Here is a 144,179-nt window from a genome sequence, read left to right on the forward strand (position 1 = left end):
CTAATCATTCACACTTGCTCACAAAACCTAGACACATTTCCACTATCTCTTAACAATAGTTGTGCATGCCCATTTCTCAAACTGTCTATTGAAATAAAGTACCTAGGTGTCATTATAGATAACCAATTTCGTTGGGAGGCCCACATTAGCTCCATAACAAAGATATTCTCTACTCTCTTCGATCAATCCTTGACATAACGACTTTAAAAAGTGTTTATTTTGCTCTATTTGAATCGATAGCAATTTATGGCATCATAGGATGGAGAGGTTGAACAGCATCCACTTTCTACTCCCTAGTGACCGTTCAAAAACTTGTGCTAAGGGTCATCTTTAAATGTTCTAAGGGTCATCTTTAAATGTTCTTCTCATTTATCTGAACCACTTTTTAGGAAACTTACTGTCCTAGACATTCGCCAACTTTACATCAAGACAATTCTCATCCACAACTGGAAAAATGGTTTGAAAAACTCTACACAAAAAGATATACATACACACTACTCAACGCACATAAACGGCAAAATTCCTACAACAAGAACTATCTTCTCTTAGAGACAATACTCATAAATCTCACCTAAAATATTCAACGCACTAAATAATGACATCAAAACATCAAGATCAATCACTCAATTTAAAACCGGTGTCCATAAATGGATATTTGAAAAGCGGCGAAATTTTTTTAATTAACATAAGAATCCACACCACCATTAAAAGTTTTCTTTAAGGGAAAAATGAATCTATACCACCATAAAAAGTTTTCGTTTTTAAATTACAATAATATTAACAGAAAGATTAATTATTTTTTGCATTTATTATTTAAATTGGTTTGACACCACTGGAAGGTTTCACGTACTTTGGGATTGCTTCAGTATTTTTTAAGAACAATATTGTGACAATAATTTTTTCACTCTAGTATTATTAGCCGGAGTTCAAACAAGGATCTATAATGCTGAAGAATGTATCCATATATGTCACTGTAACTCGCACTTACTTATCAACTGTTCACCATATTTTTACATTTGCTTACCTAGAAATACATACCCATTTTGATGCTATAGGTACATATATAATTTTAATAACTTCTGGATCATAATTTTTTTTTCTCCTTTAAATTCGTTACTTTTTACGTTATGTCTTATATTTTTTACATTTTTTAAATATTCTATTATATTTCAACCTTTTGATATATTCTTTCAAATCATTTTAATGTATTTCACATACTATCTTAAACTATATACTCTTTATTTTCTTTTAAATTGTATACTTTTTATATTATTTTAATTTCTTCTATATTTCAAACTTAATTTATTGTTTTTTTTTTTGTATTGTATATTTAATCGACCAACATAACACGGGCATGTAAAAACCAATAAAAAAACTGAATAAAGAAAAAAAATGGATATCAAATATTTCCACGGTTTTAGAAATTTCATTCAATAGTTCTGATCCTCTTGTTGTGCTAGAACATCTGTTCTGCCATGTGGTATCTTCAACAAGTAGATGTGATTACTGCGGATTCCAAGAGAAATGGTCTATTATATTAGAACTAAGTATTGTAAGATTTGCAGAACTTCTAGCTCTTAGGCTAAATCTATTTGTTACCTCGTATAAAACTTCATGACGCATGCACCCCTACTATATTCCATGTGGCCGCATGTAAACAAGCCCACCTCAGGATTGTGTCTCAATTCGTTGCAATTTACTTATATGGTTAGTTCAGCCTTATTAAACTGCTTAGATGATCTGATGATATTTCCCAAGAGTTGTAGCAAGCCAAATAAGCCATGTATGACTGACTTTATCCACTTATTGAACTATATCCTCTTTCTTTTCAGACATAATAACGGACCCGAAGACGAATCCTGGAAAACTTTATTCATGTTGCTATTGTAATTACTCCTGCTCTCACAGGTCAACATTAGCACTGCACTTGCGCATCCATACTGGAGGAATAGGAAAATCTTATTCATGTTCGTTCTGCAACTACACGTGTTCGAAAAGTAGAAATTTAAAACATCACACCCTTATCCATACTGGGGAAAAACATTTTTCATGTTCCGAATGCAGTTATTCATCTTGTCGAATGGAATCTTTAAAACGTCACACGCTTACCCATTCAGGAAATAAACCTTATTCATGTTCCTATTGCAGTTATTCATGTTCACAAAATAGAACTTTAAAACGTCACATGTTAACCCATACCGGAGGAAAACATTTTTCATTTTCTCACAGCAACTATTCGAGTTCCGAAAAAGAAAATTTAAAACATCAAATCCTTTCCCACACTGGAGAAAAACCTTTTTCATGTTCCGAATGCAGTTATTCCTGTTCTCGAAAGGTAGCGTTAAACCTTCACATGTTAACGCACATTGAAAAAATACCCTTTTCATGTTCTGATTGCAGTTATTCATGTTCGCAAAAGAGAATTTTAAAACGTCACATGTTGACCCATACTGGAGAAAAACCCTTTTCATGTTCCTACTGTAATTACGGATGTTTTCATAAGGGTCACTTAAATCGTCACATGCTTACCCATACTGGAGTTAAACCTTATTCATGTTCCTTTTGCAGCGTTTCATTTTCACAAAAGGATAATTTAAAACGTCACTTGCTTACCCATACTGAAAAAAAACCTTTTTCATGTTCCAACTGCAACTATTCGTGTTTTGAAAAAGGAACTCTACAACTTCACATTCTAACACATACTGTAGAAAAACCTTATTCATGTTCCTACTGTGGGTATTCGTGTTCACAAAAGGGTCATTTAAACCGTCACATACGAATTCATACTGGAGAAAAACCTTACTCATGCTCCCATTGCAACTATTCGTGTTCTCATAGTGAAACTTTAAAAAGTCACATAAATACCCATACTGGAGAAAAACCTTACTCATGTTCCGTCTGCAACTACTCATGTTCAAAAAAGGGAAATATGAATCGTCACATTGTGTCCCACATCAAAAAACAACCATTCACGTAATGCGATTGAAACCAAACTTTTTATGTATCAAGTTAAAGTCCCCATCTGCCATTTTTATTTGTTGAACGCGGGCCCCGCGCTTATCAGTAGGTACAGTCAATAATTTTATTTTAGAATATATCAATACTTTTACCATAGCATTAATGTACATTATAAAAACAATAGGTCCTAGAACAGACCCTTGTGGTATTCCTAAGGTAATATTCATGTGGTGATTATCATATTTCTGATGACATAAGTTGATTTACATATTTTTTTACATTTTGTAATAATTCTCGGACACCATAATATCTGAACCTAGTACCTATACAAGATTGCCTAGTTTGTGACCGAGAAAACATAAAATTATTGTAATGGAAAAATATCGATGAATAAAGGAAAAAAAAACTTACTGTTTTATTTACTTTCTGATTGTTTCTGATAACCGCTTAACCAACCGACCGGTCTAATATATATAAATTTTACATTTTACCCTCCGTAATTTAACCATTTATTAGAAAATTAGTGGCAAAATTACAATCGATATTTATATTTAAAAAAATGCAGAATTTAAGACTCTTTAACGTTCCAGCGGGCGCGTTGAGAAATTTTCCTTGGGTGGGCGCTTGTCGTAAATTTTACGTCATCGAGTTTTCTCCATGTAAGTGGTGTTTTCTTTATATCAATGTTAGGGAATTTCGTTAAGGTTATGAAAAATGATAATAGGCAGTACATAAAAAAAAAAATTAGGTTTCTTTAAAAAAATCGAAGCAACACTCTGAACATGTTAATATTTCAATACAAAATATTTTTTCGACCTATTTAGTCAGAATCAATATTCTCATCCTTACGGCGAGCGATATGGATTTATATAAAAACGCGTTGATGCGTAAAGCGTAAACTTAAGTAGTTTCACAAAATTAAAAACTAAAAACCATCGGAATTACCAAAAAAATGGGGAATGAGAGCCTCATTGAAAATATACAAACACGAGATACACTTTGGAGGAAATGGAAAAACTCACCTTACAACAAAAAATATGAAATCGATATCAAGAAATACAGAAATAAATTAAATAAACTATTTTAAACATAAAAAATACTATTACAATAAATTTAATCACTGTTTCAAAGACACTAAAAAAACATTCAATGAAATTTAAAAAAATTAGGAAGGAAAGATAATTCCGGTTGTGATGAAGTCATAACAAAATATTTCTTAAATTCTAATTCGACAGATGTAGTGGCAGAAAATTTTGCAGACTTCTTTGTTGAGGGAATAAATAAGTTACTACATGAATGTAATGTCCGAGCGTCTGAATACGTGCAGGAATATTTACCTAATTCAATATACCTACCAATAGCAAATGGAAAGCAAATTGAATTAATTATCGGAGGTATGAAAAATTCTAAGACAAAAGGCGTGGATTTAATTCATATGTATGATTTAAAAAAAGTATGAAAAAATTACTTAGTCCAATTATTAATTATTACCCACTTAATTAACAGAATAATTGACACGAGCATCATTTCTGATGAAATACAATAAAAAATTGTAAGGCCCATCTTTGAAAATGGAAATCACTCCTTCATAAATACTACCTGCATTAGAAAAAAAATTGAAAAATATATATATCTGTAAATTTAGATAAATATTTTAAAAATCTGAGTATTATTGATGAATGCCAGTGTGGTTTTCAAAAAAAAAGTTGCGATAAATTGCTTGAAAATTTTTCTAATTATATAAATTTACATCTTAACTCTAAACAACATGTACTAGTTCTATTTATTGATTTCTCAAAAGTTTTCGATACACTCAGCCATATACAAATAATTAAAGTTCTTAAAATTATAGGAATCCGGGGTAAACTCCTCTTATTCTTCCAAAACTATTTATCAAATAGAAAAATGAGTGCGAAAATTTTAAATATAATTAATAAATCAAGATATATCAAATCAGGAGTACCGCAAGGGTCATTTCTAGGTCTAAATTATATATGATATATGTTATTGCTTTGTGTAAGATTTCCAAAAAAGCTCGTAGATTCATTTTTGCTGATGATACTGCTCTTGTAGTATCCAATGAAAATCCCTTAATAGCTATACAAGCATGACAAAGAGACTTTGACGAGCTTCTCAAATGGACCCATGATGTAGGACTAATTATTAATGTTAAAAAAACTAAATGCATGTATATAAGATCACCGAGTTTGAAAATGTGGAATATACCTAAAATGACCGCTCATAGTTTTGACTATATACATAGAGAAATTGTTAATGTTTGCGACTTTGAAAAAATTGATTTCATAAATGAATATACTTATCTGGGAATAATTGTTGATAGTAATTTTAAGTGGAATAAACAAGTGGCAAAAATTTGTATCCAGCTCAGATCCTTAGCTTGTAACTTTTACAATTTAAAATTTATTTTGCCTCATTGCACTCTTAAACTTTTATATTTTCTATGGTCGAATCCATCATCAGATACGGAATTTGAACTTGGGGACACGCAAGCACTATTTACATTAAATAAATTCAAAATTTACAAACTGCCATAGTAAAAAATTGTCATATCTAATATTAACAATCAGAGACATAACTTAAAAGTACTATATGGATCAGAAACCTACTTACAATAAAAAGGTCTCCTTTGGTTTACTGCTATTATGGATGACACGGGGGAGAGCTCATACAAACACCCACTGGTACACAAACATATCACAAGATGAAAAGAACGAAAGGGTCTAAAAACTCCTCGAATATTAAATAAGTATGGAAGCCGTAATCTTGAATATATAATTCCAATGATTTTCAATAAATTTAATAAAAAAATTTTAATTTGTAAAAAATGAGAGACTTTGCCCTGAAATGGTAGAGCTGTAGTTATTGAATGAAAATTTCGTGTATCTTTGAATCTTTTTAATGTATCTGCCTACATATCTTGTTTTAAGTAGAGTGTTTACTTGGTAGAACCAACAGACAAGCTGCCATATGACAGCTTTGTGGGACTACCCTAAATATTTAGAAATTGTATTTATTTACTTAATAAATATATAAAAAACACTTCTTATGCTGAAATAATATTCAAAATAATATAAAAATTAATCTTTTAAAAATCATTTACCTGTCACTTGCAGAATCAACTCTACGGTATGGAATAACCACTTGGGGACATTCTTGTAGTTCGAAATTCTATGGTTAACTTACTGGTTTAAATTTTTTTTTCACAGAGACGTAATATTTCATTGTTTTATCGGAACTTAAATATCTTGCCTGTGCAGGCCTTACTATGTTAAAAAATTTGGTAAATATTCGGAATCGCTGGACAAGGATTATGTGAAATATTTTTAAATGAAACCTTCTGATTTACCTTAATTACTATAAAAGGAATCTGACTGCATTTGGGATATTTTTAATTTTAGCATTTTAATTTTTAATTACGTAAATCGAAAATTCACTTTCGTTGTATGGGATGACAGCTGGAATGATTTCTGTTGATGAAATTTTCTCTGCTTGGTATTCCTGATACGAGTAGCTAGAATTTGAATCATTTCGGAATGCAAATTCTAGTTAGGTACTGTTTTGGCCAAACTCTAAAAATAAAATATTTTTATGTTACTTAAAAAACTTAAATTATTTATATTTAGGTAATATTATAATTATTGTATTATTTAACCTAAACTATAGAAACCTAACCTATAATAATCAAACCTAAAATAACCTAACCTAACGCATAATAATCTAACCTAATCTATAATAATCCAACCTTACCTAACGTAACCTATATCCTAATAATAATCGAACCTAACCTATAATAATCAAACCTAACCTACAATAATCCAACCTAACCTAAATCCTAATAATAAACCAACCTAACCTATAATAATCCAACCTAACCAAATCTAACCTATATCCTAATAATAATCCAAACTAACCAAACCTAACCTAGATCCTAATAATAATCCAACCTAACCTAACCTAACCTATAATAATCCAACCTAACCTATATCCTAATAATAATCCAACCTAACCTAACCTATATCCTAATAATAATCCAACCTAACCTAACCTAACCTATGTCGTAATAATAATCCAACCTAACCTAACCTAACCTATATCCTAATAATAATCCAACCTAACCTATAATAATCGAACCTAACCTATAATAATCCAACCCAGGGGCATTTAACTAAGCTTTGGCCTTGAAACTCATTTGTAACCGCCACGCCCACCTCAAAATTCTTATAGAAAACGAATAATATGGCTAAAAGCTCAGATCTCATTGGTGAGAAAAGAAGGATTGGTTTGATATCTCGCTCTCTACCATAATGACTCGTGTAACAGAAAGAGATGACGGAATCTTGCCTTTGACAGTTTCAAATCATTCAAACAAAATGAGTGTGGTTTATTTATACACGCGGGTTGTCATTTGTTGCCGAAATACTATCATTTCCGTCGAAAATATTGCGTGTTAAAGTTGTTCGTGATAAAAATACAATATAAGCCAGTATAGTGTTAGCGAGTTACAAACATAATATATTCAACACCTACGTAAGTTCAAGTTTAAAGTGAACTGACAGTTATTAGTTCGGTTTTTTGAACAATGCTTCATACTTGGCATATGTCTTCCTCCACAACGTATAAATGTTATTTATTATATCGATAAACTTATTCATGTTATTGATTAGTGTTATCCTGTATTATCTTATTGTTTTGGTGAAATTAAAGATTTTTAAACATATGTAACCATGAGTTCATGAGGCTGAAAAATGTCGGAATTCTTCGTCATACTGTCGGACAATCATGTTTTGGAAATTTTCTTCAGTGTTTTTGCAAATTTCTTGTCATTTTGGGTTTCTTCTTCTCAGATTAACAAGTTTCATCTCAAGGAAATGCACTGTAAAAGTTTATTTTCTTAGTCAGATGAACCTTGCCCTTGGAAAACATTTCGACATTTTTCTGCTTCAAGGACATTTTTATTTTTAAAATATTTTTTTGGGCTAGTGAATGAATGGAGTAGGCCGAGAGCAATTATATTGTCTATGGTTGCATCTTACTTTTAGATGACCTTGAGTTTTTTCTATCTTGTCTACTGCTCTTTTCCGCACGGTAGGTACTGCTTGTATATCTGTGGTCAAGTACTGTATAATTCTGTTGTATACAAAAAGCCCGAAGATATCGATCTAGAGAGTGGTATATTTATGATCCAACCTAATCTAACCTATATCCTAATAATAATCCTACCTAACCTATAATAATCCAACCTAACCTATAATATCCAATCTATCCTAACCTAACGTAAATCGTCATAATAAACCAACCTAACCTATAATAATCCAACCTAACCTATAATAATCCAACCTTACCTATAATAACCTCACCTTTTTTAATTTTTCTATTTTATATAACATACCTAAATATCTTTATTTTATTTTTCGAGTTTGGCTAAAATAGTACCTACCTAGTATTTGCAGATGGTAAAAAATATAGCCACTCGTATCAGGAATACAAACAAAAGAAAATTTTATCAACAGAAACCATTCCAGCTGTCATCCCATACAACGAAAGTGAATTTTCGATTTACGTAATTAAAAATTAAAATGCTAAAATTAAAAATATCCCAAATGCAGTCAGATTCCTTTTATAGTAATTAAGGTAAATCAGAAGGTTTTATTTAAAAATATTTCATTTAATCCTTGTCCAGCGATTCCGAATAATTACCAAAAATTTTAATTCAGCATATATCTGACTCTGAATATAAAAATAAATTGGAACCTGAACACAACAGTATGTTCACAAAGAATGAAAGGTTCCTCGTTCAAAAATATAGCAATAGTACAGCGAACCCTAGAATATATCGTGTTTTTTTTTATTTTTTTTTTTTTATTTATTTATTTATAATGTATTACAAAAAACATGGTAAGTAACACATTATTCCCAATGAGTTGAGATAAAACTCATTACGGGAAGTACAGACACATAAAATACATTTTACAAGGATATTACACTTTTAAAAAAATACAACATATTGAAAAGGAAAAGAAAAATAAATAAAAAAGGAAAAATACATTGTTAAGAATAGAGATTTTAGAAATACTGAGAGACATCTATACACATGAAACATAGTAAACCAAACATATGAAAGCGAGCGAAAATTCACTGGTTTAAAAACATTTTCAGGAAATAATCTTTAAGCGTTTTAACTAATATTTTTTTGTTAGTTACTGATTGCTTTATTTCATTAGGTAATGCATTGTATTGTCTATATGCAATATATTGTAATGAGTTAATACCAAATTTTGTTGTGTGGGTAGACGATGCTAGGTGTATTAGATTTTGGGACCGTGTTTTGTGCTGGTGTATGTCTGAATTAAATGCTGGTTTGATGTTAGTGTGTGAGGATCTATGTATGATTTGTAATATTGTACAAGTGATATTGTATTTAGGTAGAACCGTAAAAGGAAGTATATTTGTCTTTAAATATATATCTTTGATATGTATATCCCACGGTAGACGGTAGATATTCCTTATTGCTCGATTTTGAATCACTTGTATTTCTGATATTTGTTTTTTAGTAATAGTGCCCCAGATACTAACTAAATAACTCAGATGGGAGTGAATCATCGCATAGTATGTGGCCCTTAGTAGAGATGTAGAGAGAAGACCTTGGAGTCGGTACAGTACGCCGGTTATTGGGGATATTTTAGATTTCACATGCTCAACATGGGAATTCCACGAAAGTTTAGAGTCTATTAATAGCCCTAAATATTTCGTGACTTCTATATTTTGGAGCTTCTCAGTTCCAAGTGTGATATTCATTGGCACATAATCCTTATTACCGAAAGTTAGGTAGTGCGTTTTTTTTATATTGAGGCTCAATTTATTAATACGCAGCCAATTAGCTAGAATTGAGACATCTACATTCATTTGAGACTCCAGGTCACTCAGGCTTGTACTGTGATAATAGATTACAGTGTCATCCGCATAAAGTTGGAGGTTTCCAGAGATACCACATTTAGTTATGTCATTGACATATAGCAAGAAAAGCAGAGGCCCAAGAATTGATCCCTGTGGCACTCCACATGTGATTTTACCTAAGCCACTCGAGACACCTTTGACTTCAACAAGACAAAATCTATCATCTAAGTAGCTTCGGAGGAGATTTAGGGGCTTCCCAACAATTCCCAAATATTCCAATTTCTTTAAGAGTATTTCATGATCGACCGTATCAAAGGCTTTTTTGAGATCTATAAATATGGCTGCCACATATTCACCCTGGTCTATATACTGTTGAAGGTTGGAGATAAAATCAAAGGCGGCACATTGAGTACTAGAATTTTTCCGAAAGCCATATTGTTGTGGTGTAAGGATATTATTCGCAGATATGTATTTTAGGAGTCTATCTTTGATTATGGTCTCAAATACTTTTGAAAAAACCGATAGAAGTGATATAGGACGGTAGTTAGAGATACATGTTTTACAGTCTCCTTTGTGTATAGGTATTATCTTCGCTAACTTTAATTCATTTGGAAACTTTCCCGAGGACAGTGACCAATTAAAAAGTTCTGTAAGGTGACCCGCTAATTCTTCTTTACAAGTCTTAAGAACTGATGGTGTTACTCCATCGAGTCCCGGTGCTGCTTTCAGCTTAGTTTTAGAGATGATCCTCAGTACCTCATCTTTGTTTGTCCTAGCCATGTACAAGGATTGGCAAGCCTTCGGTTCCACAAAAACGGTATTACAGTCATCCGGGAATGACGGAATGGTAGCTGCTAGCTTTTTTCCTATTGAGAGAAAAAACTCATTAAATGCGGATGCTATTTGGCTCGGATCCTTAATTACGCAGTCATTTACCACGAGGGATTCTATTTCGTTAGTTGGTTTATGTGTTCGGTTTGATAGAATAGAGTTTATGATTTTCCAGGTTTTAGTGGGGTTATTTTGGTTTTGTTGAAAGCTGTTCGCATAATATTTGTGTTTTAGATTTCGCCTATAATTAGTAATGGTATTTCTCAATCTCTTTTTAAGTGTTACAAGAGTAAGATTACCAGGGTCTTGTTTCCACTGCTTGTGAATCTGGTTTCGTTCTTTGATTAATGTATTTAATTTGGAATCAAACCACGGAGTATTCAGTTGTACCCGACTTCTTAATCCTGTTTTTGGTGTAGTTGTACCTGATTCTATTGCATTTTTAATGTGATAATTGAAACTTTTAAAAGGGTCTTCTGAGTTGCTTAAGTTGATCGTGAAATTGTTATCAAGAAGATAGGATTTTACTGACATACTGTTGATGATAGGTCTCGTAATCCGGGATTTGGTTCTATTATTAAAACATTTTTTTAAGTTGTTCTTATAATCAACAATAAGTATATTATGGTCACTAAGTGGATCATCAATATTCGATATAGTAGTCTGAATGTTTTGCCTATTTGATAAGATGTGATCTATTAAGGTGCAGCTTGTATCAGTGACTCTCGTGGGAAATGTTTTGTTATGTATTGAAAAATTGTAAGATTGTAAGATGTTGCAAAAATTTAATGAAGAATGTGTGGATATGGATATGTCAATGTTAAAGTCTCCGAATATTAATGTATCTTGTCTACTTTCGTTCAGTATTTTTTCTAGATGTATTAGAAAATCTTGCATATTTGTGTTGGGTTTTCGATAGATAGCATAGATGTTAACTGGTTTCCTATCACTGCTACTAAGCGTTATACCTAAAAAGGAATTTTCATTTGAGAAATTTTCAATAATTGCACACTTCATAGTATCAATCACATATATTGCTACGCCGCCTCCTCCTTCGTTGGGGCGAGAAGAAAAAACACTTTTGTAACCATTCAGGGAGTAAAACTTTTCCTCTCCAATCTTAAGCCACGTTTCCGTAATGACGAGCACGTGTACAATGTACCGCGAACTTCTTACTTTTTCTTCGATCTCATCAAACTTATTACGGATGCTTCTCGCGTTCATATACATTATTCGTAGACAGTTCGTCACGGGATTATAATTCTCGATGGTGAGGCACTTATGCTCATGTATGTTACACTCCATAATCTATAGTTGCAAGGTCGTTCTTGAGTGCAGCGATGTAGGCCGGGCAGTTGTCCCTATCTCCAGTTGAGTGATCAGCAGGCTTACCAAATCTGGTGCATGTCGCGCAAACTGGTTTGATGGTGGAATTTGGGCAGGACTCACCAGTATGATTCTGTTGAGCACAATGTCCACATGTGGGTTTGGTATCTCTGCAATACTTGTATGAGTGACCAATCATGTAGCATTTGGTGCAGACAGTAAGGCCAATAAAATCTCGGACGCGGCAAATAGTCCAGCTTATAAATACTTTCTCTTGCTCGACTAGAAATTTACGTACGGTAGCGGGTACTGCGTAGATACGGTGACAAGCGTTACCTGTGCGAGCACCAGCCAGGTGACTTAGTTTACAGCCTGCAATAGTTTCTTCAATGTCTTCAACGTTGGGAATACCAGTGAGAGCCATCCTTAAAAAATCTTCGTCGGTCAGGTCCCGGGGAACATTAAAGAATATCAGTCTCGGTAGACGCTTTGACGGTAGTCGGGCCTTCAGTTTGCTCGAGTTGTCGAAGCAAGGTGCATTTAATAGCTTTTGTTGTTCGCCCGTGGTTGCCGTATTGATCAGGATGCCTTTATTTCTTATTTTTTTTATTCCCGTGACCCGAACGCCTAGTTCAGATGGCCGAATTGTATCTTCAATCATTTTTTTCGTACCGTCACTGTCCTTTGTGGCGTCCGCATCCGTTGGAAAGATGCAAACGGCAGGTCTTGGTGGTCCGACGCGATGTCCTTGTTGAGTGATTGGTGGGGGTTGGTGAGCATCATATGGCTGTTTTCGGGCGATGTCAGCAAAAGAGAGGGTAGCCTCCGTTGCCACTGCCACTCTCCGCATTACAGGCCCGAGATCAGACTCTAATTGTATGATTTTTTGCTCAAGGTGCCTTTTTTCCCTCTTCTCGTGGCGTATTTTTATTTCTGCCATTCTAAGTTGTGCTGTAACTGTAGCTAAATCCGCACGCATCGTCTCTCGCTCCAACAACAGCTGAGATACGGATCTGAAAACTTCCGATACGTTTCTAGCGATCCTCAGCTGCTGGTCTTTTGAGACCTTAGATTGCTTCTCTGCTAACACAAGTTGAAGAGCTGTCAAATGTGCTTGGGTTTCATTGAGCACATCTTCTCCTGAAGCGCAAGGATATTCCGCTTCGGTGACGTCCGAGCCTTTGGATGACGTAACCGAGCTGTTTTCATCCGCATCCTCAATTGTGACGCACTTTCCTCCTATATCCTCTGGACTAGGAGACATCATGGTGCTTATGTGTCGTTTTTTAGGACGATTCATTATTAAACACTACTTTATAAGGACACATAAAAAAAACAATGTTTGAAACAGAGTATTAGTTCTGTTCAGCTTTGCGCCTGAAAATTCGTAGGTGGGCAATCGGTCTAGCTCTATGTAAATCAAAACAAAAGTCGCCGTATCGAGTTTTTATATCACGATTTTTTTTATATTTGCACTAATTGAGCACAAATAACTTTAAACAGTTTATCACTATGAATGTATCTACGAAATCCACTATCGGTTTTACCGAAAAGTTTCTGTTTTATTCACGAAATTATCGGTTATGTTTTTTTGTAGGTTCTGGATAATTTTATTTAAAAGAAAAAATACACAAATGTATACTAAAAAGTATTTTGCGAGATGAGAGTAATCTCTTTCGACGCACAATTGTCACTTTAAAAGGATTTAATACACAGAATTTAGATAGTTTCGATTGTAAACAAGGGGTATGACAAATTCACAACACAAACGCAACCAATAGGAGCCCTGAAAGGTGAGCTCATAATTAAAGCGGCCAATCCGCGCACTTTATCCGTTGTACACAACACTTTGGTTTGGGATGCAGTGAATTTTATAGTTTATATTATTAAAAAAACAATGGTAAAATGTTAAAAAGTCACTGGAGAACACTACCACGTGTTAAACTTTCGTTGTTTTTAACGACGATTACGTTTTATCTTCCGTCGGATTTATCATAAAGTTGTTTACTATTAGTAGGTACTCATATTTTTTTGGAATAATTTTGTAGAAAATAAAATTTCGTTAAAGAAATAGGTATATAATTTATATTTTTTATCTTTATTACGTATCCAAACTCTAATCCACCAAAACCAGGCCAAAAATTGAAACTGAGGTTAGGTGTTTTAAACTTGGCATTCCTTGATTTTATTTTTGTTTAACAATTATTGTTCTAAGAACATATACGTTGACAACAATCGTCATGCCTGTGTCGATTAAAATGTTCCAATTCCCAAAAAAAAATTCCATTTTCAAATTTTCCTTTTGAGATAGTGAATAGTTGCAGTCGCAACATGAAAAGGGTTATCCTCCACTGTGAGTCCGCATGTGTATCTTCAAAGCTTTCTTTTGATAACATGAATAGTTGCAATCGGGACAAGAAAAAGGTTTTTTTCCACTGTGAGTGAGCAAATGACTTTTTAGATTTCCTCTTGTTATACACGAATAATTGCAGTAGGAACACGAAAAAGGTTTTTCTCCACTGTGAGTCCGCATGTGTAGCTTCAAATTGTCCCTAAGGGAACATGAATATTTGCAGTCTGTACATGAAAAAGGTTTTTCTCCAGTGTGAATCATCATATGTCTCTTTAAATTTCCCTTTAGACAACATGAATAGTTGCAGTCGGGACATGAAAAAGGTTTTTCTCCACTGTGAGTTAGCATGTGCATCTTGAAATTTTCCTTTGTAACACATGAATAGTTGCATTCGGGACATGAAAAAGGTTTTTCTACACTATGAGTCATCATGTGTCTCTTCAAAGAACCCTTTGTTATACATGAATAGTTGCAGTCGAAACATGAAAATGGTTTTTCTCCAGTATGGGTGCGCAAGTGGACTTTTAAGTTGGACTGGCCTGTGCAGTAGTCACAGTAGGGACAAGAGAATCGTTTCACCCCCCCATGCGTCTTAAGAGTAGTCATTATGTCTGAAAAAGAATACGGATAAGATTTAATAAGTAAATGTTTAAAATCTAATTTAAATCTATCCATCTATATGTATAAATAAAAGTGATAATTTTCGTTTGTTCAAAATCTCAAATCACTGAAAGTTCTTCACTGATTGCTTTTAATTTTTGATACAACGTTGCATTAATTCACAGTAACACCTGTCTGTTAGACGTAAAAGCGACACGCGCTCTTGTTTATCGATCTGGACGGACAGATTGAGACACATCAATGCGTGACGGTGTACAGCTATTGAATTCATAACATTCTTAAAATTGAGATGTGGGGCTCAAAATGTCAGTATCAAGACAATTCCATATTATTGTTTTGTTTAAACTTCTATGTTTTTAAATGTTTTTGTTTAATAAGGTAGGTAATGAAAGAGGATCGTTTTTTCAAAATCCTTCAAATCAATGATGAATCAAGTCCATTTCAATCCAATCCAATCCAGTTTGGTCGTTTAACGTGTAACTGGTATAATAATAAAAAATATGTTTGATTTTCTTCCTTACGTATCGCCTATTTACAATTCTGTCTATAAAAACCTTCATACAAAAAGTGGTTACGCCCTTTAAGTTTTTAGATTTTCACGGCCAAAAGCATTTTTGTTGTTTGTTTTTGGGGTGTTATGCCGTGTTGCGCTAACTCCTTCTTTAGCCGACGTTTCGGACAGCATTGCAGTGTCCATCATCAGGGCAGATCCGGTAGATCCGAAGATCTGCCCTGATGATGGACACTGCAACGCTGTCCAAAACGTCGGCTAAAGAAGGAGTTAGCGCAACACGACATAACACCCCAAAAACAAACAACAAAAATGGTTACGCCTTTTACTAAATACGCAATACGGCTTTACTTGGAAGATATTATTGGTGTATTTTCTGAAATTCTCTTTCATCTTTCACTGCTCATAAGTGAAAGTAACAGTGTATTCATATTTTTATTCATACCAACAAAATTATCTAAAGTATTCAAGACTTAAACCAACGGATCACGTGATACAAGCGTTGTCTCATTTTTACGGTGCTGCTGGAACGAGAAATGATGAGAAATGAACCCGCACCTTCTGATTGCCGGTCAGGAGCACGGAACCACCGCCAAATAAGTCGGTAAATATTAGTATTTCATTCAACAATCATTCCATTTTTGGTAAACGTAAATCAGATATACCTGCTGCCTGGGTAATACTTTTAGAGTGCTCTAAGCATTCCTTTTTAACATCCAGCAGGTCTATATCAATTTCCAGATAAGGAATTTCCGCTCCCTCTTTATCTCGTGGTCTTGTTTCTGCATTGATGGTAAGACTCTCCATATTGACGACACCTGGAAAACAAAACAACAATACGAGACCTGAAGTTGCGACAGTAATCTTTCAAAAAGACAGCAGCCAAAAATATAGGAAAATATTGTCAATTCTTAATGCTAATTTCAAATATGAAAATGACAAAATAATTCACTTACGCATAAGACAAACGCGAAAAATGGCAATGCGGTATATAACGCTATAAAAATAAGTTGTCAAAACTTCACCAGACTAAGTTGTTGTAGAACTACGGAAATGTAATAATACGTTTTACCCAAAACACACAGTGACAACTTTGATTTCAGAAAATAAAAGCGATAGGTTGCTAAAACGGCAATGTCAAAATTGTGACAAAAGTATTTACCATAGACAAACATACAATTTTCGGAGATTAAAACAAAACTCACAACAGTACTTACTTGACCTACAGAACATTATTTTCAACTCGGGAGACAATCACAAGGTAAAGTTTGATATGTTCCTAGGTTTCTACGTGACTTGAATTCACAGAACGGCCAAATTGAACACGTGCGCTCGCATGTCTCCTCGCCCGCTGTTTCCTCGCCCGCATGTTTCCTCGCCCGCTGAGGAACCTCCTGCCCACCCCCTTGGATCTCCAAGGCTCTTCCGCCCAGGAAGCTGCCCTCTCAGAAGTAACCATCTCACCTCCGCCGAGAAACCTCCTGCCCTTCATCTTGGAACGGTCGCCGAGACTCTTCCGCCCAGGAAGCTTCCCTCTCAGGAGTTGCTGCCTGCCGACTCCGCCCTTCAGAGCCTTGGCCCAGGCTGAACGTAATGTAAAGACAACTTTAAACTAAATACAGAAGTTTGAAAACCACAAGCCGCCTCAGAACGAGAAACCCTAGTAAGAAGAACTGAGAAATTAAATAAAATTATACTTTTACTATACTTTATACCTGAAACAAGTACAAGTTTTGCAATTGCAACTTAAAAAAAAACCTATTTGGGGTAGAGTTTAAAGAGATTAAAGAAATATATTTAAAAAAAGTTTTCATTATAAATTAGGTCTACCCCACTACGCGTTGCTGTGGCTCAATCTGTCTGTGCAGATAGAGAAACAATAGAGCCTTTTGCTTTTATGTCCAACAGAAGGCGTACTTATAAAAAAAACATTTTTTCATCTGTCACAGGTCACAGGTGACATCTATACGATTTATTTATTTATTCGTTTTCGGGAAATAGACAGTTTACATTTATTCAGTTTGTACATAAGTAGGTATTATATAGTAAAATAAAACCAATTATGGATTTCCTCCTTGTGACTTTAACTGAGACAGCATAATTAGGAATAAGTTTTTTGAATAAATTATACAAAACAAAGATTATATAAAACGAAAATTTTACAAAACAATACATTTTTAGCCACGGAGAGATGTTGTAGATATAAATCAAATCATAAGAGAGATATAAACAATAGAGACATAAACATTATTCACAAACCATCAGAGAAATATTCTTTTATGGACCTCTTGTATTTAGTAAGTTCGGAACTGAAAATATCAACCTTGGACAATACGCTATTGTAATTATTGCATAGTCTGTTCAGGCGAGAATTCTGCTTAGAGTTTGTTTTGCTTTGATCAACCCTGAACAGGACACAAGAGCGTGTTGAACGCGCACGTACATTGAATGGAATCTTGTTTAGCAACTCTGGGCATTGAATATTATTGTTAACTACTTTATAGAGGAATAGTGCATCCTTATGATGCTTCCGTAGACTCAGTGAATCAATTTTAAAGTATGAAGCTGCCTCTGCATAATTGTTAAATCTTATAAATTACTTGTAACAAAGATATTTTAGGAATTTGTTTTGAATTGCTTTGATTTTGTTTATGTGGATTTTGTAAAATGGAGACCAAACAACTGATGCAAACTCCAAATGACTTCGTACATAGGCAAAGTAGAATTGCTTAATAATATCGATGCTATTTAAAAGTTTTGTGTTTCTTATGATGAAGCCTAACATTTTAGTAGTTTTATTTGTGATTTGATGTACCTATATGAAGGATATATGTACTATAGTTTACTATCAAGGGATATTCCGAGATCACGAATATGATATAGGTATATGAAAACACGCGCGTATTCGAAGAAACGTCGCGTCAAAATTTAAAAGCAACTGGTGAAGAATTTTTGGAGGCTTAAGATTTTGAACAAACGAACATTTACATTTTTATTCACGTAGATAGATAGATTTATATAGATAAATACATTTATGTATTTTCATAGAAGGTCTACCAACACGACAAATAGGGCTGAGAGACGATATTATTGAAAACCCTTATTTTTCTCCTGCAGTTCGACATTTCAAATAGTTTGTTTTAAAAAAATGCGTTTTGAACGGCAAATGAAGTTAAAAGATAACAAAGCACAAAAAGCAAGGTAGATGTTCCATCACTGCGTGATTATATGAGTCTCAAAATAATTTGTTTAGGGGTCATTCAGATGCTTGTAACTTTCGAAATAGACTGATTTTGTCAAACAGGAATTATCCTCAGAAATTTTACTTTGTACAGTTATTATTAAAAGTAGAAGTTTTCAAGATGCCGCTTCTCCATTACGTTTAGATCCACATATTATATTGATAAGGGATGCTATAGTCCCACTCGCTCCACACATTTTCAATTTTAGTTTAGCAACTATCTGTTGGAAATGACACTTGAAGGCATACGAATCAATCACACCGTGCTGCGCTGCAAACCGTTTCCTTACTATAAAGAACTTTACAGTCGATTTCTTACCGACCCTTGAGATGACGGGTTATTTATATAATTCTTTGAATTCAGTTTCTGACCTAAATACGACGTTCGTTTTGTGCTTTCCCGAAATATATTATTCTCAAGTTCATTCTATGAATGTAGGTATGATGACTGAAACGTCGTGTAAATAAAATCTCTTTAAATTTTTGTCGTTCATTAAAATTTGATCAACGAAAACTGAAACAATGAAACGCGCCAAATACCCGTTAAAAAGAACTTACTGTCCGGTGCTTACTTTCGTCATTAATTTCTTCAATTGTATGTTGTCTATGGATATGTCAATGTTCTTCTCCCTTGTCATCCGTGCAGTGGTTGTTGCTCCTTTTGAAGTAATATTTTGTATAAAATACACAATAATTGAGTTTAATTTAAGCGATTTAAAATCATTTCAATAACCATCACTTATTTTAGCAAACTTATTTAAATTCAACGCTTCTACTTTTGTAGTGACACTTTGTAGTTGACCGCCGCGCAACGCTAGTACGTAAGTATGTTCTTGCTATATTTACTAAGTAACATGTCATTAGTTCCTTAATTAGTTATTCTTCATTGTAAGAATACGTCACTTAGCACTTGATTGATCAGTTTAACTGCATTCAAGATATGACATATTGAGCTGACCAACACCAAGCAGGTTAAAACGTATCATACTAGAGTACACGAGTTAGTTCACTGTTGATTTATGGCCGCTGTCACAAATTAAAGCCATGCGATTGGTAAGTTCATTTAATCTTAACCTTGAGCGAAAGATTCTGTGACCCGATTGTCTGATTGCATGTAGGTAGTATATTTAATTGTTACAACATGTTGTGTCTTGCATTTTCGCTTAATGCCAATGATAGACGTCAACGGGCGTTTTTTTTCACTTTTAAACTCATAAACCAAAAACATTTACTTCCGGAAACATACCTTATCATTTGCAAACACTGCCACCGATTGTTGATTTGTGGTCGCCGTTATAGATTAAATCCAAGCGAGATTAAAACAAATCTATATTGATCACGAGCAAGGAAATTACTCGATTCTATTACTCGATGCAAAAGCGATGCAGGGTCGTGCATCAATTGATAAATTGAAATTTTTTTTTCGCCTTTTTGTGAAAAAAAATCTCCTTAATGTTGTTTTAACCGTCAAGATAGGCGAAAGTTGTTTTTCCATCTGCGATATTTTTGAATCTCCTTTATAACTTATCAAATTGGACTAATTAATTGATGTTTTGTTACAGTTATACGTTACAATCAGACCAATTACCATTTCATAACAGTACGCTATCACAGCAGTGCCATGGATCTTCCCAACCCAGAGAGTGTTTCCATCAAGACGGAACCAGGATCCCAGGAAGAAGGCGCAGGTGAAATGCCGTATATGGATATAGAAATCCACCTTCCGGATGTAAAGAAGGAATGTTTGCAGTATGCTGAGAATGTTCAGCCAAATAGTAAGTCAAATTGAAAAATATTAACTTAAATTACATGAATATTTTAAATTGACATGAATAAAATATATTATTACATTACACCTTTTCTGTAGGTTCTACAAATTGTTGTTTTGTTATTCCAGGTAGCATTTGGGTGGATACAATTTCCTTCCGAACAGAACCAGGATCCCGAGAAGAAGACGGAGAGGAGATTCCTTATACGGAAATTGACATAGACCTGCTGGATGTTAAAAAGGAATGCTTAGAGCATTCTGAAAGTGATTCCCAGACAGCTGGTAAAATAGATTTTTGTTTATTTGATTCGTTTAAGTAATTCACCAATTTTGATACATGTATATATTTTTTATGACAGATTATACAGGGTGTATCGGCAAGTACCCGACAAACTTTAACCATAGCACATTTGGAGTAAAAAATGTAATGGGCACTTTTCTTTCAAGTAACATTTTTTAACAATTAAAAACAAAAACAAAATTCCACATTCCATCACTGTCCACAGTATAGGGGACCACCTCCTCACTACTGTCACCTTTTTCACACATATTCTGGCTCACGTCCCGTTCGAAGGGTCTTGAATTCAATGTACCCAATGCTCGTCGGCATTGTTTCTCGTGTTCAACAGCTCTTATTTATTTATTTATTTTTATTTAAGTACATAAAACATGCATGGTGCCCAAAACTTTACATACATGGATGTTTAAATACATTATAATAACAAAATGATAATAACAAAAATAGTAACAAAATGAATAAGCTAAATATGCAGAAGTAAATAACAAATAAGAATGGGTAAAAGGTAAGTACAAATATGTTCATAAACGATTTGTTATTGTCACACCTGTACTGGTGAGACACTGATTAGGATGTTACAATGTTGCTTCTCTTTAAATACAGGGCTTCATCACAATATCAGCTTAATATGATTAAAGGTAATACGTTTTTTTGAAGTGTTTAAATTGGTCATTAAAAATGTCTATTTCATTATAAGAGCCATGTATAATGTTATAATTTCTTAATATTCGCGGTACAGGGGAAAATATCCTGTATTTGTGTGGTAGGCTTTAATATAGAAAATGTCTTTCATCCTCCTGGTTGATTTTTTTGATGGTATATTGATGTTATTAGCAAAGTGTGTCGAAAAGCGTCTTCGCTCTTTCCTAAACACAAAATAATAATAGTTAGAACGAGACGAATGGTGGTACTGTAGGTACGTAGGTACATTATTCAACGAAACTCGAATAAAATATAGCCAAATGGGTTTTTTAATCGCTTTAATCTGACTTAAAACAATAATTAATTTAATAACACGTAAAATTTAATCAAAAATTGTCAACTTTTATTAAATATAATGATATTTATTGTTTTTAAGATTAGTTTGTAGAACTCTATTTCAATTTTTAGATTTATTTTTTATAGTACTTTCGATTTTATGTCCTGAAAAACTAAACCCTTCCACACACTTTTCCACAAATGATCATCTAGTCAATCAACATTATGCAAGTGCATTATTTAAGCAAAATAAATACAAGAACAACACGTCAACTCGCCAGAGATCAAATGGGAAAATAATTCACCGACTCCAGATATTTTCATATCAGAGGGTTCGGCTCGGTAGAACTCCTAACAGGGCCTATAAATCCTACTGATTCCTCAACATAAATATTTTGAAAATCTTTCGTTATCCTACATGTATTCAAAATGACCGACTTTTGCCTCTTTATATATAATTTTTTTGATAGATCTAATACGCCTAAATTTTTAATGAGAGAGCTAGGTATAATGCCAGTAGCCGAAATAAGGAATGGAAATATTTTTATAGTCTTAGAATGCCAAATTATTTTTACTCATTTCCTAAATCTGCGTAGTTTTTGATTATCAGATTTTTGAATTTAACAGTATTATTATTAAATTTATAAAAACAGTTTTTTTTTAATTTTATTATTTTAATATAGGTAACATGGGTTACATTAATACATACATATTTTGCAAAATATAATATTTAGGTTCATAATTGGTCATGTACACCTTATCAGAAAAGAGGACCTCTTGTGCCTGATAAGGGAGCCACGATTCTTACTTAGATTCTATGTTATAATATTATGTTATGTGTAAACTATATATATAAAAATATATATATATATTTTTTTTTTTACCATAAGTTTTTTTGGAAAAAAAGTTTGATTTTATTTATTTGTTCCTGTTGGTTCGTAATACAGCGCAATTCGGAAGAGAGATTATTGTAGTTTTTTATGGCTTGGGTAATATAATGGTTTTGCATTTAAGTTGTTTTAAAGATTGGCAAATAAATTGATTTCCATTTCTCATCAGGTTGTAAAATTCTTGATATTCTGTGTTATTTTTTTCTTTACACATTTTTATAATGGAAGTTTGCTTAAATATATCATCAATATTTGGTACTGGAAACAATTTAAAAAGATATTTTGTTGGGAGAGTAGAGTTTTTTTTAAGTATTACATTTATAATAATTTTTCGCGAGGCTTTTACTGAGTTTAGGTTGTTTTTATAAGACCCTAAACTAAGTTTGTTTAAATTTGTTCATAAACAAGTTCTAACCAACCTAGTTGCAGTTATTATTACGCGTGACAGCTGTTTCGCCTTCTGGTGGTGGCATTATCAAACTGTGATGAAGCCCCTTACAGACGACACAAAAGATAACTTAAATGTTTCTATTTTTATAATCCTATAGTTTTAATGATTTCACATTAAATTGTCGTAAATTATAATTTGTGAATCCCTTTTAGAGTTTCGCCAATTATTTCTTTGTTTAAAATTTCACTTAATGTCGTAGGTATTTCCAACTGACGACTCACTGGATTATTTCCCTTTATAATAAAGTATTTTGGTGTCTAATTATTAGGTATATCATTACATTACTAAAGTGGTTAGTTCAAATAAGTCAACATTTTCTACGAATTTTGTTACCATTCCATCCGTCACTGCGTTGGTAAAACCGAGTCGTATTTGTTATCCTTATTCTGAGTGCCTGCTTTCAATTGAAATTTATTCACACATTCAACAGAGTGTAGTTTATGAGTAAACGCCTGTTAAAATTGGAACATACGTTTGATTATTATTTTTAATACCGATATTTGTATCTCGCTATAACAACTACCAAAATCCAATATACCTTTATACACAATTATTATGTTGAATTGATTGTTGTATTGCTAAGGGAAGGAGTGGAAGGTAAGGAAATACTTGAATATTCAGATTGTCACCAAATACGGCTAGTGATTTCAAGCCACGTTTCAATTCTGAATTATGGTCTTTCACCTGGGTGAGAGTATCTTCCACTGAACGATGAAAGGAGTGTTAAGAGAATTAAAGTTGGTGATTGTATATTTTTCTGGTTTATGGACTTTACTGGAAACACTTGGAGCTTATTTTAACTTTTTTATTTTGAATCACAAAACATGCTTTTTATAATGTCAACGTTGACAATATCAATTTATTGATAACGGGCCCGACCCTTGTGCAGATAAACACCGTTTACTGTAATAAATTTCTGGAGGAAAGAACACCTTTTCACTGGGAACAGTCCCTTTATAGGTTAAAAATACTAATCCGTTGACACTTATTGACAGATTCGGATATACACAATGAAAAAGAAGCAACTGTTTATCGACATGGTTAGAGCTCTAGAATGTTAGTGCAGATTCACACCATTTGACGGCCGGCATAGTCCAGTGGTAACGCATTGGACTGCCATTCCGAAGGTCGCGGGTTCGAACCCGGCGTGCGCAAATAAATTTTATTTGATTGATTTGTGTTATTTCACAATTAATTAATTAAAATAATATATAGTATATTTGCGGCACGTTCCAGAGTGGAAGATACTACCAGTATCGCCCTGGTGTAAGACCACCATTCAGAATTGAAACGTTGGTCCAAATGGCTTTAGCCGTGTTTAGTGACTAGATCTGAATAGCCAGGTACTTCCCCACATTCCTCTTTCCCTTCCCCACTTACCTTCAGCCTCACAACATCCTCCAATTGGGGATGCCATAGTCTCACTGGCTCCAGACGGGAGCAGTTGGGACTCTTGTGAGGTATTCACTATAAAAAAAAAAAATTCTAATAATCAATTATTCAACCAATCCATAGATGGCGACTGTATCCAGAATTATTAAGAACTTATCATTTACAAAATTAAACAGGGATGGCTGACATGGCACAATCGACTGAATTTTTACGATGATATTTGACGAGAATTTACGATGTTTTAAATAAAATAAAATTTAGTAATTATTATTTAAATACCTTTGGAATCTGTCAGCATTAATTTGGCAGATGGTCAAACCCATGCTTTCTTGACGTGTTTGCGTTTGTGTCGTTCCCGAGCTGTTTTATATGAACAGTTTTTTGATTCATCAGGATTGTTTTTAAAACTATACATTCTTTGTACCTACAAATTAGTGGAAAAACAGTTAAGTGTGTCAAGCTGAACGTTAAATTCTGTTTATTTTAACATAAGAAATAAAATTCATGAATCACAGTCCGCGACGTTGTACATAACCAAATTTGTAAAGAATGTACGTAATAGGATAGCCTAGCAAGTAACATTTTTACAGAGAAGTTCAAATAATACCATTATTATTATTAATAAGTACAGTGAGGAGAATTGTTTTTAAAAGTTCTCAGAATTATTGGACTTTGTTGTTCTTCGATACAAAGTCAGGAAACTTACCTATTAATTTCTTAGTTTCAAAATTAGACTATTAAATACGTGAAACGCGTAGGGAAAAATATGACCGGTCGTGCATTCTTTTACATTCCAGAGGTGAAACAATGTCCATACAAAAATAATATTGATGTGTACTATACAAGAATACAATCAGTGATTCTCATACGAAAAATGTAAATAATTATTATTGTTAAATAAAAAATAACAAAATTCTGGTACTGGATTGTGTAATATGGGCTTCGTTCGCAGCGCTGTCAAGAACCGGTATTTTTTAATAGAAACGCGTGTTGATTCAAAAGATAAAACAGTGCTGACATTTGGGGAAAATATGAATAAATGTAAATTTTTTATTTAAAAAAAAACGTTACCGGACACCAAAGTGGCAATAACATTTATTACTCCATATATGCTCAGGAATCGCTGGTTAAAGTTTTTTCGGGTACGTGCCGATACACCCTGTATATCCTGTTACAAATTTCTTATTTTGATATTTGGAAAGATAGTTGTGATTCTCAAACAATGGTTATTAAATATTTCCACGGTTTTAGAAATTTCATTCCATAGTTCTTTTTCTCTTGTTGTGGAAGAACATCTGTTTTATAAGGAGTAGTGATTACTGCGAATTCCAAGAGAATTGGTCTATTATATTAGAACTAAGTATTGTCAGATTTGAAGAACTTCTAGCTTTTAGGCTAAATCGTTTTTTTACCTCGTATAAAACTTTATGACGCATGAACCCCTGATATATTCTATGTGGCCGCATGTTAACATGCCCACCTCATGATTGTTTCCGAATTTGTTGCAGTATATTTATATGTTTAGTTTAAACTCATTAAACTGTGTAGATAATCTGATTATATACCCCAAGAGTTGTAGCAAGCCAAATGAGCCATGCATGATCTGAGAACGATGTTTTGTGTTATATCTCTGCTTACTAGCAGATTTCTGTGTGTTGGGAACTCTTAAAAGTAAAAGGTTCTTTACAGTAATTGCGTGTATTTACGTTAAAATAATTTAAGTCTGGATTTGTCTACACTGTTCATTAACCGAGGGTTGGTAATTCTCTGTTTCTGCAAGCTTGAAGTCTGACAAGGATACCCCACAGACAATTGCTACACTCTAGCGACATCTGTCGGACTCTGGAGTAAGCTTTCTGACTAGTGCCATCTATCGCTTGAATACCCAACTTATTACCATACATCACAGTTTGAGATAAGATGGTACCGCGATCTTTGATGCTGTTGGCTTTATCTACTTATTGAGCTTTATTCTCTTTCTTTTTCAGAAATAATAACGGACCTGAAGACAAACCCTGGAGAACTTTATTCATGTCGCCATTGTAATTACTCCTGCTCTTACAGGTCAACGTTTGCACTGCACTTGCGCATCCATACTGAAGGAAAAGGAAACTCTTATTCATGTTCGTTCTGCAACTACTCGTGTTCTAAAAGGAGAAATTTAAAACATCACGCCCTTATCCATACTGGAGAAAAACTTTTTTCATGTTCCGAATGCAGTTATTCATCTTGTCGAAAGGAATCCTTAAAACGTCACGCGCTTACCCATTCTGAAAAAAAACGTTTTTCATGTTCTGATTGCAGTTATTCATGTTCGCAAAAGAGAACTTTAAAACGTCATATGTTTAGCCATACTGGAGAAAAACCTTTTTCATGTTCCTACTGTAATTACGGATGTTTTCATAAGGGTCACTTAAATCGTCACATTCGAATTCATACTGGAGAAAAACCTTACTCATGCTCCCAATGCAAATATTCGTGTTCTCAAAAGGAAACTTTAAAAATTCACATATGGATCCATGCTGTAGTTAAACCTTATTCATGTTCCTTTTGCAGCGTTTCATTTGCACAAAAGCATAATTTAAAACGTCACTTGCTTACCCATACAGAAAAAAAACCTTTTTCATGTTCCAACTGCAACTATTCGTGTTTTGAAAAAGGAACTCTACAACTTCACATTCTAACACATACTGTAGAAAAACCTTATTTATGTTCCTACTGTGGGTACTCGTGTTCACAAAAGGGTCAGTTAAACCGTCACATACGAATTCATACTGGAGAAAAACCTTACTCATGCTCCCAATGCAACTATTCGTGTTCTCATAGTGAAACTTTAAAAAGTCACATATATACCCATACTGGAGAAAAACCTTATTCATGTTCCGTCTGCAACTACTCATGTTCTAAAAAGGCAAATATGAATCGTCACATCGAGACGCACATCAAAAAACAACCATTCAGGTAATGCGATTGAAACCAAACTTTTTATGTATCAAGCTGAAGTCCCACTCTTCCATTTTTATTTGTTGAACGCTGGCCCCGCGCTTATCAGTAAAATCATTAATTTTGTTAAATAATTTCATTTTAGAATATATCAATACTTTTACCATACCATTAATGTACATTATAAAAACAATAGAACAGACCCTTGTGGTATTCCTAAGGTAATATTCATGTGGTGATTATTATATTTCTGATGACCTTAGTTGATTTACATATTTGTTTACATTTTGTAACAATTTTCGGATACCATATCTCTTCCTAGTACCTATACAATATTGCCTAGTTTGTGACCGAGAAAACATATAATTATTGTAATGGAAAATTATCGATGAATAAAGGAAAAAAAACTCACTGTTTTATTTACTTTCTGATTGTTTCTGAAAACCGCTTAAACAATTTAGGAGGTGGGTATGGGTACCGCCACCCCGGGAACCGTTCATTTGGTAACCAATACCTCTGCCATAGGTCATTCCAAATGGTTCGCTAAGTTCAATTACTTCGCAATAGTGCCCGCGTGAAGATTGGGGTGAAGATTGTCTAGTTCTTAGCAGCAGAGACTCTCCGAGGGGAATCATTTTCCGTCTCCAGCAGAACTCTCTCGACCTATCACAGTGGAAGGGATGAATTCAAAAGTGCGTCACTCCTGGTCACACTGACATTTAGATTTCTTCCCACCTTCATACATTTTTCCTTCCCAAATCTTCCTCTCCTCCCTTCCCTAAAAAACCCACCACGAACCATCAATTTTCCTCGCGGACTCCTGTGTGAAGCTAATGTAAATAAAAAAACGAAGAGTTTTTTTTAATAACCATAAAAATACTCATTGTATAGCGTCGTTTTTATGAAAAATCTCCTTGTGATCCTAGGTTACGTATAGATTTATTAATTACAAACAGATATAACTGGCAGGCCACTTTTTATTAAATTATTTTCGACTGCACACAGAGATAATAATGATAGAACTGGAATTGATTTTTTTAAAGAAGACAAACATTCTCTCCCACTACCATCACAGTAAGCGGAAAATGTAGCTTGTGTTGTGATGGAAGACTTAGCCAGCCTAGGAAGTGAACATACTACGCCTGGCTGTCAACCTAGACACCGACCTGTCTAATAAATAAATTTTACAATTGTCATTTTATCTTCTTTAAATTATTCATTTATTAGAAAATTAGTGGCAAAATTACAATCGATATTTATTTAAAAAAAACTGCAGAATTTAAGACTCTTTAAGAGTGAAGATTTTTTATAAAATGACATGAAAAATCTTGCTAAACAATGTCTTCGCCATATTAATGTATATCTGCTTCTACATCTGGTATTGCGTCGCGCAGGATACATCCTAAGTGGTTCACCAATACTAAAATAAACATATTTTTCATAAAAAAGATTTTAAAAGTCGACTTAACGAGGACAATGCTTTTTGAGCCTAGCCTGAAAGGTACTACCGTAAAAGGTGAAATGGGTGAAGTATTAAAAAAACCAATTTATTCTGATGAAAATTAATATTCTTGATGAAAATAATTTCCCTTGTGGTCTTCTGTGGAGGGTCTTTTTAGGAAAGGTATGAAAGGAAATTCTGGTAAGTAAAATAAAGGTAGGGTAGGAATCTGGGGGTCGGTGTGTCCAGGAGTAATAGGGGTATGTATATATAGGCTTTCACCACGCGCGCATTTTGTAGCCACAATATTATTTTTCCCGTATGGTATCCCCAACGAAAGCAGCGTTCTACTTACCTACTGAGCGGAGTTTTGACCGCCCACCATTCAGTGTTGGGAACTGGTTCGGCTAGCTGCTCGCGTGCGGGATTCGCTTCTTCTGCCTTAGTGTCGTGCTAATAATGTTACAATAAATTCAATAAACAATAGATTCTGTGAAACACAACCATCTTTATTTCAATAAACATGACATCCCAATAGTATGCGAGAACGATGAGGAAAGCGTCGATCTCGGCATCCTATATATCGCACTGCAGTGCAAGGCCATGGGTTGAGAGAGCCCTGCTGGAGAGGTAAAAATGTCTTCCTTAACCAGTTTCTCCCGAATCGGACTGTCGCCCAGTTAGTGGGCATTCCTCACCCCGTGAATTCAGGCACCCCTGCTTGGTCATCAAACTTAACGAACAGAAATTTAAAAACGTTAAAAAAAAACGTTAGAACATAAATACAGTACTAGATTCACGCCTAATGACGGGTTAATAGTTCCGAAATTTAATAATAAATACGGACAGAGAACGTTTGAATACAACATACCGAAGATATTTAATTTATTACCTGACACTATAAAGCAATGTAAATCTATGAATAAGGTTAAATATATGGTGAAAAATTGGCTATCACAACACTTGGGCGTGACCGATGTCAGAGGTGTTGAATGTCCTATAAATGGTTTTCAGGAGTCGGTACCCATACCTGCCTCGTTAATTTTGTGACACGTCAACTTAAAATACTAATTATATTGACCGGTCAGTGGTTGAGTGGGCATAGCGCTTGGGTCTCACCCGAGCGTCGCGTGTTCGATTCCTCGGCTGGCTAAGTCCTCCATCACAACACAAGCAACATTTTCGGCTTTCTGTGGTGGTAGTAGGAGATTTTCAAACATTGTTGGGTTATTCGTAACCCGGGAATGTTTCTCTTTCTTTTCAAAAAAAAAAAAACTAATAATAATTATAAGCCACGCCAAATTATGGGTGTAGCGTAATATGTCTTAAGATTTACAATTAAGATAGTAACAGACGAAGCTATATGCATTTAAGCTTTCTTTGTACGTGGCCTATACATATTACGTATTGAGGTGTTAAACAACGCTATAATCTTCCTCAGAAGAGGGGGTCAGATCAACTGGGGATCTTTCGTGGAGTATTATTTCTTTGTATGGGAGCTGTCACCTTGATAAATGGCAGCCGCGTGACCATGGCCCTTCGTTAATTGATCTGACCCCCTTATTTACATTTTCTAATATACATTCTCAAATAACATTTTGAAATAGATCCTAGCTAGCAGATTAAGGCGCATCATCGTAGCCACGCCCATACTTATAACACATCTGTCAGGTGTTGGAGGTCTGTATGGAATTGAATGGCGAGCGATATGGAGTTATATAAAACGCTTTGATGGGTATATCGTAATCTGACGCCTCCTTCACATTAGTAAATCCAAGATATTTTATGAATTAAAGGCAAGTAATCTAGAAAGCTCGAAGCGGATGACACATGAAAACGGGTCGTTTCTACGAATCTTCTTGATTGTTTTTTCATTATTTTACGACAGATTATTTATCCGTTTACATTACAATCTTCTCACTCTGATACTCTTAACATCTGGGAAGATGATTTCACAAAAGCAATTCTCGAATTTAACAGCTCAGCTGCGGTATTATTTGCCAGTTTCTGTGTTTCCTCCAACCTGTAATGTCACGGGTCACAAATATATTTATGGCGTTAAAGACCATAACAAAACGTTTCACCAAACGTTTTTTCATGAAAAAAAATAACGAAATTTAAAAAAAATTATGAAATAAGTAGCTTCACAAAATTAAAAACTAAAAACCAGAATTACTAAAAAAATTAATATAAAATAGAAAAATGAGTTTGAAGATTTTAAATATAATTAGTACATCAAGATAAATCAAATTAGGAGTACCGCAAGGGTCGATTCTAGGTCCAAAATTATTTATTTATTCATTTTTTTCAGTTAGTACATTTACAGGATATAATACTGGGCCCTTAATCTCCAGTATTATAACGAGGATAGGGATCTGGTAATATATCTATTAATAGTCGTAGATTCTTATATACGGAGGTTGTTTAATTCGGAATATAATAAACTGGCAATACAAGTAACAAGTTGCCTAAAGGCCGTCTAGCGACAGAATGGCTCCCCGCCACCCGATGATGTAATCCGAGGCCTTTGGTAGCGTTCGGTTATGTTCGGTAGAACCCGAAGCTTCCCGAACGCAAACACCATACACTACAGTTATACAATACATTATATAGTAAAATAAAAGCAATTGTGGATTTCCACCTTGTGACTTTACCTCTACTGAGACAGCATAATATGGAAAAAGTTATTTAAATTTGTGAGAAAGGAATATGAATTAAAAAAAATATACAAAACAAAAGATTATAAAAAACGAAAAATTTACAAAACAATAGGTACATTTATAGCCATAGAGAGAGGTTGTAGATATAAATCAAATCATTATACAGATATAAGCAATAGAGACAAACATTATTCACAAACCATCAGATAAATATTATTTTATGGACTCGCAACTGAAAATATATATAAATATTATAAATCTAATAAATATTATATATGTTATTGCCTTGTGTAAGATTTTCAAAAAAGCTCGTAGATTCATTTTTGCGGATGATACTGCCCTTGTAGTATCTAATATAGTATCTTGCACAGCTATTAACATCCCTTAATAGGTATACAAGAATTACAAAGACACTTTAACGACCTTCTCTAATTATGAATGTTAAAAAAACTAAATGCATGTATATAAGATCACCGAGTTTGAAAATGTGGAACATACCTAAAATAGTATATAATAGAGAAATTTTTAATGTTTGCGACTGTGAAAAAATTGATTTCATAAATGAATATACTTATCTGGGAATAATTGTTGTTAATAATTTTAAGTGGGATAAACAAGTGGCAAAAATTTTTAACCAGCTTAAATAACTTTTACAAATTAAAATTTATTTTGCCTCATCGCACTCTAAAACTCTTATATTTTTCTATGGTCGAATCCATCCTTAGATACGGAATTCGAACTTGGGGACTATCTGGCGAGGAGGCACGAAATGAAAGATGTTGTAAAGGTCACAGTGTTTTATTGAGCCAGGTTGCCGTAAGTGAGATGACTTGAAGACCGAATGATGACATATTTGATTGTCCTAGAACGGGAGACCTTCTTACTTGGACAGTCAAAATCTATGCTGTAATATTTTTGTAACAAACAAATAAATAAATAAAAATAAATAAATGAAGACTCCGGATGCAGGCGGTGAAGGGTTGGTTAAGCGCGGGTCAGTGAGTCGACGCCGCTGCTGGTGAACGGACTCGTTGACGTATCAGGTACTGGTGAAGGCCATGGGTCTTCCAGGTGCTCCAGTACTGACAGGGAAGCCGAAGGTGGGGTGGACATGGTCGGTGGTTTTGCGGGAGATGGCATAGACCAGCGAGGATGCCACGTGGTAACTGCAAATTGTTGAACGACTGATGCCTGACTGACTGCTCGCTGCGTCGGGCCTATTTATATAGCCCGGCCGATGGCATCAGTAGCTGCACGAGATCGCTGGTAAACTACGGGTCACTCGTTTCAGCGAGATTCGTCTGGTAGTTTCGATGGCACTGGAATTACACCTAGACAATAGGCTAGATCCTTCAAGCTAGGCAACGTATTGTCGTAGGTAGCTCTAGACGTCGGTAGCCCGTAGACAAGTAGGTACGTAGGAACGCTTCGCATTGTATGGAGTATTCCTGTTACGATGCTTTTTGTATAGGCAAGACATTCTAGATGAATCTCGTCGATCGCCACAAATATATTCAAAATTTACAAACTGCCATGGTAAAAAATTATCATATATAATATTTACAATCAGAGACATAACTTAAAAGTACTATATAAATCAGAAAGCCTACTTACAATAAAAATGTCTCCTTTGGTTCAATACTATTATGGATAACATGGGGGAGAGCTCATACAAACACACACTGGTACACAAACATACAAGGTTTAAAGAAGGAAAGGGCCTAAAAACTCCTCAAATATTAAATAAATATGGACAACGAACCCTAGGATATAACGTGCCCAAAATGTTCAACATGTTGCCAAGTAACATAAAACATTATTAATTCCCTAATAGTTTCAGATATATGCTGAAAACATAGCTCATAAGTAGAAATGCTTTATACTTATCATCACTATCAATCAACAGTTGTTGTACTGGACGGGAGTCCGCACAAGACTGTAGATTTGGGGGCCGGTTCCAAGCCGTGTCTTCAACCGATGAAAATGCTCCTTTACGGCCGATGATGATGATAGTAGTGTAAATTGATGAAAAATCTGCCTCCCGCACCCAGTGCTTGGTGAATGTTGGGTACTGGGTGTGCTTTCGTCTCTGCTCGCTCCTGGCGTTGGCGGTTTTCCAGAGTAGGGCCGGCTTATCTGAAGGAGGTAACACCAGAAGGTTTGGAGCAGAAGACTTGACGAGGTGAGGCAGATGGTGGGCAGGAGTCACTTGTTGATAAATAAAACGCTCGGTTTCGGTGGTAAAGATGAACTAATTTTTATTTTTTGTGTGGCTGCTTATATGCAATAAGCATGACTCGCACCCGACATTGGGCTGCGAGTCAAAAAGTGGTGGGGGATTCTATCCACGCCAGTAATGTGTTTATATGCCCCGGCAAAATGTCGCATATTCATTTCACCGGTAGCATAGCCGAAGGTAGACGCTTGAATTTGCGAGTTTGAAAAGATTTTGAAGGCTTAAATGAATAACAATTACAAAGTTTACATGCATAGTAGTTATAAGAATGTGTATCTTGACAACTAGATTTTTAGTTTGCCAAGATACGACAAAAAATAAGCAAAGTTTGTAAATAAAAGTGTAAAAATGATCTTGAAGCGATCAAATTTGTAAAATATCGTTAAGTTAGTATTTTTCTCAAGTCCCCCGTAACATAGCGCTCAGAAAAAGATAAGATTCACTATGCTACGAGGTTCCTGGATTTTTGTACACGCAAAAAAGGTAAAAATTATTGTACAAAAATGGTTATACATATATGTGAAAAACAGCATTTTTAATATCTCCTCAGTGGTAGCACAGAGCAAATAGTGTTTATTTTACTACCGCCGAGGAGATGTACAAGTAAAATATATACATTTGCAACATTTAAAAATTGAATTTTCCTAGTAAATTTGACATAGTAAAATGTTGAAAATCGATCCGCTCGGCAGAGATAGACGCGCGATGCGGTATCGAAGCCGTCCGGAGACAAAGTTTTCAGGCCGCCTTGACCGAAAATGGGAACAAAATGACCAGTGGCGGGGAGTGGTAATTTCGCCAGTGGCGTGGGGTAGGCACATTTTATAAATTTAAACATATTTTTATGAAATTAAATAATGTGGCCAACTACGTCCGTTACAGTTGTTATTTATTTGCATGTAGATTTGGTGTTATTTTAAATTGTGTGCCAATAATAATAATCGTAATATCTAATAAGTAGCAAAAACATTATGTTTATTTATAATTAGTAATAATATTATTGATAAATATTTACAGTGTAATTGAGCAAGTACGTCCTGTTTATAAACTGCGTAATTGTGGTTTAACGGGATAAAACTTTAAGAACAAAAAAAAATCCTTTTTTCCAATATTCCTTTTGAGAAAATGAATAGTTGCAGTAGCAACATGAAAAGGGTTATCCTCCACTGTGACTCCGCATGTGTATCTTCAAAGCTCCCTTTTGATAACATGAATAGTTGCAATCAGGACAAGAAAAAGGTTTTTTTCCACTGTGAGTAAGCAAATGACTTTTTAAATTTCCCCTTGTTATACACGAATAATTGCAGTAGGTACATGAAAAAGGTTTTTCTCCACTGTGAGTCCTCATGTGTAGCGTCAAACTGTCTTTTAAGGAACATGAATAGTTGCAGTCGGTACATGAAAAAGGTTTTTCTCCGCTGTGAATCATCATATGTCTCTTTAAATTTCCCTTTAGAGAACATGAATAGTTGCAGTCGGGACATGAAAAAGGTTTTTCTCCACTGTGAGTTAGCATGTGCATCTTGAAATGTCCCTTTGTAACACATGAATAGTTACAGTGGGGACATGAAAAAGGTTTTTCTCCACAATGAGTCAGCATGTGTCTCTTCAAAGTACCCTTTGTTGTACATGAATAGTTGCAGTCAAGACATGAAAATGGTTTTTCTCCAGTATGGGTGCGCAAGTGGACTTTTAAGTTGGACTTGCCTGAGCAGTAGTTACAGTAGGGACAAGAGAATCGTTTCCCACCCCCATGCGTCTTAAGAGTAGTCGTTAAGTCTGAAAAAGAATACGGATAAGATTTTGATAAGTAAATGTTTAAAATCTAATTTAAATCTATGCATCTATATAAATAAAAGTGATAATGTTCGTTTGTTCAAAATCTCAAATCTCTTAAAGTTCTTAACCGATTGCTTTTAAATTTTGATACAACGTTGCATTAAATTACAGCGCCACCTATCTGTTAACCGTAAAAGTGACACGCGCTCTTGTTTATCGATCTGAACGGACGGATTGAGACACAGCAATGCGTGACGGTGTACAAATATTGAATTCATAACATTCTTAAAATCGAGATGTGTGGCTCAAAATGATAATTTATTTAACGCCCAGAGGGCTTTTACATGGTTGGTAGTATAATTTTAATTTGACAGATACTTTGAAACATAAAAAATAAGAATAAAATTACATTTGATAAAAGCTATGCAACAAGTCATACAAACACAAGAAACAAAACAGAAAGTTACAGTTATTTGTAAGTTTACATGATGTGTTTAGGAGTATTGTTGAAATAAATGTTTTAAATGATCCACAAAACTTGCCAAGTTGGTATTGAATATGTCAACATCACCCAAGTAATGATTTCCCATGGTGTGAAGTCGTTGTATCGGAGAGTTGGCAATGTAGTTACGCTTATGTGTGCTGCTGTAGAATATTGTATTTTGTCGTGTTGTTACTGTGGGTGTATGTATGTTTATAAGTTGCAGGAGTTCACAACAGTCGAATTTAGAGTTAAGTATTTTTAATAAGAACGTTAAATCGTTTATTTTACATCTATCTTCTAATGTATGTATTTTTAGAGTATTTAATAAGAAATTGTATTTTAATTCTTCGACAGGGATATTTAATTTAAAATTTATAAAACGTTGAAATTTTTTTGTATTAACTCAATGTTGGTAATGTGAATTTTGTAAGATGAAGACCAAACTATTGAGAGACAATTCAATATTATGGCTTTGTTTAAATTTCTACGGGTAGATAAATAATAAGGAAGGTAATGAATGAGGATCATTTTTCAAAATTATTCAGATAAATGGTGAATCAAGTCCATGTTCATCCAATCCAATCCAGTTTGGTCGTATATCGTGTAACTGGTATAATAATAAACACATGTTTCATTCGCTTCCTTACGTATCGCCTATTTACAATTCTGTCTATAAAAACCTCCATACAAAAAGTGGTTACGCCCTTTACTAAATACGCAATACGGCTTTACTTGGAAGATATTATTGATGTATTTTCTGAAATTCTCTTTCATCTTTCACTACTCATACGAGTAACAGTGTATTCATATTTTTATTCATACCAACAAAATTATCTAAAGTATTCAATTGAAAATCACAAATCATCCTGTTAACACATAAACTGTGTTTGATTACTGAAACCTTGTCGAAACTGTAAAACAATTATATGCTCACGAGTTTGAGGTGGTAAAAAGTGAAGTTGTACAGAACCAGTTGCAGAAAAGCGAGAGAAGAATTAAAGGAACTCGGTATTCCTGAATTTCAACTTCTTTCCGCTTTGCGACGCTACCTCGTGTACATAGTATCAGCACAAACCCGAAAGACTTAAGCCAACGGATTACGTTATGCAAGCGTTGTCTAATTTGTAAGGTGCTGCTGGAACGAGAAAAAAATGCGCCGACAGGAAATGAACCCGCACTTTCTGATTGCCGGTCAGGTGCACGGAACCAGTGTGCTACGTCGGCTTATTTTTAACCGCCAAATAAGTTGGTAAATACTAGAATAATTTTCAATAATCATTGGTTTTTTTTTGTAAATGTAAAGCAGTTATACCTGCTGCCTGGGTAATACTTTCAGGATGCTTTAAGCATTCCTTTTTAACATCCAGCAGATCTATATCAATTTCTGGATAAGGAATTTCCGCTCCCTCTTTATCTCGTGGTCTTCGTTCTGCCTTGATGGTAACAGTCTCCATATTGATGACACCTGGAAAACAAAACAACAATACGAGACCTGAAGTTGCGAGAATAATCTTTCAAAAAGACAGCAGCCAAAAATATAGGATAATATTGTTAATTCTTAATGCAAATTTCAAATATGAAAACGACAAAATAATTATGTCCCAATAGTGGAGTGGTTAGAGTTGTTGTCCCGGTAAGAAAAAAATCCTGACTTCAATTCTCCAGTTGAGACTGTTACATATTTTATTTTTCTGTGTTTTGTTCTGTTTCACACTTAACTTGAAAAATTTCAATTAACGTAATAAAAAATCATAATCTATTGGTTCGAAAGTAATTCTACAAGTCTAAAATGAGTTAAGGCAATGCACCACGTCGTGTAGTATTTTAAATTGAGCCGCTATCAATAACAACCCTTACGTAGATGGCGATAAGGTTTATATTCCTTCTTAACACCATCCGCCTATTTTGATTTATGCAAGAAAAAAACATGGCCAAAAAGTGTCTTTTATATTATTTTGTGGATGTTCAGGGATAAATATTTAATTTTTTTTCGATCATTTTATAAATAACTTAATTTTCCACATTATACAATAAAATCATAACCCAAAATGGGTTCATAAGTAGGAGATTTTGAACTTTAAAGCAGTTTTCATAGGCCTTATACATTAATTTTTTATGGGCTTATAAAAAGACTTATCTAAAAAGTACTTGATTATTTCAAAGGCCAAGATGTATTCTACTCGCAGTATTTAATTAAAGCATCTGAAACATTTTTAGGCGACCAAATTTTCAATCCAAAAACACATGATTTTGCATTATTACGTATGGCATCGCCTTAATGTGATTATTAAAGACAGGTTATCAAATTGTACAGTTATATTCTAGAATGCTTATAACGAGAGATGTGAACAGAATTTTTAATGTGAAAATATTTTTTTAATCTATCTGTCGATACAAATCACAGTTGTTGGTCAAACATTGTGTCCAGGTTGTATATTTCAACTACAAAGAATAGGTCAACATTAGTTAACATCAAATGTTGTCTACATAATCTTAGATCATAAGACGTACATCTTGAATACTAAAAGATTTACACTTAAAATTAGAACACAACTGATAAACTGAATATGTTTACACAAAAAAATTCAGGGCCATCTTGATACTGCATTATGTCTTAGCAATATTGAAATAAATATTCTAAATTCCTATTATTTAAGACGCCACAGCAGTTTCATCTGAATACATTCAAAAATAATTTCGCCAATTTTAGCTCTCTGACCCAAATTTGTCCACTATATAATAAGATAGAATGTGCTGAAGTAGACATTTTCGTAGATAATTTATACAGATTTAGAAAAAATGTTCTGGTATTGATAAAAAAATATGTCGCGTTGATTATATTATATATAACTTGCGTTTGTTTTTAGATCTCTCGTGTTTCTGTGTGTCTTACTTTTTTGTACTACGGGTTTTCCAATGAGAGGTGTTATTTTGAATAGCCCGCTATTTCGGTAGATGTTACTTTTGAAGCTGTCACTTTTTGACATTTGACAAGTAGAAACTAAGCCATTAATAAAAATGGAATGATACACGCTTCAATAACGCATTGAAATTATTAAAATTCAATCGAGTGAATCAAATGCAAGTCATCTTGAGTGATGAGGCCCATTTCCACCTCGGTGGCTTCGTCAACAAGCAAAATTGTCGCATCTGGGGCTCGGAAAACCCAAAAAATTATTGTTGAAAAGCCTTTCTATCCTCAACGAGTCATTGGACCTTACTTTTTCGAAAATGAGGCTGGAGCAACAGTTACGGTGAATGGATCGCTATCGAGAGATGATTAATGATGTTTTATGGCCGGAATTGGATGGTATTGATCTGGACAACTTTTACTTTCAACAAGACGGCGCTACGTGCCACACAAGCAACGAAACAATTGATCTTTTACGATTGAATATAAAAATAACACCTATTATTGGAAAGCCCTGTATTTTTCATCTGAATGAGTTTTCATATAATTATATAATTTATTATTTTTATTTCTTTTATATTTTAATCACTATGTAGAAGAATGAAAATTAATGTTTCCTACGTCTGAGTACGTTTTTGTAATTGTTGAACCTATTTGTGTATAAACTCGGTTTTATTCTAGGTATGATTGTAAGAGCACAAATCACTGCTGTCTCTTAGAAATCTATAGCCGGAATGAAGGGGGACAGTGCGTGGACACACTCACCGTGTGCGCGCTCAATTGGAAGACAGCGATAACGACGAAAATTGCCAACAACATAAGTTGCTCGCATGCGTCCGATCATACAAGTATGTACATCCAGCGCGTCAAAGACCTGTCCCCTACTTTGCAATTCATACGGAAAAGTTTTAACTGTCAGGTATACTGGATAAGCGAGTTTATAAAAATATAATCAAGGATATTTGGCTTACCCGTCGTTAGTTGAATTCTCTCAGAGGCCTCAAAGTGTTCCTTTTTAATACCAGGAACCTCGATATCAATTACAGTTTTAGACCTTTCACTTGTTCTGGTGGCGACTCCGTTTGGATTTGAAGGTTCCGTTGAACTGATGTCATCTGTTAAGAGAAAATACTAACTCAACAAATGGAAACCATACACGGGATGAAACAGTCGATAAATAAACTTTTAACTTGCCAAACTGCTCAAAGTTCGTTAACATTACAAGAAACGTCATTTTAGCAAACCGTTTTTGTGAAAAATGGCTCATGGGTGGATCACTCTACCAGAATCTACCGTATACCAATTGATGCAATCCTCTTCAAGGTCTGAATTACGGAAGTCCCTACTGACACCCTCCTCAGACCCTTCTCCCAGCGTTGCCCAACCCAGGGTGATTTCATGGACCTTAGAAGCCCTTGACAGAGAATCAGTGCAATTTTATACGAATAACCGTACTTTCACTTTTATCTCGCTCATATAATAAAAAAGTAAGAAATGATTATTAGAGTTAAGCCGATTATTACGATAGCTGTATGAAATATAAATTATTCATTTTGGCTACTTTTAGGATTTTATTAATGGTATCCATTAAAAATGTTTGAAGCAAACTGGAAATAATTATTATTTCTCTTTCTAGCGTCAAAAAAATATGTATTTCCGCATGATAAAAAGAGATAAAAATACGCCCGGTCGTATATGACCCGCAAACGCTGGAGAGGTAAAGCCAAACATGAGGTGAAAGGAAATTGCCTGGTAGCCATCTCTTATGTCTTTTGAACTGATTTGTATGCAAAACGGTGAAAAATGAACTATTATTGTTTTATGTTTGTGTTGTTACTATATTTGTTTAATAATAATAAATAATAATTTATTTCACATAAAATCATACAGTAAAACATGCGGAAACTTTGACTAGCCAACTAGGAATGGATCGTGTTTTAGGCCAGTCAAATTGACAAGTTTAGTTCATATCATAATTTAGCACTTAAGAGGAAGCTACAAGCCAAAAATGTGTATATTTTTGGTATACCTTATATCGTAGGTAATAGGCATTAAAATCGCTTGACAAACAGAGTCTAGAAACGTTCGATTTTAAGCAAAAAAACTGGTTTTTTTTAAAATTATTTTGTGAATAATTGTATAAAAGTAAAAAAGTTAATCAAATGAAACTTTCACAGATAATTTTAGCTATAATACGGTATTTTTTAAAAGTTGTTTCCTTTACGCGATCATACATTTCTATTGAAAAAAAAAAATTTTTAGTAGTTTGCATTTATATTTTTTATTTGTATTCTACTCAAGCGAAGCGAAAGGAAAACCATCAATTTATCTAAAGCATAGTTTGTGGTATGCATAATGTATACCAATTCTTTATAAAGATTAATCAAAATAGTGATTTGGCACTAAGCTTCGCCATAATATAAAAGAAAACCGCCAAAGTAAATAAAGGCCAGATGGTAATAATAAAAAGACAGATCACCGCAGGATTTGTAAGGTAGAAAAATGTGAAGGGTAGTGTATAAGTTTATAATCTAGTTGGGTGATTAGAAAATAATCAATAGCATTGATTAATAGTGAATATATTGATAAAGAATAGACAATAGTGTTCGGAGGTAATAAATATGTGTTTTTGTATTGTATGGACTTGAACGAATTATTTATGAGTGTTTTGGAAATTATGGATTTATATATTTTTCATAATGAGATTATCTATTGATCAACATATCTTCACTTTTGACCCTCCCGAAATCAAGGAGCCAGTAATTTGATTAATTTGCGCAAAACATTTGTACTTTTCGTTTTCCAATCATTGGGAATGATATTAAATAATTTAGGTCCTAAGAATGCTGATGATGCGGTGCTGATTGCTAATAGTATGGATGATCTACAGTCTTTCTCGTCTAGGATGAACGAAGTATGCGTGAAGAATGAGTTAATGATGAATGTAAGTAAGTCTAAAGTAATGGTGTTTGAAAGAGAGAGTACGAAAACAGTGTGCAATATAATTGTGAATGAGGAATACTTGGAGCAGGTGGATGAGTTTGTGTATTTAGGAAATATGTTCTAGAGAGATGGGAAGGCTGACAGAGATATTGAAACAAGGGGAAATGCAGGTAACTCCATTCATGGAGGACTTAACGCAGTTGGCGCTAGCAAAAAATTGTCCAAAGAAGCGAAGTTAGCAGTCCACAACGGAGTGCTGGTGCCTACCTTGACGTATGGAAGTGAGGCATGGAACTGGCAAAGGATGAAAGCACATTGAATGCTGTTGAAATGAGATCCCTGAGGCGTATGTGTAGTAAAACCATGTTTGATCGTGTGAGGAATGTGGAGATCCGCAAAGAGTGCAAGGTTGATGTATGCGTAATGAGTAAGATTAAGAAAGGCACGCTTAGATGGTTTGGGCATGTAGAGCGAATGAGCGAAGATAGGAGTGTAAGGAGGATATATGATGCAAATGCGAATGGTAGCAGAAGTCGGGGACGCCCAAGGAAGACATGGCACGATCAAGTGAATCAGATTCTCGAGTCGGGCCATGTCAAGAATCGGAATAATAGATAAGTATGTATGAGACAATGTATGAATGTGAATGAGGCAAGAAGTGTGTGCCAAGACCGAGTTGTTTGGCGGTCCGTCCTCTCTGCCTACCCTTGCGGGGAAACAGCGTGAAGGTTAGTTAGTTAGTTAGTTAGGTCCTAAGTACGAGGATTGCCGTTTTTCCAAGGGACGTCGTGGTTTTTATTAGGACATTTGGATTATTTCTTGAAAAAAATTATAACGGACTATGTTTTTTGGGGGTATATGATAAGATGCGCAATGGAATATGTCATTAAAATGCAATTGGGTTTTGGCATTTTCCATAAGTCGTCCCCCTCAACAAGTGGCTTCAAATTGTTCTCGAATTGCTCCGTCCAGGGCTTTGAAGGTCCTTAGGTGATATAGTTTCCGTATATCCCGTTTCGTACCGTACAGAAAAGGCCGCTTTCGGGAGGTGTCAGATATAACATATAAATAAATACAGGTAATATAACCCAAGTTATAAGTTCAATAGAGTATGTATTTTTACGTCTGAATTATGTATTTACCAACAAAAGAAAACGATATACCTGAATTATTTTCGGAAATCGATTCCGGACATTCTTTTTTGATAAAAGAATAGTCTATATCGATTTCTGTAAGTATCACAGGAACACTCTCTTCCGCACTTGTGCCTGGTTCTAACTTGATGGCATTGGAATCCATACTTTTACGTAAGGATCCAGTGGTTAAGTTTTACTTTAAATTTATAACGAGGTTGAAGGGTTTCTTGAGAGAAGGAATGATTATGATCTTCCAAGATATTGAAATTGACGAAAGAAGTAAAGCCAAATAACATAACCAACAAAAAGTGACAGGAAATATTCGGAAGAAGTTTATCCATAGATAATACAGAAAAGAAAATAATGTCTCAATCTACGATGAAATCCAAGTGTTGCCATTTGAAATCATCACTTACCGTGAACCTAAAAGGCACTGGATATAGCTATTCGGGGTGAGGGGAAAGATGTGCCTTTACATACTTAATTTTATCATGACGTTTCCCATTTCTTGACTCAACTAATACCCAACAAAATATTCATGACCCGTTATAATTGTAAAAATAAAATAGTTCATTTATTTATTGTTATTAAGTTTAATTTGTAGAACTCCATTTTATTTTCGTCAATGCCTTTTATGCAAAATCGCACTAATGCTGTGTTAAGTGATTTTTAGGTCAACGAAAATTGTCGACGATGGACGTTGTGTTCAGTTCCTACTTAGAAAATATCATTAAAATTTTATTAGTTTCTGCTGCTGTATACTGTATATCATGCATAACATTACTATTGCTTACACGACGTGATTTCACCACCTTTACACTAGTGTTGACGCAACTATTAATTTTCCATTAACGTTGTCCTTGCAATTTTTCCCATCCTATTTTACCTACAAGTACTTGTCATTATCCGACTATACCCACGTTTGTGTGACATTTTACAACAATAAACGTAACTGTCAATCCAGTTTATTGATGGAGCCTGTTTGATTAACATCTATTTGTATTAAGTGCTGTTATTGATATAAATTCGGGGTAGAAGGCCTGTCCAGTGATCATATTCGGTTCTTTCAGTGTGTTTCTTATCCAACCTGGATGTTACGGAAGCTTGTGTGTGAAATAAATCATATCTCCTGTGAGTGAAACCAACCACCAACATCTTTGAAGAATATCAAAGGGGTAAGTCGGATTCCTTCCTTACTCCATGTTCACCATCTCCAACCATAGTTATATCAACTCCGATGTTCACAATTAATTTTTACAGTCCACTCTTGATTCGTCTATTGCGATCACATCTAGTTTTATTGCTTCCTAACTCTTATATAACTATTTCTATATAATAATACACATCACACTGTTCAGCTCTCGCAGTTAAATCAATCTTCCCTTGCTTGCAATAGTTATTGGTATGTTCTAGTGCACTATTTTTATTGCTTGCAACTCTATCTGTAAATAAAAATATAAATATTCGTTTGTTCAAAATATTAAACCTTCGAAAATTCTTCACCGACATCGCTGAAAATTTAAAAGTCTTTTTTTATAATTGCAAGAATTTTTAGAGAGTGGTTTCAATGGTAGAAGTAGTCGGGAACGCTCGAGGAATTTTAAACGCAATATCTCTTCACTGGAATGAGAAAGGTATTCGATATCGATGAAATGTAGTTATTTAAGCCCCCGCTTACCCAATTTCTACTGATTTATAACAAGTTTCTGGTTAACTCTTTAGGCTAAAGGAGTTAGCGCAACACGGCATAACACCCCAAAAACAAATAACAAAAAAAACAACGCGTTTAGTTCTGTTATTTGATATGTTATAGACATGAAAAAATTCACAGTGTATCTATAAATGCAACTAAAGCATTTATCGAGAGATTTTTGCTTTATTTCAAAAGAGTCAATAAATAATAACAATAGCGAAACATTACGGGGTCAGGTAGTTAATAAAAATAATGATTGGATTATTTTTGTAGCGCCGTTTTCGTGAGAAAATCACCTCAAGGGCACGATGTTCCAATCCAAGTGACTTCTCTTGCCTGAATCATACCGAAAGCTGACTGTACTGATCACATGAGTCAAGCACTCGGCCGAATGAACTGTCTCGGTCGAGAACTCGGCAGGTGTAGTTCAGGCATTATTTTCATATTATAACAATTGTTATGGATCCATTGAACAACATTTTTTGATATTCCAAGCGGAACAAAGTACCTATACAAAGGTCATACAATTGTTGGTTCCTATTTATTTATTTTTATTTAGTACAGCTGGTGATGATACAATGACACATGTACATTAAGGTGGAGTGAAATTTTTTTTTCGAGAATTTCGAAATCGGCATAGTTGGAAAAGATGCTCCATATATTAACAATTACAACAAAAATAATAAAAAAAATATATTCACAATACCTGGACATCGCCAAAGCTTTATATTTTATCAATTTCACAATTTTACCCAAGTATTTATAGCTCATATACGCGAAATAAAACAAACATAAAATTTGTATTTTACCATTTATTTTACAGATAATACATTCGTAGATTGTTAGAATGGAACAAATAGTGGAAATAAAAAATGTACATATATTATTTACCGCATTGAAAAACATGAAAATTACAAAAGTTTAATGAACGGTACTGCATTTTGGTGTTAAACATAGGCATAAGGTGTCGTGACTCTAACCTTGTTTTTATTAATCCATCTCGCCTCAATGGTCCACAAACAACGGCTGAGGCTTCTGTTACAATTTTCACACATCTCTCTGTAGCTTGAGTGTGGCAAGAAAAATTCTTTATCATTGGTAGTATGACATCGTCAACTATCGTGTGATCGGTAATGGCTTGTAAAATTGTCTCGTCACTTACAAATTTGGTTATTGGTGGCTCGGTTATATTTTCCCACTTTATAACATCAATATAATCATCTGCTGAAAATCATCTAAATCAAAAACAGGCACTTTGAAGGTACGAATAAAGTCTGATTGAATTTTCATTTGCCGAGCTTTCAATATTCTTCTCAACGCCAGCTCTCTTACGTATTTTCGGTTGTCGTTTAACATGGCTAACAATATATTTTCGTGATGCCCAAAAAAGCCATTACGCTGGATTACTGGATCAATAATATTTTTTAAATCACTGGGCAAATACCGTGAAAGCACTATTGTTTCGTGTAAATGCCTTGCACCGGAAATACATAATTGTTTGGTCTTAATGTTGAACCACATAGGTGCGTAAACTGTTTATACAAATGTCGTTAAAGTTACCATTTTTGTTGGTGGTTTTAGGGTAGAAATGTAAAGCCAAAGAATCCGATTCGCTTGGGTGAGCCACCTGGATTGTACAATTTTACCGGGATTTGTTTTTGATAAATTTTCATTTCAGAATCCGGAGTCAATAGTTTTACACATTTTTAGTAGATACAGCTGATCTGTACTTAAATCCTGTGTATTTGTCGTACTTGGTAATGAACATTGATTGATTTTAAATTTCACGACAGGAAATTGTTCACACTTATTTAAAGATTTACCAATAATTCCAGTGAAACTTTGCGGTCCAGTCATGGTTCCGTCGATGTTCTCAAAGAGATGTCGCAAAATGAGTTCGTTTGCTTGTAATTGACAGACAATCCACTGAAAAGGCCGTTCGAGATGTGATTCAAATCGCGCCGAATAACATCTCATTTGTACCCCGTATTAACTACAGTTCCGTCGCATCCAATTGCAACAATTTTTTCCAAAGCAATATCTTTCGAAGACAGTAATGAAATAATTCCATCTGAAGCAATAAGTATATTGCTTCAGATTTTCCGGTTTTTAATGAAATGTGTCCCATGTACTCGCTACCTAGTTCTTTTACTAAACTAACGTGTTCTTCAGTTATTATTTTTGGCCGGTTGTCCTCCATGCTTAAAGTTTTGTCCTTCCGTCCGTCGAAGTATAAAACAAATTGATTGGTATCGATTACTAACGGCTTACTAGTAAGGGCAGTTCTTTTATTCATTCGAGCTCGACGAATTTTACTCCTATCCACAACGCGAGATGTATCGTTCTGTGAAATTATGCCAACATCTTGTAATACAGCGGAAACAATTGCAGCTCCTGCTCGATCTGAAATACAATATCTGTCTAATGTTCTGGCCACAACAGGGAAGTCTTTCACCTCATGGTGAGAATTATTTGATTGTGCTACACATTGCATTATTTCTTAAGGAATTGAAGAGGAAGCACATTTTTTGAGAGTCTAAAGTTTAAACGACAAGAAGGAATAGCGTCAGTACCCCGATCTACTAGATAATGTCTAGCGGATCGGAAACTTCGCCAAGATGATACGCGATACACTTCACTCTGTTTGATACGCGTTTGGGGTAGAAGGATTCGTTGCTGTGTGGGAATAGTTTAACTGTTCCTACATTCCTACTTTATAATTATACTATAAAATAATAATGTTATTATATCATAGGTAATAAATAAACACTCAATTTTTTAACATAATTATAAGCATTTCTAAGAATCGGGAGAACATTATTGGTGTTTTCAGTGTTTTTATCAAAAATTCAAAGTGGTGGCGATGTCTTAATTATAAATAAATATTTTTTATATTTTTTATTTAAGATAAACACATAACGGAGCACCAATCCCGCGTATGCCGAATTCTATATTACGAAAAAAATAATTCTCCATACTAGACCGCTCCACCTTAATGTACATATACATAAAAAATACTTTGACTGCCCAACAAGGAGGAATTCCCGTTTTAGGACAGTCAAAATTGAGTTAGTATTCATGCACGCATATATTTTGTAAGAACAAAAACAAAAAAAGGAAATAATGAAAAGTAATATAATATATACCTACATAACTAAAAAATATATATATATATATGACTAAAAAATAATAATACATAAAAAAAATATTATTATAAAAGATTAAAAGCAAAAAGTTATAAAGTTAACTGATGTTAACTTGTTGTTTGGTTTGTTTAGTTTTGTTTATTTTCTTGTTTTCTTAATGTGTTTGATATTTTGTTTGTTTTATTTTTGGAAAAGTGCGACTTCACACTCTTTTCTCCCTAATTGGTGAAGCCAGACAGTGATCGATTTACGAAGAGCACCTATGCTTTCCTTTTTCCAAGCATCAGGTATAAAGTTGCAAAGTTTTGGGCTATAAAACAGTGTTTTGTTTCAGGTAGGTGTAGGTATATTTTTGTAGGGTTGACTGAAAATGATATCATTGTACCAGCTCTGTTCTGCCAATGAGATCTGAACTTTTAACATCAACATTTCAGATCATTGTAGAAATGTATTATATATTTGTACAGCGCCTTAGATGTGATTTTGAACAATAACGGCGCTGTACAAATCATCCAAATATTATTATTATTATTAACAGTTTTTTCTATAAGAAAATAGGTTCATGAATTCACGGTTTCAAGGTTAAACCAGGATTACGTTCTGGTTCTAAATAGTTAGAATTTTTGTACGGTACCTACTCACATATATTCTGCATTTTTTAAAGAACTGCCCGGTTCCTACTTAGTGATTGTTATCTTTAATTGTCTGTTGTCTATGGAGCTGTCAATTTTCGACGCGTCCTTGTAATCTTTTTCAGGCCGTTATAATAATTATTGTTCCTCCTTTCGATCGCGTAAAATACTTACTTACGTATTAAAATAATTGTATTAAATATCCGCCATTTGGGATTATTTCAACAACTATCACATTTTTGTTACAAGTTTTTAAATTTCAAGCGCTTTTTCTTTCTAGTGACGTTTCATCAATCAACAAGTATTGACCGTCGCGTTTCACCTTGTACGTAAGTAGGTTCTTGTTATATTTACTAAGCAAGACATAATCTCTTTATTTGTTATTAATTATTATAATGATGTATCGCTTTATAAAATTTCAACAGTTTGGTAAAACACCAAACAGTTTCTAGGCCGCGAGTTTTACGCGTTCTAAGCTAATCCATACAAATGTATACGAAAAGGGTCCGGGATAGTTCTAAATGGTGTTACACGCGACAAACGAGAGTTAAAATGATTTTTAACTTTTGATTTACGGCCTTCGTCAAATATTACAACCAAGCGATTAGTTAGTTAATTTAATCTTGACCCAAATGAAAGATTTTTTAAAAGTTCATTTAAATCATTATTATAATACCTGTTAACTTGCATTCACACTCAATACAAATAATATATGTCAACAAGCGTGTTTAATTTTTCGCCCTTAAATTCGTGTACCAATGTTGTTAATTTTATGTATTCACTTTTGACAATGTTAATATGTACTTCATTTACGGAACAACTGGGTCGACTTACTTAAAACTACACCAAACATTAAATTGACAGTTGTGATTTAATTTGCGAGTATGACTGACTTTATCTAAAAGTACCGTTCAACGATGACCGTGACAGATAAATTTTTTATCATTTGTATTTTTTTTTCACAGTCGATAAATCGGCGTTTATTGAAAAACAATTCTTTCATTTTCATACAAAATAAGAGATTAACATTATTAGAAGTTATCATAAGCAGGTAAATCCATTAATAGAGGACTGAACGCAGTAGGCGCTAACAAAACATTGTCCGAAGAAGCGCAGCTACCAGTCCACAATGGAGTGCTGGTACCTACCCTGGTGTATGGAAGTGAGGCGTGGAACTGACGGAGAAAGGATGAAAGAAGACTGAATGCTGTTGAAATGAGATCCCTGAGGTGTTTGTGTGATGAAACCATGTATGACCGTGTGATAAATGAGGAGAAACGCAAAGAGTACAAGGCTGATGTAAGCGTAGTGAGTAAGATTAAGAAATGGACGCTTAGTTGGTTTGGGCTTGTAGAGTGAAAGAACGAAGAAAGGTGTGTATGGAGAATATATGATGCGAATGCGAATGGTAGCAGAAGTCGGGGACGCTCGAGGAAGACAAGACACGATCAAGAGAATCAGATACTTGAGTCGGGCCATGTCAAGAATCAGAATAATAGAATAGTATGTATGAGACGATGTATGAATATGAATGAGTCAAGGAGTGTGTGGTGTGACCGAGTTGTTTAGCGGTCCATCCTCTCTGCCTACCCCTGCGGTAACGGCGTGATGGTTAGTTAGTTAATTTCCATCAGTTGTATATAGGTAGGTACTTTGATATATATTATTTTGTGATATTGTTTATTGTATAATTTTGTGTCATACATGTATTAAAAATTAAAAATGTTTTATATATATTATTTGTAGAACCTACAGACAAGCCGTCATGTGTGACAGCTTTGTGGGACTGCATATACCTGTATCTTTAAAAATTTATAATAAATAAAAAAAAAAAAAAAAAAAAAAAAAAAAAGTTATTACCTATATAATTAAAATGTATATTTATATCAGTAGATGTGATCTATTCTAATGTCACAGCATATTAGGAAATATTAAATTTAGATAAATATTGATGAAGAAGAATTAATAAAGTGTGTAGTGTTACAATATAAAAATGATACGTTTTTAGACGCCTGGTTAAAAATTCAACGATTGGATTATTTGAAAAGAAATAATATAATATAAAATTAAAATGCAAGACATATATATAATCAATGCAAAAAAAAACACGTTTTAAGCTTTTAACTTTAACTTTTGGTTAAGTTATACTTTATTTTCAGTTGAGAACAATTACCGTTATATAACAGGACGCTATCACAGCAGCGGCATGGATTTTTCTAACCCGAAGAGTGTTTTCATCAAGACGGAACCAGAGTCCCCGGAAAGAGGGGCAGGTGAAATGCCGTATAAGGATTTTGACGTTCACCTCCCGGGAGTGAAGATGGAATGTTTGCAGTTTGTTGAGAGTGTTCAGCCAACTAGTAAGTTGCATTAAGTATATTATCACAAAGGAGTTTCAGATGGATGCAATCAGAACAGCTGCCTGTTTTCTACTTCCCCTCTTGTTGTCCATCGGTACTTTTGGTTTTAACTTTGAAATTTTGCTTTACAGGAAACTGTCGAACTTATTATGCCGGCAAACAGTTCCCAATTCCTCAACCTCCTGCCTCAATATCTCAAATTAATCATCTCGTGTTCTTTATTAGATAACGGACGTAACGTGTATTTTTCGACTTAATGAATATGTACCACGATGATTCCGGAAATCATTATTGGATTTGTAGTGGGTATTTTGAGTGTTCAGTTTTGATTAATTAGCTGTACTGCATTGTGTACTTGACTTGTATTGATTACTGATGGTTGGAGTTGTTTACTGGTCGTTCTATGCTGAAATCCATGGCAGTACTTTTGATTTCCTTTGCAATATCAAAACAATGTTTGTGTTAACCTCTTGCACTTTTTCAACTCGACTGTCTCCACTCTGTCTCCACTCCGTGGAACGAGCTGCCGGCCTCTGTGTTTCCTCCCTCCTACAACATGGGACTCTTCAAGACCCATGTTCACTCCTTCCTCTCCACAAAAACACCCTCCACACAGCATCCCCAAAGATGACACAGGCCCTGAGGGAAACTATTTTCTTCAGGGCCTCTTGTGTGGAGTTAATATAAAAAAAAAACTCTAGGAAATTTCAGTTTGGCCGCGCACCGCACGGATTTCCTCAAAATCTTCATACAATCTCGTCCGGGTCACCAAATGCGTGTCTTGCGATTGGTAGAGACATTAAAAAAGTTAATTTAAAAAATAGAATATTTATTACGTAATTGTAAAAAGTATTCACTTTGTGGCTCATCATAATTTTCAATAAAAACACATAAATTTGTTTTTGACCACTATTGTTTTATTTTCACTCTACCGGTTTCGGAAGAACCCTTCCTTCATCAGGAGAATATTAAAAACTGATATACTACCCAAAATATTGACATATATATACAAAAATGTTAAGTGTTTGAGGGAGGGGTGGACAAAGTGTAAGGGGTAATTACAGGAATTCCAGGAAGAACAGAGCGGTTAACTGGTAATATCTCTAGAATAGGCCTATAAGACAGATTAATTTGATTATTTATTATACTGGAGTTATTATTGAGGGATTTTCTGATTTCAAGTGCTTCTAAATTATCTAATTTTTTGCCTTTGTTACTACGGCGAAGAATTTTAACCCCTGTATCTTTACTTAAAGTATGATCGGTGGAAATGAGATGATTGGCAAACTCTGAAAAGTTATTGTTATTTAAACATCTTAAATGTTCCGTGATTCTAATATTTATATTTCTAGTTATCTTACCTATGTAGAACGATGGACAATCATTGCAACATAGTTGGTAAATGCCTGAGTGGCTAAATTTGTGATTTTTATCTTTAGTATTTTTAAGTAATTTTCCCAAGTTGTTATCAGTATAGAACGCGGGTTTAATGTGGGTCGGCAAAAGGTTGCACAGACGCAATGTAGGCGCACTGACTCTAGAAGTATTTCCATGGAACCTGCTATAAAGAGCTAGCATCATTGCGCATTGGTGCACGTACGAGTAATCAGATCTGAACATCCGTTCACAGTTGACAGTTGCCATTACGAGAACGGGTCGTTTCTTTGACTCGTAATTGTGGAACGATTCATCTTTCAAGACCGGCATTAATAAATTCGTTCCTACAGACCCTGCCTTAATCCCCTCACAATGCTGCCCAACCGGATGGCATTGTAGTTGTACAGACAGGTGGGCTCTTGTGAGGTGTTACATTTTAGTTTATTTTTCCAGGTAGCATTAAAGTGGAGACTGTTCCCATCAAGGCAGAGCCAGAACCCCGAGAAGAAAATGGAGCGGGAATTCGTGGTATGGAAATTGACATAGAACTGCCGGCTATTAAAAAAGAATCCTTAGAACACGCTGAAACTACTACCCAGACTGCGGGTAAAATTGATTTTTGTATTTCTGAATTAGTTTTACTCATTATCTATTTTCGATATCCACTTATTGAGCTTTGTGCGCCATCTTTTTCAGACTTAAAAATGGACCAGAAGACGCATCCTGGAGAAAAATCTCATTTGTGTTCCTACTGCACATATTCATGTTCTCGGAATAGCATTTTAAAACGTCACATGCGCACTCATACTGGAGAAAAACCTTATTCATGTTCCTACTGCAACTATTCATGTTCCGAAAAAGGAACATTGAAATGCCACACGCTTACCCATACTGGAGAAAAACCTTATACATGTTCTCGCTGTAACACTTCATTTTCTCGACAGGGAAATTTAAAAATTCACATGCTTACCCATACAGGAGAGAAACCCTATTCATGTTCCGATTGCAATTATTCGTGTTCTCAAAAAAGAACTTTAAAAAATCACGTGCTTACACATACTGGAGAAAAACCTTTTTCATGTTCCTACTGCGGCTACTTATGTTCTAAAAAGGGAAATTTGAATCGTCATATGCTTACCCATACAGGAGAAAAATCTTATTCATGTTCTTACTGCAGCTTTTCATGCTCTGAAAATATATATTTAAAACGTCACATGATTGCCCACGCCGGAGAAAAACCCTATTCATGTTCTTTATGCAAGTATTCATGTTCTCTTAAGCGTTATTTAAAACGTCACATGACTACACATACTGGAGAAAAACCATACCCATGTTCACAATGCAGTTATTCGTGTACTCGAAAGCAATATTTAGAAGTTCACATGCTGTCTTGCAGTAAAAAACTCGGGTAATCCTCGTTCATCCTTCAACCTCGTCATCCTTCAGCGTCGCGAAGGAATAGACAGCTTCTTACTGCCCATAAATTTGATTCAATAGTTTTCTGCGTCCTTGAACCTGCAATATTATTTTTTTCTTCTGAATAACATTTTTACTCATTTAAATGGGTTCCTAAATAAATTCCTTAAATGTGATATATTGTATATAAGGGATCCATCAGACGTGTACATAGTTAAATGAACTTAAGGAGAAGAAGTTAATTGAAATTGTACACATTGTCAGGATCGATGAAACTTCGGTAATTGGTGTTTTTAATTGTTAGGAAATGAGAAAATGTCGCTTTCTTTTCAAATTTTCAATATTTAATCTCATTGTTTACCCCCTAAGTAAGATATTATTCTTAAATAAGTATATTTAGATTTTGCTCACAATAAATAGTTTTTTCAAAATTTATATTCTTTCGTGAAAAAGATTGTAAATGTATACACTCTCATGGCCTGTACTTCTTTAACCAGTTTCAGTATTTACTGTATTTGTGTATAATTTATTATGTTATCTTGTGTAGTATTCCTGTACTTCTAATCTTAATAATTTTAAAAAATAATCGACTGATATCGCTGAAAATGTCAATGTTTGTTCTTATTGCACCTGAATAAGATACGGAATTGAATTAAAGTCGATGTAATTTAGTTTTTTAAGAGTAACATTATGGTTAACAGAAGTGAAAGAAGGTGGGAGTAGTCTGAGACCCCTGAAAAAAAAACATTAGCAATATCGAAGCATTGCGGGCTCCACTAGTGTTTTTATAAACGTTGTGTTTGGACGTATTAGATTATTATGCATTTATTATGTTCGTACCGTTTTCTGATTTTCAATAAGTTATTTTCTTGGAATACTTTTGTAAGGGTTCCCGGTTAGAGTTAAAATGTTGTTTTGTAAATTTATTCCTAATTAAAATATATTTAGTTTTTTCATATATAGGCAGTAGATCATTGTAGAAGTGTATTATATATTTGTACAGCGCCCTTGAGGTTATTTTACACAAAAACGGCGCTCAATAAATCATCCAAATTAGGGTTCCCGGTTAGAGTTAAAATGTTGTTCGGTAAATTTATACCTAATTAATATATATTTAGTTTTTCATATATATGTGGTTAGTAGATCATTGTAGAAGTTTATTATATATTTGTACAGCGCCCTTGAGGTTATTCTGCACAAAAAGGCGCTATATAAATCTTCCAAATATTATTTTTTATTTAATTAGATGTTGTGTGTTTCCCCATAATCAGTTTAATTTTGTACCCTAATTCTGCTTGTGTTAAGCGAAACCCGTCAGTTATAATAAATTAAATTAATTTGTGGTTATGGACAAAGTTATTATTGTTTTATTTCATTAATAAGTTAAACCATAAAGTGACTGATTTCTACCAAAATATAAAGTATAATCCCCTCTCTACTTGTGGTGGTAGCAGATAAGCTATTCTGCCAAAACACTAATTAGTGGGATGTTTATTTTTTATATTAGATTCAATTTCACAAGTATAATAAATGAATAAATTAAAGTTTTTCAGCCCTCCTCACTAGGGTTTCCTATTCTGAGGCGTCCTGTAGTTTTAAAACTTTTATATTTAGTTTCAATCGTCTTCACAGTATTTGTAAGTTGAATATCACTTTGTTCTCTCAGCCATGTTTTTAATTTTGTTTTAAATATATTCATTTCCGTTATTTTTTATTTAATTTGGAAGAACATTGTAAAATTTCGTAGCATAGAATTAAATATTTCTCTTTCCAAAAGATGTATTCAAACTGGGGGTAACCATTGTATTTTGGCTTATTGCTCTGGTTAATTATTTATTTCGAGTAGTGGAGTATTCAAATATGTCAGCGGCTGAGTTAGCATCGCGTTTGGGCCCCGCCCAGGCGACGTACGTTCAATCTTCTCCTGGCTAAGTCCTCCATCACGACACAAGTAACAATTTCCACTTTCTGTGGCTCTAGTAGAAGACTTTCAATGTGTATATTTTTTTAGTGCATTGTACAAGTTGTTTTACAATTTTACATAAATAATCAAACTTTACATGTTGCATTAACCCGTGAAGGGTCCACCTAAAATTCATGTTACATACAGAGAAAAAAAACTTAAATAAACAGAAAAACACCTTAATGAAAATAACTGAGATATCTCAGATATTTTACACACCTTAATGAAAAAAACTGAGATATCTCAGATATTTTACATACCTTTTTTTATTTTATTTATTGTTCTTCAAAGTACATTCCCATTAAACCGCAATTAAGCAGATTGTCAACAGGATGTTCATGTTCAATTACAATATAACATATTTTCATAATATTATTACTTATTACAATACAACTTAAACATCATATTTATCACCAACCACTGCCATAATCAAAAGTATTAATAATACAGAGTATCTCTGCTTAATAGCCATGTTTTCAGCATATATCTGAATCTCTGAGGTAATTCGCAATTTTTTATATTGCTTGGAACATGTTGAATATTTTGGGCATGTTGTATTCCAGGGTTCGCTGTCCGAATTTATTGTTATGTTTTGGTACAAGCATTCCTTAATTTTTTGTGAATCTAGTATTATGTTCATGTTCGACTTTCCTCTTATATTCAGAGTCAGATATATGCTGAATCAATATTTTGTGCTATAACAAGGCCTGTACCGGTAAGACAGTCAAGTTCCGATACAATAATGATATATTTCGCCTCTGTGAAAATATCTGTTTTGGAAGTAGTAATTTAATCATAGAATTTTATACTAATTGTAGGTAATTTAAGTTAGTTTTGCAAGAGTGTCCCCATGTGGGTTATTCCATATCGTAAAGTAGATTCTGCAAGTGATAAGTAAATTATTTTGAAAATACTCATAGGAACGAAACATTTCAATTTGTACAGTTTACCCACTATTAATGAAAAAACTGAGATATCTTACACACATCAGGAGGAGAGGGTACGTAAATAACAATTTGATTCAATTTTCTCCAATATGCATTTATTAAACTGAACTAAGGACAAACGGAAAATATCAGGGTCTGAAAAAATATTGTATTTTGTTCATGTCCTTCCTTGTCTGAGTGTGGGATGTGGAATTTATTTATTCCAAGGAATATAAACAGTCTTAATATTAATTTAATATACAAAGGAAGATGCAAAAGAAACATACCAATTATAAATGTTCACATATGGTTTATTTGGAAATATACAACTAAATATTTACTGAATGTAGACTAAAATATAAAAAGCCGGCCTAAGTAACCAATTTAAAAGCCAAACTAAATAACAATTGTATAAAAATTGAAGTAGAACAAATGTAATCCACCTATATACTGCATTATACAAGAATATATGTGTTTATAAGAATACAGAACGGATGTGGGAGTGGAAGACAGGTTTTGGGGTTGTAGCGGGATGGGATAGGAAAAAGATTTGGGAATGTTGCCGCCCAACTGAAATTAAAATAATAATAAATTAGCATTTTAAATATAAAATAAGGTTCCATTAATTAAAAATAATATTTAGGAATAGTTTGTTTGACCGCGTGTTTCCAAGTGGACAGTGGAAATGAACATTTTCCAGAAGGTAGTCGAAATCAACATCGTTTGCTCGGATACATCTCTTCCATATTCCAATGAATGTTGATAGTTTGTGGAATGCTAATGAATATTTTAAATGTTGGGGTTGTCGGAAAGATTTGAAGTGTTTCAGAACTAATTTCTTCTAACTTTTCAAAATTTACTTTATATTACGGATTCCATTTTACTTATCCAAATTCTAATATCGAGCGAACGAAAGAGACATATAGTAGTTTCATTGCATGAGGTGATCTGAATAGTTTCGTCACTCTTATGATGAATCCTAGAATTTTATAGGCCCTGTCAGAGATGAAATTTATATGTGATCGGTAAGACATTCCTGAGTCCATTATTATCCCTAAGTCCCTTACTTCACTTCATCTTTTTAGTTCTACGTCATTGATTTTGTACGGAAATATTAGAGGGTTAATACATTTGGTAAAAAAGATTTGTGTTACATTTTTCCAGGTTAAGGCCCAGTTTATTGTTCGCATAATATATCCCAAGTCTATTAATATCCTCTTGCAATTCTAAGCGGTCATTGATATTAGTGACTTTTTTGTAAATTTTAGTGTCATCTGCAACAAAATAAACAATAAAGGTCCAATATGAGATCCTTGTGAAATTCCTGATGATATGTTGTATAAACGTGAAGAGAAACCCTTAGCTCTAACTGCTTGACTTTTGTGACATACGACTTGATCCATTTAAGGTCTCCATTAATCCAAATTTTTAACAGAGTCTTCACAAACAGTTCGATATTCATTTTATTAAAGGCTTTAAAAAATCCGCATGTTGGACCTGGACACAGTTTGATAATGCCTTCAGAGGGCGAAACAGCTGTCACGCGTAATAATAATTACAGAGCAGAACTTTTTTAAAAATAAACTGTTTTTATAAACCCAATAACAATATTATTGAATATATAAAAAATAAATTATATTTACATAGCGAATTTGAAATAATATTGCAAACTAAAAAAATGTGTTGAAAATACTGAAGGGCTAAAATTTATTTAATCAATAATTGATCGCTCATGACAGGAATTCTTCAATTAAATAAATGGAAAATGCGTGGCAAAATGTCATGTCTACAAATGAGTAAAGTGAAATTTATAAATTGCACTGGGACCGTGGGAATGGTATCCCTTAAGTTGCGTCTACAGATAAGTCCGAAAATCAAATGTTGCGTTCAAAACTAAGACTGATTTAAACTTAAGAGTACTTCTGTATATCAGTCAGTTTTTAACAACATGAATTTCATTCGGAACATTGACTTAAGATGTAATCTTCGTGCATTTCTAGTTTTGATTAAAACTTCACAATTCACATGAAAAGGGTTTCTACCGATTTTTGCAGCACAAAGTATGAGTTTTAAAGTGTTTTCTTACGATAAATGATATTAGACAATGAAAAACAATCACGCAGTTACCTACTAAACAAAAAAAATTTGCTCACTCATTGTAGCCATATGAGAAGCAAGTCATGTAAATGTGCCATCTGTGGTTTTGTGTAATGATCGGTTAGAATGTACCCTGCTTCATCCTGATTTAAAACACACTTCACATTCTAATGGCTCTAAATGAATTATCAAATAATTATAATTGCGATGCGATCCGCGGGTGATACTCTAAATACGGATATGGCTCCCGAGGGAAAATAGTTACACAACCCTGCATTACACAAATGGATGATTTTTACTGAGTCAGGAGTAAGAATCAAGAATAGCTGCAGCTGGAATATGAATAAGGTTTTTCTCTCGTATGCGTAAGCGTGTGACGTTTTAAATATCTCTTTTGAGAACACGAATAGTTACAGTAGGAACATGAGTAAGGTTTTTCTCCAGTATGGATAACCAGGTGACTTTTTAAATGTTCTTTTTGAAAACAAGAATAGTTGCAGTAGGAACATAAAAAAGGTCTTTCTCTAGTATGCGTAAGCATGTGATGTTTTACACTATGCTTATGAGAAGATGAATAGTTGCAAATAGAACATGAATAAGGTTTATCTCCAGTATGCGAAAACATGTGATGTTTTAAATTATGCTTATGAGAAGATGAGTAGCTGCAGTCTGAACATGAATAAGGTTTTTCTCCAGTATGGGTAAATATATGACGTTTTAAATAACTCTTTTCAGTACACGAATAGTTGCAGTGGGAACATGAAAAAGGTTTTTCTCCAGTATGGGTATGCATGTGACGTTTTAAAGATTCCCTTCGGGAACAGGAAAAGTTGCAGCAAGAACATGAATAAGGTTTTTCTCCAGTATGGGTAAATATATGACGTTTTAAATAACTCTTTTCAGTACACGAATAGTTGCAGTGGGAACATAAGTAAGGTTTTTCTCCATTATGGATAGTCATATGACTCTTTAAATTTTTTTTTTGAGAACACGAATAGTCGCAGTAGGAACATGAAAAAGGTTTTTCTCCAGTATGGGTATGCATGTGACGTTTTAAAGATTCCCTTCGGGAACAGGAAAAGTTGCAGCAAGAACATGAATACGGTGTTTCCCCAGAATGGGTGAGCATATGACTTTTCAAATTTCCTTTGTAAAAACACGAATAGTTGCAGTAGGCACATGAAAACGGTTTTTCTCCACTATGGGTAAGCATATGAAGCTTTAAATTATGTTTATGGGAACATAAATAGTTGCACAAGGTACACGAGTAAGGTTTTTCTCCAGTATGCGTGCGCATGTGACGATTTAAATTTCTCTTTGATGAACTTGAATAGTTGCAGTCGGAACAATAATAAAGTTTTTCTCCAGTATGGGTAAGCATGTGAACTTTTAAATTTCCCTTTTGAGAACATGTATAAGTGCAGAAGGAACACGAAAAAGGTTTTTCTCCAGTATGAGTCCGCGAGTGCAGTGCTAACGCTAACTTGCGTGAGCAGGAGTAGTTACAATGGGAACACGAATAAGGTTTTTCTCCAGGAATCTTCGGATCCGTTAGTAAATCTGAAAAAAAAATGGTATGTGAAATGATAACACAAAATAATTAAACCGAATTCCGACAAATAAAAATCGATTGTACCTCCAGTCTGGGAACAACTTTCAGAGCGCTTTGAGCATTCTTTTTTAACATTCGGCAGTTCTATGTCTATTTCTGCATAAGGAATCCTCCCTCCAACTTCTTCCCTAGGTCCTGGTTCTGTCTTGATAGGAACAATCTCCACTTTAATTATACCTGGAATAGCAAAACAATAATATACTTAGTCTGAAAGGCATGCTGAGTTTTACGTTAAAAGTTAGAGTCGTCTAGAGAGAGCTCTAGAAATTATTAACATTTTACAACATACCATTTTTTTATTCTAAAAACGTCATGAAATGTCTACTTTTGAACATTTCCAGATATTCTTGAACATTTACAGATAAAATCTAAAGTTTCTTAAAGCCAATTTATTAATGCACTCCGCATCAATCATAATGCATATTAAATACAGCAGGAAAATACGTGTTGCATGTTGCATTTTTGAACTTAGAACATCAGCTGATTTATTTAAATGATTAAATTGGTAAGCCGTTGGGATTTGGTAACTGTTTACCGATGTTAATTTAACTTTTTATTAATTTATTATTATTATTTATTAAGCAGACAGTTTCGTAGAAATATTAAAAAATCGAATAAAAAGTACTAGTGGACGACAAGAAGAGTAGTAGAAAACAAGCAGCTGTCCTGACTGCGTCGTCTGAAACTCCTTTGTGATAATATACTTAATGCAACTTACTAGTTGGCTGAACACTCTCAGCATACTGCAAACATTCCTTCTTTACATCATAGAGGGGGATTTCTACACCTCTATAAGGCAATACATCTACGTCTTCTTTCCGGGACCCTGGTTCCGTCTTGATGGAAACACTCTCTGGGTTGGGAAATTCCATGGCACTGTTGTGATAAGAGTTCTCTTATGTGATAGTATTGGTCTCAGCTGGTAAAAAGGCACAACTGTAATTGTTAAATATGAATTAACTAGCCATTTTGTTGGTTATAAAGGAGCTTTAAATAGATGACATATGGACAAAAAACTAAGGATTTTTCGGTCAAAGAGCCATTGAAGAGATTTAAAAAAAAAAACAATCTGTAAAAATTGTTGATTTATCATTTACTGTTTCACCTGCAATACACGGGCGCTTTTACTAATAAAACGACTAAAGAATGACCGCTCAGTTACGGAATTGACAGAAACAATAGCAATGTTGGCTTCACCAAGTGAGTCCTACAGAAAAAAAAAACATTGTTCAACGGTAGACTTTTCAATTAAATTGTTATTTTATTTTATGATAATTATTAAAGTTTTTATATTTGTTGATATTATTACAAAAAAATAACTTGATGACGTCTATAATTGACATTAAGGGTAAATGTAAGTCAAAAATGTTGTAATGGAATTAACTAATAGACTCGGATGGATTCGTATTACTTTCGAATTTACTCTCGTCTGTCACGTTTTTGTCTTTGCTGGTGTTTGGTAGATCAATATGTTACATCGTGAAAATTATTAGAACTGATAAGTCTAAGTGATATATTTTTACAATAAACACCAATTAAGGATCATGGATGGTATTTGGTCAATTATACAACCAGAAGCTACTTACATATTAGGCAAAGCGCGGCCGTCAATTCCAAAGTGTTGAAGAAACGTCATTAAGGAAGTAGAACCGCTTGCATTATTAAGAACTTCGATAGAAACATACGATGGTTATTGAAATAATATCAAATCGACTAAATTTAACCCAATTATGTGTAGTTAATACAAATTGTTGATTCTAAAGAAGGAATTGCAAGGTTAGGAAGAAAATGTGACGTCCAATAAATGTTGCCATAATCCAAAATTGAAAATCCCTGTGTCTGGGGTAATATAAAAATTTTAAAAACAATATTTTCAAGAGTAAAAACATGTTCTGCGTAAGCTTTTTTACAATTTAAGTACGGAAACAAAGGTCCCTTAGTAAATTATTTATGTAGTTATTCAAATTAAAACAGTGTGCTTTAATGTATGGTACTTTTTTATTGGTCAATAATATTTTAAACTATTATCCATTAGTTATGTTTTGTAAAAAAAAAGTTAAGTAAAAAGAGACACTCGCTTTGTTATACAAGTAAAGAGACAAAAATAAAAAAAATAACAAAACTTTATTACTTTATTTCCAATTTTTACCGAACGATCAACAACATGAAGGAAAAAAGTTTTTCTGCAACTCTAAAAACATTTTTGACACATTTTTGCAGTAGGTATTGTAGGTAGATTTTGAAATTAATTAGAATTATCCCTTTAAAAAAAGACAAGGATAATTAATTTAATAGTTACCAACGCCTTTTTACACTATATAAAATGATTTAGTGCATGATGAGTTAACAAAAACAGAACGTTTTTAATTTGAATAGATAACAGAAGAAAAAAATAACCAAATCCGTGATATTTAGGTGCAAAATTAATATATGTTAGTGATTAAATGTAGCTTCATTATACATAGTAATTTATAACATAGCAAATAGCCAGACACAGAAAAAAAATACAATTATAATCTAGGGGCCAATCCGGTGCTACAAAATAATACTACTTATAAGAAGATAAAGTAACCCAACACAGGAAACGCTTCTGAAAACATATTTCAAGTTCTCTAAACGGTTAAACTTACATACCTTTCTTTATCTGTGGTGTGTATTTACTACACATTGCTTCTAATAACTTTAATAACTCTATATAATAAATTCTGGGTTCAGATTTTAGTTATTCCTCTGCTATACATTTCGACGGTCCCGTAGAACAATGTCGGATCTGCAAAAAAGCAAAAATCGTTTTTTTGGCTTATTTTAAATTTCTTTTCTTGCTTTTGTAGTCTGCGTTTTCAGATTTTTTTTATCTTAATTATTTCAGAAGTTATTGAAACAAACAAAGTCGGTTGTGACATACTGTCCGGAGAACATTGTCAGTAGTGCACAACCGACTTTGTTCGTTGTCACAAGTCCACCATTGGAGGTTCGCGCGCACAGTCGGATTGTCAGAATCGACTTTGTTCTTCGGAGAGTTAGAACGGTATGGGCGTGCGTAAAGAATCAGTGCGTGCACATCAATATAAAAGTAAATTGTTGCTCTTTTGTTAGTAAGGCTGTATAAACTAACTATGCCTCGAAAACATAATCATCGTTTTAAATGTTTGCCTAGTAAAATGTATCCAATTGAAGTGAATGAACAAAGTGCAGACAAAAATAAACGAGAACCAGGACATGCCCCTAACGTGTCGAGAAACATTAATTGTCGAATAAAGCAGTTAATGGACATTACAAATAACATTATTCATCCAAATCTGGATAATGAGAATGAAAAAGAAGTTGTACTAGGTAAGTTTTTATTGTTTTCCTACAGAACTGCTATGATTTTAAATTACTTCATCGGGCCTCCCAAAAACAATGTCGGATTGTCAAACCGACAACAATCACAGAAAATAAATCATTTGTCTTTACAATGAGAGTTTTTAGTTTACATCAATTAAATCATTGTTAGGTGGTACTTAAATATGTATAAGTGATAAAAAAATATGTGTCGCCGTAAAAGCACATCCGACATTTTTTGTTGGAATCTGTCAAGTAGCGGTGTGCAGGAAACAAACATCCGACTTTGTTCTTGGAACATTTAAATTTTTTCTCGTGTCGGATGTTCACATTTAACATTATTCTTGGGAAGTTTTTTTCAATACTACTTTGTTCGACAAAAAAAAAGCTCGTAAACACCTGTAAATTTTTTTTTTTCTGTGGTGTTGTTGATTTAACTAAAGGGAGTGCAATCGTGCTTGAAAATCTATTATTGTATCATGTTGCATCAATTTTGTAAAGATTTATCTGCTGTGTAAATAAATTATTTAATAATATTATGATATTTTCATATTTGTGTTACAATAAAAAAATGTAATTTAATAAGTATTTGAGATTAACGGGAGTCGCTATATGCACAGCGACTAATCGACAGAGGGCGTGGCCAACATATCCGAGCATACCCGAAGTGAAGTATAGGTATAAAAGGGACACTTTCTTTTGAATCACAAACCATGTTACACAAACCTAGCGTAGCCGCTAAACTAATTGAAAACTGGGATGTTTTTCTTGCCTTGACGCTAGCAGGCGGTATTAAGGGGACACTTTCTTTTGAATCACAAACCATGTTACACAAACCTAGCGTAGCCGCTAAACTAATTGAAAACTGGGATGTTTTTCTTGCCTTGACGCGAGCAGGCGGTATTAAGGGGACACTTTCTTTTGAATCACAAACCATGTTACACAAACCTAGCGTAGCCGCTAAACTAATTGAAAATTGGGATGTTTTTCTTGCCTTGACGCGAGCAGGCGGTATTAAGGGGACACTTTCTTTTGAATCACAAACCATGTTACACAAACCTAGCGTAGTTCTAAAAAGGTTTGTTTACATTATATTATTACAACGCCTTTTCTGACGTTTCGTTTCACCCTCGGCTATGCTCGGATATGTTGGCCACGCCCCCTGTCGACTAGTCGCTGTGCATATAGCGACTCCCGAGATTAACATATTCAATGTTTTTAGATCCCTGTTCACGTCATGAAGATACTCCGAATCAAATAAATAATACGGATATTACAAAAACGATGAATCCAGATTTGAATTCCTTTGATTCGTCTCAGTCACCATTGTTGCAGGAAGAAGAAGGTAAATAATTTTTACTTTAATTACTTATTATTCGTCATAAAAATTATAAATGTACGTAGAATCAGATTTTCAGATACTTATGAGAAACTGAGTTTATTTAATTTTTTTTAAACCTTTTAGAGATTCCTGAATCACCCTGATGGTTCAGAAAAGATTCGACAAAGTTATATTTAGATGGAAGTCTCAGCATTGCTCGGATGTTCAAATTGTATATTGAATGGTTTAACCCAGACATATATACCAAAAAGGTGACATCCGAACGACAATACAGAGACATTGTTAATCAAAACTTTAATTTAGGTTTCCACATCCCTAAAAAGGATCAATGCGACCAATGCTATGCATTTAAAAATATGTCTCAGCCGTCTGATGAGCAGACAGAAGCTATCATTTTGCATCGCGATGAGAAGGAGTTTGCCCGGGACCTAAAAAATAACGACAAAGCCAAAACTATCGCTTCTGATTGGTCAATCATATGTGCGACTTTTGATTTTCAACTTGTCCTAATGGTAAGGCGAGTATTTTTTATTATAAACGAAAATTGTCCACCTACAATTTCACTGTTTACGATATGGCAGCGAGACACGGGATCTGCTATATGTGGAACGAAGGAATCGCAAAACGAGGAGCCAATGAAGTAAGTAGTTATTTGCTTGATTTCATTAAAAAAAAAGTTGAAAGGGGGGCTAAAGAATTCAGATTCTGGTCTGATAACTGCCCTGGACAGAATCGAAATAGAGTGGTTTTTAGCCTATATTTATATGCAGCTAAAGAATTCGGAATCACCATTACACACAGCTTCTTAGAAAAGGGCCACAGTCAAAATGAGGGAGATAGTGTGCACGCAAGCAAAAAGCAAGTGCTCCTAGGACAATTTATAGTCCAAATGAATGGAAGATTCTAGTGAGATGGGCAAAAATTGATGAAAATCCCTACGAAGTTCGAGATATGTCGCAAGATAACTTTTACAACTTTAAAATACTGTTAAAGAATAAAAATTGGACTAAAGATACCCAAAATAAAAAAAAAACGACATGGAGCTGCGTCAAGCAAGTTCGTACCTCTGGAGATCATTCCAATCAGCTGGAGTATAAATATGAGCTCAGAAAAGAGTTTCAGACTATCATCGTTCGTAATGCCACAAGACATTTTCATGCTATTGACATCGAACTTCATAAGGCGTATGATACCCCTTTGCCGATTCAAAAAGATAAATACAATGACCTTATAAGTCTTTGCAATTCAGGAATTATTCCTGAACAATATCAGACCATAACATACGGAAACATTTGTGTCAAGGGTGGTGACTCTGAATAATAATACATAATTTAGGTCTATTAAAAATATTCTATTTCGAAAATTAGACTATTAATGTTTGAATTTTATGTTATGATTAGGTACCACCCTGTTATGTTTTAACTTTTGTTAAATTTTCTTATTTCTTCTACTTTAAATAATGTGATAGTCGTACTTATGTAACGGACTCATGTAACAGACTGGGATTGAACAATCCTCCCAGTTCTGCTAGATTAAAACGAATAAAACTATGTTTTAACCTTTTCTTACATTTTTTCTCTATAAATAATGTGGATATCTCATCTAATATGGCAGACTGAGATTGAAATATCCTCCCAGTTCTGTTGCATTAAAAACGAATAAAAAATTGAATATGTTATTTTCCCTGTTTTTTTTTTATTTAGTGTCAAATTCTTATATATAACTTTTATTATAAAGGGGTTCCTTTACGTAATTATTACTAAAAAAAATAGATTAACTTTTTTTTAGTAATACTATAAACAAAAAAAAATATATACAATAAAATTAGGTTGTAAATACGACAAAAACTTATGTTTGAGTTCCAAAGAATAAAGAAGGATATACATATACGACACACATGTTTCATGCTATGTCCGTAGAACAATGTCGGATGTTTCTATACGACAACTCCTTGTCCGTAAAAAAAAGTCGGAAGTGATTTTTCTTAAAAACTACAACAATGTTGCAAAAAGCTGGTATACTGTATTTTTCCAATTAAATAAATATGGGTTAATAGAAAATGTCACATCACCTTTACATTTATTTCACTCAAAAAACAGTAAAAATGCAGAAACGAAACTTTAAACAGCTCTCCTGCAAAACTACGATTTTGCAGATCCGACATTGTTCTTCGGGACCGTCGATTTATACATTGAATTAAAAAATAATATTTTACACAGTGTTCAAATTCAATTAAAAATTTTTGTTAAAAATCGGGAGCAAATACACCAATACAAAAAACCGTGTGACCCTGCTACGCGAAGAGTGTGCTAGGAAATGACACGCTATAACGTTGGAAATAGTTGAGTCTTTAAGAAGAAGCTACAAGCCAAAAATGTGTATATTCTTGGTTACCTTATATCGTAGGTAATATGCATTAAAATCGTTTGACAAACGGAGTCTAGAAACGTTCAATTTTAAGCAAAAAACTGGTGTTTATTTGATTTGTAAATAATTTTATAAGAAAGCAAAAAAGTTAATCAAGAGAAACTTCAAATCACAGATAATTTTAGCTTTAATGCTGTATTTTTTAAAAGTTATTTCCTTCATGCGTTCATACATTTTTATTTAAAAAATATATTTTTTAGTAGTTTGCATTTATATTTTTTATTGTATGATTAATTTAATTTTGTATTTGTATTCTACTCAAGCGAAGCGATAGGAAAACTTTCAATATATCTCAAGTATATTTTTGGTAATCATAATGTACACGAATTCGTTATAAAGATTAATTGGAGGAATTGAAGTGGAGAAAAATGATAATGTACGAAAACCCATCGAACTACTGATGTCGGCCCTAGACTGCAGCGACTTATTAAAAAACAATTCCTTGGTAAGCAGAGATGTGCAAAATGGGTACCAAAAACCATTTGAAATGCAAAATGGAAATGGGTCAAAACTTTTCCATTTGAAAATGCAAAATGCAAAATGGTTTTTAGAAAAGCATTTAAAATGCAAAATGCAAAATACCTATTTTCAAAATGCATTGAAAATGCAAAATGGTTTCTGAGGTTTAAAATAATTATAGAATTTTTAAACAACTTTGTCATTTAATAATGGACATCAATGTAGAACAACTTGTGGAATAACAAATCATACATACTGATATGTACTGTGTAAAAAACAATTGAATTTGAGTGGAATATAATAGAATCTATAATTAACTAAAAATTGTCCTTTTTAATGATTTTTTCATAAGGCCATCATCATTAATTTGTGTAGTAACCCTCTAGTGAGGGGACATCCACCAGTGAACAGTAAAGAAATACAGGACAGTGAGACAATCAGACAATATAAAATGTTGTTTTCTAGTGCGCACCCAATATTTGATCATAGATTGTCACAGAAAACTCCAAGCAGGCGCACTAGAAAACCCACAGATAATATGATACAACTTTGAGAAAACCAATATATATTCTATATTATGTAGGTATTATGTAGCCTTAGCCATTATTAGAAGAATTTTAGAAGAACGAGCTTCTCAAAAACATCATCACTCATTTTTCTTCTATGAGGTTTCGTGATTATACCTCCATTTGAAAAGAGACATTCAAATGGTGCTGAACTCGGAATACAAGTATTGCATTTGATGAACATGTGCCTAACAGTAGAGTAGTCATGGAACATTTCAAAATCGGTTAATTTGTCTTGAAGGTATTGCAAGGCTTCTAAATCTGGAGTTCCTGCTGTTGCTGCGGAAGAATCAGATGAATCTTCATTATCTTCGAAAAAAATAAGATTCATCCTGTACAAGACTATTAGTTCCAATTTGTGGATTTACATAACATTTTTTGGTATTTTCTTTTAATTTCCTTATTTGTAGTAAAAACAGTGAACGGACTCTGTCCTTCTGTTCTTTAGGTGTCCACTTCATTTTAAAAAATGGATACGACACTTTAGCGCAAATTGTACTTGTAGTAGCGATCATGTTTCCTTTTAAAACCTTTGAGTAAGTGGCGGGAACATTTCCAACATCTTTGAAGGAAATACTTCATTTTTGTGGTAATGTATTGTGAAATCTCTCACAACCCTGAAAGAAAAATATATTTGGTTAAAATGCAGTTATGCAACCAAACTTTTTAACAGTATGCCCATTACTTTGAAACAATTATTGACTACAAACACATCTTCAAACTTTCTCAAAAAACATATCGTTGCCTGGTTAAAAAATCAAGATATTCACTTTATTCAAAAGATTATAATTCCAAACCCAACATAACCAAAATATGATAAGTAAAATTAAATATTATACACGTTCTTCAAGAATTATCTAAAAATACATACACTCACATATAAAAGTGTGATTTCATGTTTCAATATATGTCTGTGAAAAAAAAAAAAATAATAATAACTTTCTACCACAACACATAACACATACCCGTCACCCATAATCTCAAACACGTTAACACTTCAGCACAGGTTCTCCTAGTGAGGTGTTCACGTTACATACAATATCACCCACACACAGTTTTACCTATATCAACCTATATTCTTTATTTTTTATACCTTTTTTCTGTACTTTTTCTCTGTTCTACAATATAAACCACTGTAATCATTTGTAAAACGTGTATCCAAGAATAGACATAAATAAATAAATACTAAAATAACATTCTAAAATAGCATTATACAAACACGAAGCGTGCATAGGTAGATAGTTCGATGTGAGATATAATAATATTAATTACAGTACTTACATGATTGTAAATCCAAAAACACCACGACCACAGATTATGAAACCATTGAAAACACAAAAAAATTGCGCGGGACTAATGTTGGCAACGTAAAAAAATAGAAACTCCTATCTAAAATTTAATATTTCAGCGTCATGGCCCCGTGTTCACTATTTGAATCTGTATTTTTTTTAATGGTATCACTTAATTGCCAGGGCTTCTACCAGGTAGTAACTTGACAGACGTAAATTATCTCTAATAGTTAGGTTGAGGACCGACTCATATACGGGGCCTATGAAAAAAAGATGAGTGGAGATAACAGGAAGAATGTTGCAAAAAAGCATTTAAAATGGAAAATGCATTGAGAAAAGCATTTAAAATGCAAAATGGTTTTTAGAAAAGCATTTAAAATGCAAAATGGAAAATACCCATTTTGCATTTTGCATTTCCATTTGAAATGGATTTATTTGAAATAAAGCACATCTCTGTTGGTAAGCTACTACAACAATCCGGCCAAGAAGACCATTTCTATTCAATTCAATTCAAAAGAAACAAAGGATAAGGTAATTAAACAAAAAAAAAATAAAGGAATTCTTACCCCTCAAGAAATGAAGTACTCGGAGTCAACACAGAAAATCTACATCAATGAAAAACTAACGCCAGCAAATAAACAGCTCCTATGGTTAGCCAAGTCAACAAAAGCATTTGGATACAAATATGTATGGACGAAGGACGGACAAATCTTACTTAGAAAGAGCGACGACTCCCCTATCATACGTATAAAAGATGCAAACGACATACCACTGCAATAAGCATATACTGGACAAGAAGGAAGAATTTTTATACCTTGTGAAAATGGATCCCACTGACGATTATACGTTAATAGACGCAAAGGTATGTGAAGATACTACAGAACTAAAAAACTACATAAGTGAAGGAATTACTGACTTCAACATATTAAATTTAAATATCCGCAGTATTTATAAACATTTTGATGAATTTTGTATTTTCCTCAATTCTCTAGGATTTCAACCAAATGTGATTATACTTACGGAAACGCAAATGCGTGAATTTATCCCTTACTCCATCTCTGATTATATCACTTACTCACTTCCCTCTAAACATACTACGCATGACGGTCTAACGATATTCTATAGTGGACATAAAATAACTGATGTAATAGTAAATATCCCTAAATTTAAGTTTTCAAATGCCATACATTTATCATTCACGCTAAGCAATAAAAAATATTCTATAATTGCTGTTTATCGCTCCCCTTCCTTAGATTCTAAATCTTTTATCACAGAATTAAAATATTACATAAAAGAAAATAACTGCAACCAATCAGATTTCTCGTTTATAGTAGGGGATATAAATATTAACATAGAACATTCTATCCTAAGCCCAATTGCAAATGAATATCTTAATGTTATATATAGCGAAGGATATCTATCTTATATAAATAGCCCTACAAGATACGGTTCTTGTCTTGATCATATATTTCTCAAAACCAATAAAAATTTTATACCTAGATCAGCTGTCCTAAAAATTGATATAACCGATCATTTCCCAACTTTTTACGGCCATAGTACCTTAAAGTATCACCATCCAACTAAAGAACAACAAGTGGGAAAAAATAAAATTAATTATCAAACCCTAAACAGTTTTCTAAAAAAAGAAAATTGGAACACAGTTTTATCCAATGATGACCCAAATCAATCACTAAACACCTTCTATTCAATATTAAATGATAATATCAAGAATAGTCTTGAACCAACATCAACACCTAGAAGAAAACATAAAAAAATAAAACCATGGATCACGCGTGGATTGATAATTGCAAGCCAACACAGGAATAAACTGTACAAAATATACAAAAATCATGAGAACTATTGTATGGCAAAAAATATTCCACCTAATCGAAATTTACGACAGCAATACATCACTTATAGAAATTTTTTCAATATTCTTATAAAAAAATGTAAACATGAGTACTATATTAAACAATTACAAAAAGCTGATAATGATTCTAAAAAAACTTGGCAAGTCATAAATGAAATAACAAATAGAAAACATAAAGTAAAAACATTCCCTGAAAAAATTGTTACAGATGATAAAATAGTCATAACGGACATAAGAAATAATGCAAATAAATTCAATGACTTTTTTACAAATGTTGCCTCAGATATAATAAATAACAACCCCGCATTTCAAAACCATATACATCAACCCACTCAAATGGACGAACACTCTGAAAATTGTCCTAAATTATCTCAATTTAAACGTGTTACCGAATCTGAAATAATAAAACACATTTTTTTTTTATTTTTTTTTTTATTGAATAAATAGTTAATACATAATATCAAAAAACAAGTCCTGCTAAGCCGATTGAATTGGCTTGTCAACAGGTGCTTAAAGTTAGTTTCAAATACATTTTTTAAAGTTATAATTTACATCTTATATCTACAGAATTAACAATTTTTTCATACAATATTTCATACATATTAAAATAAATATTTTTTTTCCGATAGCCAATTTTTCACCATATATTTAACCTTATTCATAGATTTACATTGCTTTATAGTGTCAGGTAATAAATTAAATATCTTCGGTATGTTGTATTCAAACGTTCTCTGTCCGTATTTATTATTAAATTTCGGAACTATTAACCCGTCATTGCGCGTGAATCTAGTACTGTATTTATGTTCTAATTTTTCTTTATGCTGCGGGGTAAATATATACTGAATTATGATTTTTTGCCATAGTATAGCCTTAACAGGTAAAATTTTGGCACTCTGAAACAGCAACGGTGTATTATGTCTCTGTTTAAAAATATTAGGGACGACTAGTAATTTTACAATTGCGTTTTGTACAACTTGGACTTGTTTCAGATTGGTTATACTAGTATTTCCCCATATGGTTAATCCATATCTTATAATAGATTCTGCCATTGACATATAAATTATTTTAAGTGTTTCAATTGATAGGAAAAAATTTAATGTGTACATTCTGCCAGCAATTGATCTGAGTCTTTTACAGGTTTTTTTAATATGTTTGTCCCATTTGAAAAAACAATCTACTGTAACACCAAGTTAGACATATTCTGTAACTAATTCTAAGCTTGCACATTTACAATTCGTCGGGATATTTTTATGGATGCAATTAAAACTATGAGAAATAATATTAGGATTAAATTGAAATCTGGCATTAGGTGATCTTATATGCATAACTTTGTTTTTTTTAGCATTTATTAATAGTCCTGCATCATGTGACCATTTACAAAGTTGATTAAAGTAAATTTGCATGAGTTCAATTGCAATTTTTAGATCTTTATGTGATATGACCAATGCCGTATCATCTGCAAATACAAAATGTTTAACAAAAGAGAAAAGTTTTTTCATTATAGTTACATAAATTATATATAGTGTAGGTCCCAATATGGAACCTTGTGGAACTCCTGCAGATACATTCTTTGTTTTACTAAAAGTATTATTTATTTTGGTACATATTTTTCTATTTCTAAGATAATCTTTAAATAAATTTAACACATTTCCTCTTATTCCATTTTTTTCTAAGGTTTCTAGCAGTTTTTTAGAGTTAATTGTGTCAAAAGCTTTAGAGTTATCGATAAATAACACAATAACATGTAATTTATTATTTAATTGATTATTTATGTAATTGGAAAAATCTTGCAGTAATTTTTCAGTATTTTTTTTTCTTTGAAAGCCATATTGATTTGGATCTATGATAGCGAATTTTTCAATGTAATTATTTAATTTATTTGATAAAAATTTTTCGAGAATTTTTTCTAACGCAGGTAGTATACTAATAGGCCTATAATTTCCCAGTTCAATGTGTTTTCCACCTTTAAATATTGGTCTAGTAATGCTACATTTAAATTCTTGTGGAATTTTTGCTTGCTTTATTATCGTATTGATTAAATGAGTAATTATTGGCCCAAGAGTTTTTATATTTCTTTTTAAATCAAACATTCTTATATTGTCAATACCTGTGCTTTTAGAGTTTTTCATTTTTTAAACAATGTTTTCAATATCAGTTATAGTAGCTCTTGGTATAAATAAACTGTGAGGCAGTTCTTCCAGTACAATATTAGTAGCTTTGTGATTGCATTTATGTAACATGTTGCTGATGCTATCCGAGAAGTAATTCACAAAATCATTTGACACAGAATCCTCAGTTCTATCTTTTAACATATATCGTGTTATTGTTTCATCACAATCGTTTTTGGGTTTACGTCCTAAAATATTATTTATCACATCCCAGGTTTTTTTTGTATCATTAAAACAGTTTTTAAATTTATTATTATAGTAGTTAGTTTTATCTTTATTTATAATTTTATTGACAAGGTTTCGTGATTTTTTGTATTCTGTTTCATATGTTTTGTTTGTTGGTGTACTTTTCCATTTTTTATATTGTTTATCCCTTTTATTTATTTGACATAATAATTCACTGCTTACCCATTCATTTATTGCATAAGGTCGTGTTTTCGGGCTTTGCACTATCGTTTTAGAACTACTCTTGTAAAATTTATTAAATAAAGATTTTATTTTTTCATATAATGAAATACAATCCTTATCCTCTATAAGTTTACTCCAGTTATAATCTCTGATATGTCTATCAATATCCTTTTGTGAGATGATTTGAATATACTTATTTGCAAAGTCTACCTGACGTTTATGACATTTTATATTAATAGCAGTGATAAAATGATCGGCAATATTATTTTCACAGACGCAAGCTGTTATTTTCTTGCCTCTAAATTTGGCAAATATATGGTCAATACACGTGCGAGTAATTTGTCCATTTGATACAGCTTCTCTGGTTACTACATTGATGCATTTAGTTAAATAATGGTTAGTAAGTAAGTTTTCATACGAAGTTACAATATTATCTTGTTCATCAAGCAAATTAAGATTTATATCTCCAAGTAAGATAATATTTTCCTTACTATTAATTGTCTCAAGATATGATGATAATTCCGTCAGAAATGAAGATTTACTGAAATTAGGAGGTCTATAGATAGCTATTATATTGACTTTAGTTTTGTCCTGGAGTATGAGCTTTCCTGATATATTTTCAAAATGTATTGATTTTAATGTTTTTAGTCTAAATTCAAATTTGTTTCTTATATACAATATAATTCCTCCTCATATTTTCTCATTGACAATCTTAACACAAATACAGCCAATGGTCCAGATGAATTGAGCGCCATCGCTATCAAGTCTACTAAACAATACATTTCGAAGCCCTTGCAACACATTTTTAATTCCTGCTTTGAAAAAAACGTTTTCCCAGACGCATTTAAACTCTCCAATATTGTACCTATACATAAATCTGGATCAATCTCTAAACTAGACAATTACAGACCAATATCGCTAATATCCCAACTAGCAAAGATATTAGAAAAAAATATTAAAATACAGGTACTAGAGTTTTTAGAATCAAATGCACTTTTGTCCACAAATCAATATGGTTTCAGAACAGGTCTTAGTACAGATGATGCTTTATTTAATCTAACAAAAAATATATACACCAATCTTGACTTAAATATGAAAAGTTTAAAAATCTTTTTAGACCTGAAAAAAAAATCATAATAACCTGATTAGAAAAATCAATAATATAGGAATTAAAAATAATTGTCTGTCACTTTTAACAAATTATTTACTTGATCGCAGACAATGTACAAAAATTGGTGATACTATTAGTAAACCAGAATCTGTGAGACATGGGGTTCCACAAGGAACAGTTATCGGTCCGTTATTGTTCCTAATCTATATCAATGATCTATGTAATATCAGTATTCCGGGAAAACTATTCTCGTATGCTGATGATACTGCAATCACAGTCGATGGTAAATCTTGGAAAGAAGTCTCTGAAAATGCAAATAAGTGCACATCCATTGTCAAAGAATGGCTAAACCAAAACCTTCTATCTCTGAACTGTGAAAAAACTATTTATATTCCATTTTATAATACCAAAAGGACGGCACCCTTAACTCACCTAAATATAAGGTTTCATAACAATACTTGCAACCCTGTTTCGTGTTCTAACTGTGTAGAAATGAATTCGGGGAACACAGTTAAATACCTAGGAATTACTTAGACAGCCAACTAAAATGGACAAATCACGTAGAAAAGCTTGTAAATAAACTTAGGTATTTAACTTACATTTTAAACGATTAAATAACATAGTTAAGATCAAAAGAATGAAACTGGTTTATCATGCATTGGTGCAATCATCAATATCTTATGGAATAATTGGATGGGGGGGTATCTATAATAACCACATTAAGCCGCTAGAAATAGCTCAAAAATTAATACTAAAAATAATGTTGCAAAAAGATGTTACCTACCCCTCCTTGCAATTATTTTAAGAAGCTAAACTCTTAGATATAAGAAAAATTTACTTTATGCAATGTCTGAAATATATATTTTCACGAAATGTACATTTTACAAAAAACGAAAATCGTTCTAGCAGTAGAGTAAATAATGCATATGACGTTCCACTATGCAAAACTAGGCTTGCGCAGAGACATGCTTTTTTCATTGCCCCAAAAATCTACAATGCACTCTATCAGACTATAGAAATTAGATCTAAAAATATATCGTCTTACAGCATATACAAAAATGTAATAAAGACTTGGATCACTACCATTGACACAAATACTTACCTGCTATAACATCCTACCTTTTGTAAATTTACAAATCCTTAATTTTTCTATTTTTTAATCTTTTTTTCTTAATTATAATTTTGTAAAAACGGAATTATTTTTTTTATAAACTGCACTAAACAAAATAAGTATACCCACGAACTGGCGATGCCTATGTGGGATTTTTTTTTTGGTATATATGCATACTATTCTATTATATTTTTTTTATTTAATTGTATCATTTTATTTTTCTTATCTTAAAGCTACCTTTTTTTTTATTTTTTATAGTACCTTCTTTACCTGTGAATGAAATGCTTTTTTGTAATACTATAATAATTTTAATAATGTAATACTTGTTTTTGTAATACTTGATTTTTGTAATTATATTTTTATGCATGTAACAAAAGAAAATTATTAATTAAAAATAAAAAATAAAAATAAATCAAAATAGTGATTTGGCATTAAGCTTCGCCCGCGGAGTTCTGAATTTCGACTTAAACAAATATCTGACAGATGCCTACCTATTGTGTCTTCTCACAATTTGTCCGTTGTCTATGAATATGTCGCCATCGATTTCGACTACTATGAGTCTAATATCTATGGGAAACCTCTTTACATTTTTGTCTCGCGGAGATTGTTGGTCTTCCTTTCGAAGTCATAATTTCTAGAAAATAAATAAAATAATGCATTAAATTTATACGTTTTGAGATTATTAAAATAACCACCACAACTCTTCAACACTTTGTTGGTGACCGCCGCGCTTTCCCTCGTACGTAAGTAAGTTCTTGCTGTCATTACTATCTTCGTTTTGGTGCTTGTTCATTGTTAGAATATATCGATTGATCACCTTTTACAATATTTTCATTGTAACTACCTTTTATCTTGTAAATAACTATTTATTTTAGAGATGACACTTAAACAATGTTAATATTATATACTTGTACGTTATGTGAGACAACTGGTTCGACCCACGAAAAACTGCGCCAGTTGACAGTTCTGCACTTAGTGAGCATAAATACACGAGAATTATTCAATTTAACTGATAGTTTACCGTTTAACGATGATTTTTGTATGTTACTTTGTGAGGCTGACTGCTATTGTTTCTGTCAAGTTATGTAATGTCATTTCATTGATCAAAGCAACCTTTTATTGCAGAGAGAAATATTGCAGGAAGAAATTATAGGTTCTTTAATTACGTTTTTCTTTAAAGATCTCTTCGGGGCGGTTTACTTGTACTTATTAATGAATTTTTTTTTTCATGTATACTTTATTTTCAGTTGAGATCAATTACGTCCAATCGCAAGAAGCTTTCACGACAGTGCCATGGATCTTCCCAATCCAGAGAGTGTTTTCATCAAGATGGAACCAGGGTCCCAGGAAGAAGAAGCAGGTGAAATGCCGTATACGGATATAAACATCCACCTCTTTGATGTAAAGAAGGAATGTTTGCAGCTTACGGAGAGTGTTCAGCCAACTTGTAAGTTGCATTGTGAATATCACTAAAGTGATACATTCAGATGAATGCAGTCACGACGGCTCGTTATTTTGTACTTTCTTTCTTATCATCCATCCGTTCTTTTGAATTTACCTTTGAAATAAAGCTTTGCAGGAAACAGTCGAATCAAGACTTATCACCACATTTATCAGCTAAGTGAATCATCTTACGTCCTCAACTAGAAGAATCATGACAGTTTATAAGATATCGCACGTAAAGTGTAATTTGTTTTCCGAATATAACAATCATTCCTTAATTCATTATTGGATTGATTTTATGGATCTGCACATTCATTATGAAGATTCTTGTTGGATATCTCCAAAGTTTTTGTAAGAGTTTGGCACCGGACGCTTCTCAAGAAGTTACCGTCGTATGGGATCCATCTAATCCTGCACAGTTGGATTGCGGACTTTCTCAAGGGACTAACAATTCAGACCGTAGTTGGCGTATCTTCGTCCTCTCATCATCAAATCAATATTATGTATACATTTTACATGGTAATTGAACATGTACATCCTATTGACAGACTGATTATTTGTAGTTTAACGGGATAATACTTTAAAAATCAATAAATTAAAAAAAATAAATATCATAAAAATTCTACGTAAATTTTAAAGACATATTAAAAAAATAATTGAACTTTTTTTAACTCTCAGATGAAGGATTATATTCGACTTGATATTTGTGTTCAAAATTGTAAATGGTTGTATAGACAGCCCAGATTTATTATTTTTTAATGATAAAATAATGTTTATAAGATAAGATTTTATGCATAGCATAAAGGATAACAAATAATTATAATCAATAATTAGTCGCCTGAAATATCAATACAAATTGAAAATATCTCCCGAGTAAAAATAATGTCTGGTTAGGTGGAAAATATAATATGCAGTAATTGTTGATTGAGGTACTAGTACATATTGAATCATATGGCGGGTTGGAAATAAGCCGACATAGCTCAGTGGTTTCAGAGCACTTGACCGGACATCAGAAGGCACGAGTTCAATTCCCGTTGGCGGAATTTATCTTTACTCCAGATATTGTCAGATATTGTCAATTTGTATTGATATTTCAGGCGACTAATTATTGCTTATATTTGTTAGTCCGGATTAACTTAACCTTATTGAATATCATAAACCTTCGAGAGCAACTCGTTCCAAAATCATTTTTAAATGTAACAATACTAGGACTGAGCATTTAAAACACCCGCTTGTACCTAGATTACAAGTTAGTAAGGATCTATTTAACTGCACGGAATGTAGGTACAAAAAGGCCGTACTATCATATATTTTCAATGAATACTAATCTTACTAAAGTCTACTTATAAGTTTTGTACTTGCATCTCTTACTCTTAATTCATCTAGACTTTTTGTTAATTCTTAACTTTATGATGTCATTTTCATAATTTCTTTTATATGGTGTATTTATACTAATTAAATTAAATAAATATAGACTCAAATGAAATGATTGTAATAGATGAGCTTGGCTTGTCAACTTACCTGTCCAGAAACGGGAATTCTTCCTAGTGGACAGTCAAAGTTCTCTCATATAGATGAATTAATGAAGAGATGAGTTAATAAACAGATATTCGAAAGTAATTCAGACCGGCTCAAGAATTGGGGCTCTGTAAAAGTCAGAGTAATCTGGCTTCCAAGAAACTGGGCGTCTTGTTTAGGTCTAGTAGATCCTTCAACAGTGACAAGGTGCTAACCCTGCAAAAATTTAAAAGTACGACAAACAATTGAACTTTGGAGCCACCTCTGGACTAGAACCCAAAATACGTAATAAACCTATTTTGGAGGAGTTTGAATTATGTTGCCAATTTAAGTAGATTGTTTGCTGGATGATTCTGCGGTTCTCCAATCCATAGAATCCACAATTCGAATATTTTAATTATTATTTTATTTTCACAAACTCACGTTACAACAATTTAACAAAAGCACAGCGCGTACGTTAGAGGGTATTTAGCGCTAAACCGGCGGCTGAAATCACTGGAGAGAGAATGTATTATTTGCCGCGCGAGGCATCTCGCGTCTGGGTTATAATGATACCAGTATCACATGAATGTAGGGAAAGGTACACATTATTATCCTTTTCGGGAGGTGTAAACTGCCTTGACGTTACCCTACACCAGTGATACTCAACCTTTTTCTTCTGCGGGCCACATTCATATGTTTGCAAAGCTACGCGGGCCGCAACACTATACTGATCAGTGTTGCCAACGGTGTGAGCTTGATTCCCCCTTTTATTATTCGAAATCCATGGGGGGGGGGGGTTGTTAGAGAATTTTCTGAAATCCATGGGGGGGGGGGGGGTTGTTACAAAACTTCGCTGGAAAAAAAAAATTCCGCACAGCCAAAAATATCATATGTAATTCTCCGCAACAATTTTTCGAAATCCATGGGGGGTGGGGTAGCTACGGAATTCCATTTTCCAAAATGGTAGTAACACTGGTAACCATTTAACTTTTGAACTGTCAAAAATTTATGTGTTGCCACGAGCAAATATATTTGCGCGCATATTTGTCTGTCAAATCTTTGTTTTTTAGAGATAGATCTAGCCTGTGCAGTTATGGTGTGCAGTAGCAACACTCTTATATTATATTATATAGATAGTATATTATACTTATACTATCCTCTTCGGGTTTCAATGTCTGTACGTCAAAGTCGCAATAAATCTCTAATTAACGTGATATAGAATGCCAGATTTTGTAAATCATGTTCCTGATATTAAGTGTATTGAGGGCCGCACAAAATAGCTCGGCGGGCCGCATGCGGCCCGCTGGCCGCAGGTTGAGTATGACTGCCCTACACTATTCAATTATGTGCAAAAAAGGGCGATCCGATGGATTGAAAATCGGCTGGTACAGACCGATTGCCATCTCAAATGCACGGACGCAATGTAGGCATGCTGAGTCTGTTCTACATGTATTTAAATGATGCATGCTCTAAATCTCTCGTGCATCGAGAACGTGTCATTTCTTTGACTTGTTTTTGTGAAAATTTTTTTTAATTAATTTTAAAAAATTATAATTTTTTTTTTTTACTATTATCTAAAAATTTAATATTTTAAATGTTTTCTTATTAGTCGCACAGTCACAACCAAAAATCCGTTTTTTTTTTTTTATTTTAGCCATTTTAGCAGTAATGTACAAAGTGATAAAATGTTAACTTTAGATTTACCCAAAATAAAGGAATGAATAAGTAAATGTGTGGAACGCGATCTGTTTTTCCTCTTTCTAGACCCGCATTGATTAATACATTCCTATAGCCCCTACCTTAACCCATATCCTAACCCAAAGCTGCCCAAACGGGTGGCGATATTGATCCCCTGTACAGACAGAGACAGGTGCGCTCTTGTGATTTGTCTTATGCGTGTATTATTCCAGGCAGCATCAATGTGGAGACTGTTCCCATCAAAGTAGAACCAGGACACCGAGAAGAAGAAGGAGGAGAAATTCCTCGTACGGAAATGTATCTTTTGGATGTTAAAAAGGATTGCTTTGAGTCCTCCGAACGTACTATCCAGACTGCAGGTAAAATGGATTTTTGTAATTGTTTGCCGTACTTATCTGTTTAAATTGTCTATATCCTACACATTGAGCGTTATCCAACATCTTTTTCAGACTTAATAACGGACTTGAAGACGCATCCTGGAGAAAAATCTTTTTCATGTTCCCACTGCAGCTATTCATGTCCTCGAAAAGGAACTTTAAACCGTCACATGCTTACCCATACCGGAGAAAAACCTTATTCTTGTACTTACTGCAATTATGCGTGTTCTGAAAAGGGAAAATTGAAATGTCACACGCTTATCCATACTGGAGAAAAACCTCATTCATGTTCTCACTGCAGCTTCTCATGTTCCAATCCGGGAAATTTGAAACGTCACATGCTTACCCATACAGGTGAAAAACCTTATTCATGTTCGTACTGCAGTTGCACATTTTCTCAAAACGAAACATTAAAACGTCATATGCTCACCCATACTGGAGAAAAACCTTATTCATGTTCCTACTGCAGCTACGTATGTTCTAAAAAGGGAAATTTACAACGTCACCTGCTTACCCACTCGGTAATAAAATCTTATTCGTGCTCCTACTGCAGCCATACATGCTCTGAAAGGAGAAATTTAAAACGTCACATGCTTACTCACTCTGGAGAGAAGCCTTATTCATGTTCTCTTTGCAACTATTCATGTTCTCTTAAGCGTTATTTAAAACGTCATATGATTTCCCATACTGGAGTAAAGCCTTTTTCATGTTCACACTGCATTTATTCCTGTACTCGAAAGGAATATTTAAAAAGTCACATGCTGTCTTGCAGTAAAAAACTACCATTTGTGTGATACGATTGAAGCCATACTTTTTAACGTATCAAACTTACCTGCCACTCTTGTAACTTCGGTAACTGAAATATCCCTAATATTTTACCAAGCGAAAATGAATAAAATTTATTGTATATTGGTGGAAAGCAGTATCTTTGTCTTTTGACATTTTTGATGAAAATTAAACAATTACTTTGTTTGTAACCACTAAACTATTCTTATAACTATGCTAAAAAAATTAAATATATAAGAAATCGTGGTAATAAAAAAAGACATTTTAGTATATATATATTTTTTAATTTCTTAATTTTATTGTGTACCACCCAAGTAAGATATAATTATTATGTTAGTACATTTACATTACTCTCACTAATTTTAAGAATGTACAGTTTTCTCTTAAATAATTAGTTTATTCTCTTCTCGGTTTTCTATCGGGAAGGACATTGTATATATATATACCCTTATGGCCTATAATGAAATAATGTATAATTGATAATTTTGTCTTGTGTACTGTTCATGTACTTGTGATGTTTTTTAGGTTTTTTTTATTCATAAATAAAAATAGTAGTTTGCATAAGTCCGTTTTTGATTTTGAAGATAACTAGGCATATATTATATTCCTACGGTGTTCTGATTTTCTATTTTAAGTGCTGGTGGCGGTTCCGGCTTATAGTTAATATATATATTTTTAATAACTTGATTATTTTTTATTTGTAAGTCGTTTAATTATATTTTGTTGCGTATTTATCCATATTTCTATCAGATAATTGGGGAGGAACTGGATTAAACCAAATTATAATCAGTTTAATTTTGTACCCTGAGGATGCTTGTATTAAACGAAACCTGTCAATTATAATAAATTCTTGGTTATATACAGTTATTATTGTATTATTTCATTATGTCTAACCACAAAGTGACTGATTTCAACGTATAAGATGCTATTCTACCAAAAACACCAATTACTGGGTTGATTTTTTCTTTATGTTTTTGTATGTGTCGCTTAATTAAAAGTGTTATCCATACGAAGGCCCACGTGTTTTCTTAGATTTGTGGTGGTTTGTGAGACGGCATTAATAATACGAATGATATATCACTCACATTATAGGAGCTATATCTCTCCCTTAGCGGTTTATAAAATATTCTTCTATATTTGTCTAAAAGCGGGCGGGAGCGATAGGCAATATCAATTATTCAGCAATTATAGTTAAACAGGACAATACACGTTGCATCAATAATACACGATATTGTGTATTTTTTAATGTTTTATTTAATATTATTGAAACAAACAGTACATTGATTACAGTGATGAAACAATTTACAAATATTGAATATTTCAAGATGGGTACCTACGAAATGTTTCCTTCTAATGTCTTACATGTGGTATATACTGGCTTACAGATTTGATAGGCGGGTAAGGTTACCGCTGCCCTGGAAACCATATATTGGGTAACCAACAACACTGACATAGGTCACCTTAAGTGGCTCGCTACGTTTAGTAACTCAGCAGTGCTATCCGAGTTTATGGGGTGAGTATTTAGTAGGTCTTGCCGGAGGATGCGTCTGCCCGCTTAATGTGATGATTTGGAAATATTGGTTGAAGGAGACCTTTTTACTACTCCAGCAGGACTCTCTCGACCCCATTTCTTTAGACTGATTCGTGGATGGTTTGAGAACTCAGTCATCATGGAGAGAAATCATTTCTATGTTCCCGATGGTTATCTCCGTCACCGACAACATAAGACTATTTTATCTCCCGGCCTGCAGAGCTAACTTGCCAATGGTCATGCCTGTGGGGAGAGCAATCTTGCTGTTGAACAGAATCAATTCGGATATCGACATTTTTAGTATTAATGAAGCTTCCTTTAAAAGGAAAACTCTATTATTACTGGTAAAGTTGATATACCCACTGTTTATATTAATGTAAGAATTCTAATTATCAAATGTATTTTAAAAACGCATTAAAATAAACAATTTTGGATTGACCCATCAGCCCGTCAATCCTGGACCCACTGACCTTCAGATTTCTACTCACCTCTCACACCCTTTTCCTTCCCAGAACACCGTATCCCACCACACAGCTTGAAATGCCAAAGATGACAGGGCCGCCTATGTGTAGCTTACCTATAAATAAATGTATATTTAGTATTTACTGGGTAACGTTTGTAATAGGGCAGATTGTTTTTTATTTTATTTGAGAAATTCAAAATGCCTATATATTTAATGAAAATCCCTACACCATACGAGAAAAAACACAACGTTTTGTTGACGTGCGATTCAGGGTTAGTGGTTAACCTTAAATTTACAGAAAATATATTTTGACATGTTCCTAGAGCTCCTCGCAGAGATCAAGTTATTTTATCAATAATGGCGGCTCGTGTAGAACTATTGTTTCTTGCTCTAGCAACTCTTTTTGGAGACATCTGTTAATACAAACATCCGCAAATTGTCTTGTCGTGAAAATCAAAATCACTACCGCGCAATTTTCAATTTCTCTTTCTTCAAATTATTAATTCTACATGTATTTATTAAAAAATTCCCAACACAAGAATTGATGTGTCTTGTCCTGTGTTTGGTGAACCAAAACAGAAAATAAAAAAAAAAAATTTTTCAACGTAATGACAATAAACAACAACTTTTTGCAATTACAATTTAAAAAAAAAAAAAATAATGTCGCACCATATTGCTAAAACACCGATATGATGTTCGCGCATAATATAAATTAATGTCACGTAAAATCAGTCTTGTAAATACAATACAACCATCAGATGGTAATAGTAACAAGACCAAATGAGCCGCAGTCATAGACATATGAAAGGGTATTGTTATAAGCCCTAGCTAGTTAGAGGATTACGAAATTATCCATAAAATTAAAAAAAAAACCTTCGATTACACATCTGCCCTGATGATGTACATTGCAATGCTGTCCGAAACGTTGACTAAAGAATGAGGTAGCGAAAAAGGGCATAATATCCCAAAAACAAATCACTTTAATACTATTGGTAGTGAAAATTTCAAATCTATGTTTTACGTAAGCTTTTTATTGAAAACTTAAGGAAAGAAACGAAAGTTTATTTTAGTAAAATATATTTTTTATACTAAACTTATAAATATTGTGCATATGGCATAAGTATATGTGTACAGTGGTTAAGCGTGTGTTTTATTAAACGACATAATATTTACACTTGTTAATTTTTTCTCATCTTTTAAATTGATTTTATTAAATATTACGTTGTACTTCCTGTTGACAGTAAACTTCTCTCACGTTAGAACTTTACCGGTCTTTTACTTACCGGACAGTTTTAAATCGGTAATATACTTTATCGAAAAATAATATCATTGCTTTTTCCCATCACTCGAGTTTTATTTTATTTTTCATTGTAATTTTCAAAGTATGTATTACAATTTGTAATACAATAACGAGTTTTTCACAGTATTCTATTGAGGGCAACGTTTGGTCATTTTTATTAGAAAAGCCGAACTCTAATGCACGATAAGGAAGCTAAGATTCTTACTTTGGTTGTATATTTTGAAATGTTTTGCAAAAAGTATTTATTATTTTGAGACCAAAGGGAGATTATGAAAAAGTTTATGGTTTTGCATTTGAGTAGTTCTTTTTATTTATGGGTGATTTTGCGCTAATCAGGGATAAACCGGCCGATTTTGCTCGCTTAAATATGGAAGGGTTCCATAAAAATTTAAGTAACGTAGGGGAAAGGGTTGATGTAAAATTTATGATAAAGAACTTTCCTAATCTGGGGACAAGAAAAAATACAATCAAAAAATTAAAATTATTTTATAGTATTTTTGCAATTAATTCTTTCATTTTGTTGCCAAACTAGAAAACCATAAACTAAAAAAACTAAACCACAAAACTCCCACCCATGAAAAACTCAGAAATCTTATGAAATAAACTTGTTTTTCATTATTGGATAGAATAATAAGTAGGCATCGGAATTTGACTGTCTATATATTGATATATCTATGGTTTTATATGACCAATTTGTTTCATAGAAAATGCCCGAACATATTGATCTAGTTAATGTTTATTTGTGCATACCTCACAATATTACATCTACGGTTGTGTGTTCTGTGCAGGCGGACAGAGGCCGAGATTATTGTAATATTGCACTACTCGGTGTGAAGTACACGATAATTGCGTTGAATTTATAGAATTTGACACTATTTAAATGACCAGTAGAATTCAATGGCAAAAGTTTGAATATTCAGGCGTATCTACTTTTCTACTGACGTTTATACACCACTTTGAAAAAATCCATGTCCGTAAGTTGTTCGTAAGTAGGTTCTTTCTTTGTTGTCTAAGTAAGCCCTAAGGTCCTTAATTGTTGTTTATTTTTCACTTGATTGATCAGTTTTACAGCATTCGCGATATAATATGTTGAGCTACCCAACACAAAATAGGTTAATATGTGACAGACGAGAGTACATAGTGTCTCCATTGTCTCCTGAAGCGATCAGTGGTTTACTTTATCTTGACCCTGTGCGAAATAGTTCATCCGTTTCCATGTATTATATTTTATAATTACAACATATTTTGCTTATTACTATCAATGTCAATATTACTAAACGACAACAAGAGTGTATTTTAATTTTCGCCGTTTCGTAAACCGGTATTGTTTATTTTATTTTATCAGTTTTATTATTTATTAAGGATGCATTTTCAATGCAAATATTTTGTACTTTATCTTATATATGAGACAACTGGTTCAACCGACGCTAAACTAAATGAACGTCAAATTGACAGTTCTGCATTCAGTTTCACTATTATGTGTGCTAACACACAGTCACTTAATACACACCAAAATTCTTTCAAATCCACCTGAGCGATCCCTCCTCTGTCATTTCATTTGTATTGTAAGGAGGAATGATAGATACTGATAAATTGATAATCTCGAGGGCGCTCTAAGCGCAAAGGCCTTTAGTATTTTTCTCCATCTATGATCTATTTGAAGCTAATTTATAAGCAATAAAATTAGTTAATCTTTTATTATAAACATACTTTATTTTCAGCTGAGAACAATTAACATTACACAACATTACGCTATCACATCAGTGCCATGGATCTTCCCAACCCAAAGAGTGTTTGCATCAAGACAGAACCAGGGTCTCAGGAAGAAGGTGCAGGTGAAGTGCCGTGTATGGATATAGAAATCCACCTTCCGGATGTAAAGAAGGAATGTTTGCAGTATGCCGAGAGCGTTCAGCCAACTAGTAAGTTCCATTGCTTAAATCGCAAAAGTGTTTCAGATTAACGCAATCAGAACAGCGGCTTGCTTTCTACTCCCATTCTTGTTATTTTACCTTTGAAATATTTGTTTAAACGAACTTTTTAACTTATTATGTCGTCAAGCAGTTCCTAATTGCTACCCGGCTCAGAACAGAAATTGTCTAGTGAGTCGGGTAGCGCACATAATTTGTAAACAAATATTGATGTCAATAAACGCCCGGGTTACCGGCAATAAAAAAAAAAATTCATCAAGTTATGGTGGCTATGTTTTAGCTCGAAAAGCGGCTCCCTTACCGGTGAGGAATCGACATATATTATATTATACCGGTTGCAACGCGCGGCTGCGCTGGTAATTTTGCGCACTGTATCTTTTGCCAGTAAACTTTCGGTATAGATTTCTGTTGTTTTGTCCGCATTTAGCAATTATCATCTAGTGAATCAAGGTGATATCTTCGCCTGCCTACGCCTGCACTGCGAGCCCTTCGTGCCTGCGAAATCCACCGCATCTTCGGCACCATCCTCACCTGAGCACCTGGAATACCCACAGTCTTCCACAACAGTGACGAATTTCTCCGCTTCTACGCCGTAAAGCTACCGACTTCATCGCTGTGATCATTGAGCATGGATTCACATTCCACCGTGAAGTGGGACGCATGTGAGCTACATGCTTCCCATCGTCATCGTCAGCAACAACTGTGATTACTCTGGCTACTCGTATTTGAACTCGCTGTAACCTGACTACGATCATCTTTCATTCGTATCTGCATACCATCTACCCAAACATGTTTTTTATTAAACGATTATTATATATTTTTTTTTTTTTTTTTAAAAGAAAGACAAACATTCCCGGGTTACGAATAACCTGACAATATTTGAAAATCTCCTACTACCACCACAGAAAGCTGAAAATGTTGCTTGTGTTGTGATGGAGGACTTAGCCAGCCGAGGAATTGAACACACTACGCCCGAGTGGGACCCAAGCGCGATGTCAACTCGGCCACCGACCGGTCATGATTATGTATTTACTTAATTTTTTTTATATTAAAGGATTGTTGTTTTATTATTCCAGGTAGCATTTATGTAGAGACTGTTCCCATCAAGGCAGAATTAGGACACCGAGAAGAAGAAAAAGGCGAAGTTCCTTATGCGGAAATAGACATAGACATGCCGGATATTAAAAACAAATGCTTACAGCATTCTGACAGTATTACCAGGTCTGCAGGTAAAATCGGTTTTGTTTGTCTCAATTCGTTTTGATAATTTTCATTTTAGATCTCTAATTATTTTGCTTTATCCGCCATTTTTTCAGAATTAATAACAGACCTGAAGACTAATCCTGGAAACAAACCTTTTTCATGTGTTTATTGTAACTACTCCTGCTCATTCAAGTCAGCGTTAAAACTGCATTTGCGCACCCATACTGGAGAAAAACCATTTTGTTGTACCCACTGCAACTATTCATGTACTCGAACAGGAAATTTAAAAAAACACATGCGTACACATACTGGAGAAAAACCTTATTCATGTTCGAACTGCAAATATTCAAGTTCTCAAAGTGAACATTTAAAACTACACATGCTAACCCATATTGGATTAAAACCTTATTCATGTTCTGATTGCAACTATTCATGTTCTCAAAAGGAATATTTAAAACGTCACATGCGTACTCACTCTGGAGTAAAACCGTATTCATGTTCATACTGCAACTATTCATGTTCTGAAAAGAACAAATTGAAACGCCACTTTCTTACCCACACTGGAGAAAAACCTTTTTCGTGTTCTTACTGTAACTATTCTTGTTCTCTAAAGGGAACTTTAAACAGTCACATACTTATCCACACTGCAGAAAGACCTTTATCATGTTCCGACTGTAACTTTTCATGTTTTCTAAAGGGACAATTAAAACGTCACAAACTTGTACATACCAAACAAAAACCATTTTCATGTTCGTACTGCAAATATTCATGTTGTCAAAAGGGAACTTTAAATCTTCACATTCTTACACATACCAAAGAAAAACCTTATTCATGCTCCGACTGCAACTATGTATGTTCTCAAAAGGTTTCTTTAAAACGTCATATGCTTACCCATACTGGAGAAAAACCTTATTCATGTTCTGACTGCAGCTATTCGGCTTCTCAAAAGGGATGTTTAAAACTACACATGCTTACCCATACTGGAGTAAAACCTTATTCGTGTTCTGACTGCAACTATTCATGTTCTCAAAGGGGACGTTTAAAACATCATATGTTTACCCATGCTGGTTTTTAACAGTCTTTCTTTTAGTACTATTGCGACCATTCGTGTTCTATAAAGTGCAAGATCCCGGGTAATTCTGGCTTCCAAGAAGCCTCGCGTCTTGTACAGGGCTAGCAGACTATTCAATAGTGACCAGCTGCCAACCCTGTACAATCTCAAATAAGACCAAAATTTAATTTGGGAGTCAACTTTGGACTAGATCCCCAAATACTACGTGCTAATGAGTGAAGTACATCTGATATACAATCGGTTGTTAACAGGTCGATTGTCATTTCTAATGCAGACGCAATGTAGGCAGGCAGAGTTTGTTCTACATATATTTCAATGGAGCCTGCTCGAAGGAGCTAGGCTTCCCTGTGCACTGGTCCATGTTCGCAAAACTTGATGGACACGAGCGGAACATTCATTCAGAGTGAATGGTTTTCTGAAAGTCGGGTTTGGAAATTTCCATGTAAGCAAGGCATCTTTCAAGACTCACATTAATAAGTATCAGCCTTTTCCTTAACCCACTTTTTTCACTACGCTGTCAAACCGGGTGGCGAAAACATAGTCTCTCTATTTTTACAATTTATCCAGCTTTTTTATTTATTTATTTATTCATATTTGGGAAATCGACAGTTTCCATTTAACCAGTTCGTACATAAGTATTACATGTACATAAGTAGATGTAAATCGAGTCATAATAGAGATATAGACAATAGAGACATAAAAATTATTCACAAACCATCAGAGAAATATTATTTTATGGACCTCTTGAATTCGGTAAGTTCGCAACTGAAAATATCAACCTTAGATAATACGCTATTGTAATTATTGCACAGTCTGTTCAGGCAAGAATTCTGCTTTGAGTTCGTTTTGCTATGATCAACCCCGAACAGGACACAACAGCGTGTTGAACGCGCATGTACATTGAATGGAATCTTGTTTAGCAACTCTGGGCATTGAATATTATTGTTAACTACTTTATACAGGAATGGTGCATCCTTTTGATGCCTCTGTACACTCATTGAATCAATTTAAAAATGGAGACCAAACAACTGATGCAAACTCCAAATGACTTCGTACATAGGAAAAGTAGAGTTGCTTAATGATATCGATGCCATTAAAAAGTTTTTTGTTTCTTATGAAGCCTAAAATTTTAGCAGCTTTATTTGTGATTTGATGTATATGAAGGTTATATTGTAGTTTACTATCAAGGGTTATTCCGAGATAACGAATATCTGAGACTGTTGTGATGTTGTTGTTGTTTAAAGAATAATTAAATAATATTTTATTTTTATTTCTCGAAAAGACAATGTGATGATATTTTGAAACATTTAGATATAGTGATTTTGTTGGCAATAGGTGGATGTATTGTTTAAATCGTGTTGTAAATTGACACAATCGTTTAGGCTTTTTATTGGCTTGTATAACTTTGCATCATCAGCAAATAATTATATTTCAGAGTATTTTACAACATTGATCAAATCATTAATATATAAAATGAAAAACAATGGTCCGAGATGAGAACCCTGTTGGATCCCAGAGGAAATTTCATTGAAATCTGATTCGAAGCCCTTTATTGCTACTGCCTGTGATCTGTTGAGTATATAATATGTAACCCAACGAAATAAATTATCACGTATACCTAATGACCAATGTTTTCTTAGTAATAATTTTTGATTAATTTTATCAAATGCTTTGGCAAAGTCTGTATATATTTATTTATTTATTAATCGCCCTAGTGGGCTTTTCTTTAAAAAAATACAAGCATTTTGTTTCAGAGTAATTACTTTAAAATTCATACAATAAAGAAGAATGTAAACATAATGGCAAAAATGAATCCTCAAGCATTTAATTGAATTTAAAAGATTCAAAAAAACAAAATAGTAGAAGCGGAGAAGTACAAAGTAAGATGGGTACAAAGGTCTATTTGTGTCTAAAAGAATAAAAGTGATAGAATATACAACATTTATACTGATTAGTTTTCAAATGAAATATATCACCCAGATCAAAATATTTCGGAAAGTAGAATGTCCGTTTTTTTTTTAAATATATATTTCAAAATATATACCTCACTCACGACAGAATTTACAGAGAAAAAGCTGTGAGCGATTATGGCGGGTGGTAGCAAGACTTGCGGGGGAGAGGGGCGCTTACCGCTCCATAGTAGCCGCCTATCGCCAATCCGCAACCCCGACCTACTCGCTCGTTAGACGTGTTTGTCTCGGGAAGTTCTACTTGTGAAACAAACTAGTAGTACTGCGTTGTGTTCGGGATTGCAAAAAGTGATAAAATATCCTAAATAATGGAAGGCGATTAAGGATCTACCACCAATGATATAAAAACATCGCCAAAGAAACCAATACGAATGTGCTATTTTAATGTAGAGTGGGTGTCTTAATTTTAGTGGCTAAGTAGGTGTAGTGATAATAAAACTAAATGATACAGCAAATTGTGTAAAAGTACGATCTCCGTAGCCTACGATGGCTTAAAAGCATAAACGCATCACGCTGCATCAAAGAAGCTCAAGGAGGCTGAAAGTGCAGCAGCCATATCGCAGCGTATGCATTCGTTCTTTGCACCAAAAAGCAGCCTCCAAAGCGAAAAAGTTAGTATTGCAGAATTGTTTGTAGTGTTTCATAGTGTCAAACACTATATTTCATATCTTGCCCAAGAAAGCTCCACAAAAGTGAAAAAACAAACAATTACGGACATGCCTACCTGTACATGCGAGAGTTTGGGTACTACCCTTTGTTGTATCCCTCGGATGTCCTCGCGGGAATGCTGGGACAGATTTGCAATCCTGATGTTCTGAAAAAATTGTCACTTTATGTCCCCGATTACTTCACCAGAGCGAGGCAACACAGGCTGTTTATTTTTCCTAGAGGCAGGACCAACCTACCAATGATCCAGAGATGTGCTTTATTTCAAATAAATCCATTTCAAATGGAAATGCAAAATGGGTATTTTGCATTTTAAATGCTTTTCTCAATGCATTTTCATTTTAAATGTTTTTTTGCAACATTCTTCCTACTATCTCCACTCATCTTTTTTTCATAAGCCCCAAATATCAGTCGGTCCTCAACCTCGCTATGAGAGATAATTTACATTTGTCAAGTTGCTCCCTGGTAGAAACCCTGGCAATTGAGTGATATCATTACAAAAAATACTGATTCAAATACTGAACATGGGGCCATGACGCTTTAATATTAAATGTTAGATAGTAGTTTCTACGTTTTTACGTAGGCAACATTAGTCCCGCGCAAATTTTTTGTGGTTTCATAATCTGTAGTCGTGGTGTTTTTGGATTTACCATCATGTAGTATGTTTGTTCTACATTGAAGTCCATTATTAAATTACAAAATTTTTTTAAAATTCTATCATTATTTTAATTGTTTGACCTGTGAAACCATTTTGCATTTTCAATGCATTTTGAAAATAGGTATTTTGCATTTGAAATGCTTTTCTAAAAACCAGTTTGCATTTTGCATTTTCAAATGGAAAAGTTTTGACCCATTTCCATTTTGCATTTCAAATGGTTTTGGGTACCCATTTTGCACATCTCTGCAATGATCACGCCTCTGGGGAGAATGACCTCACTATTAAACCTTTTTTCCGAAATCGACATTATTTAATCGAATCTTAATCATTTCAAGAGCGAAATAATGGTATTCTCTAGCACCTATCATTATAATGTACCTATTATATTATTTAATGATGTAATAATAATTAAGTTATTAACTACAAATTGTGGAATGTAATTGGTTATATATGTCAACAGTTTTTCACAATAAAAATTAAAATAACAAAAAAAACGTGAAATAAATGACAGGAGGGCAAAATGAAATATGGTCACTGTCCCCATGGAAGCAGCAAACTCCTCCTGTAAATTTTTATGAGGATCTGGCTGCACTTCAAAAATTTGTTTCACTTAAAGGAAGATCCATTGATATGTGGTGTCAGTTTTTCAACGATGAATCAGCATCATCAATAATATGTGTGCAGTGTTTCCTTCTCCAATGCCTTCGTAGAAAGAGTTATTAGTGTAATCGGTAATGTATGGATTGACGAAATAAATCGACTAGGTGTGAATTCCGTAAAAAGTGAATTATGTGTTTTCTTTAATTTAAATGTCTGTTGCACTGAATTTAAAGATACAATTTCAGGCAATAAGCGATTATTAAGAGCAGTAGCATAAAGAAGTAAAAAGTGATTTTTTGTTTACCAATAGCAATAATAAATATAAGTTTTAACGTTTACTAAGTGGTTCATTGTGTTCACCATCAGCAATTTTCTTTATTTGATTTGACAAAAATCAAAGTGGTTTATGATTATCAAAGAACCTTTTGATTTTTTGACAAATTTTACCAAAAAAAATCAAATGGACCCTCTGATAAAAAATGTTCGTTTTTTATTATCTGAACCATCTGGTAACCCTACCCATGGGAGGGGTTGGGGTACACTGCTATATATATATCAGAAAAAAAGAAAATTACTGTTTTCACGTTTTGACTACAATGTTTACCTAAATTGGAAACTAATTACTATTTTACAATACAATGATTACCTAAAAAAAATGCATCACAATACATATTACCTATCATTCATTTTAATTTTTACCTAATGTTAAATAGTTTAAGTGTTATTACACTAGGCTATAAAATAATACATTTTTAATGATTTGGTAACAGAAATGATAATCTTATAAAAATGCCAGTTAGGGCGTAATTTTAATTATATTCATTGAACATATTAATTAAGTGATATTACATTTCAGAATAATTACAATAATATATTATTACCAGTGGGTTTTAACAAATACTCATTTCGAGAAAGATAACATTGACAATATAAGAGATACTTTTTTATATAAGATATTAAACGAATTTAAAATGGACTTCGATGAACTCTGTGCATTGATTTTAAAACAGTTTAACACAGTTAAATACATAATATTTCATAAAAACATTAAAAGAAATAAACACAAAAGTTAAAGAGATCCAAATAAAGAAAGTGTCACTCATTAATAAAACTGCTGAGGAAACAGAATTGAAGAACTTTTGCCAATATTTTTTGTTCATTTGAAGTATTTGTGTCTGTGAGTATATATCTTTGACATGTGTATAGCATGATAAATATATTCCTTACGGCTCTATTTTGAACGACTTGTATTTCCGATGCTAGTTTTTGGTAATGTTGCCCCAGATACCAACTAGATAACTCAGGTGGGAGTGGATCATAGCATAATATGTGGCAGGCAGTAGAGATGTGAGTAGCACACCATGAGATTGATAGGAAAATTTTGGATTTTACATTCCCAACATAAATGCTGTTGAAAAGTTTATTGTTTGTTGATTACTAATTTTAACGCTCTTTACTAATTCTAAGGATACATTTGGAACAGAAAAAACATTAAATATTATCAATAATCAGAAAACCTTTAATGAAAACTAACTAACCATAAAGCAGTTTCCTCGCAGGGCTAGGCAAAGAGGACGGACCGCCAAACAGCTGGGAGACATGACTGTCGACATGGCCCGACTCGAGTATCTGATTCACTTGATCGCGCCATGTCTTTCTCGGGCGTCCCCGACTTCTGCTACCACTCACATTTGCGTCATATGTTTTGCTTACACTCCTTCGTTCATTCGCTCTACATACACAAACCATCTAAGCGCCCCTATTTAAATATTAATCATTACACTTCCATCAGCCTTACATTCTTTGTAGATTTCCATATTTCTGAGATGATCGTGTATAGTTAAACTTCACATTTATATTTCTCAAGGATGTCATTGCTGTAGCATTCAGTTTAGATTTAAAATGATCCTCTACTAAATTTGTTCCCTTTGTAGGCCAACCCGCACACTCTCTTCCTACACCCAACCCCGCCCCCAGATGCAACATATTACTCTTTATTTATAATTCAGTTTTAATAAACCCTGCTGACCTTTGCATTGTTCATAACACATGTTTGTAGTAAGGAAACAAAAAAATGGCTTGAACGAAGTTATTTACATATTTGATTTAATGTTTTTCTCCATGTCGGGTAAGAATTGGACAGTTAAATTACCATTGAATATGTAATAGGTTTTTTCCCGATATGGGTAAGCATGTGACGTTTTAAAGATCCCTTTCGAGAATATGAAGAACTGCAGAAAGAGCATGGAAATTGTTTTTCTCCAGTATGGGTAAACATGTGGAGATTTAAATTAACCTTTTGAGAACATGAATAGTTGCAGTCGGAGCAAGAATAAGTTTTTTCTCCAGTATGGGAAAGCATGTGAAATTTTAAATTTTCCTTTTCAGAACATGAATAATTGCATTTGGAACACGAATAAGGTTTTCCTCCAGTATGGGAAAACATGTGACGTTTTAAAGATCCCTTTTCATAGCATGAATAGCTGCAGTAGGAACATGAATAAGGTTTTTCGCCAGTATGAGTAAGTGTGTGACGTTTTAAACGTCCCTTTTCAGAACATGAGTAGTTGCAGGCGGAACAAAGGTAAGGTTTTACTCCAGTATGGGTCAGGATGTGACGTTTTAAATGTCCCTTATGAGAACAGAAATAGTTGCAGTACGAACATGAAAAAGGTTTTTTCCCAAGCTGCGTGTTGCCATAGTCTGAAAAAGATGAGGAACGAAGCTCAATAAGTAGGCATCCAAAATAAAAACATTTAATTAATGAAATAATTCAGACAAACAAAACATGATTTTACCTGCTGTGCATGTAATAATTTCAGTACGCTCTAAGGATTCCTTTTTAATATTCGGCAGGTCTATGTCTATTTCCGTATAAGGAACTTCTCCTTTATCTTCTTCCCCGAGTCCAGATTCTGCATTGATGGGAACAGTCTCCACCTTAATGCAACCTGGAATAACAAATATCAGTATACAGATATGTCAGACAATTATACAAGACTTGCGGTGTATTACATTAAAAATTTGTCTCCGGTGTTATTTTTATCAGTATTTGAATTTATTTTTGGTTTATTTAAGGAGGTTTTCTTTAGAACACGGGGATTTGTTTTGACTTCAAATGTAGCAAAATTATTGTTTCAAGGTTTTTAATTATTGTTTCAAGTGAATAAGTAAAGTGCCATCGTCAAATATTATAGTGCGTAGAGGTGCCAATTCTTTCAGTCCCAAAACATAAATTTTTTAATAACGTCGTAGTACTACTGACCACGGGAAATCAGAACTAGACGACAAGACGAGAAGTAGAAAACAAGCATCTGTCCTGATTGGGTCCATCTGTAAAACTTTTGTAATATAAGCAATGCAACTTACTTATTGCCTGAACATTCTCGGCATACTTCAAATATTTCTTCTCAATATTCGGGAAGTGGATGTCTATATTCGTATACTGCATTTCACCTACGCCTTCTTCCTGGTATCCTGGTTCTGTCTTGACGGAAACACTCTCTGGGTTGGGAAGATCCATGGCACTGTTGTGATAGCGTACTGTTATGTGATTGTAAATGGTCTCAACTTAAAATAAAGCACACAGCAACAAAACATTTATTAATTACTGCAACTTCATTGTTTATAAGGGAGCGTCAAAAAGATTAGAGATGGAAAAAACACTTACTATTTATCTGAAAAAAACCATGAAAGAATGGTGTTTACTTGAAAATTATATGTTTATTTGAATTATTTCCGGCCGCAGTTCCCGATCCATGCTGTAAAACAGGAAACGATTAATTACCAATATTAAAATAATAATATATGATGCAAATATTAATGATAGCAGAAGACAGGAACGCCCGAGGAAGACATGATACGAACAAGTGAATCAGATACTTGAGTCGGGTCATGTTAAGAGTCAGAATAAAAGATGAGTATATTTGTATGAATGTGATTGAAGCAAGGAGTGTGTGCCAAGACCGAGTTTTTTGTCAATCTGTCCTCGTTGAAAACGGCGTGATTAGTTAGTTAGTTAAATAAATAATATTGTAATCGCATTAATAGCGTACCCTGACGTAACTATTGATAATGGATATGTTAGTTGAAGCTGGGTAAATCAACATGTTATATCGCGAACGCTATAAAACTGATGATCACATATAAATAAGTTAAGCGTTAGATATTAACGATAAAACAGTACCAATTAAGAAGCTTAGGATGTTACTCAGTCAATATACTAAGCAACTACGAAATTACATATTGATAATATATTATAATAAAACAAATAAAAAACTTTATTCCACTTAATTTTATTTTGACCGTAACCGGTTTCAGCTCGTCAAAGCCATCTTCAGACTGGTACACAAAATTCTTAGTCTACGGTTTATATACACAACATATGGTGGAGGGGGGAGAGGGGTAGTTTATAGGGTTTTAATCAATTTTATTTGTTACTAAGTCGTTTAAGATTGTGGAATTTCTAAATATTTGGTAATTCCAGTAAGCTAATTACCTTGGGTTTGTAGCTCATTTCAATATTTATTAGGGAAAAAACCTCACAGGTAATATGCATTATTAATGACCTAATTTTATTGTTAAATCATTATTTATGATGGTATTATATTTGCTTTTTGAAAAGATACATGTTTACATTTGAGAAATTATTATAGGAATTAAGAAAGTAGGGACTTAGCAACTGATACTAATAGCTTATTAATTACAAAGTTACTTATTGAAGGGGTACATGTTTACATTGAAGTAGGGATGGTCTAACCTAACTACATATTTTAATGTCGAAATTATTAAGAAAATTACAATGGATACAAGAGCGGAGACTTGGCAAATGATTCTAATTGTTTATTCATTACAAAGTTAGGGTCTATTTTATTAATTAAGCGAGTAATTTCTAAAGATTCTAATCTATCAAGCTTGTGGCCTTTATTGCAAGTATGGAGGACTTTAACATCTCTGTCTTTATCAAACGAGTGTTTGTTTTTTAATAAATGTGATGCTACATTTGACAATTCGCCTTTATTATTTACCCAATTTGTAAAATGTTCTTTAATACGGGTTTTGAAAGATCTCCCTGTTTGACCAACGTAATATGCTGGGCAGTTGGCGCAGTTCACTTGGTAAACGCCTGAGTTCTCGAGTTTATCTCTTTTATCTTTGTTGTTAATTAAAATTCTACCTAGAGAGTTTACATTATAAAAAGCTGTTTTGTATTTATCATTATTGGTTAATCTAGATATTTTTGTTGATATTTCATTACATATTGATAGGTGGGTCAAATCCCAGCAGCGCAATGAATGGGAGAGAGCACCTGGAATGAAACAATCCAAAGTACTCATAAAAGGACCAGACCCTAGACGAACCAAAAAAACTACTCGATATGGACAGAAACTCGCTGAGGGAACTGGTAGGACTACTAACGGGACACATGCAGATATTGGGAGTGGAAAACACCAATAGACGCAGAAAATGTGAAGAGGATGAATATACTCCAATTCACCTATGGTGCCAATGTACTGTCCTGGTGGGAACTAGGCTCAGATACCTGGGGAGACATACAGTAGAACCAGAAGACATAGCCACATACCCAATGACAACCCTGGTGGACTTTATTTTTATAAGGGACCGGGTTGTTGTTAAAGGATTGAGGTAAAATGGGAGATAGCACAATGGGCCAATGGCCTAAGTGCTCACGGGAACTACGTGTAAACCGTCTCCGCTTTAAAAAAAAGCAACTATGAGGCAAAGCGCGGGGGTCAGTGAGAAACGTAACTCGAAAAGTTGAAGCGCTTGAATTTTAAAAACTTTGCTTTAAAATTGTAATTGTAAATGGAATAATCTCAAATAGTATAAATTTAACACAAATCTTAGGCAGTTTGTGACATGATATTACTTTAGGAAGGCGGGGATAAAATAATTACTGCTAGTCACGTTATAGCAAACAAAGGAGTGGATATACTACCCACCATAGATACTGCTAACCACATACTAGATCGATAACTTCGGGCTTTTTGTATAAGAAAAGTTTGTCCTTAACTTAACCAAAAATGAAACGGTCTTACGGGTTGAAAAAACCTTTTCTTATAAACATTAGTTTATCATTGAAAAAAAAATAAAGTTATTTCAATAATTTGTGCGCAAGAATTGAAGCGGAGTACGAGAATTTTACGATTTTTCATCTCAAGTCCGCCAGAGTCGTCCCAGTTTTATCAATGTTGCGATTATAGAGATAGACGAGAATCGACAGTGGACAATAATTGCAGCCAACATACAGGATGGGGTAAAAGTAATCACCCGATGTTCTTTTGCTGTAATTTTTTTTAAAGATATAGGCAGCCACTACGCGCGCATTTAGTAGCCGTAATATTATTTTTCTTTATGGTATCCCCAGCGTGCTACTTACCTGCTGAGCGGAGCAATAATCGCCCATGTTCATTCGCTGTTGGGGACTGGTTCGGTATAGCGGCTCGCGTGCGTGGCTCGCCTACATTTCTTCTGATATTAATGTCGTGATTGTAATTTTGCAAATAAGTGTAATAAACAATAGTTTTTGTCAAACACAATCTTCTTTATTTTAATCAACACGACACCCCTATAGCATGCGAAACGACGAGGTAAGCGCCTACCTTCGCATCCTATAAAGATAAACTTTGGTACTGCTTTGGTACTGTTCTTGCGGAGTAAACCGATTCGTGTCTTGTCGATTTGTATTCTGCGTTTGTTTACTTGACAAATGTCAAAACCGTATTGACATTTGGTGTTATTTGCAAAAGTTATAGCGTTTTACAATAGGGTGATTACTTTTGCCCCATCATGTAGTTCTCACACCTCTCTCAAGAAAGACATGTTCAAATATTTTACATATTATATCTTCTCTCAAGAAGACATGTTCAAATATTTTCAAAAATATAATTAATATAAACACAAACACAGGGTTGGTGCCATAGATGTATTGATTATTTCATTATCATGGACGTAGAAGATAATACTAATAAATCTAAACGAAACATGAAACAGAACAAGACAAAAACAAAAAGGTATTGGTCTGAATTTGGAATTGAACCCAGAATTTTTGGCTTACCGCGACAACGTAGTAGGATTTAATTAGACACTGCACAAAAATACATAAGCACAAAACACGACACACGAAAATATATTGTAGATTATGGTTGTCATATATTTACGAACATGAAATGAAAGCAATACATGGTAGGTAAATGGTACAACACAAAAGCCGGTACATGGTATTAGTTTACAAAATGAAGAAGAAAAGAAGATTCGTGAGTTAAACGCATTTGAAATAACTAATTTTTAAAATAAAATAAAATACGTATCCGGTGTAAAAAAATTCTAGAAAATTCTGTTATATTTTTCATATAAAGATTTTCCAAACATAACATTTGTCGAAATAACAATTAGGTTAATGGAAAAGGCACATAAGTTAAAATTACTTTAAAAATTACAAAAATAGTTGTAGTCACTTACAGAAATACATATTTGTTTATTCTTCAATATAAAAACCCGCTAAACTGACAAAGCAGTTTGTAAGCAGAGCCAGTCTGTAAGCGGTACAAAAACCAGTTGAAAATTATTTGATGAGTTTAAATATAAGTCAAAAGATATTTTAATAATAATTTTGATAAATGCAATCCGGTTAAATCTTTCTTACAGGCGTAAGCTTAAACGAACTTACCAGTCGCTTGGTTTTAGTTTGCCACAGCGGCAGTAAGTCAACAAATCATGTACTCTCGTCTGCAACATGTTAACCTGGTTGGTGTTGGGCATATTACATTGTGAATGCTGTGAAACTGATCAATTAAGTATTATACGATATATTCTTACAATAAACAAGCACCATTTAACAATCTTAGATCTCACTCTTAGTCAATACAGCATCAAACACTTGAGACATTATTGTGTGGTTTGAACAAATTGTGACTTCAAAGCCCATAGATGTTCCACTCGAAGGAGCGGAAATCGATTATCTATGGCGACATTTTCATAGATAAAGTATAAATATGGAAACACACACAAAGTAAGCAGTCCAGTCAGTTAATTTTTGTTTAACTATATACCGTCTTAACTGCTTCAAAATGTCTGGAAACAGTAGGATTCAGGCATGCCAGAATTATTTATTTTTATTACAATTATACAAATGACATAATAAAAATAACATAAAAGTATGTAGCCATATTTTTTATACCTATATTTAGCTCTCTCATAAAAAAATTATGCGTATTAGAACTATCAAAAAATTTATATATAAAGATGCAAAAGTCGGTCATTTTGAATACATGTAGGATAACGAAAGATTTTTTAAATATTTATGTTGAGGGATCAGTAGGATTTGTAGGCCCTGTTAGGAGTTCTAACTTCCGAACCCTCTGATATGAAAATATCTGGAGTCGGTGATTTTTTTTCCCAATTTGATCTCTTGTGAGTTGACGTGTTGTTCTTGTATTGTTTTGTATTTATTTTGCACAATGCACTTGCATAATGTTGAATGACTCGTTGATCATTTTTTGTAAAAGTGTGTGGAAGGGCTTAGTTTTTCCTATGGAAAAGACTTAACCCGGACATAAAATCGGAAATGAAAAAAAAAAAAAATTATCATTGAATTATTTTGGCTTCCTTGCCTAAAATTACTTTTGAAACTGAGGCCGAGGCCAATGTTGGAAACGTTTGAAAACTTTAATAAGTTTAAAAATAAAACATTTGCCATCTACTGCAGTATTTAAAAGAATACTCAAATAAAATAATAATATTTGAATGACAAGGGTGCTGTTAGAACGTTTTGTCTCTCATGTAATGAATTTTCATATGAAAAGTAAAAAAAAAGTTATTGTTTTTATTATTATGAAATGTACGTTTAAATTATTTTTTAACTTTTAACCCTAGATAACTAAACTGTTTTAATTGTTTCACTGTAACCACACTTTCATCGAGTGGACTACGCAATAAAACACTATAAATAAATCAAAAATATTTCATTGAGATAGGAACTTGTTACATAGCACAAAAGTAAGGTTTAAAAAGAAAAAAATAAGTACAAATTAATATCAAAATATGAGTCTACACAGTGACCACACATGTCAACATTATGTGGACCACAAATAGCCTTTCTACATCTGGTGCAACGGTGTTTGGTCATCTTCTGGGCCTTGGATGGACACAGGTAGCAAATTTTAGGCACGTTTGACGTAGATGGAACCGGAGCTTCTATTGTAGAAGATTCAAACCAAAATTAACAATAAATGTAAGAATATATGAATGTTCGACCTTAAATATAATTTTTTTTGTTATAACTAAACATTATTCCAGCGACGACGAGATGGTCGAAGGGCACGTCCTAATATGAGTGTGGCCGCAATCGCGTCACGTGCTGCTCTGTTTACTCAAATTAGAAACGTAATGAAAGAGTCAAGGTCGGGGAGCGGGGGAAAGTGGGTGATTTCAAATTTCGCCGAGTAGCGCGTCGTCGCCTCTACGACCGATTAGTTAGTTATCTAGGGTTAAAGAAACATTCTAAACATGTTCGTTTTTAATAAAGCAATATTGATATTATTTATGTCACATATTTAGTACTGTGGGTTGTGAGGTTATTAGTGTTTGATGACGGGTGATCTGTTGAAGGAATTAGTAGAATATCGTCCCTGTCAATAAAGTCATTTCTAACAGTCAAAAGTGTTCCTCATAATAATCCTCTAAATACCAAACGAAACAATTACTAGCAATACCAACCAATTTAAAAGAACGGAGTGTGAAAAAATTACACAGTTTACATAAAACATTTTTTATATAATCCCCAAAACAGGGATGTAATAAAATAAATTACGGCTTACCCCAAAAACAGGTTTTTTGACTTTTGGAATATGGCAACACAGATTTCGCGTCTCCTTTGCTTCCTGACTATTCTTAACCTTGTAGTGCAGCGATTGTTGGGCAGACTTTTGAAATATGGTTTTGAATCAACTGCATTATACGATTTGAAATTTCAATAACCATCGGGTTATATCAAATTCTACTTTCCTAGTGACGTTTCTTCAACAGTAACTTTGTATTTGACAGCTGCACTTTGCCTTGTACGTAAGTGTTTTTCTGCTATATTGGCTAAATATCTACTTTCTAACTGACGTTTCTTCAACACGAACTTTGTAGTTGACAGCCGCACTTCGCCTTGTACTTATGTGGCTTCTTGCTTTATTGACTAAATATCTACAATGTTACTAACTTGTTGTTTTTTATTGTTTCATAGTGCTTTTACACAAACTAAACTTAATCTTTAGGGCGCACCGCTTAAACCCGCGCTGTGCAATCGGTTATACGCATATGACGCTTAGCACTTGACTGATCAGTTTTTAAACCTTCGCGATTTAACCTATTGAGCTACTCAACACCTACCAGATTAACAAGCGACAGACGAGTTTACACGTATAACCAAGCCATTATTAAGTTCATCTAATCTTGCCCGAAGCGAAAGAAGTCACCCGATTCTGTTTACTCACTATTGCATCACCTTTTGACTTGTATATACATTCAATGTCAATAATAGATGTTACCATGTGAAATTTCCTTCACACTCTGATAATGCCTTCCGATTGCCAAACAGTTTTCACGCGTAATAATAATTAAATAGCAGTTGTTGTTTGGTGTTTTTTTCTTAACTATGTCGACCCAGAAAAGACTACTCCAACGTTAAATTGAAAATCTGCGCTCATTGTTACGTCATATTGGATTGTGGCTTAACTTTAACCGAATGTGTACCGTTGAACAGTAATTATTTCTAAAGGCCACATTGGTCGACCTACTGTCGTTTCTTTGGTAAAAGCAATAAAAGGTGGTATAGTGAAAAAAACATTCTCGTGGGCGCTTTCCACGCCAAGGGCTAAAGTAGTTTTGCCATCTGTGATGTATTTTAAGGTCATTTATAAGTTATCCATTTAAAAATTATAATTATTGTACATTTTTCTTAGAATACGAAACATACTAAATTTTAAATTATTAAGAACCATCTATTTTTCACTAATTCAATCAGTATTACAATATGGAATTGTTGGTTGGGGTGGAGCATTCAAAACTTCTCTGTTACCTTTAGAAATCATCCAAAGAATATTAGTAAAAATAATTTTGAAAAAACCGTATGATTACCCCACGATTAGATTATTTCAAGAATTTAAAGTCCCTTCACTTCATATTATTTATAAAAAAATACTCTTTTTCAAATACATAAAGATTGTTTCAACAATGACAACTTAATAACTTTTTCGAACAGCAATAGACAAAGTATTCTTGGCTCTATAACTATCCCGCGCTGTAACACCACCACAGCCCAACAATTTTATAAATATTTTGGTGTCAAATGGTTTAACCAATTACCTCTTAACTTAAGATTGGAAACGAATTATAAAAAATTCAAAAGCTCAATAAAAACACTATATCAATAGCATATTAAAATCGTTTATACTTAAAAATACAATATAATCTCTCAATTATTACTATATTGAAATCCTTTTCTCTTATTTCTTATTTCTTATTCTTATCTCTTTCCTTCTTTTACATCCTTTTCTCTTTTCTATTTGATAAAATTTTGTAACATATAAAATTTTTATTTTGTTATATTAAAAAATAAAAAAAAACTTTTCATTATCTTTACACTCTCTGAAAAAATTTGTTAAATTATTATTTACACGCGTTTCTCCGCCTTTTTAACACGAGCATTTGCTCTAAAAAAGGTGTATCACGATGTACTGTAATAAAAAAAAAAAAAACTTAATGTAATGTAATAATATGTAATTGTAAATTTAATATTAAATAAAGAAAAAAAAAAAAAATACTAATTAAATATTTTATTGTATCACAGCAGTGCCATGGACCTTCCCAACCCAGAGAATATTTCCATCAAGACGGAACCAGGATCCCAGGAAGAAGGCGCAGGTGAAATGCCGTATATGGATATAGACATCCACCTTCCGGATGTAAAGAAGGAATGTTTGCAGTATGCTGGGAGTGTTCAGCCAACTAGTAAGTCGCATTACGTATTTTATCATTATCATTACGTATTATATTTGATCACGCAGTCAGGACAACTGCTTGTTTTCTACTTCCGCTCTTGTCGCCCATTTGTCATTTGCATTCTATTTTTGTTATATTTCTATTAAACTGTTGAATTACGAATACCTTTAGCTTGTGCTGGCAAAAAGCTTTGAATTAGAATTCCCCGTTCATTTAATAATTCAAATAAATCATCTTATGTTCTCTACTATAAAAATTATTTCCGTTTATAATATAACCCATGCAACACGTTTTTTTCTGCAATGTAAATACGTTTTGATGATTCCGGAATTCATTATTAGATTGATTTTCAGAAACTAGACATTTTATCTAGGAATTAAAAAATAAGGTTAATTTTTTGTTCCACTCTTTCGGGAATAGACATCAAGCCTACAGATTTTTATAATTTTCGGCATAATATGTTATTATTCTATTGAAATTTCGGCAGGTAGCAGGATCTTAGTAAAACTGGTGTCGCGAAGCTGCGACTCCACTATATATTTTAGAGGTGGTGTGATATGCCACACGCCCAAAGGACCAGTCCCAAACTACTCCGAATGATAGGTATGGGACGATATATGCATCCGACAAACCCGATGGACAGTGCAATAATCAAAGGTATAAATCTGGGCTTCTGGAGCACAAGATAAGCCCAGATTGGAATGCAGGAAAGATGGACTCACCCGTTGATGACTATCACACGTCTTCAGGAGTATTAGTTGATTTCACTTCACAATTTATATGTATATTCGCCCTGTCTGATATTAATTATCACTCCGAACTCTGATAAGCAACTGACACCACTTGTCAGATTTTACATGTGTAAAAATTTTACAAGCCAACGATTTGATTATAATAATAATATTATAGTGGGACTGTAAATAGTAGATAGGTTCTATTTTACAGTAGGATATATTTCAAGGAAATATAAAACAGAATTGCGGGTATTAGAGTATTAAGACTTTGCTCCGATTCCGCTGCTGCTGAGTTTTCCAGTGGCGCTGTTTCCTCCGGTCTGCTCCTTCTCCAGCTGCTTGCCCAGGTACTCCCAGTTGTGCACCATCAGCTTCTGCACGGCGAGGAGGGCTTCATAGCGCACGTTGGGGTCTTCGTGGCCAAGCAGCTGCATCACCAGCTGCTTGCCCCCCAGCTGCTCGATGACGTGCTTGCCGCGCGGGTAGTGCCTGACGTACTCGCCGATGTCGAAGGAGGCGACGGACAGAACCAGGGGATCCTTTGACGTGTCCAGGTGATGGATCAGCGTGCGGAGCAACTCGTAGTTCTTCTCGTTGAGGCGTGCTGCGTTCTCGCGCCAGAACTTGGCCGACTTGTGTACCGGAGACCATTCCAATCTTCCACTTTTGATTTCGGTCGAATACTCATCGAAGGAGCTCAAGTCCTGGATGGACGCTTGCAGCCTCTCATTCAGGAACTCAACGTCCTGCATGATGTCCTCATCGTCAGACCTCTTCTGCTCCAGGATGGACAGTTGCTTCAGCACCTTGCACTGCACCATGGCGATGCAATGCTCCTTCGCCACCTGGTTATCTTCAGGCTTCTCGATGAGGTTACGGAACACGGCAAGGACGATCCTGGTGACTTTCTCCTTGACGGAGTCGCTCAGGATGTCGGCCAGGATGGGGATCACGTTGAACTTGTTCATCTTCTCAGCCAGGAGTGAGTGGAAAGTCAGCACCCACAGGCAGAACACCAGTTGATATTGTACCTGGAAGTTGACTCTGGAGGACAGGATGGATAGAATGGTAGAAATGCCATCAACGGACAAGAAGGCAAAGCGGTACTCATCAATACGCAACATCATCTGAAGGCAGCGGGCCACCGACTGGATGTACTCATTGTTCCGTTGATGACTATCACACGTCTTCAGGAGTATTAGTTGATTTCACTTCACAATTTATATGTATATTCGCCCTGTCTGATATTAATTATCACTCCGAACTCTGATAAGCAACTGACACCACTTGTCAGATTTTACATGTGTTGCAACAATATTTTTAATATGGTGACATTTTGGGATGGGTAAGAGGGTAGGTAGGACATTTGCAGGATTTGGTATTGACATTACACTTGTCCTTTAAGCCTGTGGATGCATACCTAACAATCCCATATATATTGCGCGAACATTCTCCCGGCGTTGAAAGTACCTTCCGAAATTTTAAGTACTTTCAAATAAAGTAAAAAGTTAAATGTAAAACGAAAGATGAAATATAAATATTCTTATCAATACGCTATTAATATTGCAAAGTTAAAACGAAAATTTATAAAATAATGAAATAAAGAAATAATAATTATTGTGTAGGCAAAGGACACAATTTTACGACTGGTCGTTTAAAGTTCCCGGAAGGGGTCCTTACGCGTGCGACACGAACCACTCCGTCTTTACCAGGGAACACCTCCTCAACAACGCCCACCGGCCAATAAAGTGGAGGCGCATCCTCTTGATGCACCAATACTATGGTACCTACTAGAATGTTATTCGCGGGACTATTCCATTTTTTTCTCATCTGCAGAGAGTGAAGATACTCTATATGCCACTTCTTCCAATAAGATTGAACGAGGTGGTCCAAAAGCTCTTTCCTTTTCAGTAGACTAATGCGTTCATTAGTCAAATCATAAGCAGGTAGATGCTGAATCGGGGTAGACATCAGAAAATGAGCCGGAGTAAGAGCTTCTGGATAATGAGAACTGCTTAATAAACATAATGGCCGTGAATTAAGTACAGCCTCTATTTGTGTCAGAACTGTGAGAAGCTCTTCATAACATAAAAGTTGAGTACCCACAACCCTATACAGATGCGATTTAATGCATTTAATATTTGACTCCCATAATCCTCCAAAGTGAGGAGCGCGGGGTGGAATCGTCTTCCATTCAATTCTCCGAATGTTAAATTCATTGCGAAGAACTTCTTTAGTTGAATTTGCCTCTAAAAAATTATACAAGTCATCCAGACAATTCTTTGCGCCTATGAAATTTGTCGCATTGTCACTGTACATACACGAAACCGGTCCGCGTCTGGATAGAAAACGCTTAAATGCGTTTAAAAAATTGTCCGTGCTTAGATCTGATACCACTTCCATATGTATAGCCTTCGTTGTTAAACAAATAAATAGACATATATATGCCTTTTGACTTTTTACCCCACGACGCCTAGAAAGGGTTATATTTATTGGTCCGGCAAAATCTACACCCGTATGTGTAAATGCCTTTGCTTCCTGAACTCTAGCTGTAGGTAAATCTGCCATTAGCGGTATAATATTAGAAGGTGCAGTTTTAAAACAGAAATTACAAGCATGTACTCTTTTGCGTATTAGATTTCTCCCCGATAAGATCCAATAACGCTGTCTAATTATTGACATAAGGAGATGTGCACCAGTATGACAATTCACACGATGGTGAAAGTCTATAATTATATCGACAATATGATCCTGTCTTGGCAAAAGTACTGGATGTTTGTTTTCAAAAGGTATATTCGCGTTTGTTAATCTACCACCTATACGTAACAAGCCATTATGATCTAAGAACGGGTTTAGTTTTCGGATTGAAGGTAAGCATAATTTATCCCTCTTTATTAATTGTATATCGGCACTAAAATACCTATTCTGTAAAGCTTTTAATACATTCATTTCAGCAATGTTTAATTCCGTGGAATTTATAACTGTTGAGCGTGATAACTTTCGCATAAATCGTAAAATATATACCACAATTCTCAGCAGTTTTGGCCATGAGGAAATTTTTAAAGCGAGATTATATATCGGAGAATTTTCCTTTATTGACGTTATCGTAAATGTATGCGATTTTTTCAATTCCAAAGTATTCTCCTCCTCTCGTGAGGGGGAAAATCTTTCGACAGGCCACTCGGATACTGGGTTCGCAGCCCAGGGCGGACCGTGCCACCAAAGAGAATGATCGACTAGCTGTGCAGGCAGTAGTCCTCGTGATAAACAATCACTAGGATTGGTAACGCCATCTATGTGATAAAAATGTTTCGCGGGTAAATTTTCCTGAATTTCACTAACTCGATTAGCTACAAAAGTTTGCCACCGGTGCGGGGACGAGTGAATCCAAGAAAGTGCTATTTTTGAATCTGAAAAAGCAAATATATCGTTTATCGAAACGCGATTTCTATAAGTATCTATAATAGATCTAACGAGTCTAGATAAAATAAGCGCAGCGCATAATTCCAATCGAGCGAGCGACACTGTTTTCAGAGGGGCCACCTTGGATTTAGAACATATCAAATTCATTGTAGTGTTGCCACCCTTATCCGTGACATGAAGATATATTACACAACCGTACGCTTTCAAACTCGCATCTGCGAAGGCGATAATATTTATCGTGCAGTCCTCCTTTACTCCCAAATATCGAGGTAAATTTAAATTAGAAAGCATCGGTAATTCTTCCTTGAATTTGACATATCTATTAACAATACTTTGGGGTAGTTCCTCGTCCCATCTTACTTTCTCTAACCACAGCTCTTGTAAAAGTAATTTGGCATATAAAATTACCGGAGCAACCAAACCTAATACATCGAATAAACGAGCTATTGTGGAAAGAATTGATCTTTTACATATAGTTTTTTCCTCCGTCGGACATATCATAAATCGAAAACAATCAGATATCGGATCCCATTTTAATCCTAAAATGCTACATTTATCCGAAAAATCCATTGTCGCGCGGTGCGACTCTGGTAATTGGGCCAGTAAATGAGGAGAATTACTCGACCATTTGACTAATTCAAATCCTCCACACTTGAACATCGCCATTAAATCTGTAGCCAAAGTGATGCCTTCACTTATAGTATTTACAGAATATACAAAATCGTCCATATATAAATCATTAATTGCAACTTCCGCCGCTTTCGGATAACGATTTCTTTCATCGCTCGCTAGCTGCCGTATAGTTCGCATTGCTAGAAATGGTGAACAGTTCAAACCAAACGCGAGTGAATTAAATTGATAAACTCCAATTTGTTCATCTTCGTGAAATCTATAAAGAATTTTTTGATATTTACGATGGCTTTCCGTTACCATTATACGTAGATACATTTGCTTAACATCTGCGGTTAATGCTACAGCGAATAAGCGAAATTTAATTAAAAGTGTAAATAAATTAGATTGCAAATTTGGACCTGTATACAAAGTATCATTAAGTGACAACCCTGAACTGGTCTTTGTACTTGCATCTAATACAACACGAGTTTTAGTTGTTGATTTATCTTTACGAATTACTGCGTGATGAGGAATGAAATATCCCTCATCAATATTAGATGAAGACGGAACTTCAACCCTCATATATCCCTTTTCCAGATATTCAGAAACTACTTCATTATAACTGCAATGCAATTCTGGCGACGTATTAAATTTCCGTTCTAAATATTCATATCGACGCTGCGCGACACGGCGCGAATCACCTAAATTATTAGGATCTATCTTAAACGGTAAAGATACAATATACCTTCCCGATTCATCCCGTTGGACTGACTCGAGGTACATTTTCTCACATTCTGCATCTTCAGCACTCATCAACGACTTAATAGGCATGTCTTCCATCGTCCAAAACTTGGATAACGCATTATATAAATCTACATTGGTTATGGGGCCGAACGTCCACGAAACCTCCGGCGTACACGTAGGTATTTCACCCATTACAATATACCCGAATACTGTCTGTATAGCCGGTGGTGCATTCGTATTATGTTTAGATAAAACCTTATTCCCCAGCAGAATATATGGAAATAACTGTGCACCTAATAAGATATCAACATCGGATGGAACGTTCCAGGATTCATCCGCTAAGTTTAAACCCACTAAATGCTCACATGACTTTGTGTCAACATGTTGTGTAGGAAGCTTATCAGTTATTTTATCGACAACTAATAGACTAATTTTATAAGTATCTTCTGAAACGCGGGATTTAATTTTTAACGCAACGTGTCCCAATATTGGTGTCTCTACTGAACCAACACTTTTAACTACTGAATTATTTAAAGGAATTATTTTAAGATTTAATTCATTACAAGTGTTTAAACTGATTAAATTTTGTTGCGAGGCGCAATCAATTAAACACCTTACGGTTACTTGATTATTTTTATTGTCATAAGCAAATAACTGCGCGGTTGACAGTAGTACATTCGTAGCTATATTACCCGCAGAAAAATTATTATAATGTTTATTATTACGCGCTATTAATGTAATGGCTTCGTTTTTCGATTGACTTTCAGTATTCACCGTGCTCTCAAAATGCAGAGCGGTGTGATGTCGTTTTTTACAAATTCTACAATCCGATTTAGATGGACATTTCACAGTTTTATGTTTATCGCTTAAGCAGTTTACACATAAATTATTTAATTTCACAAACTGAAAGCGAGCATTTGGTCTTAATTCGTTAAATTGTTCACATTTAAACAATTCAACATGATCAGAATGATTACATTTCCGGCACCTATTACGATTATTATTACTTGACTTCTGTTCGACCACAGCGAATGAATGCGTAACTTTGTTTTTATTATTAACAACTTTATTATCATTTTGCCCAGTTCGTTCTAGGATTTTGACATGCGACCGAATGTATTCTATTAAATCGGTATATGTAGGTATAGCTTTCTCCCGTATAGACATTTCGAAATTTTGCACCAACTGTATATCTAATTTTTTCAGTGCAACATGTAATATTATAAAATCGGTTAGGTCATCAATACCTAATTCCTTGAGTGCAGCTATGGAAGACGCAAACCTTTCGATAAAATTATTTAACTCATTTGGGTTACTAGGTGCCAATAATTTTAAATTCAAAATATTGTTCAGATAAAAGGTACCTAGCACGCGTTTGTCCTGATATTTCTTTTCGAGAGCTTCCCAAATTAAAAAATAATTTTGTTCGTTCGGAAGTATTCCCGCAAAAACTGATAACGCCTTTCCTTGGAGTTTCCCTATCAGATATTGCATCTTTTGCGACGTATTCAAATTTTCATTTGAGTGAATGTTTAATTTAAAAGCTTCATAAAATATCGACCAATTCTCTTGATTACCATCGAACGATGGCATCTCGATCGGTGGGAGCTTAATTAATGGTGAATTATTTAACTTCTGTCGATCGCGTGATGAATCTTGCTTTGCTATAATGCTTTCGCGTATAGAAACTACAAAACAGTACTTATTTTCGAATTTACTCCATAAATCGAAATTCATATTGTAATTTGAATCCTTTTTCAACTGAAGTGTATGAAATTCATCACAAAATGTGTTAAATTGTGCATAATATGTAGCTATATTAACCGTTTGTTTAAGAAAATCCTCCGAACTTCTCGTCTCCCTGTCCGCAATACTTTTCGCTTTCTCGTATAATTCATTAACACGATTATGCATCAAATTAATCTTCGATTCTACTAACTTGATTTTAATATCCTGAGTACTATCGCTAGTCGCCATGATTAATTGTATGTAGGAATTTAAACACAACAATAATTACAAATGCAACCTAGTACATACAAATTAACAAAGTATAAAGAGGAAATAATATTTATTTATAACTTTAAATATGTTAATTTTAAATACCCCGTTGGTAATCCGGCTCGAAAGAACCAAAAATGGTGTCGCGAAGCTGCAACTCCACTATATATTTTAGAGGTGGTGTGATATGCCACACGCCCAAAGGACCAGTCCCAAACTACTCCGAATGATAGGTATGGGACGATATATGCATCCGACAAACCCGATGGACAGTGCAATAATCAAAGGTATAAATCTGGGCTTCTGGAGCACAAGATAAGCCCAGATTGGAATGCAGGAAAGATGGACTCACCCGTTGATGACTATCACACGTCTTCAGGAGTATTAGTTGATTTCACTTCACAATTTATATGTATATTCGCCCTGTCTGATATTAATTATCACTCCGAACTCTGATAAGCAACTGACACCACTTGTCAGATTTTACATGTGTAAAAATTTTACAAGCCAACGATTTGATTATAATAATAATATTATAGTGGGACTGTAAATAGTAGATAGGTTCTATTTTACAGTAGGATATATTTCAAGGAAATATAAAACAGAATTGCGGGTATTAGAGTATTAAGACTTTGCTCCGATTCCGCTGCTGCTGAGTTTTCCAGTGGCGCTGTTTCCTCCGGTCTGCTCCTTCTCCAGCTGCTTGCCCAGGTACTCCCAGTTGTGCACCATCAGCTTCTGCACGGCGAGGAGGGCTTCATAGCGCACGTTGGGGTCTTCGTGGCCAAGCAGCTGCATCACCAGCTGCTTGCCCCCCAGCTGCTCGATGACGTGCTTGCCGCGCGGGTAGTGCCTGACGTACTCGCCGATGTCGAAGGAGGCGACGGACAGAACCAGGGGATCCTTTGACGTGTCCAGGTGATGGATCAGCGTGCGGAGCAACTCGTAGTTCTTCTCGTTGAGGCGTGCTGCGTTCTCGCGCCAGAACTTGGCCGACTTGTGTACCGGAGACCATTCCAATCTTCCACTTTTGATTTCGGTCGAATACTCATCGAAGGAGCTCAAGTCCTGGATGGACGCTTGCAGCCTCTCATTCAGGAACTCAACGTCCTGCATGATGTCCTCATCGTCAGACCTCTTCTGCTCCAGGATGGACAGTTGCTTCAGCACCTTGCACTGCACCATGGCGATGCAATGCTCCTTCGCCACCTGGTTATCTTCAGGCTTCTCGATGAGGTTACGGAACACGGCAAGGACGATCCTGGTGACTTTCTCCTTGACGGAGTCGCTCAGGATGTCGGCCAGGATGGGGATCACGTTGAACTTGTTCATCTTCTCAGCCAGGAGTGAGTGGAAAGTCAGCACCCACAGGCAGAACACCAGTTGATATTGTACCTGGAAGTTGACTCTGGAGGACAGGATGGATAGAATGGTAGAAATGCCATCAACGGACAAGAAGGCAAAGCGGTACTCATCAATACGCAACATCATCTGAAGGCAGCGGGCCACCGACTGGATGTACTCATTGTTCCGTTGATGACTATCACACGTCTTCAGGAGTATTAGTTGATTTCACTTCACAATTTATATGTATATTCGCCCTGTCTGATATTAATTATCACTCCGAACTCTGATAAGCAACTGACACCACTTGTCAGATTTTACATGTGTTGCAACAATATTTTTAATATGGTGACATTTTGGGATGGGTAAGAGGGTAGGTAGGACATTTGCAGGATTTGGTATTGACATTACACTTGTCCTTTAAGCCTGTGGATGCATACCTAACAATCCCATATATATTGCGCGAACAAAAACGAAACGCGAAAATAGCACCGAAAACCCTAAAATTTAATGTTACCCGCATGCTGTTTCATTTCAAAATATTATTTTTTGTTTTCCAGGCATTAATGTGGAGAATTTTCCCATCAAGGAAGATCCGGGACCCCAAGAAGAAGTTAGAGGGGGGAGTCATCATACGGAAATAGACATAGACCTGTTGGATGTTAAAAAAGAATGCTTGGAGCACTCCGGAGAAAGTAAAACCCAGACTGGAGGTAAAAACGATTTTTTTTGGTCTGAATTCGGTTTAATTATTTTTTTGTTTTCATTATGCATTCCAATATTTTTCAGATTTAATAGCGAACCCAAAGACGTTTCCTGAGAAAAAACTTCATTCGTGTCCCCATTGTAACTACACCAGCTCACGCAAGTATGCGATAACAGTTCACTTGCGCAACCACACCGGAGAAAAACCTTATTCATGTTCCTACTGTAACTATTCGTGTTCTCAAAAGGGATCTTTAAAACGTCACCGGCTCACCCATACTGGAGAAAAACCTTACTCATGTTCCTACTGCAACTATACATGTTCTAATGAAGAATCCTTCAAACATCACTTCCTCACCCATAGAGGAGATAAACCTTTTTCATGTTCCTACTGCAGTTATTCATTTTCTCAAAAGGGAGATTTGAAAATTCACGTGCTTACTCATACTGAAGGAAAACTTTATTCTTGTCTCGACTGCAAATATTCAAGTTCAGAAAAGAGAATTTTACAACGGCACTTACTTACCCATAGCGTAGAAAAACCTTATTCATGTACATACTGCAACAATTCATTTTCTCTAAAGCGAAATTTAAAACGTCACATGTTTACTCATACTGGAGAAAAACCTTTTTCATGTTCCTTCTGCAGTTATTTATGTTCTCAAAAGGGATCTTTAAAAATTCACATGTTAACACATAGTGAAAAAAAACTTTTTTCTTGTTCCTATTGCAACTCTTCGTATTCTCATGAAGGTCATTTTCTAAATCATATGCTTACACATTCTGGTGAAAAACCTTATTCATGTTCGTTTTGCAACTATTCATGTACCCAAAAGCATAATTTAAAACTTCACTTGCTTACGCATACTGGCGAAAAACCGTATTCTTGTTCATACTGCAAATATTCGTGTTCGCAAAAAGGACATTTAAAAAGTCACATGCTTACCCATTCTAGAAAAAAACCCTTTTCCTGTTCCTGCTGCAGCTATTCATGTTCCCGAAAGGAATCTTTAACCCGTCACATGCTCACCCATACTGGAGAAAAACCTTTTTCTTGTTCCTACTGCAACTATTCATCTTCTCATAATCAAAATTTAAGACGTCATTTGCTAACCCATACTGAAGGAAAACCCTAGAGATTCATTTTTTGCAACTATTCATCTTCTTGTTAGCTTAATTCAGCGTATTTGAACGTGAATCTGCGTTAGAATTCGTCGGTTTTTCCATAAAATTGAACTTACAAAGATAAGGTAGCTGTAGACTCAAGTATTGAAATTTATTTTTACTTTTTATATATTTTTTTTTTATTCTTAAAAATAAAAGTATTACAAAGGTACAGAATATTTTCCTCGACGCTAGGAGTTCACCTGTGTTGTGGAGGACTTTTTCTATTGTAAAGTTATATAATAGTAAACAATACAGTGGAGATTAGTTAAAAAACAATTAAAATTAAAATATTAAATCGATTTTAACATAGTTTTAACAGAAACATATTTGAATATAACAATACAACAAAAGGATTATAACCAGTTCCATATGTGCTTTGTGTATTCTGTAAGATTAGATGTTTTATATTTGTGTTGAAAGTGTATTGTTTAGTTTTATAGCCTGGAATCTGTAGTGTTTTTGTCCAAAGGGTGTGTAGGTTTTTGGTATTAGTAATTCGTGTGCATGTCTTGTTTTAGTATTGCGAGAAATTTGCAAAGTTTTGAATGTGTTTAGGTTCTTGTAAAGGAAAATACGTTACTTCCTGTTTGTCCTGCGTATTACGTATCCTTCATGTTTGCAACAAAGGACAAAAATTAGACAGATTAGAGTCACTAGAAATCAATCGCTTAACGAAAAAAATAGATCGTAAATATGTTATGAATAAACAGTTGGAACATAATGCTCAATCACCATTAATTTACCCATTATAATTCACTTAGAATAATTTTACTTCAGAGAGCAGTGGTATAATTTAAGTATGCAATTTAAAGATGTAATAACCCAAATATGTGGTGAACCCTAATAATAATAATTACTTAAGTGCTATCAATATTTGACAATAAGCCCTAAGCAACGAGGAGGGAATATCCCAACATTACAAAAATAAAATATCAGAAATCACAAACCTTTTTAATTATATAAATTCTTTTATAGTCATATGAACTATAAATATCTACTTGCTTTGTAACATCATTCATAATTTGTAAAAATAAACTTTATAATTTCCTAATGTACCCTAAATTAACAAAATAACTCATAATACCTACCTCAAATTAACAAAATAGAATCATTCATTATATATAAACAATGTTGTGTACCCCTGCCTAAGTTTGTATAAAATCAGTAGCATAAGAGTTTCAACTACCAGTCTGAAAATGTCCGTAGTAGGATGAAACCGGTCCTGGTAATAATAAATAAGTGGAACAAAGTGAAAAAGTTTTTTAATTTTAATTCTATTGTAATGTTAAATGATGTTTATTATGAGATCTTGTTAAATAAAATTTATTGATTTGGTAAATACAACTAACATTTATTATTTTTGTAGTAATACGACACTAAAACACATCCACCCGTTGTCCCCAATTCCAAATTCAAGTCCCCAACTCCAATGACCAAAGACTCTCCGACAATCAACGGATAAACACCATTTTACAGAACCGTGGCTCCTTCAATCGGTTCTCATGTCAAGACTCTACTTCTGTTTAAACGAAGCTACCATTAAATGATTTTAAAAGTTAATTCAGGCAATTTATTGTTGTTATTGAAGCTAGTGGAGAGGAAACATTGATAAAGAAGAATATAAAAAGGAAAAAAAATTTCAACACGTTGAATGAAGGCAGTTCCTACGAGAAACAATAAGCAGTGGGATGGGAAGGTGGTCCTAAGAACCTTTCACACCATCCCCGGCAGATCAGTGGCCAGGCGTAATCCCTATGAAGACTGTAGGATAGTGGAGAAGAATCCTGGGTACTATGTTACTCACTCCAGCCTACAGGACCACAAGAAAACTGGAGATGAGGGTAGAAGGGTCCTTGCCTTTTAGGGGTGGCGCAGTGGACAGTGCAAACAACTAAGCGCTTACATAAGGCTGAAAAATAAAGGCACCACCTCTACCAGGCAGGTGAAAAACAAAGCTTTTCCATCCCTTATGAGAAAGGTGTAACAATACTGAAGAAGTAGCAGTAATATTTTAGCCAGTAAGATAAATCCAAAAGATGAAGTAAAATATTCCAATATAATTACTACAAACAATAAATGAAAGCAAAGAATTATAACCTTTTATATAAAATTATTCCTCACTTGTCATTTTAAGCAATAACTACGCCAAAAGTTTTCACGACCGGTCGGTGGCCGAGTTGACATCGCGTTTGGGTCCCACCCAGGCGTAGTGTGTTCAATTCCTCGACTGGCTAAGTCCTCCATCACAACACAAACAACTTTTTCAGCTTACTGTGGTGGTAGTAGGAGATTTTCAAATATTGTCAGGTTATCAAGAATCAGAATAATAGAAGAGTTTGTATAAGACAATGTATGAATGTGAATGAGGCAAGAAGTGTGTTCCAAGACCGAGTTATTTGGCGGTCAGTCCTCTCTGCATACCCCTGCGGGGAAACGGCGTGATGGTTAGTTAGTTAGTTAGTCAGGTTTTTCGTAACCCGGGAATGTTTGTCTTTCTTTAAAAACAAAAAAAAAACAAATACAATTATGACAATGTTTTCTAAAGGCATGTCTAAGGACGGGTTGTTTCGGAGAATTTGAACAATTCATCAAATTTCAACGTTCATTTTCGGGTTCTGTGAAAGTCGTATTCGAGTTCTGTTATTGTATCATTATAGGCTAGTTGCTTGACAGAACTAAAATAAAAACAGAACTTAAAAAAATCTTTCACAGAACTTGAAAATGAACGTTGGAATTTGATGAATTGTTCAAAATCTCCGAAACAACCCGTCCTAATGAAATTTCATTGATTATTATTAGTCAAATGAATTTTCATTTCCAATAGAGCCATATCAAAACCAGAACAAAGTGTTTGCTATATATCTAATACTTGTATCAACACTATAACTGTTCTAAAAATGTGAATAATGAATTTAAAAATGGTAAATACATTTAAAATTTGTAACTATTCTAGCAAATTTGAGCACCCGATAGATCTTTTTTCTATTATAATAAATGTTCTAAATAGGTATCATGTTCACATCTTCATCCATCAACATGACTCTTCACCCTCGATATCACAAGCTGAACTGCCGGAAAATCCATCAGCATCATCTTTAATAGATGTTTTTCCAAATAAATTTTATATGTAGATCATGTATCTAATAAAGCACCACGTCACCTCCTGAGCACCCCTCCAACTTGACCTTCTACCCATTAATTGCTAAAACCTTTATCAACTGAACCAACATGAATGCTCAGATTAAACATCCACAGTTGCCTCTCATAAAAAACAATACTTATAAGCTAAACGTTATGGTTTCAGCCTCGGGATCACATTGCATTCAGCCTCTTGAACAGCAAAAGCATCACACGTATGGCACTATATTTTGTCAGAGGCTTGTTTCTTAGATTGAACCTTAGTAAATGTTTTTGTACTTTGATGGGATATATTTTTTAAATGCAGTCAAACATACCATTACCCCACATAAGTCATAACATTTTTGTTTTTCATCCAGGGCACTATAAATTTTCATTACAATTTTTGCGTCTGTAATATTTTATGTTTCTTTCTTTTCTGATTATCTCACAGACATATGAATATTAATAGACTAGAACTTAAGGGTGAGGGGTAAAATCAACTGTTGAAGAACGAAGAGGGTAAAGCTGACTGTGATTCGTCAATAAATCAATGTGACAGTATATAGGCATCTCGCATTATAATATCACCATTTAGTGCTTAAAAGTAAAATCTGCTTTTGAATGAATAGACATTTTTACATGGGAGCGCAAATTACTCGCCACGTTATGAACAAATTCGCGAAGTCCAAATTCGGCAAAGAAAAAATTCTTCTATTTTCAGAGTCGAATATTTTGTTTACGTATTTAGTTAAGACACTTTTATAAGTGTTCATAATTTAGTTCCCAGTAACCAACGATGCTTACAGATACATCTCGATGTGATAGTATATGTTTCTACAAACTGATCCATATTATACGATGTAATTACGCTTAAAATAATGCTTACATATGGAATGTAATACGACAATTGGGTTTATTCTCTTTTTCACATCTATTTTTACAAGTTTTCATATCACAAGCCACTATTTTGCCGTGTTATTTCGTAAAATGCCTCGACCATAGCTCGACGCTAGTTCGAACAAGAATGATGACGTCACATTCTCAAGATTCACTGGAAGCCATACGCGAGCCCAGCCGGCTCCAATGGAACCGGTATGGGGAGTGGGGAATAATACGCTTTTAATCACTTAGGGCAGGTCTACTAATTTTCATATGTCTATGGGTTATCTCAAATTTCCTCTGTCTGCCTTTTGACGGCCCACCCTAAATAATTGTAACTGACAATTATGAAGGTCCATTTCATAAAAAAATAACAACAAAAGCACCCCAAGGTTTTTATTTTACTTTTCATTAAGATTTAAAGGTCCATTTCATTTTACCGTGAATACGTGCATTTTTTTGAACAAGTTGAGAAAAATTAACACGATTAGAGATTTGACACGATCTTTATAGATCCACGCTGATTGGATTTCGTTGAAAAACTAATTCAAATAACAATTATTCAATACATCCACGTGACCTAGATCCATTTTGTAAAATCAAATAAGTAATTTGTACCTACATTTGCAATAACACAACAGGATTCCATGTTCTTTAGACCCCAATTGAATTTTGTAATTATTTTTGCCAATTAGATTCATACTTCTTGAAGCTTTTTTGTAAATTATATAAACCCGCTAACAGACCTTGGTAATATTTTACATAATATGATAATATTTGAAATATTTTAATAAAGCGTTACTTATGCAGTATAGTTAATAATAACATCGACCAATTTAAGAGAAAAATAAATTTTAAAAGTTTAAATGTATTGTGATTTTATTTTAGCACATGTGAAACCATAAAATGTGAACGATTTTAATTTGAATAAATAAATAAACATTTACAAAGAAACCTTTGTTTTCTTATTTATATTTCCAATAAAAAATACGTAAAACATGTTTATTTAAATTTTCTAGGAAGGGTTCTTAACCAAAAAATAAGGATTTACTCTAGAAACAGGGTTTTTATTTTTAGATTATGGCAACATTTGTTCGGCAACTCATTTGCGTCACCATATTTATGTTCCATACCTTGCAATTGGTTGCAATGCACTGATTGTTGCTCCTTTCGATGTAATATTTTGTATTAACTACAGATAATTGTGGTTAATTTATCTGATTTGAGAGTATGTCAATAATCATCTTGGTTTTACATCAAAGTTCTTAAAATTGCAAGCGCTTCTACTTCCCTAGTGACTTTTCTTTAACACTTTGTAGTTGACAGCTGCGCTTTGCCTTGTACGTAAGTAGTTTCTTGCTCTATTATTGACCAAGTACCAGCTATGCTACTTAATTGGTGCTTTCTCTTGTAAAATATAAACACTTATCAGTTTTTACAGCTTTCGTGATATAATATATTTAGCTGCCCAAAACCAACTAGGTTAACACGTGAGAGACCAGAGTCATGAGTTAGTTCATTTTTGATATACGGCCGCTGTCACACATTAAAATCAAGCCATTAGTTAGTTCATCTAATTTAGATTCTGAATGAAATAATTCACCCGATTATATTAGTCAAGTTCATTACAACATATTTTGGGTCGCATTTACCCTCAAGGTCAAACATAATCATAACCCAGTATGGTTATTTTCTTAAACTTTGGTCGTGTCTCGGAAGGCGAAAATGTTGATAACTCGTAATAATAATTACACATCAGAATTTTTTTATAAATAAGCAGTTTTTTTAATGAAATAATAAAATATTAGTAAATACAAAATATTATTAAAAAAATTAAAAATAGCCAAGTAGTTTTTTTATTTATTTATCTGCCTACAAAATATCACATGCGCCCTGTGTGTAATCAGTTAATACATCTGCCCTGATGATGGACACTATAATGCTTTCCGAAGATAATTTCATTAATTTATATGAAAAAAGCACTGTGTCATTTTTTGAAAAACCAACCAAAAGACCACATGCGATCAAAAAATGGATAACTACAGATATTTTAGAGTTAATAAAAAAAAGGGATTTATTGTTTCGAAGATGGAAAAATTCTCCTTGTAATAAAACTTATGAATATGAATACAGGTACATGCGAAATAATGTCAACAAATTAATTACTAAAAGAAAAAATTGTTATTTTAAAGATAAATTCAAACGTAGTTTCAATAATACTAAGCAAACATGGGATGAAATAAATAAATTGTTGGGAAGAAAAACTAAAAGTAATTGTGATGAAGTCATCTCACGATATGTGTTAAAGGAACAGACGGTGGAAAATGTAACAAACCAATATGTAAATTATTTCTCAGATAGTATAAGCCAAATGTTACACAGATGTGATTTTAAGGCATCCAATGTTAATCAAATAGAATTACCTCACAGTATGTATTTACCAAAGGCAACTCTCACTGAGATAAAAAATATTGTTAAGAAAATGAAAAATTCAAAATCCTTGGGAATGGACAACATAAGAATGTACGACATAAAAAGACATACAGGGTGTATCGGCACTAACCCGACAAACTTTAACCAGCTATTCCTTAGCACATTTGGAGTAAAAAATGTTATGTACACTTTGCTGTCCGGTAACATTTTTTTTCTTTTAAAAACAAAAAATAAATAAAATTTCCACACTCCGCTACTGCCCACAGTATAGGGGTAAAATAATTGACAACGCCGCGCTACTGTCATCTCTTTCACACATATTCTGTCTCAAGTCCCGTGTGGTTCCCGCCACCCCGTCTCGTATCAGTGGTCAGTGCTGTTTTGGGAGTTCGCATGTCATCAAGTTTCTAGTTTCGTTTTTGTTTTGTTATCTAAGTTTTTACTGTTGAAATATGCCCCTCAATTATCCACCTGCCGAGCAAGCAGATATTGTTTTTGTTTATGGATTTTGCAATGGAAATTCACGAGCAGCCGTAAGGGAGTATCGCATGAGGTTTCCTGGAAGACGCGTCCCACACCATGCTACCTTTGTCCAGGTTTGTACCCTATCAATTGTTTATTGAAACTATTTACATTCATTGATAATGCCAAAAAGCGCTTTTGAAATTTAAACTGGGAACATTAAAAACATAACAAGGGGCCACCAACTTTAAAAATGTAAATTGTACTTTAGGTGATTTGTGTTCAGTGGTCACTAAACGGCGTTTTAAAAAGTTAATTAATTTTAATCTCTAATAAATGCATCATTCACTGCAATTGAATTCACTCCCTTTCTCACCATGGGATTATTTAAATTACTTGAATTCAATTTCACCCCTGTGAATCCAAGATATCAACCGTACCTAGTTAAGAAAATTATAATTTAAAACACTTTGTTATACATTTTACTATAAAAAAATGAAATAAATGAAGAGAAAACGTAAGTTTTCTGATATGTGCCTAAAATAAGTGTTCTTTAAAAATAAAATGAGTGAAAAAGCCCGCGATTGTTTATTTGACATTATTACTGAGCTGAATAATAAAAGCAGTTGTTATTTGTTGTTTTGTTTCAGATGTATCAACAATTGCGTGACTGTGGCATCGGACGGATTGAAGGCGCCGGCGGAGGACACAACATCGTTCCTGTGGCAGTTGAGGAGAGAATCTTGAACTTAATTACCGAAGACCCCACGCTGTCCGTGCGTCGGGTCGCTCTGATGATAGGACACAGGGAACACATGGCGGTATGGAGAGTTCTGAAGAAGCACGGGCTCAAACCTTTTCACTATAGGCGCTGCCAAGGCCTCATGGAGAATGACCACTTTTCCAGAGTCGTGTACTGCAGAAGAATGCTGCATAATGTCATAAGAGATGCAGACTTCATGAAAAACATATTGTTTACCGACGAAGCACAGTTCACTAAAACAGGAGTGCTAAATGTGCACAACTTGCACCATTGGGCTGAACAAAACCCCAAGCTTGTTCGGGAGTCGTCGAGCCAGGACAGATTTTCCATCAACATGTGGGCAGGAATCCTGGGAAATCAAATACTCGGTCCAATCGAGTTGCCTCCCAGACTAAATGGACCGATGTATTTGGAGTTCTTACAAGTGCAACTGGGCGAGATTCTGGAAGATGTGAACCTCGAATTACTACGGAGAATGTGGTTCCAGCACGATGGAGCCCCACCACACTATTCGATTGCCGTGCGGAACTACTTGGATGTCGAGTTTCCTGGTCGTTGGATAGGCCGTGGAAGTCCGGCCATTGCTTGGCCACCAAGATCACCCGACCTGACCCCCCTGGATTACTACCTGTGGGGGGCTCTCAAGGAAAAAGTGTATGCTAAGCCAATAGCCTCAAGAGAGCAACTGCTCGAACGAGTGATGGAAGCCGCTGCAGAAATTAAAGCAAATCCTGCAAACTTAAATAATCAAAATATAACAAGACTACACGCTTGCATCGAAAATAATGGTAGTCACTTCGAACAAATGCTCCAATAAAAAAATTAACATAAACTACATGTCCGCATTTTCATTTATTATTTATTGGTAAAATTCTCACAATGTCATTCATTTACACATCAATATTACCTACATATCAATATTTAATAAAATCTGTAGAAGAGTATGCCCGTCGGCATTCAACAAGTTTTTCGACAAGTGTGTCGAAAAGCGTCTTCTCTCTTTCCTACACACTAAATATTAATGGTTAAAAATGAGACGACTGATGCTTGTAAGCGCGCCAATACGTAAAAACAACGAAACTCGAATAAGAATTGCCAGGTGGGTTTTTTAATCGCTTTAATCTGACTTTAAACAATAATTAAACACGTAAAAATTATTTAATATAATATTACAGTACAGTACTTTGAACCTTCGCAATAAATTTATTTGATTTTAAGTTTAGTTTGTAGAACTCCATTTCAATTTAGAGATTTTTTTTATTTTAACAGTCTTATTAAAAAATTTATAAAAACAGTGTGTTTATAAACAAGTTCTGCTAGTTGTAATTATTATTACGCGTGACAGCTGTTTCACCTTCTGACGGCATTATCAAACTTTGGTAAAGCCACTTACAGACGACGTAAGTGATAACTTTCTTTTTTTATTATTCTGGCTTTATTGATTTCCGAGTAAATTGTCGTAAATTATTATTTGCTAATCCCAATATTATTTGCTAATGCTAATAATTAAGTGAAATTTTAAACAATGCAATAATAGGATTATTGCATTGTTAATTACACTTAATGTCGTTGGTATTTCCAACTGATGACTCAGGGGTTTATTTCCCTGAATAATTAAGTATTTTGGGGTCTAATTATTATGCATTTCATTACATCCGATAATTTAAACAATTTTTATGTTGAATTGGGGTAAGTTTTATGGCTAAGGGAAGGAGTGGAAGGTGAGGAAGTACCTGGATATTCAGATCTGGTCACCAAATACGGCTAGTCATTTCAAGCAACGTTTAAATTCTAAACCTGGATATTCAGATCTGGTCACCAAATACGGCTAGTCATTTCAAGCAACGTTTAAATTCTGAACCTGGATATTCAGATCTGGTCACCAAATACGGCTAGTCATTTCAAGTAACGTTTAAATTCTAAACCTGGATATTCAGATCTGGTCACCAAATACGGCTAGTCATTTCAAGCAACGTTTAAATTCTGAACCTGGATATTCAGATCTGGTCACCAAATACGGCTAGTCATTTCAAGCAACGTTTAAATTCTAAACCTGGATATTCAGATCTGGTCACCAAATACGGCTAGTCATTTCAAGCAACGTTTAAATTCTGAACCTGGATATTCAGATCTGGTCACCAAATACGGCTAGTCATTTCAAGCAACGTTTAAATTCTAAACCTGGATATTCAGATCTGGTCACCAAATACGGCTAGTCATTTCAAGCAACGTTTAAATTCTGAACCTGGATATTCAGATCTGGTCACCAAATACGGCTAGTCATTTCAAGCAACGTTTAAATTCTGAATTAATTAATCAATTACGAAAAAGCGTGGGGTTAAGAATATTTTTTTTAAATTATAGTTGTAATTTATTGTCGATTTTTTAAAAAAATTGCGATATTTTAAATAAAATTTAATAATTATTGTTTAAATAAATTAGCAATCTGGCAGCATTCATTTGCAGGTGGTCAATCCAATGCAGTCATGACGTTTGTGTGAGTGCTTTCCTTTGTCTCAGTGTGTTGCGCAGCAGTTTTATATGAACCGTTTTTTGATTCATCGGGATTGTTTTTAAAACTATACATTCTTTGTACCTTCAAATTAGTGGAAATAAACTTAAGTGTGTCAAGCTGCTCGTTATATTCCGGTAATTCTGGAAGGCTTTTAACATAAGCAATAATATTCATAAATCACATTCCGCGAAGTTGTAAATAACTAAATTTATTAAAAAATATACGTTGTAGGATAGCCTAGCAAGTAACATTTTGACAGAGCACTTACGGTGATTTAAAAAACAACGGCGCTGTTCAAATAATCCAATTATTATTATTGATAAGTACCTAAGTGAGGAAAATTGTTTTTAAAAGTGCTCAGAATTATTGGACTTCGATTATAAATTCAGGAAATCTACTAATTAGTTTCTTAGTTTCAAAATTAGACTATTTAATACGTGAAACGCGTAAGAGGTGAAACCAAAGCATTCCAGAGGTGAAACAATTTAGATACAAAAATAAAACTGATGTGTACAATACAAGAAGACAATCAGTGATTCGCATACGAAAAATGTGAATAATCATTATTGTTAAATAAAATATTTCTTTTCTGGTACTGGATTATGTAATACGGGCTTCGTTCGCAGCAACACGCGAGAGTTGCGATGTTGCTTTCAAATTTTGACAAAGGATAAAACAGTGGTGACATGTGGTGAAAATATGTTTAATTAATTTTTTATTAAAAAAAAACGTTACCGGACAGCAAAGTGCACATAACATTTTTTACTCCAAATGTGCTAAGGAATAGCTGGTTAAAGTTTGTCGGGTTAGTGCCGATACACCCTGTATAGATATTTTAGGACCTATTATAACGCACTTAGTTAATAGACTTATTATAGAAGCTGAATTGCCAAATGATCTTAAATGTGCTATTATTAGACCTATATACAAAGGAGGAAAGCACTCAGAAATAGGAAACTATCGACCTATCAGTATAATGCCTGCACTTGAAAAAATTTTTGAAAAATATATTTCCTTAAAATTAAATAAATACCTAGAAAAATTTGACATTATAGACCAAAAACAATATGGCTTTCAAAAGAAAAAAAGCACAGAGCATTTATTACAGGATTTTTCAAATTATATTAATAATGAATTAAACCATAAAAGACATGTTTTAGTACTATTCATAGATAACTCCAAAGCGTTTGATACAATTGACCCACAAAAATTATTAAAAATCTTAGAAGCAATTGGAATTAGAGGTAACCTACTTAATTTGTTTAAAAATTATTTATCTAATAGACATATATGTGTAAAAATATTAGAAAAAATGAGTGGGAGAAAAAAAATCTGTGCTGGAGTCCCGCAGGGGTCGATTTTGGGTCCAACCCTTTATATTATATTTGTATCAATAATGAAAAAATTATTTAAATATGTAAGACACTTTGTATATGCTGACGACACTGCTCTTGTCATATCTGATGAACAATTATCCATTGCGATTAAATATATGCAACATGACTTTACGTCCCTGATAAAATGGTCACATGACGCAGGTCTAATCATTAATACCAAGAAAACTAAATTGATGCACATACGGTCTCCACATGCTTCATTTCAGATCATGCCTAAAATAATTTCACATAACTTTATATGTATTCATCAAAACATTCTACAGCCATGTATGTGTGAAAGTATTGAACTGGTAAATGAATACGTTTATTTGGGGGTGACTGTTGATTGTCATTTCAAGTGGGATTCACAAATAAACAAAACTTGCAAGCGGCTGAGAGCGATAGTGGGTAGGATATACAAACTAAAATGTTTCGTTCCGGTGAATATTTTAAAAATTATTTACCTATCACTCGCAGAATCAACTTTACGGTATGGTTTAACTACTTGGGGTCACTCTTGTAAAACTAATTTAAACCACCTGCAATCAGTACAAAATTCTATGGTGAAGTTATTAGCTCAAAAACATATTTTTTCACAGAGACGAAACATTTCATTGTTGTATCGAAATTTAACAATATTACCGGTGCAGGCCTTATTATGGTACAAAATATTGATCCAACATATATCTGAGTCTGATTATAAAAGGAAAGTGCAACATGAATATAATACAAGGTTTACAAAGAATGACGGAATGCTTGTTCCAAAATATAATAATAAATACGGACGGCGAACCCTAGAATTTAACGTGCCAAAAATGCTTAACATGTTACCCATTAATATAAAAAATTGCGATTCCACAAATAGATTGAGATATATGCTGAAACAATGGTTACTAAATAGAGATAGTTTATATTAATTTAGTTGTGTTAATTGTATGGTTATAGTAATAATATTATGTGTGTATGTATGTAATTGATCATTAACATCCTGTTGACAAACTGCTTTATTGAAGTTTAACGGGATTGTAACTTGAAAACCAATAAAAAAAAAAAAAAAAAAACGTAAGCTAAAGAACCAGGTAGCGGAGCTCGACGTAATACCACAAAAAAATAAATCACTGTTGAATTTTTTAAAGCTGATATGATAATGATTATGTTGTATTTATTCCATGTATAATTATGCAAAAAATTTTCTGTTGAATAATTTAATTTTCCGATTTCTCGAATAAACCTTTAAAATAATTACGCATGAATTTAGTTTTTAGTGTTGAAACGCCTTAGCACAAACTTATTTTCCCTATTGTACTTTGAAGACTATTTACATTATAAAACCGCTGAAAAGTAACTTTCCCAAAAATGTTTAGATGACACAATTGGGTCGACCCGCGCAAAACTACACCAACCTTTAATTTGAAATTCTGTTCTTACTGTTACGCAATCAAGACAGTGACGCACTTTGACTGAAAGAATAGCGTTGAACAATAATGATTTCTGTAGGTCACGTTTTATGAACCCAACATTTCGATTGTTTCTGTTAAATTCTTAACTGGCCGGTCGCTCGTCGTTTCATTGGTAAAAGCGCCCGTGTATTGCAGGTGATACAGTAAATGATTAATCTATAAAGTCTACAGAGATGTTTTTTTTAAATTCTCAATTGCGCTTTAACCGTTTTTGTGATCAATTTAAAGCACCTTTATAACCAAACCAAATTGGACTAATTCATAACATTTAACAGTTACAGTTGCGCCTTATTATCAGCTGAGACCAGTTACTATCACATAAGAGAACTCTATCACAGCATTGCCATGGAATTCCCTAACTCAGAGAGTGTCTTCATCAAGACGGAGCCAGGGTCACAGGGAGATGCCGCAGGTGAAATACTGTTTACGAATATAGACATCCACCTTACGGATGTGAAGAGGGAATTTTCGCAGTATGCCGAGAGTGTTCAACCAACAAGTAAGTTGCATTACGTATATTAGAATGCTGTTTCAGATGGATGCAGTCAGGTCAGCTGCCTGTTATTTACTTCTCCTCTTATAGTTCATCAGTACTTTTGATTATACCTCTGAAATATAGCTTTACAGGAAACTGTCGATCCAAGAAATAGTTTATCTTATTCTTCCGGCAAACAGTTTCCAATTCCTCAAGCTCTTGCTTAACCCAATTTAGTCTTTTTTTTCATGTGGTCTAAATATAGCTTTCAAAACCAATAATAACGTAGGAACAATCCTTAAAAACTCTAAAAGTAGAAATCCCTAACTTAATAATAGTGGCATATATGAATTAAAATGTGACTACGCCGACTGCAACGCTACTTATATCGGACAGACGGGAAGGGCTAAATCAACTAGATTCAAAGAACATATAAGATGTTATAATAATAAAATCACCCTTTCATAATTTGCAGAACATCTCTTAGTAAATAATCACGTCCCTCTTGACAAAAATGAACGTAAACCCTTGCACATAGAAAGAAAGGGCCTTATATTAAATTTACTTGAACAATTAGAAATCAATAAAAGAACCAATGACCTTAATATAACATTGATTAATAAAGTAAGGAAAATTATTTATTCCCCGCTTCTAAGTATGTTCACAAAACATTAACAATATAACACATTTAAATAAATTAATAACTGCTACATTATTATTAAACAATTAAGATAACATTAATGTGGGGAAAACAGACTTCAAAATACCCCCACAGAATATGAAATCTATTGTCACAATTATGTTATCAGTAAATTGGTTTAACCGGTAATAAATCATTTTAAATTGGGTGAGGGTCAAATAGAATCATATTAATAAGTCGTCTAAACGTGGCTAAACCACAGTTTAAAAATAGAATTGAATGCCGAAACAGCTGTAACAATAACAAAAACAAAAAAATCCTTGCAGTACTTAATAATTATATTATTAAATTTGATTTTAATTAAATTTTTATAAAAATAAATGGAGTTCTACGAATTACACACAAAAACAATAAATACCCGTTTAATCACTTAAATAAATCATCACATGATCTCAAGAAATTTCATGTTCTAATGTAGATATATTTAAAAAAAAAAATAATATAAAATATGTATTGATGTTTTGTTATTCCAGGTAGCATCAATGTTCAGACTGTTCCCATTAAGGAAGAACCACGAGCCCGGGAAAGAGATGTATTGGAAATTCCTCTTTCGGAAATAGACGTAGACCTGCTGGATGTTAAAAGGGAATGCTTAAAGCACACTGAAAGTATTACCAAGGCTGAAGAAAAACCTTATTCGTGCTCTTTCTGCAACAAATCATTTGCTAGTAAGGGAAATTTACAACGTCACACGCTCATCCACACAGGAGAACAACTTTATTCATGTTCTTTCTGCAAAATTTCATTTTCTCTAAAGAGAAATTTAAAATTTCACATGCTTATACATACTGAAGAAAAACCTCATTTATGTTCGTACTGCAAGAAATCATTCGCAATTAAGGAAAATTTAAAAAATCACTTACTTACCCATACTGGAGAAAAACTTAATTCATGTTCTTATTGCAAAAAATCATTTTCTCTTAAAGGAAATTTAAAAATTCACATGCTTATACATACTGGAGAAAAACCTTATTTATGTCCCCAGTGCAACAATTCATTTTCTCGTAAAGGACATTTAAAAACTCACATGCTAACCCATACTGGAGAAAAAACTTATTCGTGTCTCTACTGTAACAAATCATTTTCACGAAAGGGAACTTTAAAAAGCCACATGTTTACCCATACTGGAGAAAAACCTTTTTCATGTTCATACTGTAACTACTTCTGCTCACGCCAGTTTTTGTTAGCACAGCACCTGCGCACCCATACTGGAGAAAAACCTTATTCTTGTTCCTTCTGCAACCTTTCATTTGCTCTAAAGGGAAATTTAAACATTCACATACTTAACCATACAGGAGGAAACCCTTTTTCGTGCTCTTACTGCAACAAATCATTTGCTTTTAAGAGTATTTTAAAAAGTCACATGCTTACTCACACTGGAGAAAAACCTTTTTCATGTTCCGACTGCGACAAATCATTTTCTCTAAAGGGAACATTAAAAACACACATTCTTACCCATACCGAAAAACAACGTTTTTCATGTTCTTATTGCAACTTTTCATGTTATCAAAAGGAACGTTTAAAATGTCACGCACTTTCCCATGCTGTGTAAAAACTTTATAATTTTTGTTTCTAATTATTCATTTCAGCTATTCATTTTCTCGGAAGAAATGTTACAAGAATCGTATTCTGGCTCACCGTATAAAATAACCATTCATGTAATGCGAATGAAGCCAAACCTTTTTAAAAAATAAATTAAATTACATCGTTACTGTCCCCTTTTACCAATCTCGTTGTTTTTAATGTAGTTTACTCAGGGCCCCCTGTTTGGAATTTATAAAAAAATGGTATTGTGTAGTGTTCCTGTTCTAATCATGCTTTTGTATTTTTTGTGTTCATATGTATAAGCCTTTTATGGATTTGTATATTAATAAACATGTTATATTCGCACAGTTTTCTGATTTAAAAAACTTATATTCTTGGTACCCTTTTGCGGTGGGGGTCTTGGGTAATAGTCAAAAAGTGTTTTTTTAATAAATTTATTCCTTACTGTTGTTGAGAAGGAACTGGATTAAACTTATATATTGTTCCCTGATGATGTTTGTGTTAAGCGAAATCGTTCGGTCACAATAAATTAAATAAAATCGTCGTTCTTTTATTTCATTAAAATGTCTAACCACAAAGTGACTGATTTTTCGAAAATATGAAGCATAATCCCTTATTTACTTGTAGTGGTAGAAGATTAGCTATTCTACCAAAAACACCAATTAGTGAAATGATTTTTCCTTTATTTTTTTGTGTTGTTTATTGACATGTGTTTATCGATATAAAGGCCCAGGTATTTTTCACTATTTAAAATGTGTCGGTTTTTCTCCTATTTGTTATGGTTAATGAAACGGCGTAAATTAATAATACAAATAATAATCACATATTATTTAGACGCTTCTTGCGTCATCAACACTGAATTCACAATTATTAGCGGTATATTTCTCCGTGGACTGTATATCAGAACTTGTACAACAATATAAAATACATCAAGTACATGATATTATATGCACGCATGTACTTTACGAAAATTGTTTATATCGATGCACTAAGTGACCTCTGTGCGAACAGAACCGAAGTTTTATCTTATAGTCTAGGTTTGTTCAAAACATGTGAAATTGTGCACTTGATGTGTTCTGGGACAGGATTGGGAAATCAGCTTTTCCAGTGTTTATGAACCAATGCTCCACCAATTTATGAATTAAAATAGCTGCAAGTCCGCCCAGAAACTATGTATGTGTTAAATAACTAACCATCACGCCGTTTCACCGCAGGGGTAGGCAGAGAGGACGGACCGCCAAACAACCCGGTCTTGGCACACACTTCTTGCCTCATTCAAATTCATACATCGTCTCGTACATACTCTTCTATTATTCTGACTCTTGACATGGCCCAGCCGAAGTATTTGATTCACTTGGTCGTGCCATGTCTTCCTCGGGCGTCTCCGACTACTCCTACCATTCACATTTTCATTATATATATTCTTTACACTCCTTTCTTCGCTCATTCGCTCTACATGCTCAAACCATCTAAGTGTCCTTTTTTGATTTCACTCATTTCGCTTACATCAGCCTTGCATTCTTTGCGGATCTCCACATTTCTCACACGATCATAGAGGGTCTTTCCACACATACGCCTCATGTAAGTGTCATCCGAAGTGTTTTATAAAACGTCATGTCGAGACTTTAACATGCAATCGCTTCTCTGGTTGAACTATAGCGGAATGTGGATAGAAAAATCCTTTGCTCTCTAAGACTTTATTACGGCGCAAGGTCTGTTCATCCGTAATGAACCTGGAACGTTCTTTACCTTTTCAGAAGCCGCCGGTAAAAGGAAACATTGACCTCACTGTTCTGGATTTATTGGGGCCAAAATATCTTACCCTGCATCAGGCGCACCTATGGGAGAACCGAAATCGGGCGCACCCGGCCTGAGAGGCCACCCATATATTTTTAGCTCCCACCTACCACTATATTAATTGTAATACAAAATACTTGTCGGGTAGCCTTTACTAGGATCTATAGAAAGGAATTAAACCAAATATAACTCAAAATAACCAGTTTATTAAACATAACCAACCATAAACTAAAATAATCAAAATAAACAATTTTCCAAAAACAGTGTTCAAAATAATTGGTCAATCGGAGCTCCATAAAAGTTTAAAAGTAATAAAAATTTAAAGGTAAGATAAGGTAGTCTCTACTGATCGCAACCATAACGACCAGATACGGACGCTGAGGTTCCCAAATCAGCAGCCGAAAAACAAGTTTGGCACAGCGCGTTTACGTGTAGTAAACAGATCCTTTCATCCTCCTAAATCCTGATTCAAACACGCGTATTCCACACTTTCGCATTTTGGGAGGTGTCGTAGGGTGTTTTTTTCATCGTTCCTCATGGGGCAAAAACCTTTTCAAGCGAGTTTGCAACTGAATCGGCATTCCACTTGAATTCAGACTTCGCCGGGCTAGTTGACCGATGTCGCTCTCATCACCTAAATCTTTAACCAAAACTGGATCTTCAGAAGCATCATCATCAAGAAGAAACTTCATCATATCATCAATATCATTGCGTTGAGAAAGATCATCTTTTCCAGCCATTTCAGCAGAAACATATGAATATAAAATGCCTGAAAAGAGGTAAACTGAAATTATAATACAATCGGGCGCACTCTGCCTGAAAGGGTCCAATGCAGCATTTATTTATCAAGATACTGATGAGCTTCATAAAGAACAGGCATAATTGAGTATAATAAACAACTGCAAATCAAAATATCCTGAAAAAACTCACCTTCAAAATTGTGATGCAATCGGGCGCAGTCGGCCTGTGAAGCCGGGTAAAGGTGTACGTGAGCTGCGTAAAGACCGACGACTGACTGAAGACGGGCACCTTGTGAGGTTCCTGAAGTTAGGCGAGTAAAATGAGGGAAGGGGCGGGGGGCCGCCTTTGAGAATTGGAGAGGGAAAAGATAGTTAGTTTCTGATCACAGACTCATTGCCTTTTCTGTGTGTATTCCAAATAACAAAGCTCCACGGTCCACGTGGAACTTCAAAAGCACAAGAGCGGATCGGGATAAATTTGACGACGCGCTTCGTCAATCATTAAGTGGTTTTAATGACGTAGCCATTAGCAAACTGGACAACTTGGGGAATTTCTTCAAGGGACTATTTCCTATTATTATCAACTGCCGAAACTTTTTTGAGCAGAACAAACCCAAAGAAGGTCATTAGGACGCCGTGGTTAGATAAATAATTTAACATATTTTGAACCAGCCTAAACTGGAAGAGAAAACCTCGGTTCTGTTCGCACAGGTTCTTGATATGTAGATTTTAACATTTTGCGTTTAGTATATAGATAATTCCATGTAAATAGCTCATCTTCTACCAGCGTAACTAAAGGGAGAATTATACCATATTATTTTTTAATAGAAATCAATCACTTTGTGGTTAGACATTTTAAATTAAACAATAATAACTTTGTTTATAATCACGAATTTATTTGACTTATTATGACCGACTGGTTTCGTTAAATACAAGCACCCTCGGGGTACATAACTAAACTGATCGTACTTTAGTTTTTTTTTCACCAACACGTTGGTGACCGCAGCCTACCAGCACCAAACGCCACTCCTGAGTGAGCTCTAGTCCAGAGGTGGCTGCAAAATTCAATTTTTTGACGAAATTTTTAAATTTTGAAGGATTAACACCTTATCACTATTGAAGGATCTACTAGACCTAAACAAGACGCCCACTTTCTTGGAAGCCAGATTACTTGGACTTTTACAGAGCCCCAATTCTTCAGCTGGTCTGATTAAATTTTTTGTTTATTCAATCATTTATTCCTAAACGAGTGCTTATCAATTCTTATTGTAGGTATCTTGGACGGAGTACTCGGGTTGAAAGTGATTTCTGGACCGAACAGACACGCGAAAGCGATCAGTTTGAGACAAAACTCTAGACTTACGGCCTCTGAAGATGGACAGTGAGATCTCTCCGAAATGTCAGGAGTTAAAAAGATCTTTTAAGGACTACGTTACGCGGGTAATCCGAGAAAATTATATATACATATTCTTTTAATGAATAAATGAAAAATATGACAATTATGTATTTTAGAGTGTTTTCCTAAAACGAGTTTTCTAAATAATAATAATAAAAATAACAGTTTATTTCAGAATGTATGCACTTGTAGTGCAATGCAATACATTCCATATTATAAAATAACATACAAATAATAAGAATACATAAACAAAAAGATAAAAATATCTGCAAGCAGCCCTTTAAGGTGGAAATTTGCATATCTGCTGTCTCCAGAGTGCAATCAGAGAAATAACAGAATTTAAAGCTTGCCCACGACAATTCCTGATTGGGGATTTCATTGTCACTCTGGTTACAGACTGTTGGGAGTTTGTTCCGATATGTATTCAGTTTAATAAAATGAATTGCCCGGTTCCTATTTTGTGATTATTTTCTTAAATTGTTTCTTGTCTATGCATCTGTCAATTTTCGTCGCGTCCGTGGCATCATTTTACACAAATTTGTGTTCCGCCTTTATAAAGATTTATCGTTTAAACTACCCAATAATTGTATTAAATTCATTGGATATAATTCAACAACTATCACAGTAACAAATATATAAAAATTCAAGCGCTTTTACTTTGTAGTGAGGTTTCTTCAACACTTCGGAATCGTCGGCTGCGCTTTGTTTTGTACGTAAGAAGGTTCTTGTTATATATTCTAATAGGCCAGTGCAATTAGCGATCCGTGATCTTAATTATTCGGGTGGTGTTCTTAGACTGGTCCCATTATGTAAAATCCAAGTTGTCGACCTTGAAGCACTTATGCTACTTAAATTACTACGTAAATTTTTGGGATCAACCGAAACCGGTCGACGTATATAATAAAAAGAGTGGTTTAAAAAAAAAACTTTATCATTTTGTATAATTTCAAGCCACAAAGTGTTTGCTTTCTTTGATAATAGAATACAATGTGTTCAACTATTTTAATACATTTGCTGGAGTACAACACGTTACGTAATTAACCATTACCAACTTTTTGGTTATATACGTTGGGAGGTGAGAGAGCTGTGTGGAGTAGCAGGTCGTTATCCTGATCTTTGACTGCATCATATTGAGAAGACAATGAGTTTGCCGTGGTTACTATGAGAATGTCAGCTGTATTGTCATGATATGTGACTGCCCCAACGTCGAATTGGTAGTTGTGCTGGCAATGTGATTTAATAACATACAAATACTGGTTCGACCCAAACAACACTTCCCCAAAGTCAAATTGACAGTCGTGCTCGCAGTGTGTTTAATAACATATAAATACTGGTTCGACCCAAACAGAACTGCCCCAACGTCAATTAGCACTTGTACTCGCAGCGTGACTTAATAAAATGAGAATTATTCAATCAAACTGAAAGTGTAATTAAAATATAATATCTTTGGAAAAGCAAACATTGTGATTGTTTCTGCGAAGTACGTTAATGTGGTTTTCATTGTTAAATGCGGCCGTTTCTTGCAAGTATAAATAATTGAAAATTTCAATTGCGCCGCTTTCGTGTAAAAATCACTTAAGTGGCGCTTTAACCGTCACGGGTTCAAATTTTTGGACAGTATGAAGCTTACAATAAGCTAGTATTCATCACTTATACTTCAAACTTAATGCTGACCGAATTTCGCTAAATCCGTAGCTATTTCAGGGCAGTACATTATTCTACTAAAATCTTTATGGAACATGTGTTACAAATATATTCAGCTTTTATTTTTCTTTTATTTAAATAACAATGTCATATCACATAGTGTCTGATTCGTATTAATAAAAAATAATGTTTTGTTACAGTTTTATTTTATTTTAAGCATTGCCATGGATCTACCCAACCCAGAGAGTGTTTCCATCAAGACGGAACCAGGGTCCCAGGAAGAAGGCGCAGGTGAAATGCCGTATATGGATATAGACATCCACCTTCCGGATGTAAAGAAGGAATGTTTGCAGTCTGTCGAGAGTGTTCAGCCAACTAGTAAGTTGAATTGATTATATCACAAAGATGTTTCAGACGAACGCAGTTTTCTACTTCTCCTCTTGTCGCACATCGGTACTTTTGATTTAACCTTTGAAATATTGTTTAACAGCCTAAGACAATAGAAAATATTGCATTATTTACGGAGTTTCTGTGTGAGAGGAAAACGCCAGCCAACAGTTCATAATTCCTCGTGCGGTTTCCCCAACATAATCTTATGACCAAAATAAATCGTCTCATGTTCTCTATTCCAAAAACTCCTACGTATTTTAAGAGAATTCACGTAGTATGTGCTTGTGATCCAATAAATAAATGTAAATAACTAAGACTTCTGATATCATTATGTTGATAATTCGTTTGCCCGAAATGAGTAATTCTGGCGGAAGATTCTCAATAACAGAATTATAAACACCTCCCTAAAGCGGGATCACGTGTCATTCAGGTCTCTTATCCTGATTTCCCCTTTTTCATGGTTTACTGACTAAACTATTCTACTTCTACCTCTTCCCGGATTCATGTTGGCGGCGGATGCTTCTATCAGCAGAACCCATTGGTTGTCACGGCAGTGGGAGGGATGGACTCACCCGTTCATTACTCCTGGACACCTGGATTTGCAGATTCTTACCCCCATAATCTCTTCTTCCTTCCCTTTCAAAGACCCTCCACAAAGCATCCCGAAAGATGAAATGGGCCCTGAGAAAAAATATTTTCCTAAACAGGGGAACCTGGGCTTATTTGTTCGCATGTATTTGGAAAGTTTTATTATGCCGTCATAAGTAAAAACACATCACCGTCCTTTAGGTACTCAAGGACGGTGATGTGGTTTCATCCATGGCGGCATTTATGTATACATAATAGGTTAATAGTTGTTACAGCGCCCTTGAAGTGATTTTTCAAAAAAACGACGCTATGCAAGTTATGCAATTATTATTATTATCATAATGTTGTACATAGTAATATAATATTAATTTATTTAATATTACCATTCGTTATTTCGGCTACTGGCATTATACCTAGCTCTCTAATTAAAAATTTAGGCGTATTAGATCTATCAAAAAATTTATATATAAAGATGCAAAAGTCGGTCATTTTGAATACATGTAGGATAACAAAAGATTTTTTAAATATTTTTGTTGAGGGATCAGTAGGATTTATAGGCCCTGTTAGAAGTTCTACCGAGCCGAACCCTCTGATATGAAAATATCTGGGGACGGTGAATTTTTTTCCCATTTGATATCTGATGAGTTGACATGTTGTTGTTCTTGTATTGTTTTGTATTTATTTTACTTATATAATGCACTTGCATAGTGTGGATTGACTGGCTGATCATTTGTGGAAAAGTGAGTGGAAGGGTTTAGTTTTTCCTATGGGAAAGATTTATCCCGGACAACAAAATCGGAAGCAAATAAGTTTTATGAAAAGAAAGGGAAACTTCATGAAGTGTACTACATTTAAAATGCAGTGCACCAAAAATCTATTTAGTAGTACTAAAAACATAAATAAAATGTGTTATGTTTGGTTTGGGCTAAGAATATTTTGGAAAAATTTTGTACCTTTAGTTTTTATCCATTCTGTGATCTGTTTGTGTATTGGTGAATCATAAAGAGTGCGTGTTTTATCGTTCTCCGAAAACATCCTTTATAATCCAACAATAAGTAGAATAATCTTAAAAATACCACCGACGATCTTAATTCTTAATGTAATACTTGGCATGTCTTGACATATAAATGTATTGTTATTTTGTTATTTCAGGTAGCATTAATGTGGAGACTGTTCCCATTGAGGCAGAACCAGGATCCCGAGAAGAAGATAAAGGGGGGATTCCTTATATGGATATTGACATAGATCTGCAGGACGTTAAAAAGGAATGCTTAGAGCACTATGAAAGTATTGAACAGACCGCAGGTATAATCGATTTTTATATTTCGGAATTTGTTTTAACAATTTGCTTTCTACATTATAGATTCCAGATCTTCATTCGCCATCTGTTTCAGATTTAATATTGGACCTGAAGTCGCATCCTCGAGAAAAACTATATACATGTTCCCAATGTAGTTACTTCTGCTTACGCAAGTTAGCGTTTGTAATGCACTTGCGCACCCATACCGGAGAAAAACCTTATTCATGTTCTTACTGCAACTATTCATGTTCTCAAAAAGGGACTTTGAAACGGCACATACTCATCCATACTGGAGAAAAACCTTATTCATGTTCCTGCTGCAGCTATTCATGTTCTTTAAAAGGGACTTTAAAACGTCACCTGCTCACCCATACTGGAGAAAAACCTTACACATGTTCCTACTGCAGCTATACATGTTCTCATAAAGAAGCTTTAAAATATCACTTGCTCACCCACACACGAGAAAAACCTTATTTTTGTTCCTTTTGCAGCTATACATGTTCTGTTAAAAAAAATTTGAAACGTCACATGCTTACCCATACTGGAGAAAAGCCTTACTCATGTTCTGACTGCAAATATTCGTGTGCTCGAAAGTATACTCTAAAACATCACATGTTTATCCATACCGGAGAAAAACCTTATTCATGTTCTGTTTGTAACTATTCATCTTCTGATAAGGGAAATTTAATAAAACACCACCAATCTCACAGTGGAGAGAAACCTTACTCATGTTCATTCTGCACTTATTCATGTTCTCGAAAGGACCGTTTGAAAAGTCACACCCTTATGCATACCGGAAAAAAAACTTATTAATGTTCCATTTTGCACCTATTCACGTTCTCGAAATGGAGATTTAAAACATCACATGTTTACCCATACTAGAGAAAAACCTTTTTCATGTTCGCACTGTAAATATGTAAGTTCTCGAAAGAATGATTTAAAACGCCACATACTGACCCACAGTAAAAAAACACTTTCGTTTGACGGGATTGAATTCAAACCTTTAAACATATCAAACGACTGTCCCTCTCTTTGTCAGGTTTGATTATTCTTCGCCGCTTTTGCGCGTTTCAGTATCTTCCAAAATTCCGGCTGAGATTCCGCAGGGGGCAGACAGCTCGATCATACAAGCAATTATTAAATTATAAGGTTCATGTCGATCCTTTTACCCGCAACTTAGCATATGATTTTTTTTTAAATATACAGTAAATTCCTACATACGATAACACATTGTTTTACCAATAAAATATACCTGGATATGATAGAACTCAATAAAAAACAAAAATATAAAATGCATTCTTAGGACAGGTCAAAATAAACAGAGTAAATCAAATGAGGGAAGAACTTATTGAATCCAAATATAAATAGAGACATATGAACTACAATATATATGAAGCCATTACCTTAGACGAGGTTACCCAGCTGACCGAGAAAGAACACCAAACATATAAAAAATAAAACACATGTGTTTATTTTAGAAAAATCGTTTTTTTTTTGTTTATTTGTTTATGTTTATTATTTGTGTTTTGTACACTAAATCTAAAATGTTTTCAAGTCATACTGTTTTAATTTAAACTACGTTTCCATTAAAAGCATTTGCTTGTGAATGGCAGAGGAGTGTACATTTGCGAAAAATAATATAACTAGGTTACAAAGTAAAAAAAATTACAACATCCTTGCAAATTATTGTATTTGGAAGGAGGAAAAAGTATATGTTATGGAGGATAAATAGAGTATAGTGGGATAATTTGTGAGATTTTGAAGTGAAACTAGGGGAATCAGTTTTTTTGTTAACGATTTCCAAAAAATATATTTTTTTGTGGGTATAATAGTGCTGGGCATAAGAAGTTTGTAGTTTAGGGCATGCAAATATATATTTAAGTCCGATTCGATTTTCAGCTATGAATGAGTTTTAATTTTTTTGTTTTATAATTTGAATAATTGAATTTTTCATAAAATAAATAAATAAATGTACGAACCTTGAATTATTTCATTCGAAACATCAGAATGGTTACTCGCTCAACGGCTATTTTTATTTATTTTCGAGTTCATAGAAGTCGCTAGAATGTAATTCATTATAGGCAAATTTCTGAGAACATTAATTAATGCACTAAATGGAATAATTTAATTCCTGAGCTCAATCGAAACGCCTAGACTTACGACGTCTGGGTTTGACTGAGATTCTGTCAGTTTGAAGGTAAAGACGGCTTTAAAACATTACTAGCTCCAGTAAGAATACGAGAATGCATATTTCATTCGGTGTGAATTTGGAAGCGCGAACCCATTGCCTCCATAACGATGTCTATAGGCATCTTCAAATAGGTGAAAACTATGATTTTTTCTCTATAAGACAAGCTGAATCCGACAAAGACAATGCGCAAAATTTCTATATAAGTGTTTTAGCTATCAATAAATAATATAATTTGATATATTTTTTATTTTATATCAGTTGTCTATCCAAACCTTGTAGGAAAACCTAATTTAAAAAAAAAAAAAATAGGCACAATGTTATTATAAAATGTGTTTATGACATAATGTTAGCAAAAGACCAAGCGGCGGGCAATACTGTTTCAAAATGGTATTACATGAAGCCAGATGTCGCTCAAAGTAGGTGATGACTCACTCTCAGACTAGAAATAACTACTTCAATATTTGATGTGTTGATTTTCACAGAAACTTGGTTACATCCGGATATTCACACTGCAGAACTAGGAATGTCAAGATACAACGTTTTCCGCCGGGATAGAAATCAATCTACAAACGATGACATTGAAAACAATAAAAGAAGAGGTGGTGGAGTTCTGATTGCAGTAGCGAAAAATATTGTCTCCAGACAGTTAAATACAAAAAACGTTGAAATAGAGCAATTATTTGTTATGATTAATACAGGTAAAAACAGAATTTTATTGGGTAATGTGTACATTCCGCCTAAATCGGATATTAGTATTTATACTAAGCATTTTGAAGATATTGAAATTTTACAATTAAAATTTCCAAAAGTAAAAATAATTATAACTGGCGATTTTAATCTTCCGAACATCATTTGGAATCAAAACTTTATGGAATTGACAGGTATAGAAAACGCTAGCTTGTCAACTTTAAACAAAGAAGTTATAAGCATGTCAAATTTTATAAATATAACACAATTAAATAAAATTGAAAATTGTAATAACAAAATACTGGACTTGGTATTTTCAAGTGATACTTCAGTAACTGTAGTAAAATCAAGTGAAATAATATTACCTGTAGATAACTATCATCCTCCATTAAATATTAGCGTATCACTAAATAAAATACCAAATCTACAGTGCAAAAAATCACTTCACAATTTTAATAAAGCTGATTTTAATCATATTAATGAATGCTTAAATGCTACTGATTGGACTTTTTTAAAACAAGAAAATATTAACGAAAATATCAACGTATTCTATAAAATAATTCACAATATCATAGAAAAAAATGTGCCTTACATTAAATGTAAAAATAATGTTTTCCCTCAGTGGTTCAATAAAGATTTAATTGACTTGACTCTATTGAAGAAGAAAATACATAAAAAGTACAAAAGTTCTAAATCAATTAAAGATTATATTCAATTCAATTCAATTCGACGCCAATGTCACGATCTTTCTAAAAATTGTTACAAAGAATACTTAAATAAAGTGGAAAATTCAATTGCAAATAACGACATCAACACTTTATGGAAGTACTCAAAGTCATTAAAAAGAAATGAAATAGATATACCTGCTAGCATGTATTATAACGGCATAAATGGAAATAATGCAGAAACTATTGTTAATTTATTTTCTTCATTTTTTAAAGATGTATATGACAACACAATTGATAATAGTGAAATTCTTTTTTTTTTCATCCAACATCAATTTACAAATTTCTAACATTCACATAGATATAAATGAAATTAAAACCCATATTAACAAATTAGATATTAAAAAAAGTTCGGGTCCTGACAAAATACCACCAATTCTATTGAAACACTGTATACATGCCTTGTCGTATCCCCTCTATTTAATTTTTAATATGTCATTGTCATCGGGATATTTTCCAATTGCATGGAAAAATAGTTACATCACACCCATATTTAAAAAAGGTGACAAATGCGATATACGCAACTATAGACCTGTGTGTATACAGTCAAATATTCCAAAATTATTTGAAAAAATTATTTTGGATTAAATTAGTTTTAAATTAAATGGGATTATAACAAGGTTTCAACACGGTTTCATGAAGAATAGATCAACTCTGACAAATCTACTAATACATAAAAACTTTATAGCAAATGCC

The 144,179-nt window shown here is 34.0% G+C and overlaps 7 protein-coding genes, 1 long non-coding RNA gene and 1 pseudogene across 9 annotated transcripts in view; 7 read left to right on the forward strand and 2 right to left on the reverse strand.

The window, feature by feature from the left end:
* LOC149413926 (uncharacterized) overlaps positions 1-2,381 on the forward strand; it is a 5,706-nt gene extending 3,325 nt beyond the window's left edge. Inside the window, exon 4 of the long non-coding RNA XR_016304099.1 lies at positions 1,833-2,381. This is a non-coding gene — a long non-coding RNA (uncharacterized LOC149413926). The remainder of the gene's footprint in view (positions 1-1,832) is intronic.
* A 17,017-nt stretch (positions 2,382-19,398) lies between these two features.
* LOC149413927 (uncharacterized) lies at positions 19,399-29,529 on the forward strand. Its single transcript, XM_089643864.1, has 5 exons — positions 19,399-19,577; positions 20,319-20,531; positions 20,654-20,806; positions 26,522-26,815; positions 29,456-29,529. Exons 2-5 carry the CDS (start codon positions 20,378-20,380, stop codon positions 29,527-29,529), a joined length of 675 nt encoding a protein of 224 aa, XP_089499990.1. The 5' UTR covers positions 19,399-19,577; positions 20,319-20,377.
* A 19,274-nt stretch (positions 29,530-48,803) lies between these two features.
* LOC149413928 (uncharacterized) lies at positions 48,804-53,686 on the forward strand. Its single transcript, XM_089643927.1, has 4 exons — positions 48,804-48,862; positions 50,697-50,897; positions 52,728-52,880; positions 52,971-53,686. Exons 2-4 carry the CDS (start codon positions 50,744-50,746, stop codon positions 53,684-53,686), a joined length of 1,023 nt encoding a protein of 340 aa, XP_089500053.1. The 5' UTR covers positions 48,804-48,862; positions 50,697-50,743.
* A 23,283-nt stretch (positions 53,687-76,969) lies between these two features.
* Positions 76,970-82,243, forward strand: LOC149413929 (uncharacterized). 2 transcript variants are annotated; one of them, XM_089644043.1, is made up of 4 exons: positions 76,970-77,106; positions 77,611-77,810; positions 81,217-81,363; positions 81,454-82,243. In XM_089644043.1, exons 2-4 carry the CDS (start codon positions 77,657-77,659, stop codon positions 82,173-82,175), a joined length of 1,023 nt encoding a protein of 340 aa, XP_089500169.1. In that variant the 5' UTR covers positions 76,970-77,106; positions 77,611-77,656; the 3' UTR covers positions 82,176-82,243. The 2 variants fall into 2 exon arrangements, with proteins under 2 accessions (XP_089500169.1, XP_089500168.1); XM_089644042.1 differs by having other exon boundaries at positions 77,003-77,110.
* A 24,183-nt stretch (positions 82,244-106,426) lies between these two features.
* Positions 106,427-109,597, reverse strand: LOC149413930 (V-type proton ATPase subunit H pseudogene; annotated as a pseudogene).
* Positions 109,598-113,567: 3,970 nt separating this feature from the next.
* Positions 113,568-114,948, reverse strand: LOC149413931 (V-type proton ATPase subunit H-like). Its single transcript, XM_089643929.1, has 2 exons — positions 114,943-114,948; positions 113,568-114,632 (listed from the first exon to the last, which is right to left on the reverse strand). The coding sequence occupies exons 1-2, from the start codon at positions 114,946-114,948 to the stop codon at positions 113,706-113,708; spliced, it is 933 nt and encodes a 310-aa protein (XP_089500055.1). The 3' UTR covers positions 113,568-113,705.
* Positions 114,949-115,687: 739 nt separating this feature from the next.
* Positions 115,688-116,274, forward strand: LOC149413932 (uncharacterized; the record flags this gene model as incomplete). Its single annotated transcript, XM_089643930.1, has 1 exon — positions 115,688-116,274. A coding segment is annotated over one exon (579 nt), but the record flags the coding sequence as incomplete, so codon positions are not given.
* A 5,229-nt stretch (positions 116,275-121,503) lies between these two features.
* On the forward strand, positions 121,504-132,311 carry LOC149413933 (uncharacterized). Its single transcript, XM_089643638.1, has 3 exons — positions 121,504-121,640; positions 129,581-129,804; positions 130,954-132,311. The coding sequence occupies exons 2-3, from the start codon at positions 129,651-129,653 to the stop codon at positions 132,030-132,032; spliced, it is 1,233 nt and encodes a 410-aa protein (XP_089499764.1). The 5' UTR covers positions 121,504-121,640; positions 129,581-129,650; the 3' UTR covers positions 132,033-132,311.
* Positions 132,312-137,812: 5,501 nt separating this feature from the next.
* On the forward strand, positions 137,813-142,278 carry LOC149413934 (uncharacterized). Its single transcript, XM_089643639.1, has 3 exons — positions 137,813-137,980; positions 139,733-139,885; positions 139,975-142,278. Exons 1-3 carry the CDS (start codon positions 137,827-137,829, stop codon positions 140,691-140,693), a joined length of 1,026 nt encoding a protein of 341 aa, XP_089499765.1. The 5' UTR covers positions 137,813-137,826; the 3' UTR covers positions 140,694-142,278.
* The last annotated feature ends 1,901 nt before the right edge of the window (positions 142,279-144,179 follow it).

Source organism: Hesperophylax consimilis, chromosome 20, assembly GCF_061612785.1.
Source record: "Hesperophylax consimilis isolate HC1 chromosome 20, BYU_Hcon_1.0, whole genome shotgun sequence".
NCBI classification, from domain to species: domain Eukaryota; kingdom Metazoa; phylum Arthropoda; class Insecta; order Trichoptera; family Limnephilidae; genus Hesperophylax; species Hesperophylax consimilis.

Coding starts and splice junctions, on each gene's coding strand:
- LOC149413933 (XM_089643638.1), top strand. CDS start 129,651: ATGGAATTCCCTAACTCAGAGAGTGTCTTCATCAAGACGGAGCCAGGG. Junction 129,805..130,953: donor CGAGAGTGTTCAACCAACAA/GTAAGTTGCATT, acceptor TTGTTATTCCAG/GTAGCATCAATGTTCAGACT.
- LOC149413927 (XM_089643864.1), top strand. CDS start 20,378: ATGGATCTTCCCAACCCAGAGAGTGTTTCCATCAAGACGGAACCAGGA. Junction 20,807..26,521: donor AAGTGATTCCCAGACAGCTG/GTAAAATAGATT, acceptor TTTCTTTTTCAG/AAATAATAACGGACCTGAAG. Junction 26,816..29,455: donor TACCCATTCTGAAAAAAAAC/GTTTTTCATGTT, acceptor ACATCCCAATAG/TATGCGAGAACGATGAGGAA.
- LOC149413928 (XM_089643927.1), top strand. CDS start 50,744: ATGGATTTTTCTAACCCGAAGAGTGTTTTCATCAAGACGGAACCAGAG. Junction 50,898..52,727: donor TGAGAGTGTTCAGCCAACTA/GTAAGTTGCATT, acceptor TTATTTTTCCAG/GTAGCATTAAAGTGGAGACT. Junction 52,881..52,970: donor AACTACTACCCAGACTGCGG/GTAAAATTGATT, acceptor CATCTTTTTCAG/ACTTAAAAATGGACCAGAAG.
- LOC149413929 (XM_089644043.1), top strand. CDS start 77,657: ATGGATCTTCCCAATCCAGAGAGTGTTTTCATCAAGATGGAACCAGGG. Junction 77,811..81,216: donor GGAGAGTGTTCAGCCAACTT/GTAAGTTGCATT, acceptor GTATTATTCCAG/GCAGCATCAATGTGGAGACT. Junction 81,364..81,453: donor ACGTACTATCCAGACTGCAG/GTAAAATGGATT, acceptor CATCTTTTTCAG/ACTTAATAACGGACTTGAAG.
- LOC149413934 (XM_089643639.1), top strand. CDS start 137,827: ATGGATCTACCCAACCCAGAGAGTGTTTCCATCAAGACGGAACCAGGG. Junction 137,981..139,732: donor CGAGAGTGTTCAGCCAACTA/GTAAGTTGAATT, acceptor TTGTTATTTCAG/GTAGCATTAATGTGGAGACT. Junction 139,886..139,974: donor AAGTATTGAACAGACCGCAG/GTATAATCGATT, acceptor CATCTGTTTCAG/ATTTAATATTGGACCTGAAG.